Genomic DNA, 144,179 nt, shown 5'->3' with positions numbered 1-144,179 from the left:
TCTTTTTTATGGCTGCATAGTATTCCATGGTGTATGCGTGCCACATTTTCTTTATCCAATCTATCATTGATGGGCATTTGGGTTGGTTCCAAGTCTTCGCTATTGTAAGCAGTGCTGCAATATATTGCATTTTTTAGAGCAATTTTTGGGTTACAGCAAAAATGAGCAGGAAGTATAGAGATTTTTTCCATAAGGCCCCTGTCCCTACACATGCACAGCCTCCATTGTCAACATCCCCAAGAAGGCACATTTGTTGCAAGCTATGAACCTACATGACACATCATTATCACTTGATGTCCGTAGTTTACATTAGGGTTGACTAAAACAGTTGTACATTCTGTGGGTTTGGACACATTTATAATGACGTGTTTCTACCATTGTAGTATTATATAGGGTAGTTTTACTGCCCTAAACATTTTATGTGCTTCACCTATTCATCCCTCCATTCTCCTCAACCCCTGGCAACCAATGAACTCTTTACTTTCTTCATAGGTTTGCCTTCTCCAGAATGTCGCATAAATGGAATCATATAGTATGTAGCCTTTTTAGATTGGCTTCTGTCACAACTAATTTCACAGATAATGTGCATTTAAGTTTCCCCTATGTCTTCTCATGGCTTGATAGTTCATTTCTTTTGAGCTCTGAATAATATTGCATTGCCTGGATATACCACAGTCTATCCATTCACCTACTGAAGGATATTAAGTTGCTTCCAAGTTTTGACAATTATAAATAAAATTGCTGTAAACCTCTGTGTGCAGGTTTTTGTGTGGGCATAGGTTTTCAGCTCCTTTGGATATATACCAAGGAGTGGAATTCCTGGATTATATCTTAAGAGTATGTTAGTTTTGTAAGAAACTGCCAAACTGTCTTCCAAAGTGACTGTACCATTTTACATGTTCACCAGCAATGAATGAGAGATCCTTTTGCTCCACACTAATTTTTTTCAGCATTGAAAGATTTAGAATTCTAAGAAGCAGCCATTCATCAAATGATCTTTCAGAACAAAGTTACATCTATTTTCTGTTCAATATATTACTCGAGATTCAGGTATTGCCTGTACTAGTTTCTCAGGCCTCAGCCAGTGAGCAGAGTTTTATTTGTCTCAAAATCCACACAGCAAAGACCCCTTTTTGTGGAAGGAAGGGCATAGAGAGCTTTGTTTATTGGGATCAGTCTCTGAGGCATCATCTGGTTTACTTCCAGGATGGGAGAGACCTATGATTTGGTTTTTTGTTTTCCATATTTTAATTGAAGCTCTTATTGATGAAACAAAATGGGAAAGCATGCTTCAGATTACCAAGCAAAAACACTTTATTAAACATAAAGATTAGTTTTCAACAATTCTGGAAATTTCAATCAAGAAAGAGTGGATATTTTCTAAAATGGTGTTGAAAATTGTGTTCGTTGTATACCTTCATGATCTAAGGAGCTGGATTCTCTGTGCCCCTGACATTCTCTTTCCCTGTGTGCTCCTTGGGTGGTTCCTGTGTCCCTTGACAGCCCCTCAAGTTCCTCCTCTCCAGTATCCTGTGTTCATTCCTACTCACTTGCAGCATGGCCTACAGGACTCACGCCACACGCCTTAGAGGATGCTGCCTCCTGCACACGCTTTAGAGCATGGTGCTTCCTGGGGTCCTTCCTGGGCTCTTCTCTTTGAGATGAAGTAAACATCCTCCTCACTCAAAGAATTTTTTTAAAGTCCGTACTTTATTCAGTTATCCTTAGTTTTTACCTACCGTCCTTTTTCTATCTCTGGATTCTGCATCTAAGATATCACATTAGTTGGGTATCCATTTACTTCTCATGTCTGTTTGTCCTCTTGGCTCTGACAGTTTTTCTGATTTCCCTTGTTTTTGATGATCTTGATAGTTTTGAACAGTGCCGGTTAGATGTTTTGTAGAACATTCCTTAATTAAGATTTGTCTGATGTTTTTGTCACAATTAGACTTGGGTTGTGATCTTTTGAGAGGAGGACCACAGAGGTAAATGGCCATTTTCGTCACGTCACATCAAGGGTACACACTATCAACCTAATTAATCACTCACTATTGGTGTAGACTTTGATCACCTGGTTAAGGTAGTGTTTGTCAAGTTCCTCTGCTGTGAAAGTACTTTTTTCCCCCTCCCTTTTCTTACTGTACCCTTTGGAAGGACATTCCTATGCACAGCCTACACCTCAGGAAGTGGGGAGTTATCCTTCACTTTCTTGAAGGTGGGGCATTTACATAAATTCCTTGGAATTCTTCTGCATGGGAGATTTGTCTGTTCAACCCCATTTATTTAGTTAGTTAATCATTTGTTTATATCAGTATGGACTCATGGATACTTGTTTCATACTTTGAGTTATAGTCCAACTTTATTTGTTGCTCACAGTGTTCCAGTGTTGGCCCCTGGGAGCTCTATCAGTGGGCTCCTGTGTTCCTTTGTCATACCTCCCCATCCACAGGTTTTGTTTTTGAACACTTCCTGACTTTCTGGCACTTCGAGATGTTTAGTCCCGTTGTGTATATTTCCTGCCCCAGTCCTAGAATCAATCACTTCTCCAAGGAGTTCTGGCTACTTTTATTGGATAATGGTAGTAGAAATCAAGATCTGGGCATTAGATGTGCTTGTTGCTGTTGGGATGTCATTCCTGCAGGGCCTGTCAATCAATAGAGCAATGAAATATATGTGTGTATGTACTGTAGATATGTATATGTATATATATGAATATCTATATTTATAGATATTTATATATGTAGCCATCTGTTTCTATATTAAGTTAAGCATGAGTCCTTACTGATGTCTCCAATTCTAATCCATTACTACATGGCTCATTCCAGCCTCTTCCCTTTGCTGATCTGTAAGTTCCCACCCAATAATAAGAAGCCTGACTTCCAGCACCCATCCTCTGCCTACTCAATTGTTCAATTCTGGTATACACATACAGTAGAATAACAATTATTAATCTATACCTCCATAGAAAGAATGTGATCAATGAGAGTACAATGCTGATGTACAGTTCCTTTTGCCTTTAGTCTTAAAGATGCCACTTATGACCTCGTGCTCACGCCACTGCACTCCAGCCTGGGCGACAGAGCGAGACTTTGTCTCACACACACACACACACACACACACACACACACACACACAATGCCACTCATTTACAAAGTTATTTAGGTCAGCACTTTCTCCTCCATCCCTTTCAGTGAGGCTCTTTCATACATTTTTAATAGTGGGATTGTTTTGTTATGTCATCTGTTCTATCCAGGTGTTCTCCAACTTCTTAATTTTTTTTCTAATTTTGCATACACTAGGATTCATTCGTTGTGCTATAAAGTTCTATGGGTTTTAACAAATGCTTATTGTCATGTATTCATCATTTTAGCATCATACAGAAGAGTGTCATTGCCCTAAATGATTCCCCTTTGTTTCACCTTACTGTTTTCAGCTCCTGCTAAACTCCTGGCATCCACAGATTTTTTTTTTTTTAAACCATCTCTACAGTTTTGTCTATGACTTATAAAGAATATTGACTCCCAAATCATGAAAATATAACCTTTTAAAACTGGGGTTTGGAGAGGTTGGTTGTCTCTTTTTCTTCATAGAATGTTATAAGTGACCTGCTTGCATGGTTCTCAGAGTGTACAAGGCAGAGGCTTTTCAGGAAAGCTCAAGCTTCAGTGCTCTTCCTTCATTGGAGCACAGTCACCGCCCACTGGCGATGAGAAGGCCCGGAACATCGGCACGTGTTTCCCAGTGACAGTTTATCTCGCCCACTTTTTCCAAAGGAAAGGAGTGTCACATGGCAAATGGCCTGCCAAGCCGGATTTCCGGAGGCCTCCTGGCATACACTCTAACTAATTATCCTAGACACCTGCTCTCTTAGGCATTGCCTCGGGAGATGACAACCATATACCACAAAAGGGACAGTCCTGATTTCAAATAACCTAACTTCCACATGGAGGATGTTTTTGTCTTAACTCTGAAAAATTCTGAATGTGCAGAATAATACTAAAGATCAGAAAGAAAATACTGATGCTCAACATGCTGTATCTTAATATTTAGAAGCTTTTTTTTTAGTTTTTCTATTTCTTTTAACTTTTTCATAAAAAATATTATAATATCCCATTTTACTTACTATTTCAAGAGCTTATCCTTTTTTATTTACTTACTCAGGTGTATTTATGTATAATTTATATATAATGGCATTATCTATTTAGTGTATAGCTCTATGAATTTTAACAAATGCATCGAGTCATGTGATCATGCTCATAATTAAGACATGGAATAGGCTGAGGATGGTGGCTCATGGCTGTAATTTCAGCACTTTGGAAGGTGGAGGCGGGCAGATCATTTGAGGTCAGGAGTTCAAGACCAGCCTAGCAAACATGGTGAAACCCCATCTCTACTAAAAATACAAAAATTGGCCAGGCACGGTGGCTCACACCTGAAATCCCAGCTTTTTGGGAGGCTGAGGCAGGCGGGTCATGAGGTCAAGAGATGGAGATCACCCTGGCCAACATGGTGAAACCTCATCTCTACTAAAAATACAAAAAATTAGCTGGGTGTGGTGGTGCACGCCTGTAGTCCCAGCTAGTCGGGAGGCCAAGGCAAAAAAATTGCTTGAACCCAGGAGGTGGAGGTTACAGTGAGCCAAGATCGTATCACTGCATTCCAGCCTGGCAACAGAGCGAGACTCCATCTCCAGGGAAAAAAAAAAGTACAAAAATTAGCTGAGGGTGGTGGCGCGTGCCTGTAATCCCAGTTACTCTGGAGGCTGAGGCAGGAGAATTACTTGAACCTGGGAAGTGAAGGTTGCAGTGAGCTGAGATTGCGCCACTGTACTCCAGCCCAGGTGACGGAGCAAGACTCTGTAAAAAAACAAAAAAAAGGACATGGAATAACTTCATTACCCCCCAAAATTCCCTTGTGCCTTTTGTCAAACCCTTCTCATCCCCAGGGCCTGGCAAACATGCTATAGTTATTGATTTCAAGCTCAATTCTGTTACAATCAGAGAACATTCTTTGTGTGATTTCAGTTTTTTTAAATTTGTGGAGGATTTCAAAATGATCCAAATATGGTCAATATTGGTGACTGTGCACTTGAAAAGAAGGTATATGCTCCCATTGTTTGTGTGTCAAGTTCTTTGATGAACTTGTTGTTTAGGTCTTCCATATCCTTACTACTTTCTACTTGATTTTCTTTCTACTTGTTCTATTAATTACTCAGAGAAGAGTTTTGAATTCTCCAACTTAAATTGTGGATTTGTATATTTCTTCATTCAGTTCTATTAGATTTTGCTTATTGTATTTTGAAACTTTGTTGTTATTCATGTTTAAGATTGTTATATCTTCTTGGTGAAGTGACCACTTCATCATTTTGTGATGTCCCTCTTTATCACTAGTAAAATTCCTTATTCTGAAGTCTAAGATGTCTGTTATTAATAGAGCCATTTCATCTCAGTTTTTTTTTTTTTTTTTTTTGAGACAGAATTTTGCTCTTGTTGACCAGGCTGGAGTGCAATGGCATGATCTCAGCTCACCGCAATCTGCGCCTCCCGGGTTCAAGCAATTCTCCTGCCTCAGCCTCCCAAGTAGCTGGGATTACAGGCGTCTGCCACCAAGCCCAGCTAATTTTTGTATTTTTAGTAGAGACAGAGTCTTGCCATGTTGGCTAGGCTGGTCTTGAACTTCTGACCTTGGGTGATCCACCCGCCTCAGCCTCCCAAAGTGCTGGGATTACAGGCGTGAGCCACCGCACCCTGCCCCTCTTTCTTTAACTGACTCCTTACTGATGAGTAGATGGTTCTCATCTCTGATCTCTGATTATTGAAGAAAAATGTGTGTTCTCAATGTCCTCATGTATGCTCACAACAGGAATAGGTGAGTAGAATTAATTCAGAGATAGAAAATTGTGGCATTAAAGGGCATGTCCACATAGTATTTGATAGACATTGCCGAACTGCTCACCTTGGGGATTTGGGAACATGAAGTTTGAGAACATCATTGTTGTGCAGCTGCATCTTTGAATGGCACTCAGAACTTATGATTATAGGGAAACCTGAATGGATGATCATTCCTTCTTCCTGCTTATTGAAGGGGACAGAAAAATGGCGCAGTACCACAGAATTGATAGTGACAATAGTGGTGACAATAAATATACTTTTATTTTGTTAAATCTTCCCCCTCTTTAATGCAAGATTTATCATTAAAGAGGACTACACAAAACATTAAGAGAACTCCGAGATAGAGTTTAACACAGGATGTTAAACAAATTTACAGTCCTGTAAGCAATGTTCTCATGTTATCGCAATCTTTGATCTTTGCTAATCTGATAGGTAAACTGTTATATCATTTTAGTTTTCCTTATCATCTTGAGCATATTTTTATATGTTTAATGGCCATTAGTTTTCTTTTTTCTGTAAAATATCCTTTTTTGTCCTTTGCCTATTATGTGCTCTTCTCAGGGTATTAATGGACCTTATGGATGCCCTTGACTGAACAACTCTGTCTTGGGTAATGTAATGGAATTGGGAGCTGAATCCCAGGGCAATCCGCTTCCTGTAGCTGATAATAAAATGAGTAAAACAAAAACCATTTACTGGACAGAGACTGTGCTTAGTAGTTTATATACATTGCATTCTCCCATCCTCCCATGAAAGGAGGGAGACAACCTGTGTTGAAGTCCCAATTCTGTAATTTGTAACCAAGTCTACATTGGGCAATATATCTGAGCCTCATCTGTAAAATGTGGATAGTACCTCCCTCATAGAGTTATGGAGATTAAATAAAATGAACTAGGTAAAAACACCTGGTGCCATGCTTGACATAAGTATAATGGGTGCTAAGGAATGTTGATTTTCTAACCATGCTGGCATGAGGCTGAAGAAAAGACAAGAGAGGAGGGCTACTTCCAAATCACACTGCAATGATGTGAGTAGGCATGACAGGGGGTGTCCTCCTGGATATGTTGGTAGGAAAGAAAGCTGGGTGACAACAGCAACGTTTTTCAATTAACATCCCAAATCTCATAGTTTCTCTGAAGTCTGGAAGAAAACTATTAACTTATTTCAGAGCATGACTCTTGGATCTATAAGAGCTTTATATTTTTAAAAGGCCAAACGGGAACCCAATAAGTATTAATGCAAATACGAGGGCAGAGATTTCTGAATGGCTCTGGAACAGACTTTAGCTAAATAATTTTCCTTCTCTTCTTTTTGGAGGGCCATGTTTTTGCATTTTCCAGGTGCCTGCTTAGCTCTCTCTTGGCTTTCACAGCATACCTAATGTGTTGTGGATGGAACCTAACGGGCCATTCTGCCCCAGAGGGGTCTAATAATATCACACTTCTTTGAAATGACCCTGAACAGGGAATATTGCCTTTAGGGTTGTGGCTTTCCTCTTTACCGTACTGTGAGGCTTTTACTAACCTTTCTGATAGGTTTGAGGATTATGGCAAGGAAACTTCTAAACCACTCTGTTTTCTTGAGTTGAATTCCCTAAGGCAGCTTATTTATTGAAGAGTTGAAGTTCAGCTCTAAGTCCCATTTATGTCAGGGGTTATACATTCATTTCAATGTCTACTTGTTCTTTAATTGAATGCAAGTCTTAGGGAAGGGAGCATGTCTACCAGTGTCACAGGGAGGGTCATTTGATGTGAAACCAACATTCTGAAAGTTGGGCTTATATATTCTATTGCTAGGAAGAGCAGGTAACGGATTACCTCATTTCATCATTAATGCAAGAAATTAGACCTGTTGCAGGTTCAGAGGGGAGCCAGTGACTTGGCTTGACCATCTGCAACAACCCTCACCACTATTTACCCACATTAATCTTATCTACAATTCCACTATATTGGGAAACGTGGATGAGAAAGTTTGAGAACATCATCGTTGTGCGGCTGCATCTTTGAATGGCACTCAGAGTTTATGATTATAGGGAAACCTGAATGGATGATCATTCCTTCTTCTTGCTTATTGAGGGGGACAGAACAATGGCCAGCACTACCACAGAAATGATAGCGACTATGGTGGTGACAATCAATATACTTTTATTTGGTTAAATCTTTCCTCTCTTTAATGCAAGATTTATCATTAAAGAGGACTACAAAAAACATAAGAGAACTCCGAGATGGAGTTTAACACAGGATGTCTATTTNTTTTTTTTGGAGACAGAATTTTGCTCTTGTTGACCAGGCTGGAGTGCAATGGCATGATCTCAGCTCACCGCAATCTGCGCCTCCCGGGTTCAAGCAATTCTCCTGCCTCAGCCTCCCAAGTAGCTGGGATTACAGGCGTCTGCCACCAAGCCCAGCTAATTTTGTATTTTAGTAGAGACAGAGTCTTGCCATGTTGGCTAGGCTGGTCTTGAACTTCTGACCTTGGGTGATCCACCCGCCTCAGCCTCCCAAAGTGCTGGGATTACAGGCGTGAGCCACCGCACCCTGCCCCTCTTTCTTTAACTGACTCCTTACTGATGAGTAGATGGTTCTCATCTCTGATCTCTGATTATTGAAGAAAATGTGTGTTCTCAATGTCCTCATGTATGCTCACAACAGGAATAGGTGAGTAGAATTAATTCAGAGATAGAAAATTGTGGCATTAAAGGGCATGTCCACATAGTATTTGATAGACATTGCCGAACTGCTCACCTTGGGGATTTGGGAACATGAAGTTTGAGAACATCATTGTTGTGCAGCTGCATCTTTGAATGGCACTCAGAACTTATGATTATAGGGAAACCTGAATGGATGATCATTCCTTCTTCCTGCTTATTGAAGGGGACAGAAAATGGCGCAGTACCACAGAATTGATAGTGACAATAGTGGTGACAATAAATATACTTTTATTTTGTTAAATCTTCCCCTCTTTAATGCAAGATTTATCATTAAAGAGGACTACACAAAACATTAAGAGAACTCCGAGATAGAGTTTAACACAGGATGTTAAACAAATTTACAGTCCTGTAAGCAATGTTCTCATGTTATCGCAATCTTTGATCTTTGCTAATCTGATAGGTAAACTGTTATATCATTTTAGTTTTCCTTATCATCTTGAGCATATTTTATATGTTTAATGGCCATTAGTTTTCTTTTTTCTGTAAAATATCCTTTTTTGTCCTTTGCCTATTATGTGCTCTTCTCAGGGTATTAATGGACCTTATGGATGCCCTTGACTGAACAACTCTGTCTTGGGTAATGTAATGGAATTGGGAGCTGAATCCCAGGGCAATCCGCTTCCTGTAGCTGATAATAAAATGAGTAAAACAAAACCATTTACTGGACAGAGACTGTGCTTAGTAGTTTATATACATTGCATTCTCCCATCCTCCCATGAAAGGAGGGAGACAACCTGTGTTGAAGTCCCAATTCTGTAATTTGTAACCAAGTCTACATTGGGCAATATATCTGAGCCTCATCTGTAAAATGTGGATAGTACCTCCCTCATAGAGTTATGGAGATTAAATAAAATGAACTAGGTAAAACACCTGGTGCCATGCTTGACATAAGTATAATGGGTGCTAAGGAATGTTGATTTTCTAACCATGCTGGCATGAGGCTGAAGAAAAGACAAGAGAGGAGGGCTACTTCCAAATCACACTGCAATGATGTGAGTAGGCATGACAGGGGTGTCCTCCTGGATATGTTGGTAGGAAAGAAAGCTGGGTGACAACAGCAACGTTTTCAATTAACATCCCAAATCTCATAGTTTCTCTGAAGTCTGGAAGAAAACTATTAACTTATTTCAGAGCATGACTCTTGGATCTATAAGAGCTTTATATTTTAAAAGGCCAAACGGGAACCCAATAAGTATTAATGCAAATACGAGGGCAGAGATTTCTGAATGGCTCTGGAACAGACTTTAGCTAAATAATTTTCCTTCTCTTCTTTTGGAGGGCCATGTTTTGCATTTTCCAGGTGCCTGCTTAGCTCTCTCTTGGCTTTCACAGCATACCTAATGTGTTGTGGATGGAACCTAACGGGCCATTCTGCCCCAGAGGGGTCTAATAATATCACACTTCTTTGAAATGACCCTGAACAGGGAATATTGCCTTTAGGGTTGTGGCTTTCCTCTTTACCGTACTGTGAGGCTTTTACTAACCTTTCTGATAGGTTTGAGGATTATGGCAAGGAAACTTCTAAACCACTCTGTTTTCTTGAGTTGAATTCCCTAAGGCAGCTTATTTATTGAAGAGTTGAAGTTCAGCTCTAAGTCCCATTTATGTCAGGGGTTATACATTCATTTCAATGTCTACTTGTTCTTTAATTGAATGCAAGTCTTAGGGAAGGGAGCATGTCTACCAGTGTCACAGGGAGGGTCATTTGATGTGAAACCAACATTCTGAAAGTTGGGCTTATATATTCTATTGCTAGGAAGAGCAGGTAACGGATTACCTCATTTCATCATTAATGCAAGAAATTAGACCTGTTGCAGGTTCAGAGGGGAGCCAGTGACTTGGCTTGACCATCTGCAACAACCCTCACCACTATTTACCCACATTAATCTTATCTACAATTCCACTATATTGGGAAACGTGGATGAGAAAGTTTGAGAACATCATCGTTGTGCGGCTGCATCTTTGAATGGCACTCAGAGTTTATGATTATAGGGAAACCTGAATGGATGATCATTCCTTCTTCTTGCTTATTGAGGGGACAGAACAATGGCCAGCACTACCACAGAAATGATAGCGACTATGGTGGTGACAATCAATATACTTTTATTTGGTTAAATCTTTCCTCTCTTTAATGCAAGATTTATCATTAAAGAGGACTACAAAAAACATAAGAGAACTCCGAGATGGAGTTTAACACAGGATGTCTATTTGGGGATGCACTTGCAATCAAACCCTTAGGAAGAAGATGAAAATGGGAGCGGGCAGAAGGAGAAGTCAGGCTGGGATGGAGACCCAGTGACAGCCTCGGACAACAGGAAACACTCAGGCTAGATGGTTCTTCAGAGCTTCTTGCACTGGACCAAGAAGGTCAATCCTTTTGACGCGTCTATCAGTCAGTCACTGGCTGTGGGCCACCCTGCGAAGGGGCACACTTTAGGCCAGGGCCCTGAAGGGGCTTCCTCTGGCAGTATCTACACTCTCAGCAGCTGGGCAGCTGCTTCACATTCCAATTCAGGTGGGCTTCTCCATTGCCACAGGAGGCAGTGTTGAGGCAGATGATAATTTTAGAGGTCATGAAATATTTTAATTTCTTTTAGAATCAGAAGAAAAAATGGATGTAGCCCCGCCTGGATTATATTAGTCTTTATACAATGCAGGGATAAAACCATAATTTTCTATGTATTTGTATTTCTTCATGGAGTTAGGGGCCCATGAAGGCAGAAGTACCCAGGGCTCATGGAAGTCCTAAGACAGCCCTGATGAGTCCTTCGTTGAAGGACAGCATCCTTCACGATCACTGGGTGTGGCATTTGCTTTGGGACCAGGTTGTTATTTTTATCCTCTTAAGACATTTCCTTTTTCTCTTCCTAGTTCATGAAACACTTTGATCTTTAATTTTATCAACTGCCATTGTGGCATGTATCAAAATGATGATACTGTTTTTCACCTTTGCTCTTCTGGTATTATGAATTATCTTCGTGAATTTCACAGCACTAAACAATCTTGGAATATGCTCCACTTGGTCAAAGAGCTTCATTCCTTTTCCTGCTACTGCATTTTATTTTCATTGCTTATTTGAAGTGAGGCTGATGCATGATTTTCTTCCTTTGCCTTATCCTGTTCAGGTTTTCGTTGTCTTATCAACTGCTTGGTTGGTACAGTGAATTGGAAAGCTTCCCATGTATTTTGTGTGTATGTGTGTTTTGAAACAGTTTCAATATCATGAAAATAATTTGTTTAGCAAATCAACAAAACTTTCTGATAAAGCATCAGTGAAATTGGAGCCATATTTATCATGTAATCAATGCTTCCCAGCTTGTCCTTCAAAATTTGTAAGTTCACCTCAGCGTTTTCCAAACTGTGATTCATGGAAAATTTTTTTGCAAGATTTTTTTTTTTTTTTAATTTCCCTGATTGAAAACTCTGGTTAAAACTAAGTTAAATCACTTTCTTTACATGATTCTCAGAGCATTTGTATGCTAATAAACTCTTCAAAAAGGACTAACATATTTACATCACTTAAGCTTTGTAACAGCCTAGTGTCCTACAGAATGCAATCTGAAGAATACTATACAATATTCATTTTTCTGTCTCTTTCTTAGCTATCATGTTATAATTTCACTTCTTCTTGTTGTCAACATGCTGACTTCCATCTCAAAATTTTAATTTGCAGCTTTTTTTTTTTTTGATGGGCTGGAAACCATGTAACAAAATTTGTTGGAAGTGTGTAAAAAATAATCACACACAGATTCTTTACAATCTCCGTGAAAGCTGAGGGACTTTTTTTTTTATGAGGAAGGTGGGTTCTATACGTACATGTTGTAATTCTAATTTAGGCTACTGAGAGATCACTTTTGCCCCCTCCTAGGTTTTCAGCTATGTTCTAGACCTGAGATTTCTGATACTATTGTCAATAGCCATGATGTCATTAAAATTAAAGTCAACTAAAATTAAATACAATTAAAATTTCAGTTACTTGGTCATACCAGTCACATTTCAAATGCTCAGTAGTCAAATGTGGCCAGTGGCTACCATATTGGATGGAGCAGATAGGAAACAATTCATTGTTATAGAAAGTTCTACTGGACAGCATTATTCTAGACAGTTGTTTCCAACAGGCAACAGATAAATCTATATTTTAAACCAGAAGGTTGTCTCAGAAGGTTATCTAGTTTTTTACTGGACAGTACTGTTCTAGATAGTTGTTTGTGACACGTAACAGAGGAATCTGCATTTTAAGCCAGAAAATTATCTTGGAAGGTTACCTGTTAATGATCTTACATTATAACTAATATTTCTGCCTCACTTATTGACCTGTGTTGAAGCGAGATCTCCAAGTAGAAGTAGGCAGTATTGCTTATCCATTAAGGGATGATGTGCTTTAAATTTCATACTAATGTTTGATGTGGATGGATTCAGCCTCAGTAAGAATTTGTTTTCTAAATGCATCAGGGGTGTGAACTTTATCTTCCCACGAGACTGTGAGTGCTTTAAGGACAAGGGCCATGTAACCCCAGGGCTACGCATGTACTAAAAACACAATTGGTACCCTAATCATTAGTTCTCAGGATAATGGAGTTCAGAAATAGGGTCATCTCATTTGAACCAGAGACAACAGAACTTCAAACAATAATATGAATGCATAAATGGCAGGCTCTTTTGATGCACTTTGACCCAAGCCATCATTATCAGCATCAGAACGATATAGCTCATTGCTTGAATGACAAAAAATCCAAAATCCTTAACATGACCTCAGAGATAGTGTGTGATGTAGATCTGCCCACATCCTATCTCATCTTGCAACACTCTCCTCTCTTTCTAGACCAAGCATGTCCAACCCATGGCCTGCGGGCCACGTGAAGCCCAGGATGGCTTTGATAGTGGCCCAATAAAAATTTGTAAACTTTCTTAAAATATTATGATTTTTTTTTTGCAGTTTTCTTTTCTCCTTCTTTTTAAAATTTTATTTGTTTATTTTTTAGCTCATCAGCTATCATTAGTGGTAGTATATTTTACATGTGGCCTAAGACAGTTCTTCCAGTGTGGCCCAAGGAACCCAAAAGATTGGACAGTCCTGTTCTAGACTATCCCAGCCACACTGGCCTTCTTCCAGTTTCTTGAATGTCTGACTTCTTCCCCTGGTTCCAGGGGACAGGCTCAGCATTCCTTCCTTTTAAAGAAGGAAATGTCATTCCATGGGGCTGTTAGTTATGTAGCCACACCTCCTCTGCCAAAGGTGAGGGTGTGACCTAAAATGGGTTAATGAGACTCTTTCTACGGATTTTATGTAAAGATGCCGGGAGAGAGAAGCCCTCTTTCCTCTGAAGATGCCAGCCCCAAAGACAAAGCTTCAAGCTATTTGTGGTTCACATGACCCCAGATCTCTCTCTCTATGGCATCTAGAAAATCATGTGCAGTAGGGGAGAAGGAGGGTATTACTCAGAGAGAAGCAAAGCTGGGTGACGCAGGGCAGAAGGGTTTCTTAAACCAGGCATGAAAACATTACCCATAAAAAGAAATTGGTAAGTTTGAGACATTAAAAATGAAGAACTATCCTTAAAGATAACATAAGGTAAAATAACAACAACAACAAACAGAGTCAGGAAAGACATTTGCAACTTCCAGACCAATATGACTCAATCAATAAGAATATGACAGACAACACAAAAGAAAAATTGGGTGAATATTTGAACACACCCTTCTCAACAGCGGAACTCTAAGTGACAAAAACATGTGACAAAGTGTTCTACATCATTAATAGGCAGGGAAATATACATTAAAACAATTATGTGCCCTTGGGTTGGCAAAAATGTAGAAGTCTGATAATAACACCAAGTGTTGACAAGGACATGGGACAATTGGAATTTGAATACCCTGCTGAAGATAATGTAAATTAGTTTAATTACTTTGGAAACACTTGAGCAATATCTAATAAAGTGGCTCCACAAACTTTTAGCCAATGATTTACTCCTATTTAAGAAGTATACACCCCAGAGATTCTGATATACCAGAGAAAACCTGGATACCTTTTCTCTGATACCAACATGGTACCAACATGGGTATCAACATGGGTATCAACATATGAGAATGTTAATAGAAGCCCCAAACAGGAATCAGACTTTATTAGTTTGCCAGGCCTGCCATAACAAAGTACTCCAGACTGGATGGCTTAAAGAATCGATATTTATTATCTCACAGTCCTAGAGGTTGGAAGTCTGAGATCCAAGTGTCAGCAGGATTGGTTTCTTCCAAGTCCTCTCTCCTTGGCTTGCAGATGGCCGTCTTCTCCCTGTGTCCTCACGTGGTCTTCCATCTGTGTGTGTCTGTGTTCTAATCTCCTTCTTACAAGGACACTAGTCATACTGGATTAAGGCCCACTCCAGTGACCTCATTTTAACCAATTACCTCTTTAAAGACCCTATCTCCGAATACAGTCATGTTCTGAGGTACAAATAAAAACAAATTTTCTTAGAGGGGGAGGAGGAACACAGTTCAGCTCATAACACAAACCAAATGTTAATCAACAGGAGAATGGTTAAATACATTATATGTTTAAATAAATTCATAGAATGGAGATGTATTGCAGTGCAAACTATAGGTACTGCAAGGACATGAATGAATCTTACAAAAACAGTACTGAGCCAAGGAAGCTGTGTTGGGCACCAATGTGCCACTCAGATTCCTCTTCAAGGAAGGGCTCCATTGCACCAGCTGCTAGGAGTGCTGTTGGCAGCTGCCATCAGCTGTCAGCCCCTCCAGGGATTGCTTCGGTTACAGAAAACTGCTTCACCCAACGTCACGCTCATACCTTGGTGGCCTACACCCACGACTCATCACTGTGGCCATCTTAATTCAAGTGAGGGCAATTCTGGAGGGTGCCATAGATAAACCAAGGCTCTGGTTGGACCTGAACTGCAGCTCAGGCTTTTTGCTCACTCCTTCTTTCTCCTACCCTTCTCCTTCCCCTCCTCTCCAGCTTCCACAGGTGTTGGTCCCAGGGGAGTCATTCATAAATATCCTGTCCTCCAAATGTCATCTCAGAGTCTGGCTCCTAGAGAACCCAACTTTGAATAGTTGGTTCTGGAAGTGGTTCTAAAAGGGAGATTGCATTAGTTTCCTAAGGCTACTGTAACAAATTGCCACACACAGGGTGGCTTAAAACAAGATACATTGATCTCTTACAGTTCTGGTGGCCAGAAGGCTATAATCAAGGTGTCAGCAGGGTTAGCTCCTTCTGCAGGCTCTGAGGGAGAACCTGTCCCATGTCTCTCTCCTATCTTCTGATAACAGTGGGCAATTTGTGGTATTCCTTGGCTTGTAGACACATTGCTCTAATCTCTGCATCCATGTTCACATGGCCTTCTCCTTTATGTCTTCTCCCTTTCTCTTTTCTTATAAGGACACCAGTAATTGGATTTAGGGCCTACCCTAATCCAGGATTATCTCATCTTGAGATCTTTAATTACATCTGCAGTGACTATTTTTCCAAATAAGGTTATTTACAGGCTCTTGGAGACATATCTTTTGGTGTGGGGGAGGCGGTGGGGGGGGCTACCATTCAACTCACTGCACAGATGATAAGATGGGGTTTTGAAGCTGAATCACCCACCTTCTGGCTGGCAGTGAGGACCCTGTCCTGAGCAAAGCACGAAGTGGAGGTCCAGTTGTTGCCACTTGTCTGGTAGGGAACGGATGGGTGGCAGAGCGGTGGAAGGGAGTGCATTAACTGGTCAATGTTTTGGGCAGTTGTGAAATATGGGGGAAGTAGTAGCTCTAAGGACAATTGAATTGGTGACTTATGTTAAGCTTGATTGATGGTTCAGGACATAGGAAACAAAAATACAAGGACAGAGCAAAGAAAGCATAAAAAGAGCTTCATCTTCTGCAGGAGGAAGGCAGAGAGGCCTGAGGACAGGCCCAGGACCGAATACTCAGCATGGCTGAACTCCTGAGAAGATGGCATTCCCAAACAAAGCAGATCTTTTATGCCAAGTTCAGGGTGCTGATTGGGAAAGAATGGGACTCTGACACATGAGATGAGGATGGCTAGATTGGTATCATCAGCAACCTGGGGTTCCCAGAACCTTCAGCAAGAGCCCATTCCTCCTCAGGAGTTAGCATCTCTTCCTGTACCCCACTTGGGGATGATACAGAGACTTCAGAAACAAAATAACACGCGTTCCCCACAGCATCTGCTCCCACCCACAGCTTGCTGCTTGACTGTAGATAAGGATAAGTCTCCAGTCTCCTCCTTTGTCCCTACTGGCCAGCTTGCCTATCATTATTGATTCATAAAAATTCTTTATATATTAAAGCTAAAACTCTTTTCACAAAGAGACACAAACACACATACCCACACAAAGTTACCTTAGGGGTGTTTCAACTTATCCCTATCTATAGCCAAGCAGCCAGCGGTGAGTGGAGGGGGGACAGTGCACTGAGCCTGCTGCACACCCACGACACCAAGGCAGCGTGCTCCAGCAGGAGCCCAGAGCAGTCAGTCGTGATGACAAAATAAAAGGGACTTTTCTATTTACAGAACAAGACAAGGATGTATCTTAATAACACTCTAACTTGACATTATTCTCAGAGCAGCCCAGTGTCCTAAGTGTCTAAGAAGAAGAGAGTTTAAACTTCAGAAAGAATACATAGACGATCTGCAGATTGTCTACCAAGACAACTCAAGAGAATAAATCAACTGAAAAACATTTAGAATTAATTAAGGAATTTTATTAGGTGGCTGAATTGAAAAAAATAAATATATAAATCAAACTTTCTAGTTTTCCCACCTATCAAAAGTGACTATAATAAGCAGTGGAAAAATAGAAGCATAGGAATTAGGAATACAAATAAGAAGAAATACAGAGAGCATATATGATTGTAATAGCAGTTTTTTCTTGCGGAAGAAAAAGATTTGAAAGTTAGAGAGTTATATCATGTTTCTGAATGGCAAGACAAAATAAAATATTGCAAAAAGTCTAATTCAAGATTACTGAATTAATTGGTCAATTAAATATTTAGCTATAGCCTTTGGTTTTTAATAACTGAGTCACTAATTGTAAAATATCAGTCAAGTAATATAGAAAAAATGCAAAGAAAAATGAATTGACAATAAGAATTGTACCACTTAGAAATGACTATACCCTTTGGGGTAAGTCTGTCTGGAAATAACACACTTAGGTCTATGTTCACAAGTTTACATTAAGGGAATAATGCTAAACTTCATGTGTCAGAACTTATATTTTTCATGTAATAAAATATCTGGCCATTTTCCAGGTCAAATAAATATATACACATCCTCATAGAGATCCACCTGGGACGTGCCGATACTTACATAACTGGTCCCCATTGTTACATAACGTGCCCCAACCCTGGGCTCCTGTTGTCCTTCTTCTCCATTATTAAAACAGCTGCAAACATCCTGAGTAGTTTCTACATTTAACATAATCCCAATAAATTTTCTAACAGTTTTTTTTTCATTTACACCTTATTCCTGCAAGAATGACCATAATGAAAAAATAAAAAAATATAAAATGTTGGTGTGGATGTGGTGAAAAGGGAACACTTTTACTCTGTTGGTGGGAATGTAAACTAGTCCAACTACTATGCAAAACAGTGTGGAGATTCCTCCAAGAACTAGAAGTAGAACTACCAAATGGTAGCATCCCATTAGCGATCCCACTGTTAGGTATCTACCCAGAGGAAAAGATGTCATTATATGAAAAAGATACTAGCACATACATGTTTATAGCAGCACAATTTGCAATTGCAAAAATATGGAACAAGCCCAAATGCCCATCCATCAATCAACTAGTGGATAAATGAATTGTGGTGTATGTGTGTGTGTGTATATATATATATGCACACACACACACCAAATTGTGGCTGTACATATATATACACCATAATTTGGTGTGTGTATGTGTATGTGTGTGTGTGTATGTGTGTGTGTGTGTATGTGTGTATGTGTGTATGTGTGTGTGTATGTGTATATGTGTGTGTGTATGTGTATGTGTGTGTGTGTATGTGTATGTGTATGTGTGTCTGTGTGTATATGTGTGTATATATATATATATATAAAATGGAATATCACTCAACCATAAAAGGGGACAAAATAATGGCATTCGCAGCAACCTTGATGGTTGGAGACCATTATTCTAAGTGAAGTAACTCAGGAAAGGAAAACCAAACATTGTACGTTCTCACTCATAAGTGGGAGCTAAGCTATGAGGACCAGCAGCTAAACTATGAGGACAAAGGCATAAGAATGATGTAATGGACTTTGGGGATTCGGGGCAAAGAGTGGGAGGGGGATGAGGGATAAAAGACTACACATTGGGTAGAGTGTACACTGCTCCAGTGACGGGTGCACCAAAATCTCAGAAATCACCACTAAAGAACTTATTAACTCCTGGCCAACATTGTGAAACCCCATCTCTACTAAAAATACAAAAATTAGCCGGGCATGGTGGCCAGTGCCTATAGTCCTAGCTACTCAGGAGGCTGAGGCAGGAGAATCGCTTGAACCCGGGAGGCGGAGGTTGCAGTGAGCTGAGATAGCGCCACTGCACTCCAGCCTGGGCTACAGTGAGAGACTCTGTCTCAAAAAAAAAAAAACTTACTCATGTAACCAAACACCACCTGTTCCCCAAAACCTACTGAAATAAAAAAAAAAAAAAAAACTAAAAAAAAAAAAAAAAAGAAATTCTAAAATGCATCTGGAAGTATAAATATATGAAATTAGGCAGTAAATTTTTGAAAGAGAACAATGTGAGATATTTGTCCTATGAGACGTCAAAATACTTTACGAAGCGATAATGACTAGAAAATGAATAGACCGAGTTTCAGAAACAAAGCAATATAACTAGGAAAAAAGTGAAGTATATTCCAATCTCTCATTACAAGCAAAAGATAAATTTCAAATTAAGTAGACAATTAATTTGCAAATGTAATATGTATTAGGACAAATTATAGATGACCATTAATAAAATTTTGGGGTGTGAAACACTTTCTAAGCCTGACACTGAAGACCAAAACTATAAAGAAAATATCAGATAGATTTTACTTTAGTAAAAGAAATTGAGAACTTACACATACAAAACATTATAATTTTATAATAAAGAAGAGTACTGTTTAATAGAAATATGATGTGTGAAATAAATGTGAGCCACATGTGTAATTTAAATTTTTATAAATGCATTAAAAAACTGAAAATTATAATTCATGAAATCAATTTCAGCAATGTATTTTATGTAATTCAATGCATCAAAAACATTATCATTTCAACATAAAATCAATACTAACAATTATTAATGGGATATTTTACATTCTTTATTCTCATGCTAAGTCCTTGGAATCTCACATGCATTTTGTTTATTACAGCTCATCTCAAGTAAGATCAGCCATATTTCAAGTCTCAGTAGCCACATGTGGCTAGAGGTGCTGTCTTAGCACAGATACAGACTATCAAAAATAAAAGGCAAATAAAAACTTGAATAGATAAGGTATTTACTTTGTGTGTATATGTGTGTCTGCGTCTCTTTGTGAAAAGGGTTTGTAGCTTTAATATATAAAGAATTTTTATGAATCAATAATGACAGGCAAGCTGGCCAGCAGAGAAAGGGGCAAAGGAGGAGACCAGGCAACTCACAAAAGAATCAATAAACATATAAATATATCCAGGTATTAATTATCAAATACTGAACATTAAAATATAAGAAATAGATAGTTTTACTTATTAAACTGTGAAATGTTACAGAACAAATTCTGAATTCCTGTGTTAGTAAGAGTATGATGAAATGAATACTTGTATATACTGCTACTGGGAATGCAGACAGGTACAGCCCTTGTGGATGGAAATATGTATCAAAAGGTTTAGTACATGTTTCCTTTTGAGGTAGAAATTCTACTTGCAGGAATTTACCTTAGGGGGTGTATTAGTTTGCTAGAACTGCTGTAACAGAACACCACAAATGTGGTGGCTTAAACAACAGAAATTGACTGGATCATAGTTCTGGAGGCCCGAAGTCCAAGAAGAAGATGTCAATAGAGTTGGTTCCTTTTGTGGGCTTTGAGGACGAATCTATTCCCCTGCCTCTCCCTTAGCTTCTGCTGGTTTGCTCACAGTCTTTGGTGTTCCATGGCTTGTAGAAGCATCATCTAATCTCTGCCTCCATCTGTGCAGGACGTTTTCCCTGTATACTTGTCTGTCTCCAAATTTCCCCTTTTTGTAAGGACACTAGTCATATTGGATCAGGGCCCACCTTACTCTAGTATAACCCAATTTTAATTAATTACATCTGCAACAACCTTATTTCCAAATAAGGTCACATTCTAAGGTACTAGGGGTTAAGACTTTAACATGTGGGTTTTTGGGAGACACAATTTGATGTGTAACAGGAAGTGATAAAAGATGTGAACAGACATTTGGTTACTAGAACCACTTCTCACCACCTGTCCTTTCCATCCTTGGCTAAGCCAGTGTCATTCTCACTTGAATTCCGCCAGGCAGGCTGAAGGGAGTGTGCCAGGTGGGCTGGAATTGAGCATTCTGAGCCAGCCTGGCACATAGTTTTCCCAATTAGTGGGTCCATGTAATTTAGCTCATCTTGAAGTTAAAGCAATTTTTGCCAATGTTGCTAAGGCTACTACTTCTGTCATTGAGCCATCTTCATCATTTTTTCACAATTCTTCTTCCTTGACACTTAGAAAGTTTCCATTCTGTGTAGAGCAGTCGCCTTTGTTATCATTGAAGACTTAAGAACAGAAAACCACTCAAAAGTAAAAAGATAATAAAACAGCGGTATGTTAGCTGTCACCAGCTGGATCTGAGTGTTGAGTTCGTGTTGCTAGGAACTGAAGATCCTCCACATGCTTTTGTGACCAGATGTTGTGAAGAAACCTGGAAAGCGTCTGATCTTATAATTATGCGTATGACTAGGTCACCCAGGAGGTCATCTAATCAGGAATATGCAGACATATGAGTCAGGACAATTCCTAAGACAGCTATCATTTGGGACCATCAAGAGTGTTCTTAAGAATAGCATCATCTATGGAACTGGAGAAGCTACTGGCAAAAAACAAGTTGTAAAAATTCTCACCATAACTTTAAGGGTGGTGGAAATCGCTTCATTTTAAGGATTGGATTGCTTTTGATCTCAACTGCTTATTCTTTCTTTCCATGTAAGTCACAGGAGAAAAAAAATCTTGAAACGGAATTTATAACCTGTCCCTTTAAAGAACACATTTGAGCACCCAGTCCTAAGTGGTTTCGAGCACACAACATCACAGGACTCAATAAATAATTGATATAAATTAATGGCTGATGAAAGAAACATATCCACACTGATCTATAATTACTGGAAGCCACCTCATATATTTTTCATAAGAGTGATGTTTCATTGTAGGTTTTTTTCCTCTAAAATTCAGTGTATTTAGAATTTAAATTGCTTTCAATAATTGCTTTTAACTGCTTTCAGTGGCAGAACTTCTCTGTCAATATGGGCATCTGAGAAGCTTGGGATTCAGTGCTTCTTTTATATCTTCTGGTTCTGCCTGACTTTATAACCTTAAATGGTGACACCAAACAAGAAGATTGGGATGACCAGGAACACCTGTTGGGACAGTTCAGCTGCCTCCCATTCTGAATGTGGCTTCCACAGAGCTCCAGCAGAATGTCCTTCTGAAGCTTGCAGGAGCAGAAGCCAGGTCCAGATTGGCAGGAGAATGAGTTTACAGCCCAAGCCACCTACAGTGTAGGTGTAGCCCATTGGGTACAGTGTAGACATATGATGCCACACGGAAATGAACTCTGTAAGCAAGGATGGAGATTTCAGCTAGTATTCTGAATTCACTTCCCCAAAACAATCATTCAGACAGATGACAGGAATAAGCAAATCATCAGTGACAGCAGCCAGTACCATCCCCTGGTCCTAATCAGGAACCTGACTTTTGTTACTAAGAGCATGGGTTGTGGAGTGTCAGATAAACGGTGGCACTATTTTTGGCTCTGACGCTTGCTAGCAAGCTGAAACTTGGGCAAGTTACTTTATATTTTTGAGCCTCGGTTTCCTCATCTGTGAAACAGAATAATGATACCTACTCCACAGGGTGATTTAGAGAATTAAGTGAACTGAAGTCTAGAGCTTTTGGTACAATTACTAACAGCATTTGAAAATTAATTGGTACAATCTAAGTTGGTAAGAGATCTGTCTGCAAGGTGTGTGTGTGCCCTTTGGTTCCTCTGTGTTGTGTGGGGAGAGTAGTAAAGAAGGAAAGCTCTCTGGAAAGCTTAGGAAATCATCAGAAGGGTATGGAAGCTTTGAACATTACACATACCAATGAAGAACTAGTTCATAGAGTGTTTGTCTTCCAGTGTGTTTTGGAATATACAAATTGCCTATTTTCTGTTAAATATTATACATTGGCAAGTTCTACTTTATTATTATTATTATTATTATTTTTATTTTTTTTTGAGATGGAGTCTTGCTGTGTTCCCCAGGCTGGCGTGCCGTGGCGGGATCTCGACTCACTGCAACCTCTGCCTTCCGGGTTCAAGCAATTTTCTTGCCTCAACCTCCCAAGTAGCTGGAATTACAGGTGTTCGCCACCATGCCTGGCTAATTTTTTGTATTTTTAGTAGAGACGGGGTTTCACCATGTTGGCCAGGCTGGTCTCGAACTCCTGACCTCAGGTGATCTGCCCTCCTCGGCTTCCCAAAGTGCTGGGATTACAGGTGTGAGCCACTGTGTCCGGCCTTCTATTTTCTGTAAATAAAAATGATTCCTTACAATTAAAGACACGTGATAAGCAACATCCAATATTATAACTTTAGCCAGGGGATTTGGCTAATACAACTATATGTAAGAATTCCAGAAAACACGTGGTTGCGGAACAAACTCACTTCTACTTCTTTTTCCCATTGCTGTTCCTCTTCCTTCTCTTCTCTTCTTTCCCTTCTTTTTCTTCATGATTGGCCTGAAAATTGAACTCTTTGTATCTTAGAATGAAAAGGGAAATTTTCTTATTTGATTTTTCCATGAAGTGCATTAAATGTCATATCAAGGCCTCCAGGATAAAGGTGTGGAGGCTGTAATCAAAGGTGAATAAAGCCCTTCCTTTGACTTATAGCTTTGGTTAGAGACTGGGTAGTTGTTCATGAACCTCATTTTCTTTTCTTCCTGGCCACACAGCCAGACATTTCCCAGTCACTCTCCAAGGTAGGTGTTGCCACAGGGCTGAGTTCTGGCTAGTGCAATGTAGTTGGAAGTAATAGCTGTCACTTCCAGCCCCAGCCTCTCAATCTCTCACTCTTTTCCCTTCTCTGCTGGATTTAACGGATGATCTCAGAGGGACTCTAAAGCCCGGGGGATACCAGAACTACAGAATGGAGGAGATGGGCCCCTGAGTCCCAAGTGAATAGCTGCCTGCTGAACTCCCACATTCAACTGGGCATGAGCAAGAAATAGACTTTTTTTGCATGAAACCTCAGAGATAAGGGTTGTTTGTCATAGAGTCCAGCCTGCCCTCTTACAGATACAGCCTTCGGGTACTTACATGGGCACATGATCCTTTTTATCTTCACTGTGTCCTTCTCAAGCACAGAGATTTGCCCAAGGCCTATGGTTGATGTTTGATTAAGCTGGAACTAATCCCCCAGTCCCATAGAATCTCTGATTGAGAAGTTTTTTTTTTGTTTGTTTGTTTTGTTTTTTTTTTTTGTTTTGTTTTGTTTTGTTTTGTTTTGTTCCGGAGACAGGTTTTTCTCTGTCTCCAGGCTGGAGTGCAGTGATGTGATTATAGCCCACTACAGCCTGGGCTCAAGAGATCCTCTCACCTCAGCCTCCTGAGTAGCTGGGATTACAGGTGTGAGTCATTGCACCTGACCCCATGATCAGTAGATTAATGAGTATAATTCTATAAGCACCTTTGCATGACCTCTGTGGGTGCAGGTACTGTGCTAGATACTGGGAATGCAGAAGTAATTGATCCCCAAAGATCGTTTAGTTCAGCTACACAGAATTCTTAAGTTACATCTATAATAGTGTGCAAAATTAAATACCTTCCCAAACCAGGCAGTAATATCAATATGTAAATCAGGCTGAGCATGGAGTAGGAAGGTCTTCAGGAAACTGAAGAGTGGAGACATCAGCCAAAGGTGTTTAAATAAAAAATCTGAAAACACCATGCTGGCCTAGCAAAGCACATCTCTGGGTTGGATTCAGCCCACTGGCTCTCAGTTTGTGATCCCTGCTCTGCAGCACCTCTGGAATGGTCCTGTGGTCATTGAGTTGCATGCCATTATAACAGCAACTACTTAGAGTAGATCTGTGATCTCAGGCCAATTAGAAACCTCAAGATTCAATTCTAAGACTTTTGTTTGTGCCGTCTGAAAAGTGGACAATCTTTTCCCCATTTTTGTTGCATGTGGGATGATGATAGTTCTGGCTCCTCTGACCATCTTGCAACCATGAGTGGAGGCAAGATCCTTATGTCTGAGAATAAAGCCCAGATGGAGAAGGCTGAAACCAAGAAGCACAGAGGCAGAAGCCAAGTCTTGGTCACCTGAGCCCTTGATCGAGCTGCTGCTGAATACAATATGCCCCTACTATTTTAAACTTCCTGAACCGATAAATCCCTTATTAAGCAAACTTGGGTTGGATTAGGTTTTTGTTTACTTGCAAACTGGTGCACAGTTCTCTTTAAAAGGGGATCTGATGAATAAAATTTCTCCAACTCCTTAAACACAACAGATGCGCCACAGGGTGGGGGGAAGATCTAGCAACTTCCAAGTCTGAATATCCATGGTAGGGCTCAGTGGTTACACTAGAATTACCAAAATCCTTTCACATTACTGAAAGAGAAGGTAGCCTGTTGTGAAGAAAAGCCCTTCCTACACATTTCTGTTCCATCTCTGCAGCATGAAAAGGATGAGACCTCTTGTATGTCCACATTTAATGACTTTCTGTTACTTGATCCTAGAAATAGAGTTGTTTTCAGACAAGAGTCTCCCAGTAAAGGAGATTTCTTACCTTCAAAAGACGGCAAGAAAAGAACTCAAGATCTAGCATAGTGGCAGCACAGGCAGAAAATCTGTATTTGATTTTAGGTCTATGTCATTGTCTGCTGCATAGTCATTGAAGTAACCCTGGTGCTGTGCTACTCATCAATCCACCAATATTTACTGGGCACTGGCTGTATCAGGAACCATGGGAGGCACGGGGTCTTGCAGATTATACCTGTGTCCAAGGCTGTTGGGCACCAGAGACAAAGGTTGTTTACTCCTGAGACACAGCATTACACAGGAACTAATTTTCCATTTGTTTATAGTTTATGGGAAACAGGAAAGCAATGAATATATCTGAGCCTGGATTATGCATCCTATTCCAGGATTAAGAAAAAGGTCCTCAGAGGCAACAAAAGTAAAACACACACGGATGCAGCCACGGTTCCCAGGACTCCATGCTGATGTGCGTCCAGTCTTGGTTGTCATGAGTTGTAACTTTTGTATGTGTGTGTAAGGGCTAAAGATGTATAAATTGGGGCTAATCCTTAATCCACAGTCTGTGATTGATCAAAGATGAGAGGTTCAAAACAAAGCTCAAAGCTTTCTTGTACTGTGTTTTGTGCTCTGGATACTTGGATTCCTTGGCCTTTGTGATACTCATAACATGCCCATTTGTGGTCAAATGCTACCTTTTATACCCTTTGAGGGAAGAGTAGTCTCATTTATTGTTGTAACTTCCACTGTGCCTAACATCAGGAAGGAAAGAAGAAAAGAAGTAAAGAAGAAAGGAAGAAAGAATGGAGGGAGAAAGGTAAGGGTTTGGAGATCATTTAAATAAATACTCTTGCCATTAATGAAGCGGCTATCAATTTCCTTACTTGTTACATTCAGAATTCAAATAAAAGAAAATTCTCATCTTGCATTTGTCCACGTTTTGATCCACAGAGGTGGTTTTCGGTGTGAGAATGTCACTCAAGATAGGAGAGGCAACACAGGGCAGAGGAAGGGCCCTACACAGGCCCAGAACACAGTCCCCGCTCCAGCATATCATTGTTGAGAGGTTTTGAGCAAGTACCTTCATTTCTCTGAGCCTTAATTTCTTCATTTATAAAATAGGGGCCATAAAACCTGCCTCACAGCATTGCAGAACCAAGTGAGCTAGCATATGTGAAATTGCTTCATAAATGGTAAAATAAAGTCCCCCATAATCATGAAATTGATTTAACGCAAACTTCTTATCTTCCAATTATGTACTTCAGGAGTTCAGCACGGGTCTCATTGAGCTAAAATCAAGGTGCTGGCGGGGCTGTGTTCCTTCTGCAGGCTTTAAGGGGGAATTGATTTCCTTGCTTTTTCCAACATCTAGAGGCTGCCCATATTCCTTGGCTTATGGCCTCTTCCTCTGTCCTCAAAGCCAGTCATGTTGCATCTGTCTGATTCTGCTTCCATTTCTTTCTCTGATACTGATCTCCTGTCTCCTTTTTCCATTGTGATTCCATTGGACCTACCCAGATAGTCCAAAATAATCTCCCTGTTTTAAGATCTGCTGGTTAGCAACCTTAGTGCCGTCTGCAACCTTAATTCCCCTTTCCATGTGACTTGACATATTCATAGGTTCTAGGAATTAGGATGTAAATGTCTTTTGGGGGCCACTATTCTGTTTACCACAGCAATTTAAATTGAACCTTCTCAAGAGTCTTTAACTTTCTTGATGCTCTTCAAAGAAACTGACTAGCAGTTCTGACGGTGTTGGTAAGAGTTTCTACTGCAGTTGCAGTGAGCGCAGTGATAGTGAGTTAGAAGGAGTTGCAACTAGTCTCCCAAGAAAGAACTAGGAAGCTCAGCTAATTCTTCCTTTTCTTTCATATCCTATGTCAATCAATCATCCAGGCCCCCTAATGTTTAAAAAATCATCCCTTCTCTCCATCATCACTATCACTCTCCTCACCTCTTGTTGGGACCATATTGTTCCTTTGTTTCCATTCTTGACTTGACCACCAGAGAGACACAGGGCAATCTCCTAAATCCCAAATCTGGCATTGATCTTGTGATAAGGCCATTCAGTGCTTATGTGCTGCTTGCAAGATGAGTTCCAAAGTCCTCTGCCAGGCCACCGAAGTCCCCCTGCCCACCTACTCAATCTCCTCTCCTCCACATACATCTCACTCCTTACTCCAAACTCTGGCCACACGCATCGATTTGCTGATGCTCACCCTGTGTTTTGGTTCATGCTCCATCTTTTCTCATTCCCCTGGGCCATGTGCTGTCCCTTTTGGGGACTCCTATAAAAACAGTGCCTACCTCCATCAGTAAACCCACTGCGTTTTAATTCTCCATTTCTGTATCTTCCTCCTTGGCTATATTGTAACTCCTTACAAGTAGGCACCAATTCGCATGAGTCTTTGTAACTTCAGTGCTCTGCATTAGGCCCATACATAGTTGGCACTCAATCAGGGCTAGGTTATTGAATGAATTGAGTAGTAAATTAAAGAAAAAATCAATGAGTAAAAGGAGAAGGTAAATATGAGAGGGTGTGTCTGAGCACATGAGCCAAGGGAGAATTGCCATTGAGGTCCATCTTCTATGCAGCCAGCTGCTCGAGCAGCAGCAATTTGAGAACAGCAAAATGCACTTAGGGAAAAATCATTGAGACCTTCCATTAAGGTTTGATGTGCAATGATGGGTGGCCATGAACTTGCATAGCAGCATAACAATCCCAGGGAACAGAGTCCTCGTGCAAACAGAACCTTTCCACACAGGAAAAATGTGACGGTTGTTCATTTGACTTTTATTGAGTCCCACCATGTTCCAGTCTCTGCTTCTGGCACTGGGGACACACTGGTGAAAAGGCTAGAAGGGGAGAGAGACCATCAGTGATGTGTAGCACTGTACTGAAGGTACTAATGTCAAGTAGTGGTCAATGCAATGGTGAAAAACAAGGCAACCTGACATGACAAAGTGGCTAGGGTGATGAGCAAGGGTCTCTGGATGATAGAATGACTGAACAGACACCTGGAAGAAGATGATAATAATCAGAATATAATAATGATGGTGATGGGGCAGACGCAGTGGCTCATGCCTGTAATCCCAGCACTTTGGGGAGCCAAGGAGGGCAGATCACCTGAGGTCAGGAGTTTGAGACCAGCCTGACCAACATGGAGAAACCCAGTCTCTACTAAAAATACAATAAATTAGTGAGGTGTGGTGGCCCATGCCTGTAATCTCAGCTACTCAGGGGGCTGAGGCAGGAGAATCACTTGAACCCGGGAGGAGGAGATTGCAGTGAGCCGAGATCATTGAGATCATGCTGTTGCACTCCAGCCTGGGCAACAAGAAAGAAACTCCATCTCAAAAAAAAAAAAAAAAGGATGAGCACTTCAGAATGCTTGCTGTGTGCCATGCACTGTTTTGAGTGCTTTATCTGTATTAACTAATTAAATATCTCCAAGGATGATACAAATTTCCATTTGTTACATTTACATTTGTCAGATTTCTACTTAACAAAGAAGAAAACTCTATTTTCTATTTGCACAGAGAGGTCACCAAGTTCACATAGCCATTGGTGAGTGGTGGTCTGACTCTTCAAAGTCCAAGCTCAAATCATAATTTATTTGCTGTTAATAATAATATTGATAGTATTAATAGTTATAACCACAATGGTGAACAGTTGTTAAGAAAAATATTGCTAGGTGTGCTTTACATGGGGTTAACTCATTTAGTTTTCACAAGAACTCTGGGTAGACACTATTACTATTTTCATTATTTTCTAGATGAAGAAACAAGCTCAGAGAAGTTATGAAAGTTGCTCAAGATTACACAGGTAAAGTGGTGAATTTGGAATTTTCACCCAGGCAGTCCTCTTTTGCAGCCTGAGCTTTTACCCTCTGCTTTATACATTTTTAGGCAGCCAGGTACTAGAAGATCGGGGGGGAAGGAGTTGTATATATAAAATGAAAAGCACTAAGAGCCCAAGAAGGAATCAAGGGAGACAGCATAGGGAGACAAGGTCATAGGTTGTTGTAGACAGGGTCATAGGTTGTTGTAGATCATCATTTGGAGTGGGTTGTTGTAGACCATCATAAGGGTGGGTTGTTGTAGACAGTTGTTTGAAGTGGGTTATTGTAGACCATCATAGGGAGTGGGTTGTTATAGACCATCATAGGGAGTGGGTTGTTGTAGAACATCATAGGGAGTGGGTTTTTGTAGATCATCATTTGGAGTAGGTTGTTGTAGACCATCATAAGGAGTGGGTTGTTGTAGACTATCATTTAAAGTGGGTTATTGTAGACCATCATAGGGAGTGGGTTGCTGTAGACCATCATTTGAGTGGGTTGTTGTAGACCACCATAGGGAGTGGGTTGTTGTAGAACATCATTTGAAGTGGGTTGCCATAGATCATCATAGGAAGTGGGTTGTTGTAGACCATCATCTGAGTGGGTTGTTGTAGACCATCACAGGGAGTGGGTTGTTGTAGACCATCATTTGAGTGGGTTGTGGTAGACCATCATTTGAAGTGGGTTGTTGCAGACCATCATAGGGAGTGGGTTGTTGTAGACCATCATAGGGAGTCAGTTGTGGTAGACCATCATCTGTGTGGGTTGTTGTAGATCATCATTTGAAGTGGGTTGTTGTAGACCATCATTTGAAGTGGGTTGTTGTAGACCATCACAGGGAGTGGGTTGTTGTAGACCATCATAGGGAGTGGATTGTTGTAGATAATCATAGGGAGTGAGTTGTCATAGACCATCATCTGTGTGGGTTGTTGTAGACCATCATAAGGAGTGGGTTGTTGTAGATAATCATAGGGAGTAGGTTGTTGTAGACCATCATTTGGAGTGGGTTGCTTTAGACCATCATTTGGAGTGGCTGTTGTAGACCATCATATGCAGTGGGTTGTTCTGACTACAATGGGAAGCCACCTGACAGTTCTGCAAAGGGGACTGATATAATCCAAGAAGTACTTTAAAGGGATGACTTTGGAAGAGGGTGTGGAGAATGGATCCTGTGAACAAATTGGAAGCCAACAGACTAACTAGGAGCTGTCACCAACTTCTAGAAAAGATATGGTGGCACCTTGGATGAAGGAGGTCAGCAGCAGTGACCAGAGAAATGGTCAGATTTGGACTACACTGAATCAGATTTGGAGGCAGAAATGACAAGAGTTACTGGTGGACTGGGCCAGGGAAAAAGAGAAGAACCAAAGATGACTCCAGGATACCGGTCTGAGCAATTAGTTGGCCAATAGTGTAAAGAGCTGATGTGGGGAAGAGATGCAGGTTTGGAGTGAGGGTGTGGCTTGGAATCAAACACTCTGGGACCTATTAAGTCAGAGGTGCTTATTAGACACGTGAATGGAGACATTAAGGATAATCCTTGGAGATTCCTTAAAACATGACTTCTCCCACCTTAAGCTTAAGGGATAACTTAAGAAGGCTGCTGGAACAGCCCAACTTCTCTTTGAGCTTCATCTGGGCCAACCTGTCTCCCCGTGTCTCTTACTCTGAGTGACTCTGAGTACGTGCATGTGTGTATGTGTGTGTGCATGTGCACACGTGCGCCTCATGAGGTTCAGCAAAGACGATGAGCAAAAAGACCCTGGAACCAGATGGTCTGGATTTCCAGCCTGTCTCCACCACTTGCTGGTTATGTAACCATGGGTAAATTACTTAATCTGTTTGTGCCTCAGTTGTAAAATGGGGATGATGATACCAGTAGCACCAACTCATAGGTTTCTTGGAAGCTTCAGTGAGTCAGTACAGGTAAAACACTTAGAAATGTGCTGACATATACCAGGCACTCAACAAATGTTAGCTAATGTCACGGGGGAGTGTGCACCCATACACATAAATGGAGAGAGTGTTTGTAATTGGAGAAACATTAAAAATAGAATTTCTTTATTGGGAAAATGGTCGAACACCTTCCTGCTTCAGATATCACTATTACAGTATGGATATAAGGGGCAAAAGCTGAACAGATCCTTGTTTGTTGGATACCACATCAAAACAGACTCGAACCTCCTAATAATAGGTATCTGTTTCTTCCTTAGCTAACAGTCTCAATTTTTACAAGACTGAATTCCTTGCATGTGGAGTTTTGCCTTAATCATGTCTGAATTTGCAGTCCGCAGTCCAGAGGCTGGCAGCCAGCTGATACCGGACAGGGTTCCCAGGGCCAGCGCCCTGTGGAGCCCGTTCGCCCCTTGGAAAACATCTTTCCCGTCAGGTTACTTTGGGGGCAAATATTCAATTATCTGGGGCTGCTTGGCTATTTTTGTCTCTGACATTTGAACCCATCTCCACTCAGAGACCACTCTGCGGGATGGTAATATTTCTAATAATCCTAATTGTTCATTGCTTTTCATGTTCCCTTTTCCATTATACCTCACCGCCCATAGCCTTCATGCTTTTAAGTAGCACTCGGCATCTTCCCTGTCTTGGGATGGGTTTATCGTCCCCCAGATTGGAAGGAAGATGGAGCAGCTCTGCTAACCCAAGTGGGCCTGGAATGTGTTTTTCTTCCCATGCCATTACCACATAAAAGTGGTCAGAAATCACTCAGAACTTATTTTGTTTTCTCAAGCAAAGTTTCGGTAATTCAGATAAAAGGGAAGAAATAGGTTCTTACTGCCCAGAGCTCTAAACTGGGATAGAGGTCATATAGGCCAAGGTCATATAGGCCAAATGGACAACTATGGGAATTTTTAATATACAAAGTAGTTTCATTTTCTCCCACACTCAAAAGCTGAAGCACCCTTGGGCTATGCAGTCAGGGCAAAAATATTTCCCCAAAAGCCCAGTTCCCCTCACCTCGTTTGCTTTGTCTAATATTTGAATGCAGATATTTAAATGCAGTTTCCTTTGAGTCTCTTTGAAATTATCTACTTTACATTTCATCTTCTCTTTCTAATTCCTTGCTCATTGACATCATTGACAAGCTTGAGTTAAGGAATTTGTCTGACAGTTGAGAGATGTTAACACATTGCTATTGGAACACAGTCTTGTATAAGGAGTTGACCTCTGTCTCAGCAGTGGTTCACATTTACTGATTCTTTACTCTTTAGGATGCCTGTGCTTTACAGATCTCTGCAGGCAGTGTTATTGTCAGAGGTGAAGACACTGGGCTTATAGAGGTCAGGAAACTTGCCCAAGGTTGCCCTGGAACCTGGCCTTTAATACAGGCTGATGTGCCTCCTGAGACAGAACACTTAATGACTATGGCATTCTGCTTTACGCTGAAAGATTTAGTATAAAGGTATGAGGCAAATTGTCATTGTTTACATTTATGTAGGTGGACATCAAATACTTTGGTCTCGGAGCCTGTGTTATTCTTGGTCTTTGTTAATTGACATCTCTATTCTCTCTCTCCATCCCCAACTCCATCTCCACCTCCATTCTCATCTCCATCTCTATCTCAGACTCCATTTCTGTCTCCATCTCTATTTCTGCCTGTATCATCTACTGTTTATTCTTGTTCCAAGTTCTAGTGTGGGTTCTTGCATGCGAAGCAACTTGGATACCTGATAGAAAGTTCGCTGAAAAGCTTCATGTGGCCCCTTGCACCTGGGATGACTGAGGAAAGCTCCTTACGACCATGAAAGAGTCGAAAGCTCCTGCTTTGTCCCCTGGGTATCTTGACTCAGCTCTGCTCTTCTTGCTGCTCTCTTCTAGGCCTCCTGGCTGAGTGACATACCGTCCCCCATGAGTCATCCACGTGTCCTTCTCCAACTCATCAGCAAATTGTGCTGACTCTTTACCATCATAACCACCCTAAATCTGAGGACATTTCATCACCTTCATGGCCCCACCCTAGGAAGTCCAAGCCACGCTCATCTCTAGCCTGGACCACTGGGCAACACAGAACCCCACCAGTCCCCCGGTCACCTCCCAGTCACTTGTGTGTGCTGCAGCCAGAAGGATGGTTTCAAAGACTCACAAAATCACTCCTTTCCCTGCTTAAAACTCCGGGAGGCTTCCCATGATATGCAGAATAAAAGCCAAAACTTTTATAAGGGCCTACAAAGTCCCATATAATCTGACTCCCGGCTATTTTCCCACTCATTCTTTCCTCTCTCTACCGCCTTCACTCAGTCCTGGCAAGCTCACTCCAGACTTTCGCTTCTCCTGTCTGCCTGGGCTGCATTTGCTCCCCACCAGGCCCTCTTTTCTGGCTCTCTTGTTTCACTCAGGTCCCTGCTCAGTTCTTACCTCTGCAGAAAGACTTCTTTGGACCGTAGATCTGAAAAAAAAACCATCCTGCCACTGTTTATTCCTTTCCCCTGTTTTATTTTTTATATTACTTGGCACTGTCTGGCATTTTGTTTGCTGTTTTCTGTCCCCTGTCTGGGATGTGGGCTCCCTGGGGAAGGGGTGTGATCTGCCATGTTCACTACTGTAGTACCGTGCCTGAAACTGTGTCACAAAAGCTGTGACATCAGAAGGACTCATCAACATAGGGCCTGGTAACTTACATTATACAACACATCAAAGAGAGCCAAAACTCTGCCCTGGTTCCATCAGCGACCCACTAAGATGCCAATTGCTTAATCCTTTGAGCAATATGTTAATTCTTATATAGTGAGGTCATTGGGATACACACCTTAACATTCACCACAATTGAGTCTGTTCTGTGCAGTTTGCTTAATATGCTTAAATACAAAAATGGTATGTTCCCTGAATGTCTTCTGGATAACTGAGAAAAGAGGTGTTTTTCCTATAGTGACTAATCATATCAGAATAGAAACTGAGATCTGTGGTTATTACTGCAAGGCCTCATTCATTCTCTCATGTTCCATTCTCTTCCTTGGAGAAAGGTGACGGTGGGCAAGAGAAGATCAGCTTTCTTTCACATTTAATGAAAGGATGAAAATAATTCCCTTAAGATAGAGTTCAGAATGGCAACTATATCAGGTTAAAAGAAAGAACAATGATGATAAAACATTTATGTAAATACAATAGTAGGATTCATTTATAGTTAGAAAAGAGTAAATCACATTGGTTGATATCAAACAAGAGAATAAGAATTGGGATGATCTTATAAAAACCCTCACTTGAATAAAGCAAACTGTGGAAAACTCATTAAAATTACAGCCATTGTAATAGAATAAAAGCATCTATACCCTTCATATACCCATTAAAATGTCATGTTTTGTTACTCAGGCTCATAGACAGTTCTTTGAGTTTATAGTATTGGTAGAAGGATAGTTCCCTGGGAGTGGTACTGATATTTTGACATTCCCAATTTGTTCAATACAAACTTAATATCTAAAGAGGCATGGAGCTCGATAGGATGCCTGGTGAGGTCACCCACAAGGGATCTGGGAAGATGTGAAGCTTAAATAAGGGGCCAAGGACAATCCAGCCTGAGGCCAATGGCCATCTGGCCATTGAACCTTGAACTCAGGACTGGAGAAAGAACTTCTTGCTTGAGGCCAGAAGAGACACAGAGAGACCAGAGTCTGAAGGAGCTGGTTAGACCTGATTCCATCAGGTAGGGGAGAGTTCCAGGGACTGGGGAGACTTCTGAAGGGCACCAAATCTAGAGGGACCTCTTATCCCCTAGACATAGAGAGCCCTGGCTTTGCCTGGTGAACATCTTTAGGTTAGCATTGTCTGGGACCACTCTTGTGGTTCTTGCCTTTCTCCGGGTTGCTGGCCTTGGAGCTGACCATGGTTCTGACAGGAGTCTGACACCTCCTGTGCCCTTGCCATCAAAGTGTGTACTGTAGACCTGCAGCATTGGCTTACCTGGTAAGATCTTGTTAGATATGGAGCGTCGTAGGTCCCACCTTATATCTGCTGAACCAGAATCTGCATTCAACTAGATTCCCAGATGATTCACATGTACCTGAAAGTTTGAGAAGCATTATTTATCACTTGTTATTACTCTACTGCAGACTTACTGGGGATGTGAAATGGAGGGCTGAAGGCAGAAGGGGGTTGTGAAAAGTGGGTAGAGTTGCATAGATTTGGTTTATATTAGGATCGATCACTTGAGTGGCTGAGAAGGGTTCCATGGTTGTTTGCAAGTGTGGGCTATACATGTTGAAAGCACAATTTATGCTAGGAGCTTCCCATCAGGTCATTGCTTCTGGGACATATAAATGCGTTATTTGTACTTTTCATTTATATGCTAGAGGGTCCTACGGATCTCTATGTTAACTTCTACCTATATCAGCTGGAAACTTGTCCAGACTCGAAATTATATCAGAGAAGTTGAGGTGCAGGCAACAGTTCCTATGGAATGGTGTGTTCTTGATGGACGAGTTGCCTAAGTCATAAGCAATATTGACTTGCTGAGGTAGTGAAGCAGCTGTGCTGTTGACATACGAAGTGTAACCAAGGATCTGGCTTCTTTTTGACTGACAGTGTATAGGTCACAGGATATTAAAAAGTGGAGCACTTTCTAGAACAGAGATGGTGAACTGAAGGCTGTAGTCAGAGAGCAAGGTCGTTTTTGAAGACAGCCAGGAAAAGGGTTGGAGCTGCAGTTTTGGGACTAAAACGAACAAGGAGTAAGGGACGTCTGGGCTACTGAGAGGCCTGGAAGGTGTTGTATGCATGGGAGGGAGTAGCTCAGAGGCTGGATACAAGGGCTGTGCACATGTACTGGAGAACTCAAGGGCTTTGGGTGGATGAGGTGCCACAAGCCTCCTTCTGGGCCATGGCTATGCTTTGGGACCTGTCTGGGTTGCCCATGAAAGCAGTGGACTAGCACTGTGTGCAGGCTTCCTCAGCCAGCCCACTGTGGAGGAGCAGATGCCCTATATTTGCTGCCTTCAGAGCTTTCTTAGCATTTGATATGCCAGGAGCTGGCGTGGTCAGCCCATGGTGTTAGGGTGAATACACTCACTGGGAAGGACCAGGGTCTTGGCAACAGATTCGTTGCATATTTGTACCTCTGGTGCCACGGTAACCTTTCTTCTTCCTGATGACCTACACCTATATCAAAGTTTATAAAACAGTGGCTGGGATGGTTGGAAGATGCAGGGAGACAGAAGCTGTGGAGTCTGCGGAACTGAAGGGTAAGTTATTAATTCTCCTGGAAAAGGTGAGATCTTGGGTCTCCTACCAGGAAAGGCCAAAAGACAGGGTTATGGGTAGCACCCACTCCACCCTTTGCACAACGGGAGGAAGGATATATGACTTGATGGGCCTCCCAGTTGTGTGTTCATCAGTTGCAATCTGCTCTTCTCAGGAGTTAGTTTGTGTCAGGGAGTGTCTCTGCCTCCTGTACAAGGTTTGTTATAAAAGGCACCTGATGTCCTTGAGTGACCAGAGTTCTAACTTGGGAGTATGTGCCCACCTCCATCAGTTGCTACCAGTGTGTCAAATTCTCTTCTACACTTGGCTAGGACTTAGATTTAGTGAGAGGAGCAGAATGAGGCCTGCCGGTCCTCCTTTTTCTAGTAGTGGGAAGCAGCCTCTTCTTTGCAGTGTGGGCCAGTGGCCCCTGAACCCTCAGCTAGTACCTGAGGCTTCTCTCCTCACTAAGGCCTCAGAGGGAGGCCTGGGCTCCTGCCAATAAGTAAGATCAGGACACTCTCAGAACTCCAGCTTCTGGCATACGGTCAATAGAAGGAGGCAGGCTCATGGGTGGCTGCAGTGCGGCCTCCACAGGACTCTTCACAGGGGCAGACCCTTCATGGAATGCCCAGGGTGGGAGGCCTTGCACACTGACCAGAGAGCCATGTCCCTTCCACCAGCTCCAGTGGAGCAAACTCAGCCAGAGAGGGCAGAACTTCTGTACACTGCCTTGCACCATCTCCAGGGGAGGGGAGAGCCCAGTCCAAGTGCCTGAGAGAGGAGGTGAACTCCAGCAGGTGCAAAGCCAGGGGTTTAGAGTGGGAGGAGGAAATCTGAAATCCAAGGGAGCAGCTTGGGGAGATGAAAGGGAGCCCAGTGAGTGCCTTACTCTCCTGCTGGGGTCTGGGCTCCTTCTATGGCTCAGGTGTGGCCCCAAGCGGGCTGGAGGCATGGGGGCTACTGGGCCCTGGGGTTGCCCATTCTCTGGAAGTGAACAGGCAATTCACTGCTTTTTAGAGGGATTCTTTGAGGACACAAGTGGCTAGCAAAGCTCTCCTGTAACCCAGGGGATCTCAGTAGCTCAGAGCCAGTATGGTGCAGAAGGAGCCCAAGCTCTGGGCAAAATTGCTTGTGTTGACCTTTTATGTTTTTCCTTCTCACTCTCCTTGTGTAGACAATACCAGGCAATGAGCCTTGAAGATGAAATCCAAGAGTCCCCCCCGGTGGTGTGACCACTTCTCTGTGTCTTTGCCAAGTTCCTGCCTGTTCTCCTTTGATCCCAGGACAGCACATTCACCACCACCCAGCAGGCTGTGTTTTTACCTTGTTCCTGCTGGGTGACAGCATTTCTTCTAACAGCACTTCTTCTCAACTGGAGAATTGCCATGTTCTTCACACCCACCAAGAGATCCTAGTTCAACGGTCTAGGGTGGGTCCTGGAGCTTCATTTCCAGCCTGTGCTCCCGGAGATGCTGGTGCAGGTGGGCAAAAGCCACACACTGGAAAACACTATTGGGAACATATGGTGGAGGCTCACCATCGGCAGGGGAGGCAGGCACCTCACTCTCATTGCAGGACTGGCAGCAGCAAGAAAGACCCCTTCCCGCTGCCATCCTCTGCAAAGCGAAACCCCAAATTTGTGGACGCTGAATTGGAAGGGACTAAAGGTATTGGAGGGAGGAAGGATTCTAATTGGGTTGGTACATCCAGCATGACTGGTTCTTTCAGGATTCCCCCCATAAAATCCAAACGGGTGATAAGGTCCCACTTTACTGAGCTGGGGTCTTGGGTGAGGAGTTTGCTCAAGGTCCCATAGGTAGCCAAGTGTCAGGGACCGTGTTCAAATCCAGAGCCGATTTCACTGAATATTTTTAAAAATTATTTTTAATTGTGATGAAATACACATAACATAAAATTTGCTGTCTTAACCATTTGCAAATGCAGCATCCGTGGCAACAATGCATTCACACTGCTCTGTAACCATCATCATCGTCTATCTGCAGTTTGTTCAGTTTTAACGTTTTCTCATGGCACAAAAAATAGGGAAGCCGAGCTGAGAGTCTGAGTCTACACATTTAGCCGGACGTATGCAGAATGGCTCTGCTCATCTTAGCGGGGAAGGAAGGTGTTCAGGGATGAGCAAGGACAATGCCGTTAATTCACCTTTGAAACCTGCTTTGAGAAGGTAAGTGGCTGAAAATGTCTTTGTGTGACTGAGGTTGCTCAGGGCAGCCACCTTCTGGCATTAAAAGATAGTGCAACAATCCCGCGTCTTAAAAAAAAAAAAAAAAACTTCAAGAAAAACCCAAAACAATTTCTATCTACCTTGCTAGAGGAATTGGGCATTTTGTGGCATCTTGGATGAAATGGCAAATCTGTACATTATATATGTACACCTCTACTTATATCTCTCTATCTCCATCTCTCTCGCTCCTGTTTCATGAGGATGCTTAATTACAGCCAGGATCCATTCACGTATGATTTTAAGGACTTGCTAAAGATATTTGAATACAACTTGTTCAGGCCAGATCATACATTATCTGTTGTGGATAAAACAAGTTTGGATTTGGAATACAAATTGAGATAGAACAAAATATTTGCTTAATAACCAGAACATGAATGAGAGAAGTCCACATGAGCTTAATTAATTGGCTCAATATTTCTCTCTCTCTCTCTCTCTCTCTCTCTCTCTCTCTCTCTCTGTTGAGACAGAATCTCACTCTGTCACCCAGGTTGGAGTGCAGTGGCATGATCTCGGCTCACTGCAACCTCCACCTCCCAGGTTCAAGAGATTCTCATGTCTCAGCCTCCAGAGTAGCTGGAATGACAGGCACATGCCACCACACCTGGCTAATTTTTGTATTTTTAGTAGAGACAGGGTTTTGCCATGTTGCCCAGTCTGGTCTTGAATCCCTGACATCAAGCGATCGGCCCGCCTCAGCCTCCTAAAGTGCTGGGATTACAGGCATGAGCCACTGCCCCCCGGCGGCTCAATATTTCTAACAGCTAAAAAGTTCATTTTGCTGCTCCGCTCCTCAGATCGACCTGCTCCCCTGTGCAGTGCTGTAGATATGCTTAGGGACCATGCTGGGTGTGGTAGTTTTTAGTCCTAGGACCCATATGTAGAGTGATTCTGAGATTTCTCTGATTCTCTCTCTCCATTTCTGGCTGGATCTCTTCTCACACAGGTCCTCATTCAAACCTATCATTTCCAGTTTTCCACAGCCCCCACCCTTCCCTACTACCTTACACTTGACTGCTCCCTTCATCTTTATGACCTGTCTGGGGCTTGGAATATTTGAGTTTGAGACTGCTGTCTGAAGTCTTTTGTCTCTTTGTCGAGGGGGTTTTCTTCGTGAATTGAACATGCTTTCTGCAGGAGTTATCACTACAACTCTATCGTTCCTTTCAGACCTTGCTCAAATCTCTCTGCCTTTGCAAAAATCCCCTTCACGCTGCTTCTCTTTCATCTCTAACCTTTTTGCAAGTGTATGTCTTTTGCAATCAGTTCCTAAAATACACTATCCTATTTGTATTTCTCTATGACATATGCTTCATATGAAAATAACGTAATAGAAACAACGGCCAGGCCGGGTGTGGTGGCTCAAGCCTGTAATCCCAGCACTTTGGGAGGCCGAGACGGGCGGATCACGAGGTCAGGAGATCGAGACCATCCTGGCGAACATGGTGAAACCCCGTCTCTACTAAAAAATACAAAAAACTAGCCGGGCGAGGTGGCGGGCGCCTGTAGTCCCAGCTACTCGGGAGGCTGAGGCAGGAGAATGGCGTAAACCCGGGAGGCGGAGCTTGCAGTGAGCTGAGATCCGGCCACTGCACTCCAGCCTGGGCGACAGAGTGAGACTCCGTCTCAAAACAAAAAAAAAAAAAAAAAAAAAAAAAAAAGAAAAGAAAAAAAGAAACAACGGCCAACACAAAGGAACATTTGTTATAATATAACTATTATGTTTGTGGCACATGATTTAAGTAAAATGACTGAAAGTTGCCCACTGACAATTGTTACTTATTTCTTCTAGGAGAGTTCTTCCAAAGTAGAATTTCAAGGGGACAGGAAATAGCTGTGAATTAATAAAGTTAGATTTGCTCACCTCTGTGATGCCCTCTTGCCTGGCTCAATACTGCATTTAGTTGGTATGAGGAAAGTTCACAAAATCTGCGAAAAAGCAATGTTGGTTAAATTTCTTCTAATAGTTTTTTTCTAATCTTAATTAAGAGCTCTTAATTTATTAATTAATCTTTTCATCACTTTCTATAATGAGCATTTCCCATTTTATCTGCGGTTTTAAAAGGTGCCATTAATTGCAGAAATTAAGTATTAGAATGATTTCATACTATGGTGCTATTGTCAAGCTAAGATTGGGAATTTGGTATCATTTCTTTATTAGCATTTAAAATATCATGTTCGCTAATTATCCATTCCCTACTCGTATTCCATTGCTAAATTGCTACTGTGCGTGGAGGCTGTAGGAGTCTTCTTGCAATTTCAGTGGCTTAAGTTTTTTGTTCCTCTGCTTAAAAGAACCTCAGAGAAGAAGGCGGAGCTAAGAAGATTCCAGTTATAAAAGCTTTCCTCCCCCTGTGAGGAGAGACCAGCAGGATCCTTGGGTGAAAGAAAATCCTGCTTGATAAAAACCATCACTTACGGTATGTCATCAACTTTTGCTTTTTGCTTCTCCTTAAATGTTGCCATTACTTGTAGAATAGTATGAGTTTGTGTCTCTGGGAGGGGCATCATTTAGGTTTTCTATGAAGATTTGAAACTAAAGGAAGAAAAAAATTTAAATTCCTCAAAGAGTTGTGAGCATAAGCAAAATGGTGGTTCACAGATATATCTAATCCTCACTTAGATTTATTTAGAAATGTAGAAATCTTTGCCGGATTTTTGAATGACTTTAAATAGAGTTACAATTTTCTTTTTCTGATTGAAAGAGTTAGAAACTCCCTAAATGAGCTTTAATGAAACATTCACTGGCATCTGAACTCTGCAACTGACTATCTGAAGCAATCCTATTGGGAACATAATAAAACAAGTTTTTCTTAAATCAAGACTACGGTGAAATGTAAATTAACATCAAGAGATAATGCATTCAAAGAGTAAATATTCTTTGATAATGATAGGAGAGGGTATATTTGGCTTGTTTTTACATACAGTGTTTCCTTCCGTTCTTCCAGCCCGTTGAAACATGCTCATCATTTGTATTATTTAGAGGCAAGAGAGAAACACTGAAGGGCTGCATGAATAATTAAAGATTTTATTTCCATTTAATTTTCAGCCCACTATTGCCAGTGCTGACTTTTTCAGTGTTAGGATTTTTGAGCTGAACATAAGAAAGTGGTTATTCCTTAAGTCTATTCTATATGTGTTAATACAAAGATACTTATCATGATAGAAGTTTTAGCTTGTCAAAATCTTGACAGTGCAAGGGACTTACTTTCAAGGTTGTAACTTTGAATGCATATTTCTTTATAATTTGGGAAAAAAGCTGTTTATTACTATTATGAATATATTTATAATTATATTACAAATAATATAATTGTTATATAAATAATATAATTACATTACAAATTATAATTACAATTTATAATAATAATAATTATTATCTTTGTCTTGCCTAAGAACTGATATCATTCTTGGCATCCGTGAAGACAGTAGGGGTCCAGGCTCCATAGGGACTCCCACCTTTCCTCTTGTTCTAAAAGGCTCTCAGGGAATAGCATCTTGGAGCATCACCTGCTGCTTGTATCTACCTCCTGTTTCTCACTTCTACTTTTTGGAGCAGGATACCTTGGGGTCAATGACTTTGGGAACCTCCACTGGCTTCTGCTGTTTTCCTAGTTTCCATCCATCTATTCAAACTTAAAAAAAATTTGGCAGATAGAGGCAATTAGAAAAACAGGATAATGCTTATAACAAAATAAATCTCAGCTCTCTCCTGGTGGTGGCTGAGACGTGGAGGCACAGGTGCCTAGTGACCCTTTCAGGTTATTTATTTATTTATTTATTTTTTGAGACGGAGTCTCTCTCTGTCGCCCAGGCTGGAGTGCAGTGGCGCGATCTCGGCTCACTGCAAGCTCCTCCTCCCGGGTTCACGCCATTCTCCTGCCTCAGCCTCCCGAGTAGCTGGGACTACAGGCACCCGCCACCTCGCCCGGCTAATTTTTTGTAGTTTTAGTAGAGACGGGGTTTCACTGTGTTAGCCAGGATGGTCTCGACCTCCTGACCTCGTGATCCGCCGGCCTCCGCCTCCCAAAGTGCTGGGATTACAAGCGTGAGCCACCGCGCCCGGCCCTTTCAGGTTATTTTAACCCTTGCTTGTATGCACCACTGCCATGCCCCTGCCAAAATAAGAGTGGAGGAGATCTCTCTTCATGGTGTCATTTATATTTGAAGCCTCTGCAAGTGTTATACTCACCATTTTCATGAATAATTGATGGCTCAAAGAGTGGAGATGGCTGGGGTTTGGTGTGGGGCCCTTTGGAGCATTTTCCTTAGAGCATGAACAAGTTTTTCCTCTCTCATTCAGTGTGCAAAGGAGAACATTTTGTTTCTTCCCCCACCCCAAGTTTTTTAATCAGAAAGAGACTTAGAACTAGACAGTCCTGCTTGAAAATGACACTTTAGGACTGATTTGACCATGGTGATAGGTGGGCTAAAAAGCAACTTATAAAACATGCCAGAAGCCTTTTTTTCTTAGGATAATAAGATAGCACACTATTATTTTTTTGCATTGAGTTCAAAGGATGCATGAATATTCTGTTGTTCGTGGGTGACTTCTAGACTATTTAAAATTATTCATAACCATTGATAATAAAAATAGTGCTGTGGCCAACCTCTCCCCTCAAGAAACAAAATGAAGTTTGTAATCCTTTGTTTAAATTTTGGCAGTGTACTCACGTTGTTAAGATGACCATCTATTTCTTCCCAAAGCTGTATTAAAGTGGCACAGATTAGCTTAATGTTTAAGATTGGGCTCTCAGGCCAGCTTGCTTGATTTTGAATTCTGCATCCTCTACTTATCAGCCATATGACTTTGGGAGATATCTAACCTCTCTGTGCCTTGGTTTGTCATCCATCTAAAGGAGAAAATAGTAATCTAATACTAATACTAATAATAATCTAAATATTCTAAAGAGTATTTACATGGATCCATCTTCCCATGAGTTACATAGATTATTATTTTATTACAAGTACAGTGCCTGGCACATAATAGACATGACACAATACATAGCAGCTATTTATTACTGACATTTGGATGGTGTTCCTGGTCTGATGGAGATGTATGTACATGCAAGCAGGACAAATTGTAATGTTCAGACGTTCAAGTTGTGACTACACAAGAACACAAAGCCAAAATTGACATGATATCGCCTCTTGAACAGCCCATCAATTACATGCATGTGTTTTGAAAAGATTTGATTACACACTCTGGAAACATTTTATTGTAGTTTAAGAACAAGGGGGTCCTTGGTGTGATCTGTGGCCCAGTGGTCCTCTAACTGTGGTCCTGAGGCTACCTCATCAGCACCTGGGAACTTTGCTAGAGATGCAGAATCTGGGGCTCACTCCAGACATCTCATGCTCTTGAGGTGGGGCCCAGCACTCTGGGTTTTAATGAGTTCAGTGAGTCAGGCTGTAGGGTGATATATAGTTTCCTGTGTGAGAAACTGTAGGAACTGTTGGTCCTTAGTTTGTAAGTGCTCTCTCCTGATAGGTATGGTAAGTCTATTGCGAAGTTTTGAAAAAATGTGAACGGTATTTCAAGAGTCCATTTTGATTTTAATTTTTACTGAGGTTATCTCTATGGTGGTCACTAAGAGTCCATTCAATTCGTCAGGCCCATTTGAAATTTTTGAGAGTAAAGACCATAAATAGAAATAATTGAGATTATTGATTAAGAACACGAAAGCAAAGTTTTACATAGTTAAATAAGTAAATCCTAGAACTGGACAAATGTTCTAGTTTTTTGAAGGTCCCATCCTTTGGGACTGCCATGGAGATAACTCCATTGAATTGTGCTTTAATGGCATAGCTTCAACTTGCATTCAGGACATTCTAAGAAATAGCCAGGCTAAGTTTAGTGCCTAAAGTATTGCATGGCTGTGCAGGGATATTTACCACTATGTGGCCCAGTGTGCTTTTGGCATAGACATTTTTCTTTTAACTTATTATTTTGAGATAATTATAGCTTCACAGGAAGTGGAAGAGGAAAAAGTGTAGAGAGGGTCTGTGTACTCTTCACCCAGTTCCCCTCAATGTTGACATCTCACATAACTATCATACAAGATTAATACCAGAGAATTGGCATTGACACAAGGCAAAGGCTTTATCAGATTTCACCATTTTTTTTTTTTTTGAGATAGAGTCTAGTTCTTGTCGCCCAGGCTAGAGTGCAATGGTGTGATCTTGGCTCACTGTAACCTCCGCCTCCTGGATTCAAGTGATTCTCCTGCCTCAGCCTCCTGAGCAACTGGGATTACAGGTGCCCACCACCACACCTGGCTAATTTTTTGTTATTTTTTTTGGTAGAGATGGGATTTCACCATGTTGGCCAGGCTGGTCTCGAACTCCTGACCTCGGGTGATCCACCTGCCTTGGCCTCCCAAAGCGCTTGGATTACAGGCATGAACTAACACGCCTGGACCCAGATTTCACCACTTGGACATGCATTCATTCATGTGTGTATAGTTTAACGTAATTTTATCACATGAGTAGATTTGCGTAACCACTGCCACAACCAAATTTCGGAACTGTTCCATCACTGGAAAAGCCCCTTCACCCTGCCCCTTTACAGTCGCCCTATCCTCCCCAGCCTACTTGTCCCCAAATGCAGGAGTTTTTTTCACCCTGGCCTCTGTATCAGGGAATGTGGGTTTGAAGTTAGTTTACGGATGCCATGAAGCTTGTAATTGACTATGTTCATCCTGTCAACCTAAAATAATCAAAAGGCTCGGGATCCAATTTTAAAAGTTTATTCAAGTGCAAAGATGAGGGCAGCCATCCAGATAGCAGACTGACAGCTAAGGATGGTGATCACTGCTCCTGGGATGGGGAAAAGGGAGGATCATTTATATAGGCAAAACCAGGGGTGCTGAATAGAAACACATTTTCTTTTTTCTTTTCTTTTTCTTTTTTTTTTTTTTTGAGATGGAGTCTCACTCTGTCATCCAGGCTGGAGTGCAGGGGTGTGATCTCAGATCACTGCAACCTCCCAGGTTCAAGGGATTCTCGTGCCTCAGCCTCCTGAGTAGCTGGGATTACAGGTGCCTGCCACCACACTGGCTAATATTTTTGTATTTTTAGTAGAGATGCGGTTTCACCATGTTGGACAGGCTGCTCTTGAACTCCTGACCTCAAGTGATCCACCCACCTTGGCCTCCCAAAGTGTTAGGATTACAGGCGTGAGCCACCATGCCCAGCCAGAAACACATTTTCTGTATGAAGGCTACCGTATAGATGTAAGATTTGATTGACTACTATTGTTTATACTCTAAGGGGGTTGCTTAACAGTCAATTGTAAAGAGGTTACGGTCACAAGGATCTCTGTCTCTAATATCAGTAAGTCTAGGTTAAAATGAAGGACAGGGAATATGGTTAAGGAATAACATCATTTGGTTTTGCACAACCCTTGCAAAGGTCAGTCAGAAAGGGTTGTGCAAAAATAGCCGCGTTACGTGACTCTGTTTTCAGAGCTTCACTTTCCCCCTTGGCATAATCAACCTGGAAGGTCCTAAAATTTTATTTTCTTTTTACAGTCCCTTTACTTTGGCCATTAGTAAGTTTACGGCATGATTTCTAGTGCCCCCTGAGGACCTCGGAACAGGCTTCCCCTGTGGCTGGATAAGCCCCTCACTTAACCAGTCTTTTTCTCTTATTTTATCCTCAGCTCACTTATTTCTCTTTGGTTCCTTTGTTTTATGTAATATTTTAGTAAGTTTCTTTAATTCTTTGTGCACTGAGATAAAATATAAGCATTTACACTGAAAACAAACGTCTACCACGTCATCTCTACTTATTGTTTATATCTGGTATTTTCCCTCCAGCCTCTGTCTCCCTTTCCTGAACTGCCTAAAGTTATGTGAGTGTTTGCCTTCCTTGTTCCCCATTCCTGGGTGTGTCTTTCTACTGCACTCACAGCTGAATGGGCTCAGGATACGATTCCTAGATCACAATCTTTTCCCTCTTAAAAAAATATAAACACTGTTCCATTTTCTTCTAGTTTATAGTATTGAAGAAGAGAAGTTTCATACCAGCTTGGTTTTCTCCTTTAGTAATTTTTTTCTGCTATATTGCTTATATGTTTTTATGTTTATTCTGTTTTTTTTGAGACGGAGTCTCGCTCTGTCGCCCAGGCAGGAGTGCAGTGGCACAATTTCGGCTCACTTCAAGCTCCACCTCCCGGGTTCATGCCATTCTCCTGGCTCAGCCTCCCGAGTAGCTGGGACTACAGGCGCCCACCACCACGCCTGGCTAATTTATTGTGTGTGTGTGTGTGTGTGTGTTGTGTTTTTTTTAGTAGAGACAGGGTTTCACTGTGTTAGCCGGGATGGTCTTGATCTCCTGACCTCGTGATCCGCCCGCCTTGGCCTCCCAAAGTGCTGGGATTACAGGCATGAGCCACTGTGCCCGGCCGTTTTTATGTTTATTCTTATACTTAAATGATTTCATCTGGATACCACCGGCCCTATTAATTTTGCTTGGTAGCGGACCCAGTGAGATTTTTATTGTGAAGACTCAAATCTTTCTTTATCTCAGGGAAGATTTATTCTGTCGATTTTTTGATGACTGTGTCTCTTGTAAGTAGAACATTCTCTTCTTCTGAAAGGCCTGTTACTGACATGATGAATCTCCAGTGTTCTCCATGGCTCCTCTAGCAATGGCCACAGCCAGGTTTGGTGCAGCTATGCCAAGGGATTTTCCTTCCTTGCTGGGGTGGGTTAAAGTGGAGAAGCACAACCCCATGTCCCCTGCTGCCATGCTCTGCCTACCCAATGCTGCTGGCACCAGGTTACCGCGCGGGGCTCCATGGGCCGGCATCCACTGCACATCTCGAGCACATTCTCTGGTTTGACGTTGGGTCACACGATGCTACCAGTCTTTGCCACACCTGATTAGGGTGCCAATTTCATTAGAAATAAGGATGACTGTCAATTAAACATTTCACTGGTGGGTCTTGAGACTGCTAGTCTCAGCTTCCATCGTGCCTGGGGAAGCACCTCATTCTCTCTTCTGCCTGTGGAGGCTGTAGCCAGAAAACAATAAAACAATGACAACAACAAACCGTCCAGAGCTGGAAAAAAACAAAAACAGCCACAATTGAGTATGCATGTAAAGAGAGCTTACGATCAATGTAAACATTGTGGGCCAATATCTGGTTAGAATCAGTAAAATACCAGGACTTCAGAATAAGGGCAACACGCTGGGTAGAAAGAAGAGCAGGGAGGCTGCCATGAGGATTTTCTAATAAAAACAGAAGTCTTTTTATGGTGTTGGGGGGAAAAGTGTTGAATGCAATAAAAAGACATCCCCATGGATGAAAAGCTTCTCACGGGTTCCTCCTAGGCTTTGCTGTGCTCAGATCATCCCCAGGGACCTTCTCCTGACACTGACCAAAAAGTCCAAGGTGGGCGAGTCAGGAGCAGAAGGACTTATCCCAGCCCTTTGCCCATTTTTTCCAGGGAATTTTGGATCACTGGATCTGGCAGTGTGATTTTGTTACTTCTCCCTGGCACGTGATGCACCAAGGGATCAGCTTTCTCCCCCTGCCTTTCCCGTTCACTCTTTTTCAGGGCCATCTCCTTTTCAGCAGACCCCTTCCCTCACTCTCCAGGGCCCCAGGCGCTCTCTTCCCATTTGCTTCTCTTTGGGCCTCAGGCCTTAGGTTCCTTCTTCCAATGCTTTCTCACTTCCGAGACTGAAGTCCTGCAAGAATGTGTCTAGAAGATCAACAAACTTGCAGCCCTGGGATAGCTGTTTTCTAAGACTGTATGCCAAGACCCAGAGTCAACCAACTTGAATATCAACTGGTCTCAGAGAACCAGTTGAGACTACCAGCTGCTGAGAAAGGCATTCAGAATGTCAGAGGAGGGCTAGTTGTTGCATCTCTTAAATGACTTCCCAGTGTTTTGTTTGATAGAAATGTGATTTGAAGGCAAAAATACCCCTTTCCTGCTGCAATGAAATAAACAGTTTTTCATTTCAAGGCAAATGCAGTCACTTCCTAAGCATTGGTGCCCTACTTAGAAGCAATTTGCTGTAAGGGAATAATAGTGAATACCTTGCAGGATTGATTTGTGGTTTTGCAATAATGTATGTAAAGTGCCAATTAATACTCTCAGCTTCTCTTTGAAATGCCTGGGGAGAGAAGTAAAAGAAGTGCTTGTTGTTTTAAACAGTCTAGACCAACCATTTGGAGTGCGTTTTAAAGCAGTGACAGTCTCTGTGGTGTGGGAGGCCTGTGGCTGGCCTGGGATGGGCGATCTGGACGGAGGAGTCATGGTCGCTGGGTTGAGGGTCTGAGAGCAGAGTGTGGCTGAGTGGTGGGTCTGCTCTGTGTCTTAGACATTTCTGCATTTGGGAGTTATAGAAGGTGACGTGGAAGTAGTTTGCAAACTGAAGGAGGATTTGCGAGGTGGTATCGATTCAATCAAATTATTCATCCAATAAATATTCATGCAACTCTCCTTTATGCACTGTGCCAGGCCCTGAAAGTCTAGTGGTGAACAAGATACAGTTCTTGGCCTCAGCAAGTTAATAGGGGTCAAACAGACCATTGAACAAACCATGATGCCCGCAGCTTGGTGCAGGTTGAAGGGGCTACAGAGGCAGGTGAGCGCTTGCCCAGTGTTGTGGGGCATCTCCCTGAAGAAGTGATGAGTGAGCTGAGCCTAGAGGATGAGCAGGAGATGACAGCTGGAGGGGTATGGGGAAGAGGGCTCTGGACAGGGGGTGGGACCCCAGATAGGAAAGGCAGGCCCAGAGAGAGAGGGAGGTGGGCACAGCCAGGCCGGAGACGTGGAGACCAGCAGGGCCCCTTGCCAAGGGCAGAGACAACGTGAGAGCCTTGGAAGGGGTGAGGAGGAAGGACTCCCGCTGGGATGTGGTGGGACAGACAGGGAGGAGCTTGGAGCCAGGAGGAGGGGACTCAGGGAGACACGGTGTACAGGATGGTGTTTTCATTTACTGTGTCTGCAGGACAGCCCTAGAGGTTGAGTAGACATTGATGGGTTTTGTCTCGAGCTTGGGATATGGGTCTGAGTTAGAGTTTGGGAGATGAGGAGAGAGGGGCCTCCTGAAATATGGGGTGGGGGCATCTTAGAGTGAGAAAAACAGAGCAGGGACCCCGGGAAGCATTGCATGACAGATAAGGTTTTGCAATGCCCAAGTCAGCAGCCTGCTCCAGAGCCCAAGAGGGAAGTCTTGGGCATTAGAGTTTCAGGATGACCTGGCGCATGCTGACCCCCAAGCCCTACCCACCACCCTTCAGGGGCAGGGGTCTTCCTTTCTGCCTGAGGTCCAAGTCCCCTGGCCAATACAGGCTGCTAACCATAGTCTGCTCTGTATATTCTCTTCATCCTCAATTTATTACTTAACAAGTAGCTATTGCAAGCCCCTCAGATGTAGTGCACTGTGATGCATGTGGTACAGACTGCCATTTCAGAGCTTGTAGTCTGGGAGGGCCATGCACTCGGCCACTGCAAAGAGGGGGCGCCCAGGAAGGGATCCTGACTCAGGAATGGGGGGCCAGGGAGAATGGGCTGAGGGGTGGAAACGCCATCTGGGTCTTGGAGGGTGAAGAGGAATTAGGGGCAGGGGCACAATTACTGTGATGGGCTGAATGGAGTGTGGGACATTGCATGTGGCAAAGGGGAGAGGGTGGAGGGAAAGAGGCATTGGGGTGAAACTTTGAAGGAAGCCCTTTTACTATTTGTAACCCATACTTATCCCCTCCACCCATCGCCACAGAAAAGATGTCCTTTGGGGGAGCCAAGCTGAGCATGAGGAACAGAAGGAACGGCATTCTGGACAGCACCCGGACCCTGTACTCCAGCGCGTCTCGGAGCACAGACTGGTCTTACAGTGAAAGCGTAAGTCATGCGCATCACCTGTTTGAAAGGTTTCACTGTAACCTTCATAAGGTGTTAAATCATGCATTTGCACATTGACTTTTAGGAAATTTTAAATGCCATGTCTTCACAATTCCTTTCACTACTTAATGCTCAATGCTCTTGCTTCTGGTCTGAGTCTTGAATCTCAGTCCCTTCTCCAGCTCCATGGCCAGGGTCTCAGTTTGGGTCCATCTGCATTTGTTCTTGCGATGGCCTCCTAGCTGCACTTCTTCATACTGTCTCTACGGGTTCCAAGGCAGCTTCTACGCTGCCTTCAGGACACAGACGTGCCCAGTCATGGCTTCTTGGGTGAGCTGGAGTTGGGTTGGGTGCCAGCGGGAGGTGTGTCCTTAGCACCTCTCTGCCACTCTCTGCCTGGCTTTGCTGACACTGGGCTTGTTCCCTCCTGTGGGTTTTCCACCCACTCTCAGATCCTGTCCAACACTCTCATTTTTCAAGAAATTAAGACAACATTCCAGCCTGACATCCAGTTCTCCCGGGCTACAGTGTTAACAGTCAGGATAGTGGCTAGCTTTGGAAAGTAGGAATTGGTGGTGGGGGGCGGTTCTGGGGTGTTGTTTAGGATTTTGATCTCACTGGTGGGTTCCATGGGGGCTGAGTTTGTGATCTATCACTGAGCTGTAAGAAAACACACACACAAACACACACGCAAAAACTTGCTCTCCCCCAGCTTGGGTCTGCCTCCCAGGGCCCGGACTAGGCAAGTGAGGCACCCCTGATGCAAAAGTTAAGGAGGTGCCAGTCCTCAGGGGCTGCCCCTGCACTTGCATGCCTGGGGGGGACTGACCACCTCCTTACACTTGCTCCCCAGTCTCACCTCAGTCCTGGCCACGGGAGAAGCAAACAGTGGGCCAAGGGCAGTGGTAGCTTTTCCAGTGTTTACCCCCTTGCTCTCTTCCTTCAACCCCAGTGACGAAGCACCTCTGGGAGGGCCTTTCTGGAGGGATCCACCTGGCCTCAGCATCGGAGCCCTGGGAGATGGACAGAGGCTGACTCTTTCTCGAGCCTGCTGCTGTGACCTCCTGCTGGATGGGTCTCCTCTCCTCAGCCCGTGTGGGTCACCCCCTCCCAGATGCAGGCATCTCTATGGGTAGAACTGCTGAGGCCACGCAGGAGCATCTCAGCTCTGGGGGGTTCCTTTTTGTCCCCTAAGCACATGCACACCTCTGCAAAGTGTATTTTCGGAGGCTTTTTTAAGCAACAAAGCAGTTTTTAAAAATCATCACCCTTCCTCCATGATCATTGATTACGCAGCTTCCACAGCTGTTTTCTTCCTTCCTGTTAAGTAGACTTGAAATTAGTTAAGTGGATGAGAAAATTACAAGTAAAAATGGGCATCACAGACCTTCAAAACTGTACAGGTGAGCATTGAAGTTATTTTTGCTTTCAAAATGTTTGTGTTGAAAGATACATAGAAAAGAATGTATACAGGTGAATTTCCAAATTAAAAAGAATATTGAAATGAATGCTCTTGTGCCCACCACCCGCTTGAGAAATAGCATATCACCCCCATGTGGCCACTCAGTTGGCTTTCCTCTCTCCTATCAGAGGTTATAACCACTATCCTGAATTTTGTGTTACCCATTCCTTGCTTTTATTTATAATTTTATGACTTGAGTATATGTATCTCTCTAAACAATACATTGTTTAGTTTTGTTCTGGTTTGAACATTCATGGAATTGTACTATGAGTATTTTTTTGTGAGTTCCTTTTTTTTTTTTTTTCTCAAAACTGTTTTTGAGATTCATCCACGGTGAGATGTGTAACCATTGATGATTTATTTCACGGCTGTGCTGTGCCCCACTGTGTGCTTATGTGCTTATGTTTATTTATTCAGCCTAAGGGGGATAGCATGTGGGTTTCTGGGCTTTGCTATTAAGAGCAATACCGCTTTTAACATTCTTCGATGTGGAAGCCATGTCTACCTGGAAAATATTCTTTGAGTTGAGGCTTGGTGGGTGAAGGTAAACATCTCTCTTTCATGGGGTCTGGGTTTAAGACACAGGACTTATGGGGAAGCTTATGTTCAAAGGATTGGGAAGATAAGGCATGTGGTCACCTTCCTCTGATACCGTAGGACTTGCAGGGGCAGAGTGTGAAAGGGAAGGGGGCACATTGTGAACTTCATTCCAGGAGAGGGGACTTCCCCCTTTGCAGTGCATGGCTGGTGGCAGCCTTGCTGGGGGGATAAGAAATCAGGGCTGGCTCTGGTGCCAGTGGCATGTTCTTATGAGGCCAACTGTGTGTAAAGCTGTCCGAGAACTCCAGCTACCAGTAATCTGGTGACCTGTGGGAAGTGGCATTGGATTGCCGGGGAGAGGAAGCTCCTAGCAGCCCCACCTCCCCAGGGAAAGGCAGCCCTCTGAGGCTGAAAATTTATTGCCAGGCAGCTTTGCCAGCCATTCTGAGTGTGCAAGTCATTCATGGGACAATCCTGCCTTTCTCCACCAGGGACTCCTTTTCAGGGAGGTAACTTTACTGGCAATAGTGGACAATGTTCGGGAATGGTTGTATCTGTTTACATACCCATCCGTGGTGGGCATGAGTCCCACTGCCCTCCCTTTCAACCATGCTGGGTGTTTATTGCCTTTGATATTTTTGTAACCTGGTGGGTGTGAAATGGGATCTCACTACGGTTTTCCCTTGCATTTGCTCATTCTGAATGAGGTTGAGCTTCCTTTCATATGTTAATGGGTTATTCTCTTTCAATGAATGCTTACTCTCGTCTTTGGCCATATGTTTTCCATTGGATTGCCTGTCTCATTCTTACTGATGTGCGGTGCTTATATATTCTGGCTACCAATCCTATGATGTTTCCTACATGATGCAAATACCTTCTTCCACTTTGAGGGGTGTAGGTATTTTTAAAGGAGTTTTCATTTGTTTCCAAATAGTTTGCTTCTGCCAACTTAAGGGAAGCTTTTGGTTTATAAAGGCTTTTGGTTTTTTGTCAGAATTAGGTCCCAGATGTGCCTAACTACCTCGCTCATGGAGGGATAAATACAATTATGAAGGGTTTTTGGAATATGTCTTCTTTTAAACAGCAAGCGTAAGAGGAATGGGAATCTGCATTGATATATTATTTATGAAAAACTATCATCCAATGCCTATATTCTCCATGGTAGCCTTAGAGGTGGAAAACATAGTTTATATGTTTTATATTATGTTTAATTATGTTTTAAAACATAATTTATATTTATTTATAATACTGTTTATACACAAGATAAGCCCAAAATACTTTTAGAAAGATTTTCCATTTAGTTATAAAAATTATAATGTATGCATCTTTAAAAAAAGCTTTGTGTATTCTAAAGGCACGAACAAATGCTGGATGCTATGAATATGTGGTAAATTCTTAAAGCCTTTGAAGTGGGGTTACATCATATTTAGTATTCATTAATATCAGCAAAGGGTGAGAATGAATTAGTAATGTGTTATTCAATGTTCTCTCTCCGAAGGACTTGGCGAATTTTATTCAAGCAAATTTTAAGAAACGAGAATGTGTCTTCTTTACCAAAGATTCCAAGGCCACGTAAGCTACTATTTTCCCTCCATTTTTGCTTTCCACATTCAAAAAAATTATCAACCACCATTACAACAAACAAACAAATGCTCACTGGTTCATTGTTAAAGATGTCTTCATCTCATAATTCTCAGAAACATTGTGTGGGCAGGAAGGATCTGGCAAGGAGCTTGTAGTTGTTACTTAGAGCTATACAATTCTGTCTGGTATTTTCAACTTTGGCAATAGTTGGAAAAGTCACTGAGGGAGGCTGTCACTCTCTTCAGTGTCCCCATGAGATTGGGAACCGACCTGAATGACCTTGGTGAGGAAAGTTGTTTTACAGCAGTTGGCTGGCAATACCATGTATGTGTACATATGTCCATCTTACTGGCTCCTCCGTCAGGTGTTTCCTTCCCGCCGTTGACTTTGGGTCTTTCCTTCTAACTGGGTGTTCATCTACTCTAAGTCTCATGTGTTTTGGAACATTAAGGCTGGGTTACAAAAGCAGGCTTCACCAGCTCAGCCTACAGGAGATCTTCAATAAATGTTGATGAGCAAGTGAGTGAATGGGTCGACTAGTGCTCACCCCTTGTGCAGAAGATGCATTTGAATCTAATTAACCAACTTTAATCCTACCTCCCACTCTCCTTATTCCTCTCTGCTCCTTCTTTTTTTGTTGGCTGGCAATGCAAGAAACAGTCTAGCTATTAATTGGAAGTTGCTGCTGTAATTTATAATGAAAAGACCCTCTGTTGAACAGAGGCAATGAACAGAGGAAGGATGTAGAAATAAGGAAAAAAGCTTTAGAACCAGCTTTGGTTTCGACCTTGACTTGGTTGGCTCCTCACGGTGTGGCCTTGAGCCACTTATTCTCTTTTCTACAGCTAATTCTCTTATCCTAAAAATCTAGCAAAAGTATACCTCATGGGTGGTGGTGTTCAGTGACGCAGCATATAAAACACCTACCATAATGCTTCAGAGCATAATTTTTACTCCATGTGAATTAGAAAATGAACATCAGAAAAACTAAGAGATCTCTGCTTTGTCACTGGTATAAATTTACACATCATGAGTCATTCTGACAAAGTATAAGCTCTATAAGTCCACTATTTATCCCCTGTATGTTTCATGAATGGGACTCACATACTGGATTGCTAATACTATCAATCTCCTTGCAAGGAAGCTGTTATTATCTTCAAGGCAAGTGAGGCCCAGAGAGGTTCAGTATTTTACCCATGGTCACATGTCCAGTGGAAGAAGGATGAGAGACTTGAGCCCAGGCTTTCTGATTTCAAGGTTTTGCCTTTTCTATACCCTCAGTTGCCTCCCTTTCTAAGAATGACATTGCTTTGGGCAGAACAAATTCCTCAACACGTTCTCAGTTACAGATGTTCAATCTAACTGGCATAAGTGGAAGCTGGAGGGGGGATTCTGTGGGGTGTGATCTTGTGGCTGAAAAGCACAGCCCGATCCAGGGCTTCAACAATGTTGCCAAGACTCTGTCTCTTTCCACCTGTTGTTTCTGCCCTTCTCTGATGGACAGGCTCTTCACTATTGGAGGCAAAATGGTCATTGTTTGTTGTGCGTTATCAGCTTTCCACGTGCCAGTTAGAGCAAAGAGGGCCTTGCTCCTAGCAATTCCATCAAAAGTCCTGGGCTGATGTTCATGGCTCTTAATGGTCTGGCTTGGGCCATGTACCTATCTCTAAACTAACCCCTAGGGCTGGAGGATGGATTAATTGTGTTGGACAGTGGAATATGTTGATTGGCAAGCCTTGGGCGATGTGTCCAGGTGAACCCAGTGCAGAAAGGGATGATTCCTCATGGGAAAATCAGGGCGCACTTACTAGCAGAAGGGGAAGTAGATGCAGGTTAGGGAAACCTATGGCTGTCCACCTTACAGTGCTTGATTACACCTCAAGTCTGGGTCAAAATGAAGGGAGATGTGGTGAGCAGCCACAGCCCTCAGCAACACAAGCAGAGCACAGGAACACCTCAGTTCCCATCTCAGAAGGGATGCAAGGATGCAGGGTTCTATAATCTTTGAATCCCCCATATTTATTATTTCTCTTTCTCCATAGGTAGTGGGAACACTCCATGCAAATCTAAGTCACCCATCAGACAAGGGCATCAACTGAAGTGATGATTAATTATATTGATACCCTGGTTTTGCTGTTACTTGCCACACTAGATGACATAAGCCGCCAAAGTCTCTCCTGAGATTTCCCAGGGTTGCCACCCTGGTGCTAAGCCCAATGCACCCTTGCCTCTCTACTCTGACTTCTTGTGGATGCCACTGCAAGACGGTGCTGCATATTTGCCCCTGCTGCTGTGTCCTCTGAGATGTGCTGCCAGCTTAGGAGCCACCTTCTGGTACACTATGGGTAGTAAGCTCCTAGGTCTGGATTTGTTCTAGTCAGTTCTCACTTCCTTGGCCATGCTGGGTTCCAGGTAGAAACACAAAGAATGCTACCTTCCCAATAGCAGCACTGTGCAACAGAACTTTCTGCCATGGTGGAACTATTCTATGTCTGCACCATCCAATACAGGAGCCGCGAGCCACGTTTGGCTGTTGATCATTTGAAATGTGGCTGGGACAACCAAGGAATGTTTTTAACTTTATTTAATTTCACTTAATTTAAATATAAAATTAAATAGCCACGTGAGGTCAGTGGCTACCATATTGGATGGTATAGTACTATAGGATTCAGACTTGGTCCAAGGGGGTAGAACTAGGGTCCTGATGCTTTCCTGTCCTCTTCATTTCTCCTATCTGTCATCCCTATTCCTCCTTCAGGTATCTGCACTCCTAATGCCTTCCTGGCAATCTCTCTTCTCCATTTATAAACCAATTCATACAAATTGGTGCTTAGAGGGCTACCAGCCCATAGACCAGAGCTGCCAGGCAGCTCTCTTGGTCAAGGTCACCTGTGACACACCCCTACCCTTAGCAGGGAAAAGGGCTCAACAGTCTGTTTTCAGTTATAGCAAGAACAGGTGGGTCAGGGAATTCTCTCCCCCATCCTCCAATCAGCTTGGGTGAGTGGACAGATCCCAAAGGATGGTGGGACAGTGGAGGCCATGGAGAGAGAAGAGGAACATGAGGAAGCAGCCTGGGCTCAGGAAGTGCCCTAACACTTAGGAAGAGAGAGGGCTGAGAACATTGTTCTCAATTCTGATTGACATTTTCTTGGCCACACTGAGTGATGTCCTGGGAACTGTTCCAACACAGAGGTGAGTTTGCTGCTGGAGGGTGATTTTGGATCCAGTCTCTAGCTCAATTTTTATAGCTTTAGAAAATATTAAATGCCTTGAGAAATATTTTGAATAGGGATCATTTTCATACTGTGTGGTAATTAAGACTTTTGGTTACAAGGAGCTCAACTACCTAAACCTAAAGAGGGATTTACTATAGGGAAAAAGAAATGCCACCTAAGATCAGACAGTGGCCAGGCCTCTGGAGTGGTTAGAAAGAGTGACTGATGAGGGAGTACTCAGCAGGTCTCCTCTGCCCGTTCCTGACTCCACCTCTCCCTACACACCTGTTCTCTTCTTTCTCAGAGTAGCTATGATTGTGTTGTGGTACCTGATGTTCCACGTCACAGGCCCAGACCTACAGAGAGATGGGAGCAGCTCTTTTGGTCCTAATTTCAAATTCTTAAGAAAGGGTTGCCTATGTCAATCCTGGATTAACTTCCCATCCTTGGGCTTGTCAATTATGAACATTTCCACAATTCAGTTATATGTACAGGCTCATCTTGATCCTACTGTGTAGACGAGGTTGGAGAGAAGAGACAGTCTCACTGGAGCCCATGTCAGTGCACCATCTCTAGCAGGGACCTGCCCTGACGTATCTCCAGCAGCATCCCCAACCCCCAGGAGAGCAAGCTGCTCGTGAGGATTGCTGCTGAGAAGCTTTTGTTCCTCATTATAGAGTCTCTTTGTTGAGTGGCTTTGGTAGTTACCCTGGGTTTCCAGTACTTCAAGAAGATCACTATTAGCAGAGCAGCTCCAGCTAAGCCAATTGCTTCCAGGCAGCAGAAACTTGGACACAATTTGGCTGGGAATCTATCTGCTTCTGGAGTGGTCATAAAATTTGTCCATAAGGCAACTCATTTCTGTTCCTATTGTGTTTTTAGAAACAGTCATAGAAATGCATATCACTATTACCAGCTTGTAAACGAAAATGTGACCTCCCGCCACAGAGAGCTTTTAGAATTAATCCTACATTTTGCCATATGTTAAATAAGGTGAACAGTGAAGAAGACCTTGAGAATACAGCTTTTCTCTGGCCATGAACAGTTATTTATACTTAAGCTTGTATTCTGGAAGGAAAACATATCTACTTTACAAAAATCGTTGAGGATACAAACTATTTAAAAGAAGATCAATCGATGTATTTATTCACTCATTTTTTCATTCATTCAAAGGACATTTGCTAAATGCCCTGATGTGCCAGAAACATGAGGACAGAGAATATAAGATAAAGAGTCCAGCTGGAAGCAAACCCTAACAGGATTTCCTCAGTTTGTATATCTTTGACTCAGCCTGTGCAGGGGATCCTTGCTCCAGAGTCACCATGTATGGTTGCCTGGGCTCTGCACTGCACAAGGATGCTGGGGGTGAGTGGGGTTGAATCTTGTTATCTGACCCTGCATCCTGGTACTGACCCACATCTGCAGAGGGTTATCCTTTTCTGGTAGGTGAGTGGTGAATGGGTGGCCACAGACTTTATTGTGGGGTCTAGGACGTGGATAAGAGTGATGGAGGCACCAATCCTACCAGGACTTTGGCAACAGGTGTAAACTGGGACTGTCCTGGGAAAATCAGGACATTGAGTCACCCACTGATAAAAGGACAGCTGTGCCCTTGGGGCCTGTTTCAGTGACCCAACATGTCTCCCACTTTGCTGCTCTCTAGCCTTCTCGGGACAGAACTCTCTGTTCTCCTTCTCCATTGGCCACGGCCCCTCGAATCCCTAGCACCCTTGGATCTTGCCCAAAGACTGGTCACAGAGACAGCAGGGAGCAATGCAGAACCAAGTGGGTGGGGCAGGCAGAAGGAAGCTGGGAGGAGGGTGAACAGTGCCTCACTGAGCGGGAGTTGTTTTTGGCTCAATGGGAATCTTGGTTGTTGTTGTTCCTGTCTTTGGAGACCACATTTCTCAGGATGCCCTGGATAGACAGGTCAAATAGTCATAGAATGTATTTTCAGATTTTTTTTTTTAACTGCATTTTTGCTTCTTTTCTGTTGCCACTGCCTTCATTAATCCTTGATTTGCATGTATGGCACCACCATAACCTAAGTCACCTTGATGGAGCAGGTGCCACATTCCAGGCCCAGCGAAACACTCTGCATCATTTCCAACCCTCATGGCAAGCCTGACAGGGGAGGGGCTGTGCGAGAGTGAAAGGAGGTGTTTTGTTTGTCCCTCTGCACTTTGCCAGGTGTCGTGCTTAGCTATTCCTAAGAGACCAACTTAAGCGCAGGAAGGACATCCAGCTCGTCTTGGGCTGCTGTGAAGCTCAGCCCAGGGCTGACTCAGAGTGGATTTTCAGTCAGTATCCGTCGAGTGACGGTGGTGTGTTGGCGAAGGCACAGGGGAAGAGGATTTACCACTGACTGCATATCTTTTTATCCTGTTCCAATTTCCTGTTATGCCTCTGTGTCACCTAATGGATGAATTTAGTTCCACTGCATTTTTAATGAGAAGAACTTGTGTTCATTTACCGCACAGTTTGTCCTCATCTACCCCAAATTATTGAAAGTCTCTCTAGCAGCTAATGTCCAATAAGGAAAGGATGATCTCTCTAGAGTCTGGAACATTTTGGGTCTCTGCCAAAGGAATGCATCTTCCCGGTGAGTTCAGCCCATGGGAAGGATGTCTCACCTCACTTCAGAAGAGCCTTACTGGCTGGGTGAAGTGGCAGGGTTGGTGCTGAGGCACTGAGGCCAACTCAGGGCTCCTGTGTGTTATGAACTGTTTGAGAAGCTGAACAAAGTTTCCAGATTTCTGAAACTCAGTCTCCTAAGTCCCACGGACCGAAGCTAGATTCCATGAGGGCAGGGGTCTGTTCTGTTCTATCACAGAGCCAGCTTGTTGGTGAAGGCACAATAAACACCAGGGATAAAACATTAAACTAGTTTCTTTCTTTCTTTCTCTTTCTTTCTTTCTTTCTTTCTCTCTCCCTCCCTCCCTCCCTCCCTCTCTCTCTCTTTCTTTCTTTCTTTTTTTTTTGAGATGGAGTCTGGCTCTGTCGCCCAGGCTGGAGTGCAGTGGCGTGATCTCAGCTCACTGCAAGCTCCGCCTCCTGGGTTCAGGCCATTCTCCTTCCTCAGCCTCCCGAGTAGCTGGGATTACAGGCGCCTGCAACATACCCAGCTAATTTTTGTATTTTAGTAGAGACGGGCTTTTACCATGTTGCCCAGGCTGGTCTTGAACTCCTGACCTCAAGTGATCCGCCCACCTCACCCTCCCAAAGTGCTGGGATTACAGGCGCGAGCCACTGCGCTGGTCCACATCAAACTAGTTTCTACGCAAGCGACTGAGATGATGAAAACAGTCTGAAAATAAGACTTGAAGGTATCCTTTGTGTGTCTATTTAAGTTAACAATGCCAGTTTCCATAAGCAGGCTCAATGAAATCCTTCCTTCCTGTCCACATCATCGTGCTTATCAGGGAGAATGTGTGCAGGTGTGGCTATGCCCAGAGCCAGCACATGGAAGGCACCCAGATCAACCAAAGCGAGAAATGGAACTACAAGAAACACACCAAGGAATTTCCTACGGACGCCTTTGGGGATATTCAGTTTGAGACACTGGGGAAGAAAGGGAAGGTAAGCAGTGGTTTTCTACTTTGGTAGCTAATTCATAGGCCAAAATGACCTGGGCTACCTTGATTTACTTGGAATTGTCTAATAAGATGGAGGCAGGAGAGATGGTTAGTAAACACCAAAAAAGACTGCAGAAAAAGATACATCTTGTAAAAGCCAGACAGCAGTTATTAGGCTATGCTCAACAGGAAAACTCCATAGGTAAGGACTGGATTATCACCTAGCCTGTGTCCACACACAAAGCAGGCATCCATGTCACACCATCTTGAGCCCCGCTGCTACCCAGTGCCCTATGAATGCTTTTGTGAACACTGCTGTTCAGCTCTGTGTACTCTTGAGGTACATAGGGCCCTGAATATGCATTCCCTCCATACTCACTGGGCAAGCTCTCCAGCAAGGTTTTGCAAAGGTGTTCAATGATCGGAAACAGCCTCTCCTGCATCCTCTGTGCTCCCAGTCTCAATGAAAGCACCGTCCACAGGCTGCTCCTGCAGGGCCCGGGCCTCTCATCTCCCAAACCCCCATGGCATCCCTGGGAGATGACCCAGCCCCATCCACTGCTGACTCTCCCCAGGGCCTCTGTCCCGGAATGGGTCGATGCCCTCTCTTGCTGCCCGCAGCTCTGCTCACCTCCCTGTGGCCTCAGCATGGCTGCTGGAGGACTCCCTAAATGCAAAGCCCACCCTGTTTTCACCCTGCCTCGAACGCCTCAAGGCACCCCTCTGCCTTCAGGACAAAGTCCCAAGTTCTCCACGTGGCCTATGGGGCTTTTCCGGGCCCCTGGAGCGCCCCCCCTCCCCACAACTCTGCTTTCCTTCTGTGAACCCTGAATATCTGAGACAGGTCTCAGTTAATTTAGAAAGTTTATTTTGTCAAGGTTGAGGACGCACGCCCCTGGCACAGCCTCAGGAGGTCCCGACAACATGTGCCCAAGGTGGTCAGAGCACAGCTTGGCTTTATACATTTTAGGGAGATATGAGACATTAATCAACATATGTAAGATGAACGCTGGTTCCTTCTGGAAAGGTGGGAAAACTCACCAGGCAAAGGTGGGACAACTCGAAATGGGAGGGGGCTTTCAGGTCATAAGTAGACAAGAGACAAATGGTTGCATTCTTTTGAGTTTCTGATTAGCCTCTCCAAAGGAGGGAATCAGATATGCATTCATCTCTGCAAGCAGAGGGGTGACTTGAATAGAGTGGGAGGCAGGTAAGCAGTTCCTAGCTTGAATTTTCAAGCCCCAAGATTTATTTTCCTTTCACACTTCCATTCCTCGGGGGTCCTTGGCACGGCCCCTGCCTGGGACCCCCAGTGCCACGATCCCTGCTGCTCCCACCCGCCCCCTTCTAGAAGCAGGCAAGCGTGGGCGGGGTGTTGGCGCAGATGCTAAACCCCGACCTCAGAAGAACACAGGCTTATCTTGATGCTTCTGCTCCTCTCCCCATAGTATATCCGTCTGTCCTGCGACACGGACGCAGAAATCCTCTACGAGCTGCTGACCCAGCACTGGCACCTGAAAACACCCAACCTGGTCATTTCCGTGACCGGGGGCGCCAAGAACTTCGCCCTGAAGCCGCGCATGCGCAAAATCTTCAGCCGGCTCATCTACATCGCGCAGTCCAAAGGTGGGGGTCGGAGCAGCGACCCCGGTTCTTCCATTCGGGCTGCGCCAAGTTTGGGGAGCACAGAAGGCAGTTCCCGTGTGCAATTCCGGAGAATCCGGATGCTGCTAGAACCATCTGATTAATCGTTATTTTATTGAAAGCAATATCCTCAAATGAATGGACGGGGAGCTCTGGCAGATAGTGGGGAAGCTTCACAAAGTAACTCGAAATCAGCGTTAAGGTGCTTCCTTAGGGGAATTTTTTAAATCTTGTAAGATTTTCATTTTGTTATTAACACACGAAAAATTTTCCCCAGAATTTCGGTTCTGGCGAATTGAAAAGGACAGTTGTAATTTGTTTGGTCTGTAATTGTGACATCAGTGACGCACTTTTGAAAGTAGTGACGGTGCCTGAGAAATTGTAAGCACCCTGTAAGTGTCTGATTGAGGTCAAAGCAACTAAGGCTTTGTTACTTGAAACACTTAGCATTTTCTTTCTTTTTAACTTTATATTTTAAAAAGTTTTGAATCTACAAAAATGTTGCAAGAATAATGCAATGAACATCTGTACATTCTTCACCTAGATTCACCAATTGTTAACATTTTCCCACATTTGTCTCATCTTGTTCCATAAATATCTACGTATGATTTTGGGGGGAACTATTGAAAGCGGATTGCAGGAATCATGATCCTTAACCCCCTAAGTAGATGAACATGCCCCTCCTGAGGACAGCTTTTTTTTTCACATAGCCCAATACAATTTTCAAACCTGAACAGTTACCATGGACCAATACTGCTATCTCACAGTTTACACTCACATTTTGCTAATTATCTCAACAAAGTCCTTTAGAGCAAACATTATTTTTTCTCAATTTGTATTCCAAATCGATTTAGCTTTGCTTTTTTTTCTTTAGTTTTCTTACATCTGGAACTGGTTCTTAGCCTTCCCTTGTCTTGCATTACATTTTTTGAAGAGTATAGGCCAATTGCTTTGTAGACTGTCTCTCAATGTGGATTTAGTTGATGTTTGTTCATGATTAGATTCAGTTTATCCAACCTTAACATTTAAAAACCTCTTTTATGCAGAATTAATATTGACTGATAGAACTAAGGAAACGTGTCCTAATCTAGATGTGGGCTTTTTGTTGTTGTTGTTGTCAGGAAGAAACTGCGATGTTTTGTTTTGTTTTTCCCATTTATTTTTCTCAGTTTCCTGACCAACCAGAGGGGACACTGTGGGTTGTCACTTCGATACAAAATTGAGCAACTCAGCTTCCTTGCTACTAAATCCTGAACACACCTTGTTCATTCACTAAACAGACACTTACTGGATGCCTATAATGTGCTAGAAATTGTTTTATGTGCTAGAATATAGCAGAACAAAACGGACAAAAAAAATCCCTGGGCTGGGACGCCTATTTCTATGTAGATGAAGTGAAGCGATTGAAGAAGTTGAATAGTTTCATTGTTGCTGGTTGTCCACTTGGAGTGCTACCTTCATTTCCCATTGTCTCATTTTAAAAGGGAACGTTAATGGCTGAAATGGATATGAAGTCAATCACTGTAAGCATGGGTTTTGCAAAAGAGAAAAGGGTTGCCCAGTGAGGAGATGGGAGAACAGTTGTCAAATCTGCTTCCTCAAAGATAAGGATTAGGGATATTTAAGGAGTGAAGAGGCAGTTGTTGTATGGCGTGGGGAAACGTGATAGACAGTGGAGAAGGAATGAGGTAATTGGTGGTTTGTGCAGGTGTAGTCAGGGTTCATGGCTCTTCATAGGACACCTGTTCAGAAAATGGCAGTGTTAGCATGATCTGAGGGAGGAGTTTTGGCCCTCTGACATTGAAAGGTCATCTCTTGGGCATATGTGCACGCCCAGTTGAAGAGTCAACGGTCTCAGCTGTTTTGAACTGGATAAGAGCAGCTCCCTAGTTCCTGAAAAACAACTTTAGCAACTATTATCATAGTGACGTATATGTCAGAGATGTTATCTAGAAGGAAACTAGTGGTGATTTAGTTATATATTGTTTGTCTACATGACTTTTAGCTACATAAGTTTTAAAATCAACTAGAAGGAAGCAGTTAAAAGCAAGCAAGGCAGGTGAAGTTTGGCGGGCTTGATTAGGTTAGCTCTCAGTGTCAAAATCTATCTAGAGGAAGGAGACCGCATGCTGAGAGGCTGGATTTATACCCTGTAAGAACTGGTTAAAAGAAGTAGGTGTAAAACTTCTAAGGATCACATCATACTTACCTGAAAATATTGGAAGGACTTTGATGTGGAGATGACTAAAATTGTTCCTCATCGCTGAAGACTGTAGTAAAATTAGAGAATGTAAATAGTCAGCAAAGGGATTTTCTAACGATTGGAGGAGGGGGCTGCCTCTCAGCTCCTGACGCTTTCTTACAAGAGCTAATCCAGAGAGGCCAGTGACCGCTCTGAGGGTAGATTCCTACGTGGGCAGCATATTATACTAGGGTCATTTCCAACTTTAGATTCTAGTTTTATGCTAAATAATATTTTTATAAGTATAGTATTTATTCTACTTTGCCCCTCCCCAATAAAACCGTGTATAACCCTTAGCGTCGAGAAGATAATCAGATCTAAACCTTAAAAAGACCAGCATACAGAATTGTGTTTTATAAAGCAAAGTTATTGACACAAAGGCCATCCAAGGAAGATTCACTAGAATCCAACCAATATGGGGGTCCAGGAGCAGAGTGCCTGACTTACCATGGTGGCATTGCCTAATTTGTTTAGAGGCTCTGGTTAGACATTCATTGTCCATGAGAGTCCTCTAGAGACTGGTTAAAGATACAGACAGATTCCCTGGACCCACCTCCCAGAGAGCCTGATGAGGTGGATCTGGAATAGGGTCAATAATCTGTTTTTTTTGTTTGTTTGTTTTGTTTTGTTTTGAGATGAAGTCTCATTCTGTTGCCCAGACTGGAGTGCAGTGGTGTGATCTCTGCTCACTGCAACCTCCGTCTCCCAGGTTCAAGCAATTCTCCTGCCTCAGCCTCCTGAGTAGCTGGGATTACGGTCGCCCACCACCACGCCTGGCTAAGTTTTGTATTTTTAGTAGAGATGGGGTTTCACCGTCTTGGCCAGGCTGGTCATGAGCTCCTGACCTCGTGATCCATTCGCCTCAGCCTCCCAGAGTTCTGGGATTACAAACGTGAGCCACTGCGCCTGGCCAAGAATCTGTATTTTTAAGTGAACACTTCTCAGCAGCACTGTCTGAGGTCCCCTCTTCTTCCTTGCTGTACAACACAGCTGCCAGTGCTGTGTCCTGACGCCTACAGGGATGGGGACTTTATTTTAGGGGTCTGTGAGTCCAGAATGGAAACTTTGCCCAGTGCCGGTTGACCATTTACTCTTCCTATTTGTTGACAGGTGCTTGGATTCTCACGGGAGGCACCCATTATGGCCTGATGAAGTACATCGGGGAGGTGGTGAGAGATAACACCATCAGCAGGAGTTCAGAGGAGAATATTGTGGCTATTGGCGTAGCAGCTTGGGGCATGGTCTCCAACCGGGACACCCTCATCAGGAATTGTGATGCTGAGGTACGGGTGGGACAGAAGGAGGTCTGCTAGGTCACATGGAAGAAGGACCACGGCATGAGCCAGTGGCCTGAACCCCGAGGCTCTGTGATGGAGCCAGACCATGGGGAAGTCTGCCTTTCAAGGAGTGTCTTTGGGACCCTAAAGGAATTGAAAACAAGGATGACGTACGTCATTAACTGCTGGGAAAGAGTTAACAATGAATGTTGCTTTGTTCATTAAAATGTGTTCTCAGCAATCTCATATCACAGTCAGGTTCTTTATTCTTTATAACCAAGGCTTACATCCATTTCAGGAGGGCTCAAGCCCAACCGCAATATCTTGATTGCTTGGCTACACTCAGAAGAATACAAATCAATAGATATTGTCCTTGGTTAATTTGGCATTAGAAGGTTGTGAGACAACCCCCAGCCTCCACCCCGCAAATGTTTCCTGTGAACATATTTAGAGAATAATGAGCCTTTCATGTTAAAAATACAAGGTAGACATGGGGTTTTATATCAAGTGTAGCATTTTGAAAACAACATTTCTAGTAGTTGAGGACCTTCTTAAGCAACAGGTGTTCTCTGCCCAGAAGCTTTGGGCCAGATGTTCAGATATCCACATTTAAGCTACACCTTCTCCCATCTGGACTCCTTAGAAGCAGCAAATGTTAAGGATTTTTGGAATTGCTGTGATTCTTCTTTTAGAATTATTTTATTTTGTGCCTTGGTTACCATTTTTGAGATATATAAGGGGCAGGGGAGAGTGGGAGGTGTTTTTTTGTGCATCTTCAAGGAGGAAGCATGGTAGAGGGGGAGGAGGGTACGTTTCGAAGACAGAGAAGTTGGGGTTGGAGTAATCATTCCTTTTCTAGTTACATAGTCTGGAGCAGTTCCCGTCTTCAAGTTTTTTTATAATAATAACCTGTATTGTTATGGGACTGATTTATCTAATTGCGCAGAGTGAATGATAGTTTCTATTATTATTATTAGATGCTCAAGAAGGGATGGCAAAATGGTTTCACATAAAATGCCAACTTCAGGGATGAGAGTGGCCTAGAGCAGGTTTTTGAGGACAGTGGCAGGCTAAGTGGGAAAGAATACCATTATCAATTAGCAATATTTTTAATGGGCACGGGAGTCAATGCAGTGTTGTGTAATTATCCCCATGGTAGATGCAGTACATGTGTTAATTCACAGACTCACAAAAAGCCTTGAAAATGTAGGTATTTTTACCCCTGAATGGGAATGAGAAAAGACTTCAAAATCTCCCTAGAGGCTGCTTCTAGGGCCCATTTCCTGGCAACAAGTAAAACTTGAAACGAATATGTAAAGATTAAAGAACCTGCCAATCATTTGGAAATTAAGAAACAACCAACTATCCCAACCATCTGGTAAACAAATGCAGGATCTAGAATGATCTTTCAAAAATATAATATCAGATAGCTTAGAAAGCAATGCAAATGAAAACATTACCTATTAAGAATAATATATATTAATATGTCAGTATGGCCAAAGCTGCACTCAAAGTGAAATGCATAGCCATATACCTTTATTAGGAAAATTAAAATTAATAAGTAATGCATTAATCATAATAACAAAACCTAACGTTGATACAATAGCACTTACTATGTACTAGGTTCTATTCTAAGTGTTTTACATATATTAACTCATTTGATCTTCATAACAAAACTATGAGGTAAGTACTACTGTTCCCCTCTCATTATAAATGAGAAAAGTGAGGCATACAGAAAGTAAGAAAGTTTCTTAGTGCACATATCTAGTTAGTGGCAGGTCCATAGTACACAATCTTTTAATCACTACAGTATTCAAATTAATAAATTTTAAAAATCATATCACCAGCAAAACTCTGAATTCCTTCTGAATACTATTTTTTCCTTCTGTTCTCCTTGAGTTTTGGTGGTGATATTATTTTCAAATTTATTAAATTCTATTCTTGGAGTTAAGATTGAAAACCTTTTAATGCAACCCTAATACTTTAAAAACTAAATGCCTTTGAATGGAGCTTGAGAGTGAGGAACGTTTTGGTAAGGATTCCTTTCTTTATGTTCCTCAAGCAGCTTTTGTTCTCTGGTATTTTGGGGACAAAGTATCCATTTAATTACTTCTTTTTGTGGTCCTGTTGCTGTGAGCTTCTCAAGTGCAAAGACTATTTCATTCATTTTCTAATCCCTAGATCCTGGCATGGGTTATGGCATATGATAGATTCCAGACAACTATGTATGTGTGCAATTCAATGTCTGCTTCTACCTGTATCCACACACACACAAATACACACATACACACACACACACATTTGCACATACGCAGTTTCCTGAATGCTGAATTTCAATTTCGTTGAATTTTTGCAAAAGAGCACAGGGCAATGAACCAAGAATGGGACTGGGAATCTGATCCTTACATTGTCTCTAGCCATTTATGAGAAAATGAGCACGTGACACTACCATTTTGAACTTCCATTTCCTCATATTTAAAAGGTAGTCTGTGCTATAAGATTGCTAAGACCCCTCTGAATTTAAAATTCAGAATTTTAAATCTGAGAGGAGGCATAATATAATTGAACCCAAAGTATTAGCTTTTGTATGAATATATAAAAATATCACCATGTATCTTGACTGATAATACAATCTCAAAGACAAGCTTCCCTGTACTTTTCAGGGCTATTTTTCAGCCCAGTACCCTATGGATGACTTCACGAGAGACCCTCTGTATATCCTGGACAACAACCACACGCATTTGCTGCTCGTGGACAATGGCTGTCATGGACATCCCACCGTGGAAGCAAAGCTCCGGAATCAGCTAGAGAAATACATCTCTGAGCGCACTATTCAAGGTCAGTGGTTAGGAAGTAGTACACCCAGATGTGTACAATCACCCCAGCAGCCATAGCATCAACAACAATCGCTACCAACTACTGAGTGAGGCATGAGAAACACGCCTGATCAGGTATTTTTATTGCCAAAGAACTGTTGTTTCTCTTCTTTTTTCAACGCACCAGGAATGCTTCTGCCAGGGTCATTGTGGTATGTACCCTTCAACATGCTGAAGGCAATGATAAATATGGCCATCTTCCACTGTAGTTTGTCAGTATGAAGAGCTGGCTGTCTTCTTCTGGTAGATACCATTTAAGAACAAATACGATCTGCGACGACAAATATGAGTTTATGAAACAATGTAATTAGCTAGGAGAGAAAAGATAAAACCAACCTACTAGTTTAACAATGGTATGGTTTACTTTTTTGAATCTTGGCTATTTCTGAGTAACAGAAAACAGTGGTCTCAAGAGAAGAATGCAATAGTTGAGTGAAAGCCATTATTTGCCATGGTTAAGTGACATGTACTTTCTCTCTTCCTGTAGACAGGGTATTGAGATGTGTCCTGTCATGGAACAAGATTACCTTGTGATTTAGTGATAGACATAATGGCAGGAACTTGTTAGAGACGTTCTCAATTAGTTTCCCTTCACAATTGGACATACACGAAGGAAGAAACTATATATGCAATAAACTCTGTTGAAAGACCACTAGTTATGCCAAGTTCTCACTCACTCAAGAAAGCATAGGATTATGCAAATGAGTGACAACATCGTTATTATAAGGATCAACTTAAACCTAGTTTAATTTATAGGTGCAAAGGTAAATGATGCACAGGCTTTAAATATTTAAATATGTATTTTAAGTATCAATGACAAATTGCAACATGACCCATGTCATGCTATTACTAGCGTGGGGCGAAAACACTCATCCGTCTTTAATGAGTAGATAATGTTCAAGTCCGTGAGATGTGAAGCTATCTCTCCACACCTTGGCTCACAGGGCAGAAGCTCTTGGTCCAACTTTTCACAGCGGTAGATGAGTATTTCCAATGAGCTCAAAATATCCTTTACTTTTTATGTGTTACAGATTCCAACTATGGTGGCAAGATCCCCATTGTGTGTTTCGCCCAAGGAGGTGGAAAAGAGACTTTGAAAGTGAGTCCTGATTTAGTTTTCTAGAAGGTTGGTTAATAAACCTATCCAACAAATTTGTGTTTTCAGGGATTTGGGCTCCTCTAATCTAACCTAGTTCATTTTACTACAGCAAGTAGGTAGTGTTTTCCCTCCACATACTGTTACCCTAACAGACTCCAGTTGTTCCTCAGTCAAGAAGATTTGGGAGGAGAATTTCAGTGACATGAATAACCTGTGTACTTAGTGTTGGCCCTGACAATCAGCCTGCCAAAGAGAAGAGGTGACATTAACTCAGGAGACTTAAAGATTGTAACCAGCATACATATTAGAAAGCTATGGCTACCCCATCTACATTGAGATGAGCTATGATCATACACACACAGATTGCTCCCAAATCGAATGTTTCCAGACCACCTAAGGCCCATTTATATGCCATGTGGGGATACAGGTATGTCGCATGATGGAATCCCAAACCCTAAGTGATTCTGAGATCATGGAAACTTCTTGAATGTTTCTGCACCTGCAATATTGAGCAACTGAGCAGGAATCTGACTTCCCAGCCAATCTGTATGGACTCATTACTGAGTTCATCTTGCCTGCAGCCAGGCTCCTGTTTGACGTTGTTTTTTGTTTTTTTTGTTTGAGAATCCACTTGAATCAAAACCTTTTATTTATTTATATTTTTATTTATTTGTTTTTAACTTTTTGGTTTAGGGGTACATGTGTAGGTTTGATGTATAGGTAAATTGTATGTCACGGGGTTTGACATACAGATTATTTTGTCACCCAGGTAATAAGCATAGTACCCCATAGGTAGTTTTAAAAAACAGTTAGTGTGACTGCATTTTAGTAAGTATTGTAAACAATTTTCGAGAGCTCATTTTTCTAGGAATAGCACAAGAAAGTCATTTTTAACTCATCTTTTTCATGAATTTCCACAATGATTTGCATATTCCTCCTTGTACACATCCTATTTTACCTCTAAGACGGGGAATAGATTAAAGATACCTGTGACTCTCGATCTTCACCCCTCTCTTCATCAGAGTAAATCCCTAGAGCTAAAAGTAAGTGCTGGCAAAGTTACCTGGAATCATCATCTAGTACTTCTCATTACTCTTTTATGTAACAATGGTCTCTTTCTTCATCCATTCAACAGATATTTATTGAGTATCCACTATGAGATTTACAATTGAGACCATGGTTAAATAAAAATCTTCAAGGAAACATTAAAATAGAGATTCTTATCAGTGTGTGTCAGTGTATTAAAACCTTTTTATGCCCAGTGTTCCATTATTGGAACGCTAAGCATGTGGGAGTTATTTATATCCTACTGCTCAAGGTCATCGCCAAGGTGATCACCAAAAAATCAAAAAATTGCAACTTCCAGCATAAATGGCTTGAATCTGAAAAAGCAGCCACATCAAAGAGGAAGAGGGGTGGAGAAAAAGTCATTGAAATATGGTTACATTTATTATCTTACCAGAGCAAATATTAGATTTGGAATGAAGATTTCTTGGCCTAGGGTGTAGGGGGAGACTGGAGAGCTGCTGCTGGTCTAGGGCACTGCATTTCTACGGCAGTTTCCAGTGCCGTCTGCTCAGCCAATTAACAACCTACAGTAGCGGGGATAGGAGAGGTGAGGGGAACTAGGAGAAAATACCCAGCCAGGGCCGGGCACTGTGGCTCAGGCCTGTAATCCCTGCACTTTGGGAGGCCGAGGTGGGTGGATCACCTGAGGTCAGGAGTTCGAGACCAGCCTGGCCAACATGGCAAAACCCTGTCTCTACTAAAAAACAAAAATTAGCTGGGCGCAGTGGCAGGTGCCTGTAATCCCAGCTATTCAGGGGGCTGAGGCAGGAGAATCGCTTGAACACAGGAGCCAGAGGTTGCAGTGAGCCGAGACCGCGCCATTGCACTCCAGCCTGGGAGACAGAGCAAGACTTAGTCTCAGAAAAAACAAAAAAAAAGAAAAGAAAAGTAAAGAAAAGAAAATACCCAGCTGGTGCCTCTGCATCCCTTCCTGGTTCAGCCCCCCTCAGCACACCCATGACCACCTGTGGTGCAGACACTCAAGGCACACAGAGGGACCCCAGCCTGCTCTGTGACTCTCACGCTCTGTGGTCTCCAATCGTGGCACCACACATCTGGCTTTCTGTGTGATGTCTTCTCTAAGGAAAGCACTCAGACCTAAAAACAAGTGCTTTTCAATTTCTTTTGTACCTCCAGGTAGATCACTGTATCTTGCTGTCCAGTGATTAAAATCCTTAATTTTCTGCTGACCTCTGCAGTTATTATAAAGGTCATAAAAGTGTGCTAGATGTTTATCCAGAAAGAAGATATATTTTTATTCATTTTTAATAACAGGGTCAGGGGAAATTATTTGAGGAGGGAAATGTGTGAGTAAACATCACATAAAATATGTGGTTGCTGTTTTTTTTTTTTTTTTTTTTTTTGAGACGGAGTCTCACTCTGTCACCCGGCCTGGAATGCAGTGGCCGGATCTCAGCTCACTGCAAGCTCCGCCTCCCGGATTCACGCCATTCTCCTGCCTCAGCCTCCCGAGTAGCTGGGACTACAGGCGCCCGCCACCTCGCCCGGCTAGTTTTTTGTATTTTTTTTAGTAGAGACGGGGTTTCACCGTGTTAGCCAGGATGGTCTTGATCTCCTGACCTTGTGATCCGCCCGTCTCGGCCTCCCAAAGTGCTGGGATGACAGGCTTGAGCCACCGCGCCCGGCCGTGGTTGCTGTTTTTAAGCTATTTTCATACCTTAAAAGTATGAGTATTGGTTACTACTAACCTATTTCAGATAAGCTATCAACAATAATGCTGAATACAGTCTTAGTATGTGCCACTCAAATCTATTATGTCAGTACTTGGAATGATCGATTTTGTGTACAGGGATATTTTAAAGCACTTATCCATGGAAAACTTAAGCTAGTCATATGTGTTCTTATTATGGAACTCATTGTGGGTACAAGATTTCATAAAGCAGATTACATTTCTCATTCATAAAGCAATTGCCAACTTTTGATTTGCTTCTGAATTAAAATAAAAACCCCAAAGGAAAAAATGTAGGGATGGGTCCATGTGTTTTCACCAGCTTGGCTCAAAACCTTAGTCCGGAGCTGGGTTCTGTGGACCAAGGTCTCTTTGATCTGCCTGACTCTGTCTCCTTCCTCCAGGCCATCAATACTTCCATCAAAAGTAAAATTCCTTGTGTGGTGGTGGAAGGCTCGGGCCAGATCGCTGATGTGATCGCCAGCCTGGTGGAGGTGGAGGATGCCCTGACATCTTCTGCCGTCAAGGAGAAGCTGGTACGCTTTTTACCCCGCACGGTGTCCCGGCTGCCGGAGGAGGAGACTGAGAGTTGGATCAAATGGGTGAGTTGTTGGGACCATGTCTGGAGGCTGAGAAAATGAGACTAGTTTGTGAGAAGGGAGAATGCCTTAAACGCCCAACTCCACCAGCAGCTGCACATATTCGGTGTTTTCTCCGTGCCTTTCAGACTCAACAGGTGTCTTGCTGGAAACTGAAGTTCAGTAAGTTACGTGGCTCACCAAGTGTATGATATTTCTACTTGAGATATTGCATTTTTCAGAATTTACTGAGAAAGGGAAAACTGATGGTTTTATATGAATGTTCTTACTGGGACATTGTAATATCTTATTCAAGTCCAGGAGAGAGATAGACACAAGACTCTGGCAAAAAGAGATAAACATATCAGCTTACTGATGATGAAGGCAAAGTTGAAAGAGGTGGCTTGAGGTGCAGAACATTGGACCTGCATATGCTAAGTCTCAGAATAAGACAGATGAGCCCACCCTGACACAGGCAGCCCCGGACACCTGCTGACCTCCCTGCTGGGCTAGACGTGGAGGCTGCAGACCAGGGCACTAGTGCTTTGCAAGGAGCAAAGCCCAATGACAGAAGGAGAGGGCTGGCTGGGCAAAGCCAATATTGCTCCCCAACCCTGAGTAGGGCTAAGTGAAAGAGTGGAGATTGACCAGGCAGCTAATTGTGATGAGGCTTCTCCTATGGAACTCTGTTGTTTGGGAAAAGCAGCACTCCCTTTCCAAAGTGCTTATGTATTTTTGATTCTCTAGGCATTCATACCTAATTATTTTGAGTTAGTTCTGAACATACAAACAGGGCTGGGTGCAGTGACTCTTGTCTGTAATCCCAACCCTTTGGGAGGCCACGGCTGGAAGATTGCTTGAGGCCAGGAGTTCAAGACCTGCCTGGACAACGTAGTGAGACTCCATCCCTACAAACAAACAAACAAACAAAAATTACCCAGACATACAACTGTAGTACCAGCTACTTGGTAAGTTGAGGTGGGAGAATCACTTGAGCCAGGGAGTTTGAGGCTGCAGTGAGCTGCTAGCCATTGCACTCTAGTCTGGGTGACATAGTGAGATCCCATCTCAGGAAAAAACCAAAACAAACAATCAAAAAAAGCATATAAACAGGCCATTTCCAAAGTATACATATCAAAGTAAGACACTGCGTATTGACTGCATATTGATTACCACTCTCAACGTCATTTCCTGTGATGGATGGAGTAAATTCAGTGGTCAGTTCAGGGATCCCTATAGAGGAAGAAACAGATGACTCCTAATTTATCCACCAAAGATGGCCCCAGGTCCACTTCAGTGACTCTCCTGTCACTCCTTGTACAAGTTGGCTTACCAGGTCTTGACCAGGCCGTGTCCAATGAACAGAGGCCATCTGAAGGGTTACCACATCCTTTATAAGGGATTTTGATTTCTGCTTCATGAAAACTGTTACAGGCGACTCATCTGAAATAGGCTAAAAGGCATATTGTACCTTCTTTGATTATATTATCCTTTCTGCAATTCATAGCTAATTCATATTCATACTGAATATGCTAATGATATGTCGTAATTATAATCACGTCACTCAGAAGACATATATCAATAATAAAAATTAGTCTGGAATTTTAATTAGGCACTCATATAGGGCTTTGCAATTGGTACAGATTTCCCAAAAGACCAAGCTCAAGAGTGGGATTATTAATTAATGAATGTATACATTCAGGCAAGTATTAATTAGGCAACTTTCCAGGGCAGTCCTGGGTGACCTCACTGACTGTGTGGACAAACAGCCCCAAACCTGGACTCCCAGTTTCTTGACCACTCTAAGCGACGAACTATACCTCTTCCACTGGGCTCACACCTTCCTCTCCTAAAAGCCGCCACGGTTATTCCCCCATGCCTATTCCTCAGCTTCTCGAGAACTTGACCCTTCATAGTCTTCCAATCTATCAACCGATCTAGATATCATTCATTTATTTATTCATCTTTAACTCTCATTTATTAATTTATTCAGTAGATATTTGTTGAGCACATACCGCGTGCCAGGTTCTGAAATAGGCACTTCAGAAAGAATTGCGTACACAACAGAAACGGTCTGTGTTCTCATAGACAAAACAGAAGTTGAGAAAAGGTTTATGTCGAGGGATGACAGTACAATGCATTCTGTAATTGCAAGCTGAAATGGGTGTTCAGAAGAAAGGTAACATGGATACAGAAAGGCAGGTGCTGAGGGAGCCTGGACTGGTGTGGGGCTTTCTGGAAGGCTTCCCGGAGGAAGTGACGTGGGAGCCAAGATCTGAAGGATGGAGAGAGTTAACGACGCGGGGGCTGGGGTTGTGGTGGTGGTGGGAACTGCATGTGCAAAGGTCCTGAGGTAGGGGGCATGCCTGAGGAGTAAAAGACGGCCTTGAGGGTGGAAATGGTGAGTGGGAGCTAAGAACTTGTGAGGGCCCAGCCCAGGAGGCTCCTTGGGCCCTGTTTGGTCTTGTTCAAGTGTAATGGGGTATTGTTAAAAGGTTTGAAGCAGGGAGAAAACGAGATAGGCGTTGTGTTCAGGAGAGCTCACTCTGGCAGCAGTGGGGCAGAGGATGGAGGAGGCAGGAGTATGCGGGATGGAGTCCCAGCTAGGAGGCCCCTGTGGCCGTCTCTGGGGTCCATCGGTTTACTTGATACCCATATTCATTTTCTTCTTCTTTCTTTTTATTTCAAAGGAAAATAAAAATAACTCCTTGGTACTGCCCACCTCCACTTGTGCCCCAGAATTTGGGGACCTTCAGCCCTCTTCCCTGCCTGTCAGTCCTAGCTGGACCCCTATTCTTCAGCCTGAACAAAGGCTGCAGACAGATGAAGAGGGCCTTTCCTTCATGCTATCATTCCCGTCCATCCTCTCCTTCAAAATCTCCACGGTTTATCTTTTCCTGCAGTTTTCATTGATTTATTCATCAACTACCTGGGTGCTTTGAACTAAGACCTCTATCACCACCTTTCCCAGGCAGCTGCAACCTCAAAAGTTCGCCTTCTAATTTCCAAATCCAAGGGCTCTTCTTGCCATCTTCAAACAGCTAGATCCTGAGACTTCGTCTCCCACCCAGCGGAGCCTCTGCAGTTCCAGATCCTTATTTCCAAATGTCACCAGGGAAGCCCACCATTGCCTCAAACTCAGTCTAATGGAAACCAGACTTGCTCCCTTGGCTAGAAGGGGCCCTACTCACCAAGCTCCTGCTGGGCTCGCCAGTGCTCGTAACCTTGGAATTACGGGGTTCTTTACTTTTTAAAATGTCTTAAAATTAAACATTACAGAAAAATAACAAAGGACAATGTAGAAAATTCTTAATCTTTTTCTCCAGTTTCCAAGTCTTCTTTCTTGTTTGCATTTGAGCTCTTATTTCCTATCGTTTAAATCTTTATGGGCACACTTGGATGGTGTCTACAGTCTTCTATTGCCCCTTCATGATGTACTGGGTCGTTTAATAACTGAGCATCTGCCATGTGTCAGCTTTGTGACACACACACACACACACACACACGCACACAGACGCACACATCTCTAGTCAAATGAGGCTCTCAGCTTTTTGATACGGGCTTCTTGATACGTGTGCTCTTATATAACCGGTACTTTATTCTCACTGTAGTCAAGGACTCATTACAATTCCGAAATGAGAAGCTGATCTGGAACTCCACTACAGGTGGTCTTTTTAAAGAAGGTCTCTCTCAAAAAGAAAGAAGTTTATGCTCCTCATGCCTAACATCTGTTGGCTGACAACTTTGTTCTTTACTTTTACCAGCTCAAAGAAATTCTTGAAAGTTCTCACCTATTAACAGTTATTAAAATGGAAGAAGCTGGGGACGAAATTGTGAGCAATGCCATCTCCTATGCTCTATATAAAGGTGAGTAAAAAATAGCTCCTTTTGAAGTGTCAGCTTTGTGTTGTTTTCTGTGGCTTTTCATGAGGTACGTTTCTTTTATAAAACAGCTTTATTGAAAGGCAAGCTTGTGCTTAATTTTGATGATTTTAGATTGGAAGCTAGAATAACTACGCTTGCCCTGGTGAGGTGAATCTCCTTGGTTGTATGTGTTTGGTAGAATAATAATTTTTATGTCATTAAAATACTGGTCAAACACAATCACAGTGGTCTCCAAAGAGCTTTTTCTAACAGTGGTTGAAAATATTTTTTTATTGGGCCTCAGATTCCTTTGAGAATATGGCAGAACTATGGGTCTTTGTCCTAGCAGTCTACATATTTGTACACATATGCACACATACTTCACACATAAGTAATTTTGCATTTAATTTCAGGAGTCTACAAATTTCCTGAAGCTTACGAATGAAACTCAGGTTAAAATATTCTCGTTCAGGATCTTTGCTGCTTTAGAATTCCATAAAGTGGATGTTACCCATAGTAAATAGATCCTGGATAGTCTAGACTTGAATTTGTGACTGGTAAATGTAAATTAGCTAGAGTAGAGGTAGGCACATTGGAAGTGCAATTAAAGCATTAGCAATTTATTAGAATCATTCTTATTGTACTTGCCAGACATTTGGTTATAAAGGTATTTATTAAAATGGAATTACATCTGTACAGATACATAGATGCAGAAAATATTCGCTCTGGAAAAGACAAGAATAACAATGTTGTAAGGTGGCTTATTGTTTCATAGATTTAGATGTAGCATAAGTCAGAGATGGCCTTGACATATAATGCTATGGAATCTGAATCTATGGAAAAAACCTTAATATACTATTATTACACCGTTAGGATATTCAATGGAAAAACATTACTGTAGCCTGAGTTGATCCCCATTATAAACTTTGGGACATACAGGATGTGGTTAAGAATGAGTGAAGATAGAGTGAATGACAGTTTGAGTGTCTGAATGTAAAAGAACATGCTCAGCATCACCTGTGATAAACAGCTCTGAGAATTGGCCACACTGAATGGTTCTGACTCTTTCTGGGCCTTTGGTGAGTGGAGTCTTTTCCTGCCCTCTTACAGCCTTCAGCACCAATGAGCAAGACAAGGATAACTGGAACGGGCAGCTGAAGCTTCTGCTGGAGTGGAACCAGCTGGACTTAGCCAATGATGAGATTTTCACCAATGACCGCCGATGGGAGGTAAGCACGAAGCTCTCCTGGGTTATTCCAGTGTTGGGTCTGGACAGTGGTCTGGGCAATGGCTGGTCCATTTCCAGCAAGATTCAATGCTGAATCTCTTAAGGGATTGTTCTATTCCGGAATATCAGGTTTGGTGAGCCTTTATTTCCTTGTCTGCAGCATGGGGTCATAACATTGACTTAGTAGGTTTGTTGTGAAGAGATAATAAAAATAAATGGTCTAAAATAATATCAACTCCACAATGCCTTCAGCCACAACGTGAGGCTGGTTCCCCATATGGGTGCAGAGATGCAGATCTCCTCCTGGATGTGCGTGGGCAGAAGTATGGGAAAAATATATGTTGGATGATTGAAAGTAGCTTAACTACAGATCAAGACGGCAGCACTCTTGCTCCATGCCCCCACCTGCCTAGCCAAGTTCTGATGAGAGAACTGTCTGTAATGAGATGCATAAGAGGCAAATAGAACAACCTGACTGACACTCCCGGGTGAATGTCTTAGAGCAGGGTTACAGGTCCATGGCCGTTAGGAACAGCAGGAAGTGAGCAGTGGGCAAGCAAGTGAAACTTCATCTGTATTTACACCAGCTCCCCATTGCTCGCATTCCTGCCTGAGCTCCGCCTTCAGTCAGATCAGCAGCGGTGTCAGCTTCCTATAGGAGCACGAACCCTATTGTGAACGGAGCATGTGAGGGATCTAGGTTGTGCGCTCCCTATGAGAATCTAATGCCTGATGATCTGTCACTGCCTCCCATCACCCCCAGATGGGACTGTCCAGTTGCAGGAAAGCAAGCCCAGAGTTCCCACTGAGTTTACATTATGGAGAGTAGTATAATTATCTAATTATATATTACAATGTAGTAATAGTAGAAATAAAGTGCACAATAAATGTAACGCTCTTGGATCATCCCAAAACCATCCCCCCAGCCTGGTCAATGGAAAAATTGTCTTCCAGGAAACTAGCCCCTGGTGCCAAAAAGATTGGTGACTGCTGTCTTAGAGCTAGAAACCAGGACTCCCCTAGCCACATGAGCAGCTTTAATATGGAAGTTGCACATGCAATAAAAAGCGTTTTTTTTTCTTTCCAGCAGACTGCATTTTCTCACTTTTCAATGTGATTAGTGTTTTAGGATTGCATTTTCCAGCAGTATCCTCCTGTGTACAACTGAAGTGCAGTCAGCCCTGGGAGCTTTTTTCAATGACAATTATTGTGAACCATCACACTCAGTTTTATAAGGCTGCTTCTTTGTTTTCGGCTTTTCCAAATTAATTTCAGTCATTAGGGGGCCATGATAATATATGTACTTTTCTACATGTATGTATGGATTTGAAGGTGCATATATTTCATAACTTTCATTCTTGGCAGACAGGGTCAGAAAACACTTTCAGGCCTATTGTTGTGTAATCAAAGAATAAGACTCGATTTATATTAACATACTATCAATTTTAATGAGAACAGCATACATAAAGTCATGGCTTATAAATTTTTAAATTATTCATTCTTTTAGCAAACATTATCTTGTGTATCGTGTTTGCAGTACAATGAACCCTGCTGCACATTGCAAGGCTTTAATTAGTGGAGGGAAAGTGGAACTGTAAGTACATCCAGTCAATTGATTCATAAATGAATTACTGTGTGTGAAATGTTCTATTTAAGTGAGGTCAGATGGTACAAATAAACTTAGGCACGTCATGAATGGTACATTTAATTTTATTAACTCAGCTAAAGATGGTTAAGGGTTAAGGGCACAAGGGCTAAGGAAATGGACTCTGGAGTCAGCCCATTTGCATGACTTTGGGCAAATTATTTAACCTCCCTATGCCTCAGTTTCCTCCTACAGTGGCATGTTAGAGCCAGCTTGTATTGGCTGGCAAGAGCCAACTACTAAATTTTTAGAGATTTTCTGAGTTGGTTGTTAAATACAGTCATTATTAATCAATTATCTTTGGCTGGTCATAGTGGCTAATGCCTGTAATCCCAGCACTTTGAGAGGCCAAGGTGAGAGGATTGCTTGAGTCCAGGAGTTTGAGATCAGTCTGGACAACATGGCGAAACCCCATGTCTACCAAATATATATATATATATATATATATAAATTTACTGGGTGTGGTGGCACACACCCGTAGTCTAGGCTACTTAGGTGGCTGAGGTTGGAGGATTGCTTAAGCCCAGGAGGTGGAGGTTGTAATGAGCTGAGATCACACCACTGCACTCCAGCCTGGACAACAAAGCCAGATCTTGTCTCAAAATAAACAAACAAAAAAACTCAAAAAACAAAAACCAAAAAAAGTGAATTATTCAAACTTAGAATTACATAGATTTTATAGAATTCTATAGAATTATTAAGGTAATCAATAATCAAAACATATCATTTTCTAATTATTTGATTACATTTACTATTACCTTTGCTCTGAAGGCCAACTGTGTGTATTGTATGCGGAAGCTGGAGACGCTATACGATGGTCAGCCACTCCACATCTCTTCCCGATTCTGTGTTTACTGATGTCACATTGGTAGCTGAAACTTGGCCACAATGGAAGTATTTACACCATAGAAATCAGAAAACATTACAAATCAGGGCTTCTGTTTTCTTTGAGAGAGCCAGTGGTTCAGTGTTCACCAGTACCCAACTGCTCATCCGAAAATGGAGATGACGATAATAGCAGTACTTATCTCCTTGGGCTGTTACGATGATTAAATCAGATAATGTTTCTAAAGTGCTTAGAGCATTGGCACATATGAAGCATTGTTTGTTTTAAAATAAAAATCTCTGGAATACTGATAAATTGCCCCAAGCAATTTCCCTTTGTGTGTTTACTTGCCCGTCACAGCAGTCCACAGCATGGATGATCCCCTTTGTGGTTGTGAAATCAGGGCCTCATCGGTATCACGGGAGGGGGAGTTGCTGATAGTTTTTTGAAGGCCTGGTCTGAACTTGCATCTCTGAGAGGAATTTGACCTGTGTTAGCTTATTTCATCCTCGCAACCATCTATTTCTTAGAAGAGCAAACTGAGGCTCAGAGACACAATATTCCAGGTCACATGGCTGGAAAATGGTAGACTCAAGGTTTGAAAGCAAAGATGTGAGTGGCGGGAAAGCCTCTTCCCATGTGCTGGTGGTTCTCAAGGTGTGGGTCCTGGACTGGTGGCAGCCTGGGAAGAACCTTGGCACTTGCTACCTTGCAAATCACCAGGCTCCACTTCAGACTTGCAGAAATTCCAATATTGACTCCCAGCATTCTGCATTTACCAGGCCCTCCAAGTAGTTCTGATTAAAGTTTGAGAACCACTGCCCTATGCTAGTGAGTGTGTGACCAGTGGAAAGGCCAATGGATTTAGGAAAGAAAAGTGAAATGCTGGACATGAGGAACACTTCCTTAAAGGACAGAAGAGAAATCATAGCTGACATCTTTCCAGAGGTAGCCCCCTCTTCCCCTGCTGAGCCCTGCAGGATCCACAATGTGGGGACTCAAGGGACCCTTGACAAGTCCTTCTCTAGGCAAAGTGTGATCCCCATGAGACCAACATTAGGCAGGAACAAAACTGATTAATGCTGCCGTGGGCAGAAGACATCCACCTAGACCAGGGATCAGGCATGCAGTGTAAGAGAGTAAGTGGGCCTGTAGGTCCCAGGGAGGAGTGGTGAGGACTGTGGGGAGCTGGAGATCCAAGGCTCCGGGAAGCAGCTGCCCCTTGGCTCCCACTGATGGTTCCCATGTTGTTGGAGCTGCTGGTTTTTACTCTTTTTTTGTTGGGGGTGGGAGATGGAGTTTTGCTCTTGTCGCCCAGGCTTGGAGTGCAGTGGCACCATCTCGGCTCACTGCAACCTCCGCCTCCCGGGTTCAAGCGATTCTCCTGCTTCAGCCTCCAGAGTAGCTGGGATTACAGGTGTGCACCACCACGCCAAGCTAATTTTTGTATTATTAGTAGAGATGGGGTTTTACCAGGCTGGCCAGGCTGGTCTCAAACTCCTGACCTCAGGTGATCTACCCACTTCAGCTTCCCAAAGTGATGGGATTATAGGCATGAGTCACCACGCCCAGCTTATTTTTTTATTTTTATTTTTATTTTTGAGATAGAGTCTCAATCTGTCACCCAAGCTGGAGTGCAGAGTTGCAATTTTGGCTCACTGCAACCTCTGCCTCCCAGGTTCAAGCGATTTTCCTGCCTCAGCCTCCCAAGCAGCTGGGATTACAGGCACCTGCCACCACACCTGGCTAGCTTTTTTATTTTTAGTAGAGATGTAGAGATGAGGTTTAACCATGTTGACCAGGCTGATCTCGAACTCCTGACCTCAAGTTATCTGCCCACCTCGGCCTCCCAAAGGGCTGGGATTACAGATGTGAGCCACTGTGCCTGGCAGCTTTTACTCTTAACTTGAGATTTTAATGCTAGAAATGTGGATTTTGATGAATTTTCTAATTTTTAAATGTTGGCAATGGAATAAAATTGTGAGAAATGCTATGGAGGACACACAGAACACGACTGAGAGCTGGAGTGGCCTGTAGTCCACTGGGTTGTGTCTGAAGGAAACATTGATGATCCGTTTTTTTTTTTCTTGAGATGGAGTCTTGCTCTGTCACCCAGGCTGGAGTGCAGTGGCGTGATCTCGGCTCACTGCAGCTCTGCCTCCTGGGTTCAAGCGATTCTCGTGCCTCAGCCTCCCAAGTAGCTGGGACTATAGGTGCGTGCCACCACACCTGGCTAATTTTTTTTTTTTTTTAGTAGAGATGGGGTTTCAACCTGTTGGCCAGGCTGGTCTCAAACTCCTGACCTCAAGTGGTTTTCCCACCTTGGCCTCCCAAAATGCTGGTGATCTTTCTTAAGATTCTCTGTAAGTTCCTATGGGCTAAGTTTTGTCAGAAGCCCAGAAAGTAGAGCTAGAGATAGATAACAATCAAGTATTATTGTCAAGTGTTCCAGTGACTTATTGGTATGTAACATGACCAGACATTGGCTTGGTGGTATGTGGTTTGCATATAGTTTGATGCATTCTATTTTAACACCTGTATTTGAGAACGCAGTCCCCATAATAGAAGGTTCCTGGGCATCTGTGAAGGGCAGCAGATCCCACAGTGCAGTGTAGAGACAGCACTGGTGGCTGGGTCATAACTGGTATCTACTGTCGACTTCAGAGAGGTGGTTCCAGCTATACTACTACCCCCACACCCCCCACCCCTGATCGAGTGTTTCCTTTATGTCTGATACTGGGGAAAATTTTTGACCAATGTCCTCTCTACATGGGTGTATTTATCTCTACTTTAGCAAGGAGGTAAGTCACAACCAAATTCACATCTAGCTGATGACAAAGATTTCACCATGCCATTCCCCTGTTTAGAGGTTTGAAATGTAATCCTCTGTTGTGTTAAAATGGAAAAAAGATAAATTTTATTCTCAAGACAGGAGTGAAAGAGAAGTTGAAGATATTATTACTCTGTGACTGGAAATATGGTGCTGCTGAGGAAGAAAAATGCCTAATGTTTTCTTTACCATATTTGTGTAGTATTGTTAGTACTGTCACTGTTCTTTCTCCTTAGTCTGCTGACCTTCAAGAAGTCATGTTTACGGCTCTCATAAAGGACAGACCCAAGTTTGTCCGTCTCTTTCTGGAGAACGGCTTGAACCTGCGGAAGTTTCTCACCCACGATGTCCTCACTGAGCTCTTCTCCAACCACTTCAGCACCCTTGTGTACCGGAATCTGCAGATCGCCAAGAATTCCTATAATGATGCCCTCCTCACGTTTGTCTGGAAACTGGTTGCAAATTTCCGAAGAGGCTTCCGGAAGGAAGACAGAAATGGCCGGGACGAGATGGACATAGAACTCCACGTAGGTACTGGAAGAGTTGCCTGCTTGAATTCTCGGATATTTTGAGGGTTCCCTCACAAGATATCTCCATTTTCCCTACTCCCTGTCTTATTGCCATAAAATACTTAACACATTGACATTGTTAATTTTTTTTTTTTTAACTCCGTTTACTTAAGATAAGGCGTCTGTCTATAGGGTGAGTCTCTGCTATTTCTAATGCCTTGCTTTGTGTTCTATACTATACTATATTTCAGACTAGTTGCAGTTTTCTTTTCTTTTCTTTTCTTTTTTTTTTTTTGAGACAGAGTCTCGCTGTGTCACCAAGGCTGGAGTGCAGTGGTCCAATCTCAGCTCACTGCAATCTCTGCCTCCTGGGTTCGAGCAATTCTTCTGCCTCAGCCTCGCAAGTAGCTGGGACTACAGGCACCCGCCACCATGCCCAGCTAATTTTTGTATTTTTAGTAGATACGGGGTTTCACCATGTTGGCCAGGCTGGTCTCAAACTCCTCTCCTCGTGATCTGTCTGCCTCGGCCTCCCAAAGTGCTGGGATTACAGGCGTGAGCCACCGTGCCCGGCCTCTTTTTTCTTTTCTTTTCTTTTTTTTTTTTTTTGAGACAGAGTCTCACGCTGTTGCCCAGGCTGGAGTGCAGTGGCCCGATCTCAGCTCACTGCAACCTCCACCTCCCAGATTCAAGTGATTCTCCTGCCTCAGCCTCTCAAGTAGCTGGGATTACAGGCGTGAGCCACCATGCCTGGCTAATTTTTGTATTTTTAGTAGACATGGAGTTTCACCACGTTGGCCAGGCTGGTCTTGAACTCTTGACCTCAGGTGATTTGCCTGCCTTGGCCTCCCAAGTGTTGGGATTATAGGTGTGAACCACTGTGCCCGGCCTCAGGTTTTCTTAATTCCAGAGCTTGGTGTGGTATACTTTCTGAAGGTATCTAATAGGGAATAGGGGCAAACAAATAGCTGCATGCTCTTCTCATCCTTCACGGGCCATGATCTGCTTAAAATAGCAGCTCGCATGCTCTTTTGTGAGTAAAGGCGGGAAGTGCATATTTTCAAAGGGATAAATCTGGATATTCACTTGAGACAATTTTGTGGCTGTAACACCTATAATCCCACAGGACTTCTCATTTACAGGTGCTGGCCCAGTTCCCAATTGCCCAGTTCCCAATTGCCAGCACCTGGCCCAGTTCCCAATTGCCGGCACCTGGCCTAGTTCCCAATTGCCAGCACCCGTAACTCTTTGCTGAAAGTTTGTATTGATCTGAGCCCAGCAGTGCATAGATACACCCACTTGAAGGAGCTGACTTGAAGGTTTGTGCCCTACTCTGGCTCCTAGAGTTGGCTAGTGGGGCTAATCTCTAGTTATCCACCAAGATAATTGGCTTGATAATGCACCTTTTATTGGGTTCCCTTTTTTTCTGACATCATTTCCTCAGGTCTCCATTGGTTTCTTTGAGATCACGTCCAAAATAAACTACTTGCCTCAAATCCTTGTCTCAGATTTTTTCTGGGGAAACCCAAACTAGGTCATTATCCTTTGTAATTATGGAATTTTTAGAGTGCGTGTATGTGTGTTGCAAAAATCTAAATGCACTAGCTGTTTGCAGGAATTGGAAGTGTTTAAAGAGCTTCAGTTCGACTATATTCATGTTAAATTTGTCTGCAATATGCATAATATGCCTCATGCATTTTATTCATTGGTAAAACCTGTAAAGAAGTTGAAAAGGAATATATTACATATATCCATTTAGTTGTTTTTCTATCTGAAAAGTTTCCCTTAAAGGTATAGAATGCTGAATAGGAGCTGGGATTCTAAGTGATAGGTTAGGCACAAATCTTGAATAACCGTCCAAAGAAATAAGCCACAGTTTTATGTTGGGATAATTGAACTTAAGCCATAGGAAAGTTGGAATCTAGTTTGAATAATTTTTTTCTAGAAGAGAAACAGGGTTACATGATGAGAAGGAATTGCTTTCTCTCAGCCTGTCAGGAGTCATTCCGTTTTCAAATTGCTCTCAAGGCTTTTTTCACCCTTTATACCTTTTCATCTAGTTGTACTTTGTCTTTTATGACAGATAAAAGATTTGGTGTCAAAATTAGACCACCCAGTGAGTTGCAGAGATGAAAATCACATCACTGTACTGTGAGAATGGAGTCATGCACAAAGCCACAGAGCCCTCCAAACGTGGGCTACTCTTCTAGGGCTTCCTGGTCCCAGAACAGTTACCATTTGCACATGCTGACCATATGCTCTAACCCCCCAGGACGTGTCTCCTATTACTCGGCACCCCCTGCAAGCTCTCTTCATCTGGGCCATTCTTCAGAACAAGAAGGAACTCTCCAAAGTCATCTGGGAGCAGGTAAGTGCCAAATGTATGCTTTGTTTTAACGGTTCTGATCCTCTCAAAATTCACATGCTAATAGAAAATATCATCAGTGAAATGGGATGTCTGAGGTCAGATGAACATGGCCTCTGTTCCATGTTGGTGAAGGAGTGCTTGGGAGGGACAGTCCCTGGAAAGTAGTCGGGCTTGGGGGGCAGTCCAGTAGGCACCTGCTTCTCAGGTGTGTGTGGGTGTGTGATTATTTTCCAAGTGGATGAGGTATTCACATTTGATTTTAAAAATTAATTTCCAGCTTTATTGCATTATGGACAGGAGGTAGGCCCTGTGAAAAATTCCACTTTGGAAAGTTTATTGAGAATTTTCCTAGTGACTTAGCATGTAAGAACTTTTGTAAATGGTTTCTGGACACTCACATTACTTTCTTTATTTTGAGAGATAAGCTTAGATATTGAATATTGAATTCACATACTCGGTCTTAAAGTTATGTTGTTCAGGTCCTCTGTGTTCTTGTCCAGGACCCACTCAACTTTTGAACTATTCCAGTATGAGAGTGAATTAGACCTCCCACTATCATGGTCTTACTGTCAGTTTCTCATGGCATTATTCTTAATATTTTTATATGCTAATTCTATGTTCAAGACTGTGAACATATTCAGGTTCCAAGTTATTTTGTGTTCATTAAAAATTTTACTTTGAATCATTATGACTAGTTCCTAGGGAGAGTTTAGGGCTCCCTGACGCCAGAGCAATTTCCATTTGCACATGTCAACCACGTTCTCTAACCCCTCCCATCAAATTAATTCTACTATTTCCTGCTTTTGCCATGAATACATTCTTGTTGGACATTAACCTTAACTTGACCACTTCAGGGGATTAAGAATTAACCTTAAGCTGGGCGAGGTGGCTCACACCTGTAATCTCAGCACTCTGGGAGACCGAGGCTGGTGGATCACCTGAGGTCAGAAGTTCGAGACCAGCCTGACCAACATGGCAAAACCCCGTCTCTACCAAAAATCCAAAAATTAGCCGGGTGTGGTGGTGGGCACCTGTAATCCCAACTACTTGGGAGGTTGAGGCAGGAGAATCACTTGAACCCGGAAGGCGGAGGTTGCAGTGAGCCAAGATTGCACCACAGCATTCCAGCCTGGGCGGCAGAGTGAGACTCCATCTCAAATTAAAAAAAAAAAGAAAAAGAGAGAGAATTAACCTTAAAATTCTCCACCGCCCTAAAAAGACCAGGGGCTGCACTCTGGCAGCCTTGGGAGCCAGCAAGCTTCTGAAGACTCTGGCCAAAGTGAAGAACGACATCAATGCTGCTGGGGAGTCCGAGGAGCTGGCTAATGAGTACGAGACCCGGGCTGTCGGTGAGTCCACAGTGTGGGATGCCCCAGTGGGTGCAGATCTGCCATGCAGCGTAGACCTTGCCAGTGGCACTCACAGGCCAGGTGGTGGAGGTCCGTGGTATATCCAAGCTCCCCAGCCTGATTGAGGGCTGCAGACCACAAGGTCCGGATGCCACAAGTTCCTTGGTCCTGGCACATACGGAATTTTCCAAGAATGAACGTGGGAAATCTTGGGCTCCCTGATCCCACGGCCACCCAGGGCCATACCCAGGCCCAGTTCTAAGCAACTCAGGGAGCATTGGAGTACTTTTTTGGGGGTTGGGGGGCGGGTTCTGGATGCCATTACAACACTGTGACAGGGCTGAGATTTTACCTGACTTGCACACTAACCAGTTAGCCTGCCAGTTTCATATGCACACACTGCCAGAGGACCCAGCCCCTGGGCCTGCGACACTCACGGTTTGTCACTCGTAGCAAAAGCAGCAGCCTGAGTAGCATCTTGGGTTGCTTCTCCTTGCCTCGGTTCCCAAGGGGTAACTCTAATAATGGTTGCACTGCAGCTCCCTGAAGTTAGGGGACACGGAGCTTCTATCAGGGCTGCAACTCAGATTACTTATTGCCTGGAGTGGACGATACTCCACTAAGCATTACTCTCCTGGCATGTCTCAGGACGCCTGACTGCTGTTTGCTATTCAGTCCTCGAACAAAGCTTGTCAGTACCCTTTGCACAGAGGCCTCAATCATTCAGGAATGTGAGAAATCTGGAACTGACTGCCTCTAAACATCATTTTAAATGAGAATATCAGGACTGCTCAGTTTTTTCCATTTTCACTTGACAGTTTTAAGTTTGCAACGTGGTATTTGCATCCAGGTTTGTCTAGTGTCTTATCAAATGTTAACATGCTCATGAGTTTAGCTTGTCCATGTTGGAAAAAAGGTGTCTATTTCTTTTAATTTATTAAAATTTCAAAGCAGTTCATTTCTGGATGACCTCAATTAGGCAATGGCTCCTAATATTTTTACTTTTAAAAAATTTCCTCTCAGGATCTACACTGCAATTTCTTTGTCATTAGATCATGAAATGTAAGCACACACTAATGCAGTAGGTCAGTGGTTGTTGTTGTTGTTGTTGTTATTGAGACAGAGTTTCACTCTTGTTGCCCAGGCTGGAGTGCAGTGGCATGATCTCGGCTCACTGCAAGCTCCGCCTCACAGGTTCAAGCAATTCTCCTGCTTCAGCCTCCTGAGTAGCTGGGATTACAGGCGCCTGCCACCTTGCCCAGCTAATGTTTTGTATTTTTAGTAAAGATGGGGATTTGCCATGTTGGGCAGGCTAGTCTCGAACTCCTGACCTCAGGTGATCCATATGCCTTGGCCTCCCAAAGTGCTGGGATTACAGGTGTGAGCCACTGTGCCCAGCCTTTTTTTTCTCTGTGCCTTATCTGCCAAACAACCTTGCCAAGAAGACGTAGAGTTCAGATGAGATGGAAGAAGGGCTGCTCTGATTACGGGGGGATGGAAGGAGGGGAGGTGCAGAAGGTCTAGATCCCTTCTCAGTGGCTGAGGCTCTTCTGTCTGAGCCCAGATGGAAGCCCATCAAAGAGAGGGACTCCCTGTGTGCAATGCAGCTCAATCCAGTGAGCAGGTGTTGCCATCTGCTGCCATCAGGAGCTCTGCTGGGTTTGTTGTGCCTTTAGAAAATCCTGCTATTCAGTAACAAATTGTGTTGTGATGGCATTTTCTATGCCTTTTATAAGAATGGACTCACACCCAGGCTATTCTTGGATTCAGGAGTTGGCTGGGGGTGGAAGCAGCACAGTTTCGGTCATGTGCGGCTCTGACACCAGCTTCTCTCTGTGCTGATGTCGCTGTAGAGCTGTTCACTGAGTGTTACAGCAGCGATGAAGACTTGGCAGAACAGCTGCTGGTCTATTCCTGTGAAGCCTGGGGTGGAAGCAACTGTCTGGAGCTAGCAGTGGAGGCCACAGACCAGCATTTCATCGCCCAGCCTGGGGTCCAGGTAAACCATGCTCAGCCACCAGACCACGTGGGGCTTTTATGTCAGATGCTATTAGTTGCATTAAAAAATATTAAAAACAAACCTTATTCTCCAATATAAAAGCCATAGAAGGAGTGGTTTGGTGATGATGTGGAAGATGGCAGAGTACAGGCATTGGTTGAAATCCATGCTTTAAGAGATGGTGCAGGACAAAGAATATTCTTTGAGTTTCCACTAAGCAAACAACACAGCATCGCAATTATGAGCTGTGTCTCTGGATCCCACTGCTTGGGTCTCCATCTGCTGTACCCCCAATGGGGTGTGTGATGATGGGCCAAGTCACATGAGCTCTCCGAGTCTTAGTTTCTTCGTCTGCAAAATGGTGAGAGTAGCAGATAAAGGGTTATTGTGAGGATTTAAGGAGATAATATGTGAAAGGCGTTGGTCCTTTATTTAGCTATTGCTACTGCAGTTATTATTAGTAGTGGTAGCAGTAGGGAAACTATTGTGAAATGGGTAAAAGCAGTCTTGAGGTTTTCTGCACTGAAGTGAATGAATCGTAGTCTGCACCTGGTGTCTCAGGCTGCAGAGGGGAGCTTTTCATCCACAGTTCCAGTTGTAGAAATGTGGGTGTGAGAAGGGGAGGAGGAAGGGAAGAGATGGAGGGACCAACGCTTGTCAGCCACAGCTGTTATACACAAGGCCACGTTTCATCTTCACAGCACCTGTGGGGATGGGTGCCTTCCCATTTCACTGAGGAGGATGCAGGAGCTCAGAGAGGTTCTGGAATGTCCTTCTAGCTTGCACTGCTGGGAAGTAGCAGCAGTGGGATTGGCTCTCATGTTGATTGCCTGCAACTTTCTTGTCATGGACTTTCCATGATATCACACAGCCAAGTGTTTATGAACAAAACCCACTTACTACTGCAACTAAGCTAGGTTAAATGAGAGCATTGATCCATGACAAGGAGCACACAGAGAGGGTCTTACTATTGCTCAGTTTTAGCCTCTGCTGCAGTGTAGTGGGTAGAAGTAAGGCTGGTGCTGGAGTCGGGGTGTGCCTGGGAGGCTGGGCTGGCTTCCCAGGTGGGCCACACTCTGCTTATGGCTTCCTGGGCCCCAAACCCCATCTTGCGTATGTCCCAGAACCTGGGGCCCTGGGGAGGCTGGCTTTTACTCCTGCCCAGGTTCACAGATCCTGAGGTTTCAATCAGATGCCAGGTCATTCATTTCACTGAAAAACTTACGACCAGGCCACAGGATCACCTGTGGGCCCGGCCAGGGAGTTTCCTTTCAATAGTCAAGGTGCTGTGTGGCATCAGAATGCTGCCAGTGACCATGGAACCCAACCCAATGCTGTAATTTCTGTGACTGGGGCCTGACAGTGACACTCAGTGATGGCCTGGCGTCTGCATTGCCCCAGCAGAATAGGAGAGTGAGGAAGACTAAGCACTACCTGTCTTCCTTGCCCACGACCCCCGCACACCCTCCCAAGAAGACCCCAAAGTGAGGATTTCAATGCAGGGAGTTTATTCTGGAGGTGAACGTGGGAAGGACAGGAGGCACCAGTGAGGCAGGGAAGGGACAGGGACAGACGTGATGTGCTGATGAGGAGGTTGCCACCGTGGGCACCGGGGCTCGGCCTGCCGGGAACCTCTGGGAAACTGTAGAACTTGCTTTATTGTCGCCCGGCCCAGTGCAAAGCAGCCGACCATTTACCCACCAACTGCAATTGGTTGTTTGTTGAAAGCTGACACCTTGTTCCAGGACACTAGTCCTCATGGGTCAAGCTCGCACCTGGCTGGAGCAGCCCCAGGCAGGGGCCCTCAGAAGCAGCCATCCTCCTCCAAGGGGCAGGGCAGGTGCCCAGGGCTGCAGGGGTGCATGTCAGTCCCAGCCCTCCAAGCCCACACTGAGAAGGCCCTGGGTTTCCCTTTTCCTCTGCTCCTGAGACACACCAACCTCCTTCTGCTTGACGGGCTATTTTTTGAGAGATGTGGATCCTTTGATGTGGTCGAGTCTATGCTCCCTGCTAACTCTCAGAGCTACTGTGAGTTTTCTAACTTCCACCTTAGTGGAAGTTCCTTCTATCCCAACGTCAAGGGTTGATTCAGTCTGGGGAGAGCTTTTTCATGCATTTCAGCCTGAATTGACGTCAAGACACCAACAGTCTCCCCCTTCCGAACTTCCTTTTAGTTTCCTGACAAAAGCATCACCTGTCTTTCTCCAGAAATGAATCCTTGGGGACTCTGCAGGTAGTACTGGCTGTGCCTGTGAATTTGTGATCATTGAAGACAAAGGAGCCAGAAAGATACTTGTTTAAACTTATGTAATAAAAATGTGAGTTGGACAAAAAATGTCCTAGGTTTATTGAATCTGAACATATACAACTATTACTTTGAAGTGCACATAATCCAACTCACAAAAAGAGTTAAAATAAAACCAAGTTTGGCCAGGTGTGGTGGCTCATGCCTGTAATCCCAGCACTTTGGGAGACCGAGGCGGGTGGATCACCTGAGGTTGGGAGTTCGCAACCAGCCTGACCAACATGGAGAAACCCCATCTCTACTAAAATACAAACAAACAAACAAACAAAATAGCTGGGCCTGGTGGTACACACCTGTCATCCCAGCTACTCAGGAGGCTGAGGCAGGAGAATCGCTTGNTCACAAAAAGAGTTAAAATAAAACCAAGTTTGGCCAGGTGTGGTGGCTCATGCCTGTAATCCCAGCACTTTGGGAGACCGAGGCGGGTGGATCACCTGAGGTTGGGAGTTCGCAACCAGCCTGACCAACATGGAGAAACCCCATCTCTACTAAAAATACAAACAAACAAACAAACAAAATAGCTGGGCCTGGTGGTACACACCTGTCATCCCAGCTACTCAGGAGGCTGAGGCAGGAGAATCGCTTGAACCCAGGAGGCGAAGGTTGCGGTGAGCCAAGATCGCACCATTGCACTCCAGCCTGGGCAACAAGAGTGAAACTCCGTCTCAAAAAAAAAAAAAAAAAAAAAAAAAAAAAGGGCATTAATTCAAAGAGCTGTATATTTTGGGGAAAGCGTGGGGCAGGAAGACAGTTTGCATGCCGTCCTGCATATGATTGTGTTAATAAGGACTTGTTCTCTGTCTTTCTTTCCCTGTAGAATTTTCTTTCTAAGCAATGGTATGGAGAGATTTCACGAGACACCAAGAACTGGAAGATTATCCTGTGTCTCTTTATTATACCCTTGGTGGGCTGTGGCTTTGTATCATTTAGGTACAAACCAAGGCACATAATTGTGTGTGTGTGTGTGTGTGCCAGTGTGTGTAGATGCATCCACATATGTGTGTTCTCATGTAAATGATTAAAAAGCCTAGAACTTAGGATGTTCACATGGGTGCCTATGAATTTGGTCTGGTTTCTCCCCTGACTTTTCCTGGGTTCCCTCTTAAGTGAGTAGAGGTGGGTTGTGTCTTTAATATCTGGGGCAGAATGGGGATTTGTTAATTGCAAAATGCCAAGTATTGAATTGGGGTTGGGTCCATCTTAGGACAGTTTTGATCCCGTCTCTTCCTCCTGGCTACGGTCTGTATTTATCTATGTTTAGAAGGAGGGGAGGGCTGTGCCAGTCCCATGCTTGCAAGGACGCTGACGATGCCCTCATCTCTGGGTCCAGGAAGAAGCCTGTTGACAAGCACAAGAAGCTGCTTTGGCACTATGTGGCGTTCTTCACCTCCCCCTTCGTGGTCTTCTCCTGGAACGTGGTCTTCTACATCGCCTTCCTCCTGCTGTTTGCCTACGTGCTGCTCATGGATTTCCATTCGGTGCCACACCCCCCTGAGCTGGTCCTGTACGCGCTGGTCTTTGTCCTCTTCTGTGATGAAGTGAGACAGGTAGGGCAGCCATGACAGCAGGAATCCCCTTGCTTCCTTGGTGGGAGGCATCTTTCTAAAGCCAAGAGGTATAGAAGTTGCTTCTGAAATTCAAAAGTCATTATCTTCCCAAAATAAATGTTCTCTTTAGGTGCTAATCCGTGAGTGTAAAGGTGCGTTTTCACACCCTTAGTAATTCAGTAAAATCTCCTAGTACCAAGTTTATTCTGTGCTCTCTAATGAATGTTAATTGATGGAGATGTATTAGTTAGGAATGGGGGAGTGTTCGAAGAGAAGAGAGACCCAGGACGGTAAACCCACTGCCGTCATCCGGAGTGGTTTGCCATTACCGTGGCATGATAAGTAGCAGGGAGCTGGCAGGACTTTTGAGCTAAGAGCATCTTAATGCCCAGCATGTCAGAGTGACGATGTTTTAAAGTCATGTAACTCCCTGTGGGTTTCAGGGAGCTGGTGTGAATTATTCATGGTACTTTTCTGCAGTTTCTTGGGACCTTCATTTTTTGCCATCCTCTCTCTACTGTTGAACCCAGAAGTCTAGCTCAGGACTCCTGTGTAGCAGGCGCTTGGTTAGTAATTGTTGAAGAAATAAAGTTGGTGGTGAAAGTGGTGTTATCCCTAAACCATTATGAAAAGTCATCCCAGAAAATCCTTTCACACTTAGCAGTTTACAAATTGTTTGAGAACTGCTGTTGTTGTCACTGTTGTCCCCTCTGAACCTAAACACAAAAATACATCAATTCAGCAAGTGCGTGCTAGGCACTGACAGTTTCCGAGGTACAATGCCATGTGCTGCAAGAGATCTGGAGGGGCAAAGAGTGTTGTTCTTGCCCTTATAGAGTCACTGACTCATATAAGAACCCTATGTTGGCTTAAACTTTCACGCCAACTCTGACAGACTTTTTTTGATGACTCCCAGCGGTCCTGGGTTGAGAAAGATTCCAAGGGTCTGTCTGTTCTCAGCAGGAGAGTGTTTTGATTGATTAGTGATATCTGCCATGGGTATGACCTGTGGGAAGAGTCCTGGCACCAGTGCCCTGTATCTGCCTTTCCTTGCCTAGTAGGTCTGAGGTGCAGATGGGGAATAGAGCTGGCATGCAGGTGGAGGAAGCGTAAGCTAAATGATTCATGCCAGTTTTGAACAGCAGGATTATCAGGCTTCACTTACCAGCAACTCTTCCCCCAGGACAGGGCCCTGCTATGTGCAGGGGATTTCCCTAGCTTCGGATCAGCCCTATGGGAGTCCCATGCACTGCCCTGGGAAGTCACAGCCCTGCCCAGGCCATGCCCTCAGTATTAGTCTGTAGGGCTGCCAAGATGAAGCACCATAGACCATATGGCTTTAATAACAGAAGTTCATTGCCTTATGGTTCTAGAGGCCAGAAGTCTGAGATCAAGCTGTCGGCAGGGCTGACTCCCTCTGAAGGCTGTGCGGGAGGCTCTGTCCTAGCCTCTCCTCCAGCTTTCGGCGGCCAGCTGGCAAGCTTCACCATTCCTTGGCTTGTCGATGCATCACTCTGATCCCTGTCCTCAGGGGTGACTCCTGCATGAGTGATTGTGTCCAAATTTCCACTCTTCCTGGGGACATTTGTCGTACTGGATCAGGGGCCACCCTACTTCAGCATGACTTCCTCTTTACTTAATCCTCCCCTGTTTCCAAACAATGTCACATGCAAAGGTACTGGGGGTTAGGACTTGTCACATGCCAAGGTACTGGGGGTTAGGACTGCCATGTGTGAATTTTTGGAGACACAATTTAACCTGTAACACCTACAACAAGTCTCTTTCTCTTAGCTGCCATCCTACTTCCTTGCTCTGTGTTGTGATTTGCTATGTATGTGTCAGCAGCAGCGAGGGAATGGAAATATTCTATTTGAGGGAAGCGGAGAAAGACTGAAGGAGATTCATCATTTAGAACAGGGTGGGCCCAGACCAGAGTGAGAAAGTGAGAGAAGCAGCCCTCATCCAGCTAGGAACCCTGGAGCCATGGTGTGGGAGCTCACTCTGGATGAGGTCCTGCGTTTTCCCTTCTCCTGAGCTGGCGTGGTGTCCTCCACTCTCACTTGTAGTTGACCATGACCAAGACCCTTTTCAAAGGCACTTCAGGAACAAAAAGACAGTATTCTCAGCTTAGCTTTTGCAAGAGGGAGGGGCTGAAAGGGTGAAATTGGGGCTTTGTAGCACTGGAGGGGAAGAGCCCCAACACCCTCTACCTCTCACTCCCTCTGAGGGGCTGGCTGATGTCTTATTATGTACTGGAAACAACTGGGACAGTGTCTGCCCCAAGAGTAGGGTAAGTACCAATTTTTTTTTTTTTTTTTTGAGACTGTATCTTGGTCTATCGCCCAGGCTGGAGTGCAATGGCATGATCTTGGCTCACTGCAATCCCCACCTCCCAGGTTCAAGTGATTCTCCTGCCTCAGCCTCCCGAGTATCTGGGACTACAGGCACGCGCCACCATGCCCAGCTAATTTTTGTATTTTTAGTAGGGATGGGGTGTTACCATGTTGGCCAGGATGGCTTGATCTCTTGACCTCATGATCCGCCTGCCTCGGTCTCCCAAAGTGCTGGGATTACAGGTGTGAGCCACCATGCCTGGCCACCAAAGGGTTTTGCCTGGTCTGTGGAAATTGGTAGCCTTGGAGGGCAGCCCGCTGGTTCCTGGCAGGCCCTTTGTGGCACAGCTTACAGGAGAGGCAGCTGGACCACCTGGGAAGTCACACAGGCCTCCAACCCTTGGTGGTCACTCACAGGCAGGAACTTGAGCTCTGTGGGGGCAGCAGAGTTTGCTGGAAGAGGCACAGGGTCTGTAGGAACTGGAGCAGCACACTGCATGACTCAGGTGACCATCCTGACATCTCAAAGGTAGCCACTGAGTAGAATCAAGTGACAATGGATTCATAGCCTGATAGGGAAATGAGTCATGAGCACAAATTAGCAGAGAGAGAGAGAGAGAGAGAGAGAGAGAGAGAGAGAGAGAGAGGAGAAATGTGGAGGTGGGGAGGAAGAAAAAACCAGCTGGAATTACGAATGGCTGGTCAGTAGTAACTTACTGAATTTTTTTGACCTGCAAGAGGTTATTTAGAGAATAAGAGGATGGACGTCTGGCATGGTGCCCTAGTGCATCTCTTCTTGCATCAACTCCACTGGGAGGTTCCTTTGAGCTTTTCCAGTTCCTAACACATACTCTGTTGTTGCTCAGAATCGCGTGGCATGGGAATGATTTGATTTAGATGTTTATTTCTTATTCACATTTGGTCCTCAGGGGCTGGCACAGGAGCTGGCACTAACATGTTTCTGACAAGCGTGTGTGTTTTTAGTGAAAGGGTTGATGAAGCAAGGTCTTCATAGTTCAACCCAAGGGCTGTGTGCCCTGGGGTGGCCATGGTAACACTCAGGAGACCAGCGTTGGGGAGCTGGAGAGGAACCCTACCCACAGCCCCACAGGCAGGAGCTCAAGGGTGTTCTCTGGGAGCAGAGGGCGCTTTGGTGGCCTCTTTTCAGAATGGTTGATGAAAAGTCAAAAGTCCTTTTTCTGCTACTTTTCACCCCTCAGGCTCCCAAACATTTCTCTACCTGTCCCTGACCCTGCTTCTCTTGCTGCATTAAGGCTCAGAAGCTGCTGTGCAAGTCCAGACATTGTTTGACTCCTTCAGGCATCTAAAGAAACCAGAGGCTGGGTGCAGTGGCTCACACCTGTAATCCCAGCACTTTGGGAGGCCGAGGCGAGCAGATCACCTGAGGTCAGGAAGTTTGAGACCAGCCTGGCCAACATGGCAAAATCCCATCTCTACTAAAAGTACAAAAATTAGCCGGGCGTGGTGGTGCATGCTTGTAATCCCAGCTACTCAGGAGGCTGAGGCAGTAGAGTCGCTTGAACCCTGGAGGCAGAGGTTGCAGTGAGCTGAGATTGCTCCACCGCACTCCAGCCTGGGTAACAGAGCAAGACTCCATCTCAAAACAAAACAAAATGAAACAAAACAAACACACAAAAACCAGGAATCTGAGAGCGGGGACTTGTTCTGGGTTGCTTTGGAAGCAGACCTTGGCCTCTGTGGAAGCTGCAGGGAGATTTGTCTTGGCTTCATCCAAGTATTTCATTAATGCGTTCTTCCTTTCAACAAATATTTCACACCCCTACTTTGTGCCAGGCACTGTTCTAGGCAGCAATGCACCAAACAGACGAAGATCTCTTCCCCCGTGGAGCATTCTACCAGTTCATGATGATTTCTGGGAGCTTTCAAGGAGAAGAGATGAGCATCGACAAGCAGCGCTAAGTGGGCGAGTCTTACATTTACTGGGAGGTTGGCCCAGAGGACTTGTAACAGAAAAATCCAAAGTCTGCAAATCACAGACATCTCTGTGCCAATTTCCTATGTGCATTTAGCTACTAAGTCACCTGTTCGGGTCATGCAGGAGGAGACTCAGGAGAAGTACATTTTTCTTGGAGAAAGGCCCTGGGCAGAGTTAGCATGAGGTGTTTTTGCTCAGGGAGGACACAGGGCAGGGTCGTGGGGTGGGAGTAGACAGGGGCAGGTGTGCAGGAGAACTGGGGAAGGACAACGGGCTGTGAGTAATTCCCTGGGCCTGCGGGAGGAAGGGTAGGGGTCTGGCTGACCCCTACCTATTCTGTTTGCCTTCATTGTGGGTGATGCTGGATATGGGGGGGATGCTTACTAAATATCTCTTCTTGTTATTTTTAAGAATTATCTTTGAATGGGCCACTTTTAACTCAGCAATCCTGGGTATGAAATCAACAGTATGGGAAGCGCCCTGTGCTTAGGGTCAGCAGTGTGTGTTCCAGGTGGCGCTGCCATCCAAGGGCTTTTCCGGCCTCACAGCTGTGATTCTGCAGCATGAACGGGTCTGTAGAACATAGGCATGGAGATCCTTATCGTTAAAAGAATGCAACACTCGGGGTCGCTGTTTCTCTTCTGGTCTGCAGACTCGTGCATTTGACGTCCTAAATGGGGTTGCTTTCCTCTGAGAAACAGTTCTGCTGGCCTGGTGCTGTCTTAATTAACCTAGTTTACACTTGTTAGGAAAAAAAAAAAAACCCAAACACCCAAGCAGAGTGTGACCTGATTTAGGCTGTGTCTGGGTGTCAAAAAGTCATGCCCTTCCTTATGTACCTGTGTCCCTTTGCCTGAATGCAGATGTCGAAATGCTAATTTGGAATTGTGAAACGAGGCAGTCAATAAGTGCAAATACAGTTGCTAAATAATCCTGGGGTCTGTTAAACATACATTGGGGATGTTTATTTAAAAAGGGATGAGTCCCATCATGCCTTCATGGAGGGCACCGTTCAATCTTGAGGAATGCTGAATCACCAAATCCTGACGGATAGGATGCCATAGTGTCCTGGGATTTTGTGAATACAGCCTCTCTGGCATTCTGCTCAGAGAAGAGGCCTCTTTTCCTTTAAAAACAGGTTTTCTCCCTGCGATGGTAACTTGGAGCCTCAGAATTGACCTATTTCTGATGTCTCTCTTCATGTAGGTCAGGCTTCTGAAAGTCTCCCGGGCTGAGATTGGGCTGGGGCAGTGCGAGTCTCCCGGTGCCTACCTGCCTCCTATTGCAGGGCATTAAGCGGGGAGCTAGCAGCAGGGAGGGACATTCCCAATCCCCCTTATCTTACCAGGCACCAGGAGAGCAAAAGGTTGTTGGTGAGGGGCCACTGGAGCTGCTAGCACCAGCAAAGCGGACAGTTCCTGTGGCCTCCCCGAAGGAGCCTGCCTTGGTTTCTGAGCCTAGGCAGAATGTTTGAACTGAGTGAAGAGGGTGACAAGAATGTTGACAATACATTAAGAGATATAAACCATGTGGACTGCCTAGTTGAATTTTGTCATTGATCACTGAGGAATTAGCAGATCTCTTGTCCTTTATTATGGTCCTGATAATAATGGTTATTGGCAGAGACAATTGTAATACAAATGAAAATATCAAACGTATTTTAGCTATATGGCAAGATGTATCTGTTTCCCCTCGATTTTTGTCTGTTTTTATTTTATTTAGTTTTATAAAATCACAAAGTAATAATGCTTATCACAAGTGGGACTATATAAAGAATAATCCTGTCCAATCTAGAGTATAATCTTCCACAACCTTCTTCATGCCCATAAAGAGAGGAATGTATGCAGGTGTTCTGTTTGTTTTTATCCAAATAGAATCATACTGTGTTCATCACCCTACAATTTGCTTTTTTTTTTTTTTTGAGAATCGCTCATGGGCTTTCCTGCAAGTTAATCTTAGACATAGATCTCTTTTTCAACCTAGTTTCTTGTAAACACACATATTTCACAGAAATGGAATATTATATTGTGTGCGTGTGTATGTGTGTGTGTGTGCTTGTGGAGCCTTTTTTTCCTTCTTTGTTAGTCTCCCTATGGACTTTCTCAACCTTTACTCTAAAGACAACGCCCTCAAGCTATGTTAATAAACTGCTGTGTCTCTTTCTGCTTTTATTTGGTCCATGTGCTATGTACACACGCTGCATTACATCAAATCTGAGATGTCAATTTTTTTCACATTTTAACATCTCTGAAACTGCAATTTCTTACAATCTGAAGTTTAATGAAATAGAGTAGGCATATGTATGTTTGGGCGCTTTTTTCTTCATTCTTTGTTTTACAAAAACAAGATTCCGTTTCCCATACTTTTCTGCATTTTGCTTTCTCTTTTACTTTGTAGAAATCTCTCCAAGACAAATGACATCACTCTGTTCCTTTTAAAAAACATGCTTGTAATATATTCAATATTTCTTTAATGATGGACCACATATTTTCCCCAGATTATACTTTTCCCTGCAACAAAAATGCTGCAATAAACATCCTACGTACTGATTTAAAAAAGAGAGAGTTTAGTCTTCACACAGTGAGTGGACTGTTGACACACCCCACAGTGCTGCCCCAGCCTGGGGGATTTTAACATTTTCTGGGTGCTTGATTTCATAGAGCCCTCACCCCCTTGGCCCACTCAAGTTGCTATTCAAATTTATAAATGAAGGAAAGGAAATGCTTCTTGAGAAATGAATGGTGTGTCTTGAATCCCTTCCACATCTGAGACTGTGGGATTTCTGTGGGATCTGAAGAAGCAGAGTGATGTGGGAAGAAGCAACTGACTTGGGTTCAGAATCGTGAGGTCTGCCACTTGCTGAGTGAATTCCTTAGCCTCTCTAGGCCGTGGTTTTGGCAGCAAAGTAGGAATATAATATCTAAATATCAGATGGACTCCCATTGGTGAGTTCATTTAGTAACATTAAGAAGTGCCCTGTGGCTTTGCTGCCATTTCTTTGGTGTTGTTTTCCCGCCTTGCACAAGTGTTTGGTTTCCTTCTTTGAATTCACCTGGGGCCTCAGTCTCATCCCCATACCGATCTTCGTGTCATTTCTTGTCAACATGTTTAACATCTGTCTTTCCCACCAAACAGTAGATTCCTTGAGAATTAGCATTGCACCAATGTTTCTGTGCTCTGGGAGCCTGGCACAGGTGTTGGGAATTCTATGTGCTCTCCGTAAATATATTTTGAATGGATGGACAAATGAAAGGATTAGCTGGTCACTCTGAAATTACCCAAATCCAGTTTATGGATTGATATAGGAGCCATCCAGATGTGGTCTTCTCCTTTCCCTCTTTGGGAAAATGAGAAAAGAGAAAGGATACTCTCCGTTAGTTTCAGTATTTTCCTGACATACTTTCTTCCAAGAATCATGACCAATACATACACATCAGTCCCTGAGGCACACTGTTCCTGTCAGTCATTTCTGTGGCCACATCTGTCCTCATAGATGTTATATACAGCACCCATGTGCACATTTTTTAAAAAAGATTCCTTTTAATCAAGATGTTTTACTGCCATGTGACAGAACAATTATACAGTAGTGACACAAATCTATGATGACAACAATATGAGTAATTCCCTCTAGGACTGTGTAGTGCACAGTCTGTACCACTGTACGTGGTGACCAGACAGTCTACATCTGCCTACAGGGGGTGTACTCACCCTCTGCAGGTTCCTGTTGAAAAAACGGTGAGGATACGTCAATCCTTTTTCCTGACTTTGCCAGCAGACATGAAGAGCAGAACAGCCAGTGTGCAACCTACTTTCCAATCCTCCTGGATTAGCGTGGGGCATGTGGTAGGGCTCACTTGGCATATGAAAGAATAAACAAACACATCATTGGCTCAAAAAGGACCTGGAAGAAAATGAGTGGACATTTAAAAATCTGGAAGTGGTTGATATTTCCAAGCTGCTAATGACCCTCTCTGTCCTTTTCTGTACACAGTGGTACATAAATGGGGTGAATTATTTTACTGACCTGTGGAATGTTATGGACACGCTGGGGCTTTTTTACTTCATAGCAGGAATTGTATTTCGGTAAGTACTCTCTTCGCTTTTCCTAATTTTCTGTGTTTTGAGTACAAAAGTGGAGAAAAGCTCTGCAGACATTTCAAACCCAAGGGAAGTCTATTACTCATTAGAGATTATTACACAAGATCACTGTGTCTGCTTTATAGAGATGCAGCTTGGTTGGCATGAAGTTGAGTCCCCTCTCTTCCCCCTCCCACTGATGTGTAATTTAAAAGGGGTCCTGCATGATTTTTCTCTTTGTTCTTATAGACTTTGGGGAAAATTATTTTTTTAAGTAGAGATGAGGTTTCATCATGTTGTCCAGGCTGGTCTCAAATGCCTGGGCTCAAGCGATCCACCTGTCTTAGCCTCCCGAAGTATTGGGGTCACAGGCATGAGCCTCTGTACCTGATCATGGGGAGAAATAAATAGAAATTGAGAAATTCCACTGATTATTGTGTATTGATTTTGTATCCTGAAACTTTACTGAAGTCACTCATCTGTCCTAGGACCCTTTGGACAGAGTCTTTAAGGTTTTCTAGGTATAGAATCATATTATTAGTGAAGAGAGATAATTTGACTTCTTTTCCTATTTGGATACCTTCTATTTCTTTATCTTGTCTGATTGCTCTGGCTAGGACTACCAGTACTATGTTGAATAGGAGGAGTGAGAGTGAACATCCTCGTCTTGTTCCAGTTATTAAGTGGAATGCTTCCAGCTTTTGCCCATTCAATATGATGTTGGCTGTGGATTTGTCATCGGTGGTTCTTACTATTTTGAAGTCTGTTTCTTATTATTTTGAAGTCTGCTCCTTCAATGCTTAGTTTGTTGAGTTTTTTTTTTTTTTTTTATCATGAAGGGATGTTGGATTTTATCAAAAGCTTTTTCTGTACCTATTGAGATGATTGTGTAGATTTTGCTTTTAATTCTGTTTATGTAGTGAATCACAATTATTGATTTGCGTATGTTGGACCAACCCAGTAGTGAGCACAGTACCCAACAGGTAGTGAGCCTAGTACCCAGCAGTTAGCCCCCTCTCTCTCATTTCCCCCTTTTGGAGTTCCCAGTGTTTATTATTCCCATCTTTATGTCCATATGTACGCAGTGTTTACCTCCCACTTATAAGCGAGAACACGTGGTATTTGGTTTTTTGTTCCTGCGTGAATTCACTTAGCATAATGGCCTCGAGCTGCATCCATGTTCTTTCTTTATTGCTGTGTAGTATTCCATGGAGTATATGTATCACATTTTCTTTATCCAGTCCACCATTGATGGGCATCTAGGTTGGTTTCATGTCTTTGCTGTTGTGAATAGTGCTGCAATGTACATATAAGAGCACGTGTCTTTTTGGTAGAACGATTTATTTTCTTTAGGTATGTACTCAGTAATGGGATTGCTGGGTCAAATAAGAGGAGAAGATGCTGAGAATGTTAAATATCATACAGCATTGTTTCGTGTTGGGCCATATGTCTTCTAATATGCACTTAACTTTGATTTGAATGCTGGCTGTGGAGCTGCCCTTCCAGTTACAAGCATATTTCCTCAATGGCACAGCCAGAGTGTGGGATTAGAAAAACCAACCACAAATTACCACCAAAAAAACAATGTGTATTCCACATCATAGAGAGATCAGGGTATGCCCCAAACCATGGTTTGCATTGCCTAGCCTGCATCCCAACTGGCCTGTTGTCCCCAAATAACTTTTAAGATAAAGCTAGCAACTGGGCCATGGTGGCTCACACCTGTAATCCAAACACTTTGGGAGGCTGAGGTGGGAGGATCACTTGAACCCAGGAGTTTGAGACCAGCCTGAGCAACATAGCAAGACCCTGTTTCAATTTTTTTAAAAAAGATAAAGCTAGCAATTATATATGAGTAGTACTTTCAAATGATGTCATTTTGTAAAGAAGCTTAACCATTCATATTTACACTTATACAGAATGAGATGGTTTACAATGAGTGTTCACTCTCCAATTTGAATGGGGTAAAAATGTCAATTTCCTCATCAGATAGCCTCCCTTTCTGATTGGGTTTAAGGTTCCAGCATTTGAGCCACAGTTGGTTGGACATGATTCTAGATCATTCCAGTTAGAAAGCACAGATGGCTTTCAATGAGCACATTAGCAGGTGGTTAGATAATCAAATGATCTGGTGCAAATGAGGTAAGTTTCATTAGGGGAAAGCTGGCAGCGTGAAGTCCCAAATGGTCACGGGAATGGGCTGGGGGTTGGCATCATTATAGAAGCCTTGTGAGCCAGGGAAGTTAGCAATAGCATGGTTAGGTTCCTGCAGTAGTGTGTGAGGATGGCGGGCTAAAGAGACAGGAACCTCTGAGAGCTCAGTTTGGTGAGATGTCTTTGCTTTTCATGTCTTTTCATGTCCTTGACTGTACTTGAGTCCATGAAAGCAGAAGATCATGGCCTTTGCTGGGTGGTGTTTCTGGCCTGTTTGCACTCACTCAACCTTCCAGCTCTTGCCTGTTTTTTGAAATTGGGTTATGTTTAGAAACAAAACTTTGGAATGTTTTGTCAATATCTCATGAATTCTGTTCCTTCTTTTTCCCCTAGGCTCCACTCTTCTAATAAAAGCTCTTTGTATTCTGGACGAGTCATTTTCTGTCTGGACTACATTATTTTCACTCTAAGATTGATCCACATTTTTACTGTAAGCAGAAACTTAGGACCCAAGATTATAATGCTGCAGAGGATGGTAAGAATCAAGAATATTTGTAGTCATCATTTCTCTTGTGGGGCCCAGAGTTCTTTTAACGGTTGACAGGAGGATTTTGTCCTTAGAATGACTGTTGCATTTCACCATCAGTAACATTTGCTTTCTTTGATGTATTTCATCAGGGGCCTCTCCCAGGTTAAAATTTAATGAAAGATGGTTGTGAGGAGCAAACAGTGTCATTTAGTGCACTGTTAACAAATAACCTCATACTTATTTAGATTTTACACTTTACAATGTACATTAATTTGAGTCTTGACAGTTTGCTAAGAGTGTGAGCGGGGGAGGAACTTTTATGCCAATTTTATACATGGGGACAGTTGAGTACAAGGAGGACTGTGTTTGTCTAGAGACAAGCGATGAGCTAGACGCACAGTGGGGATTAGAACCTGAATCATGTAACTGTGTAATATAGATACAGGGAAAGGCTATAGCAGGCTTGTTATATATACACGTAATAGAAAGAATTACACACGGATGGTGTTGCTTTCCTAAACTTGTTTTCCAGATGACCCAAACCTCCACTGTTTCTGTCTTTAAATCAGATGAGCATTTAGATGAGCTCATCTGGAAGATCCATTCCAACACTGAGGTTCTTTCAGTTTGTGGTTTTAATTCAAAGCATTTCTGGGACATCCAGTCACCATGAAGTCATGCTATGTGTGCACAAAATTAAAAAAAAATGAAACGGTCCATTCTTGTCTAACAAGGATAGCTTTTATTTTCCAAACAAACAAACCAACAAACTATGAAAATAATTTTGGGGTTAAAAGTGTATCAAAATCGTGAGGTATAGGGACAGAGAGGTCCTCCAGAACTTAGATTCCTCCTTTGCTCTAGAGCTGGGCTCCCACTCAGAAAGCTGCTGTTGCTGGGCTGGTTTGGAGATCAGTAAGCAAAAATGCATCAAACCGGTTTTAACTCTGGAAGACAGATGTCTTAAGATCCAAAGATGATGATGACCGCCTTTGTCAATTAGTCAGTGAACTCTGGGTGACTTAGATGCTCTGAGCCCTGGAACCGCTGCTCCTCTCCATGGCCCACTGAGGACAGCCAGGCCAGGGGGACTTGCCGACTGTGGGGACAGTCCTGACTCCACTCTCCTGTCCTCCCCCGACAGCTCATCGATGTGTTCTTCTTCCTGTTCCTCTTTGCGGTGTGGATGGTGGCCTTCGGCGTGGCCAGGCAAGGGATCCTCAGGCAGAATGAGCAGCGCTGGAGGTGGATATTCCGTTCGGTCATCTACGAGCCCTACCTGGCCATGTTCGGCCAGGTGCCCAGTGACGTGGACGGTAAGCCTGACTTGGGTCAGGTGGAAACAGCTTGGACGAGGCATTTGTTCCCTGAACCAGCCCCCAGGGCTGCCCCAGAGACCGCACTTCAGAAGCACGCATGTGAAACAGACTCCAGCACCACACAGTAAAAACTAACTCCTCGAAACCTCTTCTTTGCTCTTAAGCAAGATTTTCCATCAGCCTTGCAGATGGTGCCCAACATTTCAATTGTTAAACCTTTTCAAAAATAGTGATTCTGATATTTTCAATAACAATGTGGTAATTGAAGGCAACAAGGCTTACTAGTTTAGAAACGAGGGTTGTGAGTTGTACTCACCCATGTGACAGAGTGATTGGGCTCCCATTTCTTTCAAAAAGAGCAACACTGGAAAATCCACATTGGAACCTGGAATGTAGACTTCCGGCGTTAGTTAGTCCACTGCCAACTGGTTTTTGGAGGCAGGCTGATGGTGGCACAGATGGTTTTAATTTGCCCACACCCGATTTACAGAAGGAAAGTGAGGGGCTATGTAAATTGTGTGTGTTTTGGATGGCGGGCTGAAGCATCGTTAGGATGCTGACAATAGCCTTGGCTCGTCATTTCCTGTCCTGCCGCGATAAAACCTTCCTGGTTTCCCTGAGCCAGAGCCTGCTCCTGGTCACAGTTCTTCATGCCTGTTGTTTTCTCTGTTATCCTCCTGGCCTCATAAGTTTCTCTGGCCCCGTCTGCTGAAGCCTCTTCCAAGATCTTAGAAACAACTCTTTTCCCTGCAGTGGCGGAAAGGCACCTTGGTATTGTCACATCCAGTCTGCACACTGTGCCTGCCGCTTTACAGAAACAGATGCATTTCGTCCTCATAACAACCCTCCACGTCTGTGGTTTTAGTTCCATCGGAATCTAAAGAGGAATTGGCAGGTGGGGTTCAGATCTAGGGTAGCCACTCATGTGCTGTGTGCCCCCGGGAAGCGACTCCACTTTGCTGTCTCTGTTTCATGGGCAAAACTGGTAAAGCACCATCTTCTCTCTGGGGCCTTTCACTGGCTGGCATGACCCCACACACACTCTCTGGCACAGAGCAGCTCTCAGAGGCCAGACGTTTGTACCCAGTGCCCCCTCCTCTGAGATTTCTCAGACGCACCTTGGCACATCCTAATGAAAGGGTCCTGATGCTCACTTCCAGACCCAAACTTCCCCCAGTGTCCTCCTGTGAAGTTCTGCTGCCAGCATCCACACAGTTGAGTGAACAGAGCTGTCAGAAGCCTCAGTGTTGTCCCTAACACCTTCTCGGATTTCATTCCCCGCTATTCAATTCATCCACTAGTTTTGTTGATTTTTATCTCCTAAATGTTTTTTTGAAATCTGTTTTTTCCGTCACCACTGCCACCCTGCAAGCCATCCTCATCGCTTGCCTGCCTGAGTCTTAGGTACAACCTCCTCACCTTCCTTCCCCTCAAACCCCTTCTGATCTGTGCTGCAGCCAGAGAGATTCTTTGGAAAAGGGAATCTGACGTGTCATTCCTCTGCTTAAAACAGCCTCATGGCTTCCCATCACTTCAGTGTAAAAATTTCAAAAATAGGCCGGGGATGGTGGCTTATGCGTGTAATCCCAGCACTTTCGGAGACTGAGGCGGGTGGATCACCTGAGGACGAGAGTTTGAGACCAGCCTGGCCAACAGGGTGAAACCCTGCCTCTACTAAAAATTAGCTGGGTATGGTGGCATGCGCCTATAGTCCCAGCTACTCGGGAGGCTGAGGCAGGAGAATCACTTGAACCTGAAAGGTGGAGGGTGCCAGTGGAGCCAAGATCGTGCCCAACTTGGCACTCCCAGCAGCCTCACCATCAGCAGCGAGATTCGCGTCTAAAAAAAAAAAAAAAAAAAAAAAAAGATGTTAAAAGTTAATATGTCTGCTCAGTGCACATCTTATTCCCTCATTTCCACTGATGTTTACAACCCCCACCTCGCTTCCACCACAGGGCCTTTGCACATGCTGTGGGGTGCTCTAGGCTCCCACCCTCCCCATTAGTTCATGTTCCTGCTGCTAATCCTCTGCTCTCAGTTCTGAGACCCTTCCTCCTTAGGAAGCTGCTCCTGGATGAGCTGTCTCAGTTTATGCCCCTCAGAGCACTGTGTGTGTCCTTCTTAGCACTTTTCATGGGCTAAGACTTTAAATGTGTGTGGTTGATTATCTGCCTATCCAAAGAGGCTGGAACCTTTTTGAGGGCAAAGAACATGTTAGTAGCTGCTCAGTAAATATGCATTGAGTGGATGAACAGGTGATTCTAAGGACTGTGACTTGTTTGGATAAAGTGCCTTAGAACATGACCTAAGACATTTCATGACCATCACGTTCTTGGGACCCTGGGGATGCCATCACTCTCACCCCTCCAGAGGGTCCTCACTTTGCCTCTTGGTTGCTACATCCTCAGGTACCACATATGACTTTGCCCACTGCACCTTCACTGGGAATGAGTCCAAGCCACTGTGCGTGGAGCTGGATGAGCACAACCTGCCCCGGTTCCCTGAGTGGGTCACCATCCCCCTGGTGTGTATCTACATGTTATCCACCAACATCCTGCTGGTCAACCTGCTGGTCGCCATGTTTGGGTATGTGTTCAGTGACATGTTCACTGATGTCTACCGTAGGCCAGGTCCCGGGCCAGGCCGGAGGTGCTGGGAGCATCGCAAAGGTCCCACCCTTGAGGAACATACTTTAGAGATCTTCTGGGGGATTGGTGGACTAGAGGGAGTGGGGCCTTTTTAAAGGGACCATATTAAAAATATAAGCTGTGCCTTGAGTTTATTTGACACTGCAGACAAGCACCTGTGACAATCTCCATCAAATCCAGGCTACGTATTTGACATCCATTTAGCAAGCTCTTTGGAGCTCCGTGAAGTTGGTGATAACATCATCCCTTGGTGACAGAAATGTGGTTTAACTCGTCTCCAAGGTGCCTTATATGCTATGGGGCTCAGTGGTATGGATTCTAGGATTCCAGGACTCAGACTTTAGTTAGTTACTGTTTTAAATTTCTCAGTTTAAATCGGAATACAAAGAGCAGAGACAAGAGACTGACTCTCCTTTAGGGCTCATGCCTGATGAGGTTGGAGGGAATAATATGGGTAATTCTTCTTTATACATTTAGAAAATCATGTTTTTCATTTCTTCTCCATCTTTCTTAGAAGGGTTGCAAAGAGCCCCAGTGGTAGTTTCAGTGGGAGAGCCTTAGTTTTATATTGTTCCTTTAAGGTATATCAGCATTTTAAGTGCACAATCCCGTCACTGTCAGAAATAAAATTAACCAACAAATATGCACATTTAATACATTATTTGTTAAACCTTTGGGTGGAAGGGAACTCTTAATTCAAAACCAGAAACCTGGAAACTCTGAATGAGAAGATAGACATGTTTGATTACATAAAACAGTTTCATATAATAACTGATAAATTAGTGGAAATAACTGATAAATTAGGGGAAATGTTTGCGTATAATGAATTTCCTAATATAGAAAGAGCTCCTGTGAATTTATAAGAGAAAGACAACCCATAGAAAACTTGTCAGAGAAAATAAATAATTCAGAGAAAGAAAAGTCCAATGGCCAATACGCGTATAAAAAAGAACTTAATTTTGTGGATAGGAAAGTTCAGATGGAAACAATGAAACACTGTTTTGAACCCAGCAGATGAACGAAAGTTAAAGGGAGTCTCTGGTGTTGGGATGACGCTGGGAAATGGACATTGCTACTGGGAACCTGACTCACTTCCCATTCTTAGGAAAGTAATTGGTAAATAGTTATTAAAGGAAAAACATGCAAACCTCTGTTGGAACCTCTCACATCTGGGAATCTGTCCTAAAGATGGATGTAAAAAGATGTTTGTTAGATCACTATTTGATGTCTATCACTAGGGAAAGGTTAAAGAAAGTGTGCTGTATCCACACTGTAGAATATTATGCCGCTCCTAAAAGACAAAGTTTCATCTGTATCTATTAACTTGAAAGGATGATTTTTTTAAATATAAAAAACAAATTTCAAATTAATTTTATGGCATAATATTGTTTTCTAACAGTAAAACATGGACTTTAAAATCAAGTATATACTTCACTGGTTACAATGATCACACATGACATTCATAATTTAGAAAAGAATATAAGGAGAAGACAATTGTAAAATAGAGCCCTGAAATTCCAAGATGCCCAAGGACTACAGATGAAGGTCACCTGCCGTATCTGGCCAGTGGCCTCCCTCTGAGCAGGACTGTGTGGAAGCACATACCTCTGGGGCCATCACCTATCAAAAGGACTGAGCAGTGTGTTGCCATCTGGTCTCCCAGTGTCTGGAGATGTCCTTCTGCAGTCCACTCCAGTCTTCTTTACACTGTGACCAAAAGTGATGTTTCTAAAATGTCACTGATATGGTTTGGCTGTGTCCCCCTCCCCAGTCTCATCTTCAATGGTAGCTCCCATAATTCCCTCATGTTGTGGGAGGGACCCAGTGGGAGATAATGGAATCATGGGGGCAGTTTCCCCCATACTGTTCTCATGGTAATGAGTAAGTCTCACAAGATCTGATGGTTCTTTCACTTGGCTCTCATTCTCTTTGCCTGCTGCCATCCACGTAAGACGTGACTTGCTCCTCCTTGCCTTCCATCATGATTGTGAGGCCTCCCCAGCCAGGTAGAACTGTGAGTCCATTAAACGTTTTTTTTTTTTTTTTTTTTTTTTTTTTTTTTTTTTTTGGTAAATTGCCCAGTTTTGGGTATGTCTTTGTCATCAGTGTGAAAATGGACTAACACAGTCATTGTTCTGCTTAAAATTCCGGAAGGATTTCAGTATTTCCCTACAGCATTCAGGATAAATTTCAGGCTTCTCAGCTTCCCCACCATGCTCATTCCCTGCTGTCTGTCCCCTGGCAGGCCTCCCATATGCTCGTCCTTAAACGGGGTGATCTGCCACGCCTGATGCTTTGCACATGCTTGTCTTCTCTCTGGATTGCCTGTTCCATCCTGAACTTCTCTTCCTGCCCGGTTCCTGCTTGCTCTTTACAGAGACAGGAATCGTCTTTTGCCAGGGTGGTACCTGATGGCCTCCCCACTTTACACAGAGGCTCTTTGAGTCCCTGTGGCACTTCTTTACTCGCGTAGTAACAACCTTCTCTCCTTGCAAACGGTGAACTCTGGAGGGTGAAGATTGTGCCTGCCATCTCAGCACCTGGCACTTTGTGGGTTTATTCAGTGAAGGAAAAAAATGGGTTCTTACCCATGTTTAGTTCATTATTTAGTTATTAGTTATGAGCTTAGTTTCCTGGTGTATTATATACTGAGAAGCATCAATGGTGAGTAACAAATCAGCAAGAGAATCATCACATAAATGTTTAACATCTGCTCTGTGCTAGGTGTCTGGGCCATGAAGATTATGTGGCTGCTAGTTCCACATGGCCCTAAGGAGGGAAGGTGAAACTCTCCTTCACCACCTAGCTGGTGGCAGGGAGGGACTTGGGCATCCAGAAGCCTGTCTGACCCACAGGCAGCCAGCCAATGTCATGATGTCCAAATGGTGTCCAAACATCAGAGGGGCCAAAATCTGAGCTGCAGAGAGAAGCAGCAGGTGATGGGTGATTATGTCTCCACAAGAGAGGGAAAAAAAGCAGACCAATCCCAAAACCTGAAGCAAAGGCGAGGGGGAAGTGGGATGGCTTCAGGCCTTTCCTTACAGTGATAAGATATTGCAGCTACACTGCATAGTCCTGTAAGAACTTACCACTAACTATATTTACAGACATTAAAGACCGACAGCTCCTAAAGCCATGGCCTTTGAGTTATGCTAACTCGGTAAATCTCAGCGAGGCACATGGTATTTAGAGCTCTCTTGAATCTACGCACCGTGAGCTGTCTGAAGGAGTCATTCACGAGAACCGTGGCACTTTTGTAATCCATTACCTGCATTCTGATAATGAAATGATTGAATTTGGAGCTGAGCAGGATGGGAGCCTCGTCTGTCACTTTCAGGTGAAGGAGATGAAGTCCCACAGTCACAGCTGAGTGACTGTGGTCCTGGCCGCGCATTATCTGGCTTAACTCAGGTCTCTTCCCCATGAGGCCAGAGCCACTGCATCACATCCTACTGTTGCCCCAGTAGTCAGTGCTTAAGTGTGACAACTTGCAACATCCCTGTCCTTGGGGAGCCTTCTCGATTAGCTCCGGCTTGAACCAGAGGCCCTTTCCTTGCTAATACCTGTCCGGGAACTCCAGAACAGCGAGAGATGCCGTGTTGGTATCCTTAGGTTAAGTCCTTGGAACACTGTTTCTGGTCATTGTTAAAGTTGTTCAGGGCTTACTCTGTGAGCAGATGGCCCCAGGCTGTGACCCTTCCCTGGCACCACATCAAAATACTAATTTAAAAGCTTAACCATACACAATGGCAACCTTATTAACTGCAATGCAAATGTACCCTTGGGAATTCTGAAGGAGTATTGGAGTGCTCTCTAGATGGTATTCAACAGAGAAAGGAAATGGACGTGAACATCTGTGATTATTCTACATTAAAATTATCGATCACAGGCCCTGTGTGGCTTATCAGAGGCAGGAAGTGAACTTAAAGTCAGTAAATGACTCCAGGTCGACTTACCAGGAGCTAAGGTGTTTATAAGCATTGTGTCCTGAAGATAAGTTCACCCCATGCAGTTCTGAAAAGGACTCGTCAAACATGTCCTGATGTCGAATAGTTTCTAAAAATGTTTTTCAGATCTTAGGAATAATATAAACATGCAGAAAAGTAGAAAGAAGAAAATAATGACTTGATACAAACTAAAGGTTTGAGTGGTGTGTGAACAGTCTAAGGGAGGTTATTGAATTGGGGTGAAAAGAATAGAAAGAAGAGTGCAGATAATTGTAATAGTAACAATAGCTAATATTTATTGAAGCTTTCCCATGCTGGGCACAGGTTCAAGTGGTTTACAGGGGTCACCTCATTTAATGATGACTCATTTTTGTGTAGGTGTGTAGCCGGTGGGCTAGTTCAGGTTCTTGACTTCAGGACAGAAAAGAATTTGAAAGTGAGTCAAAAGTAAAAGCAAGCAAGAGAATTGATTGCAAAGCCAAAACACACTCCAGCAGCCGGTCAGAACGGGCCGTTCAAAGGCAAGACAGCTCTGTCTAATACTGGGGGATGTCCCTTTATGGGAAATTTGCATGATTATTCATGAAGGAATGGAAAGGGGTGTTGCTATTAAGCATGTTAGGAGTGGTTTCTTAGACCTGCACGTGCAGTGGTTGTACATGCTAGTACATCCATCGCATGTCTCATAAGCATTTTAAATCTCCACCCGGGGGTGCGTTTTTTACTATCATAATGAGCACAGTTCAGCCCAAGGACACTAATCACAGGTTTCTGTGCTTGTGCAAGTGTGGGGATTCTTCCCTTTTGCTCCTGCCTTTTTGCTGTAGGACGTTCTAACCACGAGCTCAGGATGTGGTCTGTGCACTGTTAGGCAGTTTGTTCTCTTCATCAGTTTGACAAGTTTCTTGTTTCCTGTTAAGGGAGGCTCTGACCACCTCATCCAACCTGCTTCAGGTGCAGGCAGCCTTATTGCCATTTTACACATAAGGAGTGGGAGGCAGAGAAAGGTTAAGTCCCTGCTGTTAAGGGAAGAGATGACATGGAAACATTTGAATATTATGTATATAATATAATGTAATATAAACAGCATGGAGAGGCTATTTGCAGAGGAGGGAGTTATTAATTGTGAGACTGTTGGCTGGGGCAGCCTAGGATCCGCAGCAGCTGCTAGATGGGGGTGATGTTTGCTTGAAGGATCATGTACCCAGAGCCCGGAGTGTTGGTAGGAGATGTAGAAGTAGGGGAGATAATGTTAGTCTGAGGAGGAATCAAGAGCCAGGGAGGGTGGAAAAGTCCGCAGGAGCTAGGTCATGGAGGGTCTTTTATGGCATATTAAAGAATTTGGACATTTTCCTGAAGGTGAAGAGAAATTTCATGAGTCTTCGTGCAGGTATATGGCACAGTCTTAGTTGCTTACTCTGTTAGCAATATACTAACCTGAATTATCCCTTCCAAAATCAGTGCGATCCAATCGCTGGTCAGCTCTTACTGTTGGCTGTTGTTGGCTTTGTACTTGCTTTTTTGATGTTGCAGAATGAGGGGAACCAGGATGTGTTACACCATTTAACATACACACCAGTGCATCAGAGAGAGCAAAAAGTCAGTGTCACCATGGGCCATGGAGCAGTACTGGCTAGATATTGCCTGTGTGCTGGGGAAGGAGCGACAAAGGAAAATGCATGAAATCTATGCAAAGTTTGGATGAGGCGTCCATCTGATAGAGAGCTAGCTGACAAGTTTCTTGCATTTCAATGTATTTGAAAATTCTGCCATTGTTTTAGCATCTACTTTTTCCTTGTGAATTTTTTTGCAGACTTGGCATTCTGTTCTGTGGATCTGTCTTTATATTTTGGTTTTTACTACCAAATGGCTTTGATTACTGAAGTTTTTTTTTTTTTTTTTCAAATCATTCTAACATCTGTTGTACAAGTTTCCCTCATTATTCTTATTCAAAACTTTTCTGGCATTTCTTCTATATTTAATTGTACAGAGGAGCCTAAGGCTTGTCTTGTGAATTCTTTCTTCTTTCTCCTTCCCCCAAAAATTCTTGTGAATTTTATTGTGATAATGTTAGCTTTGTAGAATCATTTAAGGGAATTTAGCATCCTACTATTGAGAAGAAATGGTATGATTTTCACTTATTCAAACATATATAATTTCCCAGTAAAGTTTTATGGTCTTTTTCATATGCATCTGGCAGATTCCTTGTTACTTTATTTCCAGCCACTTATGGTGGGGGGAAAAAAAGTAAGGTACTTTTTCTATTATGTTTTTTCAGTGACTACTTTTTGGTACATAGGAAGGATATTAAAGTTTTCCTTATTCATTCTGGAATGACTCTCCTTACTAAATTACCTTTCTTCTTTTTTTTTTTCTTTTATCATGTCATGGAAAGTTCCTCCTCTTTTTTGTTTATTAAGCTCCTTTCTTTTCCTAATCAGAAAAGGATGTTATATGTTGCCAGAAGACTTTCTAGCAGCTATTGAAATGCTATTTTTCCTTTTGATCTAGTATTATGATGTATTGTACAAATGATAAATGATATAAATGTTTTTAATATTTAGTCATCCTATTCCATGGTCATGGTGTATTTTTTTTAGCGTACTTCTGGACTTCATTTATGTACAAAGCTATCTAAATTCTAAACGTCTATTCCCTCTTGGTACCATTTCCATTCTCAGTGAGTTTCTGAACTACTGTCCCTCTGCAGGGTCTCTCCTTCCTCCTCCTATCCTGCTCAGCTGAAGGTGCTCAACTGGTTTCAGGAGATGGACCTCAGCTGTCACTGCACGTCTCCAGCCAGCTGGGTGTTTGCCAAGGACAGGACGCCAAGGGCACAAGATATTGCTGGAGAGATGCACAAAGGGAAAATTGCAGAATTCTCTCAGGGACAACACCAGATGGCCACTGGTTGTCAAGGAGACTTTGAGAACCATCTCAGTTGGGGCGGGTGAGACCCTGGGCATGAGAGATGGTCTGTAAGCCGCTCCGATGCTTGCTTTGCTGAGGGGGTGTATATGTGCTGGCCCAGAAAATCCTTTTCTGCAGAGTTCACTCTCCCCTTTACAGAATTTGAAAACAGTGTCTACAGAACAAAAACATTGTTTTAGGAAAGCAGGTGGAAGCATCACTCCATTAGGAGCCCCCCTCTGGAGAACCCTCATGTCTATTTGGCTGAGTCCTGGACTGACTTGAGAGAAACAGAACATTTTGGAAGTTGCTGCCGTCTGGGTCAGGTGGACCTCAGTGTATAAATAAATCTCAGCCTAGTCGATCCTGAATATGCATTATTTATGCAAAACGGCTTTTGGGTATTAATGTCCAGTTTTCAGCTGGTTCACTCACACCCCCTGGGATTTGTGCTGTTTGTCTGGGAAAGCATTGCTGCTCACTGGATCCACCTTTGCCCTTGAGGTACAGAGGAAGGTACCCTTCCAGCAGGAGGGGCCGTGCAGTCAACCTGGTTGTCCTGAGGAACAAATGATTGGTGACATATGAGGCAGAGCTCTTTAAAGTAGGGAATGATATAAACACAAAGCCTGATTCACGGGCACTGGCCTACGTGCACTATAGCTCAGGGATCGCAGACTTTCTCTGTAAGGGCCAGCTAGGGTCATTGGTCAGATGTGTCAAATGAAGCAATATTCAGTGATGCTGTACCCACCTGCACTTCCCTGCTTTGTAAAAGCCATTCTTAGCCCATGGACTGTACAAAAACAGGTGGGGAGCTTGGCTTGGTCCCAAGTTGCAGTTTTCCAATCCCTATTTTAGATGATCTGGAAGATATGTTTTTCCCTGACTCCAAGTGGCCACTTAAGCCATGGTGCAATAAATCTCTTCCTACGTGGACTCTGCTGGGCTGCATTTCCACTCTGAGCTCTCTGAGGAAGACGGGGGCCCACTTGCCGGAGAGAATGCTTTCCCCTGCTCTGAGCATCCTGGAAGTTTCTCCTTTCAATAGGACTTATTGCTTCCTTTGGAATAATACCTCAGAAAACAACATCAATGCACGAAGATGGATGCAGTTGTTTTAATTTTTTCTTTGGTGTTAGAATTCTGAGAAGTCAGTATAATCCATTTTTTTGATTAGATATATAGTCAAATATTCCATTTCCTTTTTTGAAATAGAGCATCTATTTCTTTTTTGGAAATACAATATTGCTTAAAATATCTTCACGTTCATCTCGTCTTATTTTTAGGTTAAATTCCCCAAATTCGAATATTTCAAGTTACTTCTAGAGACAATAATTTGAATGGTAATAGTTGTTCTGGTCCAAGTAGTAAACTCTGATTTCTGGCAAGTTCTTAGCCTGGCCTTCCCTAATCTGGGGCTGCTGCATGCACACCTGTCTCATTGCAGCAGCAGAAGCATGCAGTGCATTTTGTAGGCAACAGAACCAGCTGCGGACTAGAGAGGGTGGATAATGATGCTTGGTATTAGCCTTAAAGCAACCTGACCTACATTTAGAAGAAACGCCAGGCTGGCTGCTAGATTGGATTGGCTACACTGTAATACATCCCAGTCCTGGCTGTTTTTCGCCTAAGCAATCTACCACTCAGGGATGATATGAGGATCAGTCAAGCAACCAATTTACATGCCTGGTATAGGAGCTTACATGTAAGAAATGTTTAATAAACATAAATCCTTTCCCTTTAAGGATCTCACCCTGTTCAAGAGGCACTTACTACAAGTCTGCCTTACACAGGATCCAGACCCTAGTGTAGATTGCAGAGGTGTTCCATTCATTATTAAACACCAAGATAAACGAAGCTAAACTTTAAGCAAAACCATAACCATTGTCTGTGTAGGTGAGTGTTTTGCATAGATATCTGAAATTTTTTTTTCTTAAGATATTTAAGTCTAATGTAATATAATGTAATGTACTAAGGTGCAAGAATGAGGTCTCATAATGTATGTAATCGATTTTTCTGCCTGACCTCATTGAGGATGTTCCCCAGAATTTAGATAATTTAATGCTTCCCCCATCAGGATTTGCCTTCAAACAGTTCGTTGCAGCTTCTTTGGCTCTTGAAAGGATGATTTGATATTAGCAATAAAAATGTCTTGGATGGTTGAACTTTGCACATTGTCATATACTTTGTAGTTATCTAAAATGCTAAGCTAGCAAGTAGCCCAGTAAAATCCTTTTGAAAGGAAGCACATCTCAAACCCCTTTTTTGAAATAGAGCATTGCTTAAAACATTTCCCGCTCCCCTCTGTGAGGTGGTATCATGTAGCAGTGAGGCAAATAGACGTGGGGCTGGATTGTGGGGTCCAAATCCCGGATTCCACACTTCCTAACTGGGGGACTCAGACAATTCACTTACCTTTGTGGTGCCTCCATTTCCTGATCTGTTCATTGTAGATGATAATAGACATCATAGATAATAGACATACATCAGAGAGTTGTTTGTAGATAAAGCCAATTAATTTAAGCAGACCGCTTAGAACAGTGTCTGGTTTATAATAAGTGTTAGCTATTTTATAGTTTTGGTTTAATTTGTAACAGAGAAATCCTTGGCATTATCTATTTTGGAGTAAGATACAAAATAAACATTTTAATCATTATGGAAGTAATTCATACTCATTGCGCCATGCTGGAAAGCAAATGGAAACGAGAATAAAGAGTGCCCAAGACGGGATGCCCAAGGTGACTGCCATTTGTGGTTGATCTGTTTCTCTTTGTGAACTGAGATTTGCATAACGAAACCACATTGTAAGCACAAGTTTGAGCCTAATTATTTTCACTTAACATACATGATAAGCATCTCCCCATAGTAAAACAATTGTTCATAACTTTAATGGCTGCATAATGTAATCGTATTGGTTAACTGTAATGTGTGACACATTTTCTTAGTGATGAACATTAAGTTTCTTTCTTTCTCTTTGAGTAGGGGGTGGGGGCAGCTGTTATCTATGGTGCTGGTGGCCAATAGTCACGCATATATATTCATTTACATATATATTTTTTCTTAGTATTTCCTTATTCTTAGGTTAAGTTCCCAGAAGTAAAGTCATTGGGTCAAAGGGATGAACATTCTTAAGGCTCTTGATAAACACTAACAAGCTGTTTTCTTCCCAGGCTGTTTACACGTAGACATGGATGAGGGCCACCATGCTAGTTCCAAGGGTGTTGACATCTTGGACCCCTTTGTATCTAACATCATGAGAAAATGAACACAAAAAGAGAATCATTGAAATATCTTGAAATAAAATAATTTTAAAGTTTGTTGAGCATTTTTTTGTGACTAAAAAAATCAAAACACCAAAAGCCAGACACACTTTTGACCCAGCATGATTTGAAGACCACTTTCACTTCCTGCTGAGGTATTTTGGCTCTTGTATCAGTCTGGGTTCTTCTCTCCTGTCTGGACTTAAGCTATTGCAGTAATACCTTAATACCACTATCACCATACTTGGCAGTTTAGCCATGAGGCATGCGCAATGCTAAGTCTTGGCCTTCTCTCTTCCCTTGCCAGCTACACGGTGGGCACCGTCCAGGAGAACAATGACCAGGTCTGGAAGTTCCAGAGGTACTTCCTGGTGCAGGAGTACTGTAGCCGCCTCAATATCCCCTTCCCCTTCGTCGTCTTCGCTTACTTCTACATGGTGGTGAAGAAGTGCTTCAAGTGTTGCTATAAGGAGAGAAACATGGAGTCTTCTGTCTGCTGTGAGTGGTTTATCCATGTGGGCTTGGGATCAGAAGCAGCGATTAATTTCAGGGAAGGATGCCTGGTGTGTATCTCAACAGGAAGGAGTTATTCACAAGTTCTTTCACTGTTCACATCTATACATCTGTAAAGATCAGGCATCAGGCCAACCAATGAATTGCCCTAGAGGAAGCGTAGATGAAGAAAGCACTGTGGAACTGCTGGGATAGCCTACTTTGCGGGGAATGAATGACTTTGAGACAGATCGTGTAATAATGTAAATAATATGTTGAACAGGAAGAATTCATGGGATAGTGTCCAATCATGACTTTGTTTTTGCTTTTCATTGTTCCCATGAAATGTATTCTCTAGGAACCTTTAAACCTGACTCCAGCAGGGTCTGTGACTCTTCTTAGGAAAATGGAAAATCTTACAATTGTTTTACTTGAGAAAACATCATCTCAGTTTAGAAATAGAAACATGTGGCCGGACGCGGTGGCTCATGCCTATAATCCCAGCACTTTGGGAGGTTGAGGCGGGTGGATTGCCTGAGCTCATGAGTTCGTGACCAGCCTGGGCAACACGGTGAAACTCCATCTCTACTAAAATACAAAAAAGTTAGCCGGGCGTGGTGGTGTGCGCCTGTAGTCCCAGCTACTCGGGAGGCTGAGGCAGGAGAATTGCTTGAACCTGGGAGGTGGAGCTTGCAGTGAGCTGAGATAACACCACTGCCTTCCAACCTGGGCAATAGAGTGAGACTCCATCTAAAGGGAAGGAAGGAAGGAAAGGAAGGAAAGAAGGAAGGAAGGAAGGAAGGAAGGAAGGAAGGAAGGAAGGAAGGAAGGAAGGAAGGAAGGAAGGAAGGAAGGAAGGAAGGAGGGAAGGAGGGAGGGAGGGAGGGAGGGAGGAAGGGAAGGAAGGAGGGAAGGAAGGAAGAAAGAGAGGAACGTGCAGTTCAATATATTAACCAGTCTATTGGTTAATTGCTGATGGGGCTGTCAGGGAAGGTGGGCAGTGGGCTTTCCCATTCGCCAGCTGTGGAGACTGACCCTCCGCAGCTGGAGCACAGAGGGACAGGATGGGAAGGCCAGCTGAAAGCCTTTTCTTAGTGATGCTGTTCTGGGCTGCTCCATGCCCTCTAGCCTGGCACATGTTTGAAACTGATCCTTGATTGTATGGGCACTCAGAGGTCCTTCAGAGAGTCCCTTGGCTGTCCCCTCTGACCCCAACTCCCAGGACTTGGCCATGTTTTCTCTGGTGGCTGCCCCCACCCCAGCCTCTGGTTTCCAGGTGGACACCCCACAGACTCCACACACTAATCTCTTCAGGAAGGCAGCCATCAACCCATCCACACATCGGACTGTGGATCATTCTGACTCTTATGTGGTCACCTACCTTCTTAGCCCTCACAAACTGGGGTGCAGGCAGCTCCCCACCCAGCCACCTCTCCCTACCCCTGAAGTGGGAGCAGCTGTTAGCCGCATGTCATTTGAATGCAGGCAGCCGGCACCCAGCTCTCTTCCTGGCTCTGCAGGAGCCCACACCAGGCTTGGGCTTCTCCCAGAATCACTAAGCCAGACAATCTTCCTAGCCGGCAGTTACACCTCAACCAGATTAAGCATGCAGGGAGGAAGGGACCTGTTTTTATTCGTTTGGATGTTTGGACACAAAAGAAAAGGTAGAAAGGGTACCCCTGGCCTTTTTCCTTACCCCCTAACCTCAGACCTAAGCCAAGGATCCATCTCTGGGGTGGTGGTGTAGCTGCCAACTCCTCCATCAGGCACAGTGCCAGGGCCCATAGGACCTCAGGGGCTCCTGAACATCTTTACGTTTTCTTTAAAAGCCAGAAAAAAAAAATGAGCCTTTAGATTAAAGAAAGTGTTCTCACATATATTAATGTATTTGTTTTATACCAACTAAGTCATAAAATATTTTTAATATTTTTTTCTGAAGGAAGGGACTCAGGATGGCAAATGTGCCAAGGGTGTAGGGTGACCATCGCGTTGTGGTTTGCCCAGGACTTCCCCATCTTAGTACTGAGAGTCCTGCATCCTGGGAAACCAGTTAGGATGAGCAGCCTACGTCCAACCAGTTGGGGTGCCAGCTAGTGCCCATCCAGTTAGGGTGAGCAGAGTGTACCCATCCAGTCAGGGTGAGCCGCCTGTGCCCATCTAGTTAGGGTGAGCCGCCTGTGCCCATCCAGTTAGGGTGAGCAGATTGTACCCAGCTAGTTAGGGTGAGCCACTTGTGCTCATCCAGTTAGGGTGCCAGTTTGTGCCCACCCAGTTAGGGTGAGCACCCTGCGTCCATCTGATTAGGGTGAGCAGCTTGACCCCATCCTGTTAAGGTTAGCAGAATGTACCCATTCAGTTAGGGTGAGCAGCTTGTGCCTATCTGCCCAGGACTATCCCAATTGTAGCATGGAAATTTCTGCCTTCTGGGAACCTCCTTGGTTTCAGGGACTGCTGGTCACCCTTCTGGTCTTAACGTGGCCCCGTGTGCTGACAAGGGATGTAGAGTTAATGACTCGGGTTGGACCATGCTTTGGTACCTTCAGGATTTTCATTTTCAGTTACCCTCTTGTGAAAAAAATAAAGGAGGGCCATTTTAGGTCTCTAAGTGAATCAGCTATATATAATTGTGTAACAAGTCACCCCGAAACTTGGTTTCCTGAAGGCATTTATTTGCCCTTGATTCTGTGGTTCCATCCTAGGGCGAGGCAGGGCTGGGCTGGGCGGGGCTGGCTGCCTCTACTCCTTGAAGAATCCAGTGGTTGGAAGCTGAGCCCCAGGCTGGCTGGTCCGGACGTCCACACACATTCTCACGTGCAAGGCTGGCCAGGCAGCACAAAGAGTCTCAGTGTCACCACACATAGCAGCTGGGTTCCTGCAAAGAGCAGGTGCTGCAAGGCCCCTGAGGCCGTAGCTCAGAAAGTCAGATGACGTCACTTCTGCTGCATTCTATTGGTCCAAGCAAGTCACAGGTCCACCCAGAAGGAGCTGGTAGAGAATGTGACTCCGCTTCTGGCTGGGAAGGACAGCCTGCCCGGTGGGTGGAAGAATCCACGGCCCTGTTTGGCCATCATGGCCCTGTTTGGCCACCTACCACTCTAGGCATCACTGAGCTGAATGCGCTGGTCCTCTGAGAGTGCCTCCCCCACCCAACGCTGGTCTATCAAAAGAAGGAGAGCTTCTCACTGCCCATCCTACTCCCAAATCACAGCAGAAATGCATGGGTCCCTTGGAGCAAGGTGCATGGGGACTTACCTTTCATTAACTCACCTACCATACTAGACTTGGGTAGTTTGAGCAGTCCAATATTATCTTTGATGCCTTGAACAATTTAAAACCAAATTTTCTATGCCCTGACATCTGCAGCCGCATTCACGCCTGGAAAATGCTGATTATGTGGGCTGACCCCAGGGTGCCTTTCCTCATCCTCACCATGCCCAGGCAGTTCCAGCAGATCTTTAAGAAAGAGCTTCTTCAGCATACTCTGCACTTAGCTGATTTTCTGTTACTTCTGTTCCAAAATTGATATATTTTCACAGGTAATTTGAAGATCGGGTATGTTTTCCATCCTTGAAAAAAACCTTTCCTGAGCACATTCTTTCTGAGCAGCATTTGTGGTCAATGTGGATGATTTATTTATTTATTTATTTATTTATTTATTTATTTATTTATTTTTGAGACGGAGTCTCACTGTGTTGTCCAGGCTGGAGTGCAATGGCACGATCTCGGCTCACTGCAACCTCCGCCTCCTGGGTTCAAGTGATTCTCCTGTCTCAGCCTCCCAAGTAGCTGGGACTACAGGCGCCAGCCACCACACCTGGCTAATTTTTGTATTTTTAGTAGAGACAGGGTTTCACTATTTTGGCCAGGCTGGTCTTGAACTCCTGACTTCGTGATCTGCCCGCATTGGCCTCCCAAAGTGCTGGGATTACAGGCATGAGTCACTGCCCCCCGGCCCTATGTCGATGTTTTTAAAATGCATAAACTTGGCTCCAGAAAATGACCTTTGGTAATTTGGGATTGAAATGGCTTCCTTGATATTTATAAATTATTCGGTTATCTTGTTACAGTCAGGGAGGAAAAATATATTTTCTTCTACCTATCTTAGGCTCATGGCTGAGATCCTTATAGCAAAAGACAGAGTAACAAGAGGAAAGCATAGAAATTTAATATAAGTTTTATGTGGCATCAGAGCCTTCATAAGGAAAGGAAGGTCCGAAGAAACAACATTTTTTTTTTTTTTTTGGAAATGGTGTCTCGCTCTGTCCCCCAGGCTGGAGTGCAGTAGCGCAATCTTGGCTCTCTGAAGCCTCCACCTCCCGAGTTCAAGCAATTCCCCTGCCTCAGAATCTCGAGTAGCTGAGATTACAGGGTTGCACCACCATGCCAGGCTGATTTTGTATTTTTAGTAGGGACAGGTTTCACCATGTTGACCAGGCTGGTCTCGAACTCCTGACCTCAAGTGATCCGCCCGCCTCAGCCTCCTAAAGTTCTAGGATTACAGGCATTAGCTACTGTTCTCAGCCAAACTTGAACATTTTTAATGGTAGGTTTAATGAAGAGTGTAGGGTTGTGGAGAAATAGGATAGGGCAAACAGAGTATGATCCCATGGTAATAAACTGGGAGACCTAGCAAGGCCTATGCATTCACATTTCTCTCTGCATCCCTGTGTCTTTGGAGATGAGGACACTCTTTTCCTCTACGTATAAGGAGGGTGCCTCTCACATGAGGGTCCTATGACCTGCTGTAGGGGAAGGTCAGAAAATCCTTCCTAGGTGATATGACCTGCTTCAGGGGAGAGGGGCAGGAAAAGTCAGATCAGAGAGATTGTGTGGTTTTCCTCCAGTTCTTTCAGTTTAAAATATCCAATATGCCATGATGCCATATTTTGAGGTAGTGGGTCCTAAACCCTATCATCACTTATATTCTGGACTGCCTCCAGAAACCAATAAAAAAAAGTGCTCATAAAATGTCTAAGTAGGGGGATAAAAGTTAGAAAGGAACATCATTGAGTTCTAATAAATTTCAGAAGCAAGAGTCTACCAACCTCATTTCCTGCCACAGTCCACTTTGGCAGAGTTCTGTAAAACGCACCCCACACTACCCACAGATCTAAATTGGAAAACTGAGTGAGCACAAGGATGTGTGGAAATTGTGCACAGGCAAGAAAAGCACAGCATGAAAAGGAGCACCCCCCGCTTAGCACCTATAAAAATAAATAGTGTAAAAGCAGTCCTCTTGCAGGAGGGGGTCAGTCCTGCACAAACATGAAGTCTCAGTTCTGGGGATGGAGCCATGAACAACGGCACATGGGCTGGGCCTGGAGTCCATCATTTGGTGGGAGCTAGACCAGAGGTGAGGTAGGTAATTTCATGGAGAGCCTGCGATGCAGGGAGTGAGGGGGCCTGGGAGAGCCGATTCAACAAATACATGCCAAGAGCCTACCACAAGATAGTGGGCCCTGTGGATATGGTGCTAAATAAGATAGAAGCTATCTGTGCCCTTGAGCAGGGCTCATCATGTAGGGGAGTGGGGAACAGAGAACGAAAATGGAAAGGCCTTAATTAAAAAGTGTGGGAAACACTAATTTTAAGGATTGTGCAGGGGGTTGTGATGGCCACAGAGAGGACATTTAAACCCTTGACTAGAGTGCCTCAGGGAGTATTTATGGAGGAAGGGAATATCCAAGCTGAGACCCAGAAGATGAATTGGAATTAGCCAGGCAAAGGGGCAGAGGCTGAGATGGCACCACAGAGCAAGGAGTGGGCAGAGGGATGAGGGAGTTAAGAGAGGTAGGAGGACAGGGGAGAGAAGGCCTCGGGACTGAGGGTTGTAGGAGACGAGTGTAAGGCTTGGGCTGTATCCTACAGCCACGTTTTAGCTCCATACAGTCCCCCTCTCCCTGCCCTCAGCCCACCAAGTCACAATGGGCCATCCTGAATCCCAGAGGAAGGAAAAATTGTAGACAGGAGACACGACAGTGCAAGAAATGGTGACAAGAACCATGCAACATACATCATGACACCTCATTGATGATTGGACTTGTTTCCCTCAAGGCAGAAGTGAGCAAAGAAACTCCCAGGGCCGGTTTGGGGAGACCCGCAGATCACCACGTGGAATGGGGCTTCTCAGGTCCTGATGCTCACTCCTGTGACTTGGGGAAGATGTCGGCGGAGGGGAGGGTCGTGAGATGCTCCCCCGCTGCCACCTGGAACACCACTGAAAAAAGAAAAGTCGCTGTTAGATGGGAAATTTGGAGTCAAGGGCAATTTGGAAGTGGAAAATCTAGGGGAGAATCCAGTACACGTGACTAAAGGAATAGGGTCAGGTGGCCCTTCTCTCTGCTTTCGTTAAAATCCTCGTTCTACTGTTCACAGGTGTTGTGTCTTTCAGTGGCTGCTGGACAGGTGTTGCCTTCTGTTTTTTTCCTAAGGGTATTTGATAAAATGGTCACTGACTGCCACCACTGGATTCATGTTCCATAGAGGGCTGATTCCGTCTGCGCCTTTAGTGTAATCTCAAATATTGTGAAGATTCAGAAAGTAAAAATATAAATTTTGCTAACCTAGACATGGTAATTGGTGGCAATTAAGAAACATTTAACTTGCCAAAAAGCATCGTTTTTTGTGGGGTTCTTGAACTACTTAGAAATGGAGACAAAGTTCTCATAAATATTACTTTAAATATTGATCATAACATATTTCTGTGTTCTCCCTATAGCTGTGAGCCCTAAAGTCTGGCTTTCAGAATGCAAATGTATTCACGACCCCGAACTCCTGTCACACCTTAAAGAATCATCGTAGTCAACTCTTTTAACAGCATTATTTTAAGATGTTAAATGTCACTTTGGGGATGTCATTAACCATCACACATATGTAACTGCCGTTCTTAATGAAGAAAGTGTTTTGACAATTTGGATAAGTTGCTGTCTTTCTTTCCACCGTTTTGCCTTGAAAGACAAAGTGATTCAATTCTAACTGAAAGCACAAAAAGTCTTTATATCAGGGAGAGGATTTGGAAGTTCAGATCTGGAGTTTGACTATACTCAAAAATGGCACCCAGATACTAGAAACACTTAATGACATGCCTCAGGACTCTCATTGGTTCTGTCTTGAAGCCATGTCATGGCTGGTGGCTATAGGACCTGGGAGAAGACTTAGGGGGCCATTCTGTGCCTTCATGTAACAGAAGCCCTACAGGCGTCATACTTTTTTCTGAATGATTCAGGGGAAAAAACAAACAATGGATAAAAGTTGCAGTGAGGAAGATTTTGATTCAGTACAAAGAACAATGTCGAACAGTGTGGGCTATCTGGAAATGAGATTAATTGTTCTGTGGAGGTAGTGAACTGCCCATCACTAGTGGGATTCAGGTTCAGGATGTGTGGGAGGAAGGGACTGCATGGGATAAAGGTCCATTCTCCAAAGATACATTGTACTCAGTCCAGGATCAGGAGAATCGGGAAATTCAGTACTCCAGATTAGGGATGAGGTTGAAAAGGCAGGACAAAACTCATTATATTCCCCTAAAACTTATTTAATGATTAAGCACAATATGACTATAAAATGGAAACAAATCCCCCAATTTGGCCAGCAAATGACAAGGGGCTTCAGCTCAAGGAAGCCACCAGATAAGTCAGACATGAATGAGTGAATTTGGACCTGTCTCCCAAGTGGGCCCCTGGGAGAGTGGCGATCTCATAATAATCAGAGAAACGATGTAACTCTTGATGTTATCCCTCTTCAGACAGTGTATATTCTCAGGAAGAAACAAAGAAACAGTGAGAATAGGAGACGGCAGAAGGACAGGATCTTTCTCCACCCTCGGGTGGTGTGGTGGTAATGGGACAGAGAGAGCCGAAAGCCCCACTTACTACCTGCCCACCCCCCAGGGTGCCTGGTCACTGCCTGCTCATTTGCTTCGTCTCCTTGGAGATGACGAATGTCTGAAACCACAGCACTTGGCGGTTGCCAGGACCTCTAGCTGGCAATTCATTTCCTACATGTCCTTTGCTTTGCCTCCAAATGACAGCGACGTCATGGGTTTAATTTTGAAATTGTTCTTCTTTGGAGAAAAACGCAAGATTTTTCAAATGACTTTCAGATAAGTAGAATCCAAAGTTTGACTTTTGGTACTTTTTTTGGTGACATTTTCAAGTAATAACAAAGTATGCTACCCAGTAATTGCTTTTTCATAAAATATATTATTTTTCATGATTCAGAAAGCAATCCATATTCATTATAGGACATTTGAAAAATATAGGAAAGCACAAATAAAGATGAAGAGCACATGTAACCCACCATCCAGAGGTAAATACTGTCAACACACTGGTGTTTATTCTATTATTCTTGTGTGGGTGTATAGTAATTGGATTGTTCTATGTACACAATCTAACTTGCTCATTTAACTAATAGTACATTGCCAACTTTTTCCATGTCCACAAATAACAATCTAATCTATATGACAATCTTCAGCCGTGGAGTAGTATTCCAGCCTATGGATGCACCATAATTAATCAGTTCCTTGTTAAACATGTAGATTGTTTCAATGCTTTTGCTAGCATACAATGCTATGTTAAAGAGTTCTATGCATTCGTTTCTGAGCACATGAATACTTTTTTCCTTTGAGTTATTTCTAAAGAGAAATTTCTAAATAAAGGGTATGCACCTTTTAAGTCTTTGTATATTGCCTGTCCCCCCTCCTCCACCTTCTGGTCCCCCATTACCCTAAGGCAGTAACAATTGACAGATTTTCTCCTCATATGGAAGGACTATTTATCCACGTTCTTGCCAATATGGGATATAGTCATTATTTTACTGCTAATTTTCCGGTATGGTTAGTGAAAATGCTATGTCATCATTTCTATCAGCATTTCTTTGAGTGTTACAGATGTTGGTCATTTTTTATTTTTATCTTTTGGTAATTTGTCATCCTTGCTCTCTGGCTGTCTGTGTCCAGGAGTGTCTACCCTTTCCGTGCTGATTTTTAAGCACTCCTCTTGGACTTCCTCATTGATTTTGTTTGAAGAAAAGACATTGAAACTTCTTTGTTGGGAAAAATACAATTCAAAAAATCAGTTAAGAATTATTTTGTAAAATGAGTAACCACACTTAAAAATAAATCCATATTTGCTATGTAGAATTTGCTTAAATCGAGGCTGCACACGTTGGCTGAAGCCTATAAACCCAGAACTTTGGGAGGCTGAGGCGGGTAGACCACTTGAGGTCAGGAGTTTGAGACCAGCCTGGGCCAACATGATGAAACCCCGTCTCTACTAAAAATATAAAAATTAGCTGGGTTTGGTGGTATGCACCTGTAGCCCCAGCTACTTGGGAGGATGAGGCAGGAGATTCGCTTGAACCAGGAGGCGGAGGTTGCACTGAGCTGAGATTGCACCACTGCACTCCAGCCTGGACTACCAGAGTGAAACTTCATCTACACACACACACCCATAAAGAATTTGCTTAAATCCAGCCACGTGCATATTGGTTCTGTCTTTGACCCCCAATTAATTATTTTTAAATCTAGAGAAATCTTATAATTATTCCTAAACTCTAACATGTTGATGAATACATTTAAATGGTAACTCAAAAGTTAAAAACTACGTAAATTCATTTCAAGCAGACGTGTGTGTGAGCATATGTGCTCTCCTGCCCCCGGGAATTCGTGTGGAGGTTTGACATCCATTGCGTTTGTGCTTGGAATGTAGGTGACATGTGGATCTGTTCTTTTGTTGCCTGTCATCTGAAAGGCTCAGGCACCATAATAAATTGAACGAAGAATCTTACTTGAATGTGTCCCAGAACAATCTTAGGGCATGCTCTATCTTAGGTGAATTTTCTTTGAGGTCCACGTCTCATGTTTCAGAAGGACAGGAACAATGCCTCGGCTTATTTTCCTCTCCTCCAGAGCTCCTACCCCAGTTTTAGGTTGAGAGTAGGTACACAATTCATCAGCAGTTATCCAGCTGAATGGTTTAGCATTTTTATGTCATCAAAATGGAAGAAGAGCACATATCAAATGGGAGGACTAAATTCATTAGTGGAATGATTTTGCTAAGTCACAAAACACACAGATAGGATTTGGATCGATGTCTGTTTAAATAAAGATTGCATTCCTATTTCACACAGGCAGCTTCAATTCCTCATTGTTACGGAGAAAGCCATTACTATTCCATCACTCTGATGCTGTCACTAGGAGGTAACATTAGTCAGACCAGCCTGTGCAGGACGAATCTCATTCTTAGTTCCAGAGTCTCACAAAATGCCTAGAAGATCTTAATTTAGGAAGCAAGGGGCAAATGAAACAGTTTGAATGTTTTCTTTTTCTCATTATTCAAGGTTTCAAAAATGAGGACAACGAGACTTTGGCATGGGAGGGTGTGATGAAGGAAAATTACCTTGTCAAGATCAACACGAAAGCCAACGACACCTCAGAGGAGTATGTCAGACATCCCTTTCTACTTTGCAAGGCTCCCTCTGTAGACATAAGCCCACAGAATGTAGGCAGCTTATCTGAGCAAACTCAGTAAAGAGCATTTTCAACGGAGAGCAGTACCGCCACAAAGATATTACCCGGGCAATTGAAGATGACAAACACATAAGTGTGTGCCAGCCTTTGCAGAAGGGGAAAAACCACCCATCTACTATCCCAATTGCCCTTCAAGGCCCTGGGAGAGAAAGAGGTATTTGGAGCCTGCAGTGCAGGGCCATGAAACTAGGTAACGAGAGGGTGGGTCCCCTGCTGCAGCTGCAGAGGTGGGTTCTGGCAAGACTCACAGGTCATGGGCCATTGGCATTATCTTGCAAGTGCCACACACCTATTTATCTTTGTGGTGAAGAAGTACAGAGATGAGAAGATAGACAAACCATTTTGTTGATCTGTTACAGGCTGCCCCTGAAAAATCCTGAATTCATTTATGAATCGCCTGAAGCTGTTATAAAATCCATGTGATTAAGAAATACATTGATAAAACAGCTTATAGAAATAGATAAGTCATAGCTAAGTCTGTAGGTGGCCCACAAGTAATATGCTGTGAAGTGTATAGAGCGTGCTCTTATTGTAAAGGTTAACGTTCTTCACTGACAGCTGTCACTCTTCCTGAGAGCTCAAAACACCTCAAGTTTCACTCTAACAAAATATGAGTATACATAAGCACAACTAATACCTTTGCTGGGTTCAATACAGCTATTGAAAGAAGCATGTGGTGCTCATTCTCTTTTAACAGCAGAGACCATGCCATAAGCTCTCCTCTGTCCCTAGACTCTGAGATCTGGGTTTTGCAAGGCAGAGACAGACTTACAAGTCATTTTTCAACACCCTATCAACAGAGATAGTTGTTTTATGTGCTGTGCTTCTAATTGTGATGATACAAAATTCTGCTTTGTTTGCGTACTAGGAAGACAATCAGAAAGAAGGGTAAATGCAGCGGATTCTTGATCTAGCTGAGAGTGAAAATGACTTGTATTCTGTACTTTAATTTAAAAGACTGCAAAATGGAGCCTAATAGCCCTCTCTCAATCTCTTTTTCTCTTGTTCACTTTGTTTTTCATTAATTTCTTTGCAGAATGAGGCATCGATTTAGACAACTGGATACAAAGGTATGGATCTGTTAATAGTTTGGATATATTTTTTTTTTTTTTTGGTCACTAATATCTTTGAGCTTTCAACTGGAGGCCAGTAGTTATGGTCAGAAAATAAAAGAAGTTATATTCAGCTTTCTGAATTCACTGTCTAAGAGCTGGGTGCTGGAATGGAATTGCTTCTTATGCTCTAAGCATCACCCAGGTAAGCGTCTTGAAGTCCCAATTCCATGATGTCTAAAATCTTTTCTGTCTTATCTGACTCAGGGACCCCTCTTCTCTTTCTTTCAGCTGTAGAGGCAGGTGAAGATGCTTACAATTATAGGGAACATAAGGAAGGCTCAAAAGAGCTTTCTGGGGGCCTGTGTGCCTTGATGCTCGTCTTCGCTGCCACTCTGATTTGTTGCTTGTTTTATTTGGAGGGCATTGGAAATGCGTGAGTACGTATATGAATACCAGGCATAGACAGAGTGTGTCTGCCCTCACTCTGAGCTGGGTAGCTGAAATTATAATCAGGTTCAAATCACAATCAGAAATCACAATCGATTCCTATATGCTAGATTCCTGCCAGGCTCTGAAGAGGAGATGATATTTGGTATTCCATCACGTTATTTTGAGAATGGCATCCTGGATGATGACATTCATAGACCTTCCAGTATTGTGGCTGTTCGGTGGGTAGACAAGACCCATCTGGTTTGGCAAAATCTACACCAACCCGTACCTTGTCCATAGTATAGAGCCTTAATAAATGTTTATTGAATGAATAAATGAACAAAAGGGGTCCTTTGCAGAGCTCTCATATATGAGAACGTATCTGTTTACAGTTTCTTGTTTATTTATTTGTGTTATTTATCCCCAACATTTAAAAAATCTAGGTAGTAGTTGTCAGCTGTGAAGGTCCTAAATCTAGAGAACCGTGGGTTGTTCTAAGCAGCTGCAATGAGGGGCAGCGTGAACCAGAAGAGAGCCGAGTGGGAAGAAGGAGGGGAGTCTGGGTCATTCTGCCTGGGAACTTGCTTGCCTCTTTATAGAGTTGGATTTTATTCCCACGCAAGGGAAGGCTCAGGGAGTTTTAAAACCCAAGAGGGACCTATCTGGAATCCTCCTTTCAAAGTGCTCTCTGAGTGATCAGGATGATCGTGGAGGAGAGGCTCCAGCAATCTGGTTGGGGAGTTGGATGCGGTAGGAACTCTTCTACGTAGCGTGTTTGTAGAGAAAACAATATTTTAGTTTGTTTTGTTGTTTTGTTTTTTATTTGAGAGTTTATTTGGGGTGACTTCGGAGGAAGCTAATGGAAAGCCATCTTAGGGTTTGGGCAAAAGCTTCCCCAAGCCACACCTTGGTTCTGACTCTGCTGTGGAACGTGCAGAGAGTGGACAGAGGAGGGAGCAACAGTGGATGCAGGAAGAGAGGGACAGGGTGGGAGACTTGGCCCCAGCCTGGGCCCTGGGTCAGAGGAGAAGCAGTAGAATTGTGGATACAGGACCAGCTGATCTGACTCCCAGGGTCCAGGCTGTTCGTCAGCCTGGACCCCCACTGCACAGCGCAGAGCCTCGGCCATCACTCAGGTGGTCCCACCGCCTCCCTCCCCTCCTCCCTTTCCCCTTGCTCTCTGTCTCTTTAAAAATTTCCCCTCTGTCCTCTTACCTCCCCTTCTGAACAACCAAAAAACCCTCCTTCTTTTTACTCACACAGAATTTTAGGGATAATCTTTTGTTTCTCAAGAAAGCTTTTGGAATCTTTTAAATTTATTTTAAAACAACTTTATTGAGAGATCACTGACATACAAAATTACATATATTTAAAATGTACAATTTGATGTTTTGATGCATGTATACATTGCAAAATGATCACCACAACCCAGCCCAGCTAATTAACATCGTATTACTTCTACATATTTACCATCTGTGAGTGTTGTATGTATGTGTGAGGGAATGAGATTAATTTAAAATCTCTCCTCCTGGCAAATTTCATGGGTCCAATATTGTTAACTGTTGTCACCATGCTGTACAGTCGATCTCTAGAATTTATTTATCTTGCATAACAGAAATTTTCTGCCCTTTGACCAATATCACCTTATTTGCCCCCTATTCTTAGCCCCCGGCAACCACCATGCTACTCTCTGACTCGATGAGTTTGACTCTTTTAGATTTCACATATAAGTGAGATAGCACAGTATTTCTCTTTCTGTGTCTGGCTTATTTTGTTTAGCATAATGTCCTTCAGCTCCACTTATGCTGTGGAAAATGGCAGGATTTCTTTCCTTATTTTAAGGCTGAAAAATATCCCATTATAGGTATGTACCACATTTTCTTCATCCATTGATCTCTTGATGGACATTAGGTAGTTTCCATATTTTGGCTATTGTGAATCATGCAGCAGTGAATGTGAGAAGGCAGATATCTCTTTGTGATCCTGATTTCAATTCTTTTGGATCTAAACCCAGAGGTGGGATTGCTGGATCATATGATAACTGTATTTTTATTTTTGTGAGGAGCTTCCATACTGTTTTCCGTAATAGCTATATCAACTTACCTTCCCAATAGTGTACAAGAGTTCCCCCTTTCCCACCTCCTTGCCAACACTTACCATCTGCCTTTTTGATAATAACCATCATAACAGATGTGAGGTATGGTCTTATTGTGGTTTTGATTTGCATTTCCCTATGATTAAGTGCCGAGCACCTTTTTACCTGTTTGACATCTGAATTTCTTCTTCTGAGAAGTGTCTATTTAAGTTTTGCCCACTTTTAGTCAGTTTATTTGTATTTTTGGTATTGAGTTGTGTGAGTTCCTTATGTATTGTGGATATTAGGTGCTTACTGATAAATGGTTTGTAAATCTCTTTTTCCCACTTCATAGGTTGCCCTTTTATTTTATTTATTGCTTCCTTTGTTGTGAAGAAGATTTTGTTTTATATAATCCCACTTGATTATTTTTGCTTTTGTTGTCCTTGCTTTTGGAGTCATATCCAAAAATTCATTGCCAAGACCAGAGTCAAGAAAGTTTTTCCCTATGCTTTCTTCTAGGAGTTTTGCAGTTTCAAGTCTTATGTTTAAGACTTTGATCCATTTTGAGTTGATTTTTGTGTATAGTGTGAGATAGGGGTCCAATGTTATTCTTTTACCTGTGGGTATTCAGTTTTTTCAAAACCATTTATTGAAGAGACTTTCCTTTCCCCACTGATGCCTTTAGATAAATCAGTTGGCTATAAATATGTGGATTTATTTCTGGGCTTTTTATTCTATTCTGTTGGTCTATATGTCTTTTTTATGCCAGTACCATACTGTTTTGATTACTTTAGCTTTGTAATATAATTTGAAGTCAGGATGTGTGATGCTTCCAGCTTAGTTCTTTTTGCTCAAGATTGCTTTGGCTATTCAGAATCTTCTGTGGTATTATATACATTTTAGGATTGTTATTTCTATTTCTGTCAAAAAAAAAAAAAAAAGCCCATGGTATTTTGATAGGGATTGCATTGAATCTGTAGACTTCTTTAAGTAGAATGGATATTTTAACTATATTCATTTTTTCAATCCATGAACATGGGATGTTTTTCCATTTATTTGTGTCTTTTAAACTTTCCTTTATCAATGTTTTATAATTTTCAGTGTACCAGTCTTTTACTTCTCTGTTAAATTTCTAAGAATTTTATTCTTTTTGTTACTTATATTAATGGATTGTTTTCATAATTTCCCTTCTAGATAGCTCTTTGCTGATGTATAGAAATGCCATTAATTTTTGTATGTTGACTTTGTATCCTGCAAATATACTGAATTTATTTATTAGTTCTAACAGTTTGTTGTTGTTGTTGTTGTTGTTGTTGTTGTTTTTGAGATGGAGTCTCACTCTGTCACCCAGGCTGGAGTGCAGTGGTGCAATCTCAGCTCACTGCAAGCTCCGCCTCCTGGGTTCAAGTGATTCTCCTGCCTCATCCTCCTGAGTGGCTGGGATTACAGGTGCGCACCACCATGCCCAGCTAATTTTTGTGTTTTTAGTTGAGATGGGGTTTCACATGTTGGGCAGGATGGTCTCCATCTCCTGATTTCGTGATCTGCCCGCCTTGGCCTCCCAACGTGCTGGGATTACAGGCGTGAGCCACCGCGCCCAGCAGTTCTAACAGTTTGTGTGTATGTGTGTGTGTGTGTGTGTGTGTGTGTGTGTAGTCTTTAGGGTTTTCTTCATATAAGATTATGTTATCTGCAAACAGAGATAATTTTACTTTTTTCTTTTTTATTTAGATGCCTTTTCTTTTCTTTTTTTCTTGTCTGATTTCTCTGGCTAGAACTTCTTATGCTGTTAAATAGCAGTAGTGAGAATGGGCATCCTTGCCTTATTCTAGATCTTAGAGAAAAAGCTTTCAGTTTTACCCCATGAAGTATGATGTTAGTTGTGGGTTTTTCATATATGGCCTTTATTGTGTTGTGGTAAGTTCCTTCTATACCTATTTTGTTGAGAGTCTTTTTTATTTTATTTTTTTTTAAATCATGAAAAGACCTTGAATTTTGTCAACTGCTTTTTCTGCATCTGTTGAGATGATCATGTGGTTTTCATCTTTCATTCTGTTAATGTGGTGTATCACACTGATGAATCTTCATATGTTGAACCACCCTTGCATACCAGTGATGCACTGGGTATGCATCACCACCACTGGGTGGTGGTGTCTCCACGGAGCCTTTCAATGTGCTCTGAAATTCAGTTTGCTAGTAATTTATTGAGATTTCTGTATCTATGTTCCTCAGGAACTTTGGCCTATAGTTTTCTTTTCTTGTGTTTCTTTTTCTGGCTTTGGTAAAAGAATAATGCTGGCCTCACACAATGAATTTGTACTTGTTCCCTTTTCTAATTTTTGGAAGAGTCTAAGGTTTGGTATTTGTTCTTCTTTGACTGTCTGCCAGAATTTCCCAGTAAGCCATCTGATTTCCCAGTAAGCCATCCTGGGCTTTTCTTTGTTGAAAGCTTTTGATTGCTGATTTTGTTTTCTTCATTTGTTGTTTGTCTGTTCAGGCTTTGTATTTCTTCTTGATCCAGGTCTTTGTAAGTTGTACATTTCTGGGATATTTTCATTTCTTCTAGGTTTATCTACCTTTTTGCATAGAATTGTTTATATTAGCCCCTTCGGATTCCTTTTGTTACTATGCCCTCTCTGTAAGGTTGTCTTTCTCATTTCTGATTGTATTTATTTGTGTCTTCTTCCTTTTTTTAAAAAGGTTTGTTGATTTTGTTTATCTTTTCAAAAAACCAACTCTTACTTTCAATGATTTTTTTTTTCCCATTGTTTTTTGACTCTTTTTTTTTTTTTTTTTAATGTATTTTGGTCTTGGAGTTTTTGCTCTACTTTAAACAGCTTACTAAAGTCATTTTACTATTAACAAATACAAGGGTATCTCAAAAGCTCCTATAGGGAATACAAAATTTCCCCATCTCATTATACCAGAAAACAATACAATTCATCTTAAGTCTGTAAGTATGGATCTTACTATGCCTTATTTATTTTAGGAAGCCATTAGCACTTCTAGTTTCATTTTGTTCTTTTATTTTTAAACAGTTAAAGAAAAAGGTTACTACTGAAATTAAGCCCAACTTCAATACAGATTTTTTGTTTCTTGAGTGAGTGATATAGCAAATTGGAAACCAAACTGTACAGAAATTGCTTTTATCAAGTGTACTAATATGACGTGTAATTTAAAATGACTTCGTGTATCTTTTGTAATAAATTAGTGAAACATGCATGGATCAAGATTCATTTCATTATGCCTTTTATTTAAATTGTGTGCTGTTTTGTGTGGGGGGGGAGATCTTTTATTTGCAAAATTTCATTAGTATCACATTATTTTTATTAGTATTATACTTTTACCAAAGCAAAACTTAATATCTTATAATTTTATTGATGTTAGTTACATAGAACATATTCTTTTTACATATTACTTGTTCTTATTATTGAAATCTATTATCTCTATTTGGGAGCCACTAATGATTTGCCTCTGAATAAAGTTAATATTAATTGGTTTACTAACTGGTTACTAATTGTTAGTGATATGATTTCAGAAAGTAAGCAATGATCAGGATCTGAAATGCCACATGCCACTCTCATTCTGCCTTATTTTAGATGTGCTGTACTTGCTATTTAGTAGACATGTCTGTTTCTTAGAAAAGGCACAGAGCAATAATTTAAAAATGAAAGTTGGAAAATTTATCTTAAGACCAGTTCTATTTTTTTCTCTTTCCAAGCTTAATGATCTCAAGGGTCTTCTGAAAGAAATTGCTAATAAAATCAAATAAAACTGTATGAACTCTAATGGAGAAAATCTAATTATAGCAAGGTGAGTCATTCTAATGGCTTTTTACTTTGCTCTGAAAATTTACATCTTTTAAGACTAATTTAAAATCATGATTTTTTCTCAGTTATTTCCATAAATTACCAAATTTGAAAATAATGCATTGTGCAAAAAAAAAAAAAAAAAAAAAAAAAAAAAAATTATAGAGGTACAGAAGGAAACAAGTTGAAGTTCCTTCTCACATTACCTTCCCTACCAATTTTGGTCCCCACACCAGGGGTTAGCATTGTTAGGGACAGGGTTTAAGTATCTTGTCCTGTAGGACCTTTTAAAACACTTGTAACCTATATAGCTATTTTGGCATGAATTGAAACAAGGCCGCACTGTTCCAAGATCTGCTATTTTTTAATCTTCCTTAATTCTGTATCATGAAGTATTTACAGATCAGCACCCAAAAATGTCTTATTCTCATAGTATATTTATTACGATGAATATACAAATATGTTAATCATCTTTTTGCTAACAAAATGTTTTGGTGAGGCATTCAAGGTTTTTAACAATAGCTCTTTTGCACAATTAAAATGCAATTCAATTTACTGGCAAAATTTAACCCAAGACTTTGCTCCATGGTCTTACCGTTTGCTTTTGTTATGTTTTCTCATTACCTGTCCAAATCTTAAAACCAAATGTTAAGAATGTTTTTAGGGACATGTCAAGTTAGGAAAAAAACAGCAACGGGCATTCCACTGGATTAGAATATTTTTTGAGAAAGCAAATTGTAAGGAATGGAAACATAATTAAGAATTCTCTTCTTTCTCCTTCCTCTCTTCCCTTCCTTCCATGAGTATTTATTGAGTACCTGCTCAGTGCTCAGAACTGTGCTGACCCTGGCACTGACCTCATACACTGACCAGTCTATGCATTAAGTACTTAAGCTGCAGAAATTTCTATTCATGGGATGATTGTGCTATACGGGAAATCATGTTGCATCAGGTTCCTTTCAATCTTTCTGGTCTCAGAGTTCTTTTCCTTGGGTTCTGACAGTTGTAGCTCATATCAAAAAGCACTGTATTATGGAGGGCTTTGTTAGAGTAAGATTGATGCATATTTGATGTAATCTGAAAGGGAGGTACAGCCTCCTGATGTGCTCAAGAAAATAAGCCTTGCGTATTAAGGGAGAACTTATTTCAACTCTTTCATAATTGTGTTTAATGAAAACACTATTAAACCTTATAATAAATTACAATTTGGATTTTGAAACACATGCCATTTTGTTTGTCAGCTGAAATGTAGGAAAAAAAACAATGAGGAACGTAAAACAACTAAAATGATGCAAATCTAAAGGTGATTAAAAAGTTGTAATCATCAGAAAAGAGTCAGATTCAGACACGCACATCCCCCTCTTAAATCTCCAATCTTCTGTCTCTCAATCTTTCTCAAATGTGCTGTGAGTAAAATGGGCAGGCAGACTGATTTCCTATCAACTTGCCCTTTGTTTAACTTTAAACTTTCATTAACATATTGAGAATTAAGTAATTGGTGAGTGAAAGGAACTAAGAGAAGGACATCACCTACTTTTTATGTGTGTGCAGGTGTAGATATTTGTGTCTACACAGAAAAAAAGAGGAGCAAAAGAGGCCGTGAGAAAACAGGTGCCCCCCAAATTCAGAACCACTGGTGGCCTTAGAGACAACAAATTTGGCATGTCCAATTTTTCATATGCTTTTTAATTCCAGATATAAGATCATTGTTTTGAATGGTGTGTTTGTCATATCCTTAACGTTGCTGAAAATATAACTTTATAGGCAACCAGCTAGGTATACTCTGCCAGTGCCTCCTGAGGCTTCTTTCTCTAGAGGGGTGAGGGTAATCTTTTCCCTGCGGTAGTGGTCAGGAAAGACAGTGTCAGCCTCTTGTGGGAGTGAACTGGTAACCATTTGATGTGGGCGAGGAGCTGACCCTGGGGGCAAGCCTTTACCAATTCCTCCGTCTCCATCTCTGAATCAGCCTTTGATCCAGGAAGTTGGGATGAAATACACAGGTAATTGTCTATTGTTTTCCTTCTCTTACACCAAAGTTGAAAGGAAGTAAGAATCCAGGGTGAGAGCAAGTCATTTGTTTTCTCCTATCTTCATACCTAAGGAGTGGGCACCCTCCCCGAAGACTATGGGAACAGACCTTACCTTAAGGAAGGCCCCTGGAAATTGTTCATTTCCTGCATAACAATCCATTGATTCTTGCATTTGCTGCACTTACGTTCTAGTTCATTAAAAGAATCTAGGTTGTTCTTTGGGGGGGCTCATCATAAACCCACATTTTTCTAAGTTATTTCAGTTTTAATTCATTTTTTTAAATTTATGCAGAAACCACTGAGCAAATAAAGTGCTCAGAAACATTCTGGAATTTAACCTAGATTGAATGCGTTGAGGCTTGATCATTCAACCTGAGTCACGCAGCTCACACTGACAAACTGGTCAGAATACACATCTTTAAGAGAAAAAAACGTTCTCAGAGCTGCTTCTATTTAAAAAAAACATCTCTCAACTTTGGTGGTATATTTGGATCTATTCCCAGTATATTCCCAGTATATTTTGAAGCAAACCATATCCTGCCTGAGAATGGAAGTGGGAAATCTATTCTTAACACAGTGTTCTTTCTTTGTTTTCACAGATCATATTAAGGAATGCTGATGAACAATTTTGCTATCGACTACTAAATGAGAGATTTTCAGGCCCCTGGGTATAGGATGGATGATTTTTAATCACCCTAGTGTGCTGAAACCTTGAGAAAGTGTGTGATTGGTTTCACATGTGAAGATGTAAAGGAAGAACATTTCCTTCACGTGTTTCTCCAGAATGGTGCCTTGATTCTCTCTGTGTCTCAGTGCCTGGGACTGGAGGTTGATAGTTTGAGTGTGTTCTTACCACCTCCTTTTTCCTTCAATCTTATTTTTGATGAACACGTCTATAGGAGAACATCTCTCCTATGAATAAGAACCTGGTCATACTCTACTCCTGTACTGTGTCTTTGTTTATGTCCAATTGATTGTCTACTTTTCCCTTTTTTGTATTATGTGACTGATTAGTTGGCATATTGTTAAAAGTCTCCCAAATTAGGCCAGATTCTAAAACATGCTGCAGCAAGAGGACCCTGCTCTCTTCAGGAAAAGTGTGTTCATTTCTCAGGATGCTTCTTACCTGTCAGAGGAGTAACGAGGCAGTCTCTTGCTCTCTTGGACTCACCAGGCTCCTATTGAAGGAACCATCCCCATTCCTAAATATGTGAAAAGTCACCCAAAAATCAACCTTGAAAGGCACTACTGACTTTGTTCTTATTGGATACTACTCTTATTTATTATTTTTTCATTAAAAATAATAGCTGGCTATTATAGAAAATTTAGACCATGTAGAGATGTAGAAAGAACATACATTGTCCCCCATTACCTTAAGGTAATCACTGCTAACAATTTCTGGATGGTTTTTCCAGTCTATTTTTTTTTCTATGTATGTCTCAATTCTCTTATAAAATTTTACAGAATGTTATCATACTACATATATACTTTTATGTAAGCTTTTTCACTTAATATTTTATCAAAGATGTTTTTATTATATTCATAGCCTTCTTAAACATTATATCAGTAATTGCATAAGAGGCAACCTCTAGTGATTTCCATAATTTTGCTCATTGAAGACTGTTTCCAATTGATAATTGGATGAGCATCTTTGTGCATGAATCTTTTTGCTGTATTTGGGGAAATTTTCCAAGGTTAGATTCCAAGAAATATTTATTATTAAACCATTTATAAGGCTTTTTCGTAAATGTATAGCAAATAGGAATTATTAACTTGAGCATAAGATATGAGATACATGAACCTAAACTATTAAAATAAAATATTATATTTAACCCTTAGTTTAAGAAGAAGTCAATAGGCTTATTTAAATAATATGGATGGTGGGCAGATCACTTGAGGTCAGGAGTTCGAGACCAGCCTGGCCAACATGGCGAAACCACATCTCTACTAAAAATACAAAAATTAGCTGGATGTGGTGGTGCACTCCTGTAATCCCAGCTACTCAGAAGGCTGAGGTACTAGAATTGCTTGAACCCGGGAGGCGGAGGGTGCAGTGAACCGAGATTGCACCACTGCAGTCCAGCCTGGGTGACAGAGTGAGACTCTGACTCAAACTAAATAAATAAACATTATGGATGGTGAAGGGAATAGTACAGAATTGGAGAGATTATCTTACTGAACACTTGTAGTCCCAGCTTTCTCTGGAAGTGGTGGTATTTGAGCAGGATGTGCACAAAGCAATTGAAATGCCCATAATTAGTTTTTCAGCTGTGAATACACTATAAACTCAATGGCTGAAGGAGGAAATTTTAGAAAGAAGCTACTAAAAGATCTATTAGAAAACTACAAAAGCATTAATTTAAAACGTTTATTTTTCTTTTGTCTGGGCAACAGTGAAAATGACTACTCACAACATTCACTATGTTTGCAAGGAATTAACACAAATAAAAGATGCCTTTTTACTTAAACGCCAATAATGACCTAAAAGGGAATCTTGTTCATAGGGCCAATCAATTCCTGGTTTCAGATGCTGACAGTAGATGGGCCAGATTTACATGACAAAAATCATCAATGAATGAAATATTCAAAATTTCTCTATTAGTGAAAGAATGTCACTTTCACTTCACCATGGCAACTAAAATGTCTGCCTTTTCTGAAACCAGAAGAGGGTAATGTCATCTCCATGCTGACTGGAAAAATAAAGTCTATGGCAGTACGTAAGATTGTGCAGAAACAACAGCCTCAACCTCTTACCCTCAATTCAAGTAGGAAATTTGAATAAGACCAGTAAATTAAATTTAAAACTTCCCAGAAGTCACATTTGGCAGGACCTATTTGATGATCCCGTTTGAATGAATTTGTCCTTATATTCATATTTCCACTGACTGTTTCTGTTAGCTTCAGAAATAGGCCTGTGATTACATCAGTATCAGCTGCAAAAGAAATCCTCCCATTGACACTAAAGACAGAAAACTTGCCCAATACTGAGAAGCAACTTGCATTAGAGAGGGAACCGTTAAGTGTTTTCAACCCAGTTCATCTGGTGGATGTTTTTGCAGGTTACTATGAGAATTTTGCTTATGAAAATCATTATTTTAGTGTAGTTCACAATAACGTATTGAACATACCTCTAATCAAAGGTGCTACGTTCTTGTGTATGGTACTGAATGTGTCCTGTGTACTTTTGCACAACTGAGAATCCTGCAGCTTGGTTTAATGAGTGTGTTCATGAAATAAATAATGGAGGAATTGTCATGTGTTGCTTTTGTCCTTCTATTGAGAGTGAAAAAATAAAATTCCATAATTCGGTGAGATTCACTTCTACAGGGATTTGGTTCCGAGAGTTACATGAGCTGACTCCTCTAAGCAGATGACTAGAGCATTCTGATTAAATGCAAGCAGATGAATTCCCAGCTCTGGTTCCAGTTCTTGTCAGCATATCCAGATCTGAATTCTGTGGCCCACTTTTTCGTCTCCCCCCAGTGAGGCACCCATCTGTAGCCCCGGGGGTTCCAGATGCATTGACTCAGAGACACCCCAATGTGTCATGGATCTTTTCTGAGGCCTCATGTGGGCTCACACACAGGTGCTCCTGCTCTGTATTGGGGACAACATGAATGTCAATTGTCCACAAACCACGTGACAATGGAGCTTTGGGCCCAGCAAAGGACATGATTTCCTTGTTGTAGACATTGTTCCCAGAGTGTTCCTGGGTCCTCCTGCTCCAGACACACATTCGTTCCAGGAAGAATCTGGGAAATGTCTCTTTTCCCATGCTGCTGCTTCTTGGTCCACCTGCGGACTGAAGTGTGTTGTTGTCATGGATACAGTTGCTGGTTGCAGCCTCGGTCTCAAATAAAAGGCTTGGAAGTCAGGATTGAGCTTGTGCTGGATACGGGGAGCACATATCCCACTGACCTTCCCAACTCAAACCCAGACACGAGCAGGTGAGCCTTTATTCCCCTGAAGATAGAAATCTTTATGGGAAGAGTGACAGTAGCTGGCCTACTTCATTTGTTTATCAGACCCAAACAGGCATCTCTGAACCACAATTAATTTAGTGGGAGTCAGCTGGAGCTTAGGGTACTGCACGTACACATTTATAGCATCAAATTTTTAAAATCAGTTTTTCCCCTACAAAAGTCTTATCTGACCAGAAGAAATTTCCCTTCTTCCTTTATATGTGTAACATGTTGTCACTAAATGTCGACTTTGGGCACTTCTTTGGTGATGAGAATGGTTCAAAATAAATGAAAGGGATTGGTAGCCTGTGCCTTCCATCATTTTACAATCTGTTTTAGTAGTTGAGGTTAATTTAAGAAATGAAATTAACACTACAAGGCAGAATTCCAAGTGGGTGTGTATCCCCTTATTCTGCAGATTCACATGCAGAACAAGGAGATTCTCCTGTGTGGGGTACAGGATGAGAGAAGTGCCTGGAGGCACTCATCTTGGCTTGTGCAACAAGACGGAGAACATTGGATTCTCCTGAATTCCTCCCTAGGAGACCAGTCTTGTATTTGTAGAGCAGAAATGCCCCAAGAAACTCCTCAAGGTAGAGGGCAAGAC

General features: G+C 42.9%; 1 protein-coding gene across 1 annotated transcript; it reads left to right on the top strand.

Annotated features, from left to right (window-relative positions):
- The first annotated feature begins 50,613 nt into the window (after positions 1-50,613).
- Positions 50,614-141,448, top strand: TRPM8 (transient receptor potential cation channel subfamily M member 8). The gene is made up of 25 exons (XM_017890395.1): positions 50,614-50,730; positions 54,231-54,304; positions 60,957-61,113; positions 62,558-62,735; positions 66,106-66,278; positions 68,936-69,110; positions 70,180-70,247; positions 73,410-73,607; positions 77,348-77,450; positions 78,558-78,676; positions 84,213-84,503; positions 86,758-86,853; positions 88,073-88,202; positions 90,056-90,201; positions 93,324-93,436; positions 93,837-94,053; positions 102,335-102,426; positions 104,968-105,109; positions 106,248-106,419; positions 108,831-109,008; positions 119,498-119,688; positions 130,021-130,120; positions 131,247-131,280; positions 137,493-137,584; positions 140,210-141,448. The coding sequence occupies exons 1-24, from the start codon at positions 50,614-50,616 to the stop codon at positions 137,541-137,543; spliced, it is 3,315 nt and encodes a 1,104-aa protein (XP_017745884.1). The 3' UTR covers positions 137,544-137,584; positions 140,210-141,448.
- Positions 141,449-144,179: the final 2,731 nt, after the last annotated feature.

Source organism: Rhinopithecus bieti, unplaced genomic scaffold (assembly GCF_001698545.2).
Source record: "Rhinopithecus bieti isolate Rb0 unplaced genomic scaffold, ASM169854v2 scaffold_19482, whole genome shotgun sequence".
Taxonomy (NCBI): Eukaryota; Metazoa; Chordata; class Mammalia; order Primates; family Cercopithecidae; genus Rhinopithecus; species Rhinopithecus bieti.
The sequence above is the reverse complement of the archived record's forward strand: the minus strand, read 5'-3'. Positions and strand labels throughout refer to the sequence as shown.

Bases quoted from the DNA above. Each gene is read 5' to 3' on its own strand.
- TRPM8 (XM_017890395.1), top strand. From the start codon at position 50,614: ATGTCCTTTGGGGGAGCCAAGCTGAGCATGAGGAACAGAAGGAACGGC. The intron at 54,305-60,956 runs GTAAGCTACTAT...CGTGCTTATCAG, and splicing joins ACCAAAGATTCCAAGGCCAC to GGAGAATGTGTGCAGGTGTG. The intron at 78,677-84,212 runs GTAAGCACGAAG...CTTTCTCCTTAG, and splicing joins CCAATGACCGCCGATGGGAG to TCTGCTGACCTTCAAGAAGT.